Raw genomic sequence first — 144,179 nt, forward strand, 5'->3', positions numbered from 1 at the left:
GTCTCTTAGACCACTGCAGAAACTTTCCCTTGATTCCTAAGTGTCTATACTTACCATGTAGCTTGCAGAGAGTACTGTTGTACTCATAACGACAAGCACTAGCAATAACACTGCAACAAATGCAATCAAAGGAACTGATTTTGATAAAATACTTCCTTGGATATTCTTCTGATTCTATCAATTAATCTTACACAATAATTTCTTCTATTATACTAGGACTTTGACATCTGAAAACAACAACAAACAAACAAACAAACAAACAAACAAACAAAACAGAAGGCACAGACTGATACAGCAATCATTGTCAAGTATCATTTACCACTCCAAAGTTACTCTGAGGGATTTTCATTGGTCTCTGTGCCTGCCTGCTTAGTTGTACAGCCCTATGCCATTCCTCGCCCCCCCCCCCCACACACACACACACAGAGCAAACTTTAGCCCTGCTGAAAACATTACGCCACCCTGCACACTCTTACAGCATGAATGAAGGAAGAGATGGAACGATAATGAAAACAATTGACAACACTGAAAGACAAGCAGGCAACAACCAACTTTGTGAAGAGGAATTTTATATTTATTTTTGAAATGCTATTTGACCATTTCCTAGACAGATAAATGGGGTCAAAGAACACTGCTTAGAAGAGAAATATAGCAAAACTCACAGAACAATAAATAACAAAACTATTAGCATCTAATATGATAAACAGTACTTTGTGCTTGTGAAATGTTAACAGGGGCATGCACTTGTTGACACATCCATAAGGTTTGGCGTTCTCATCTATACGTGGGGGGAGTGACCAGAAATAGCAACTTTCCAGATGATTTGCAATCAAAATGATCGGACGAGCAGACGTTGAGCCCAAACGACGGGCCTTGAACCAGCTCTTTTCTTTTTACGACGACGACAACAAGAAGCCACGAGAAATCACATGCCCCACGTGAGTCGACATTTGATCCTTGACAGACCATGTGATGGTATCCCCGCCACAAAACATGGAAGTAATAATACTTTAATTTGGCATCCAAATGAGGGGTTCTTGCAGTTCTCAAATGCAGCTACTGTAATTCCTGCTCATGTCAAGCCATGTGTTCTGTTCTACCTTTTTGTTTTTTGCTGTCATTTTTTTTTTTCGGTGCAGTAGATTGCCAAATAATTACAAACTGAAGATTGCCAAATTTTTATCGCATCCGATCCACCATGGAGAAAAAAGAACAGACAAACACCACTGAACTTTTCTTTCTTTTTCATTCGTGGGGGCACATTTACCTTTGCTGGTTATTCATTAAGCAAAAAATTTTGTTGTTTAGATTACACATTGGTTGCTATACATTCAATACACTGAACATTTTTTTTTTTCTTCTTTTGGCCTCACTTTACATTTGACTTCTAAAATGAGAACACTCTTACCAAATATCTCACAATGTAACAAAATACTGACTACAATCATCATTTGAAATATAATTGTTTTTCTTTTTTATTTTACCATTCATCCCCTACTTATTCTCCGTGACAGACTGGTGGATTTATGACTTATTGTGGGTATTGTTTGTTTGCTTTTTGTCAGTGGACACTGTCCTATGTCACTTGACTTGCTAACAAATTGAATTTACATGAACAACAATAATGAAATCACTGTGCATTAAAATGAATGAAATTGCTATTGCTTTAATCATATATGAAAAAAAAAAAGATGAAAAAAAAATGAACAGACAACTGAAAGAGAATTCACATCATCAGCTATAAACATGTATCTGTCGCATGCAAATAATGCTTTTGCCTGATTGAGTACATTGCCCACACGATACCCTTTCTTTTATTGGTGTTCAACCTTTTCAAGGGTTTGTATGACAAGCCAGCTTCATGCCATCCATCGAGAGGAAGCATTCCCGTACAAGGTTCACGAAGAAAATACCAGTACATTTTGCTTTTTTTCCAGGCGCGATGCCAGTGACACTGATTACCTGACACAAGTGGATATGTGGATATCCACTTCAGATCATATCCTTGTCAGGGAAAACAAAACGTGACAGAAATCCCCTGAATGTCAGAGTAAAATAAATTGCCTCCTTGCCAACACTGCCATGATATTGATTTCGTTGGCAGTAACGTGTACACAACACATATGACACCACCAAGATGAAGTAACTACGTATGTGCCTACAAACAGGGGATTTTTTGTGAATGTATTTCAAAACTCACAAAGTTTGTCATCAAAACACTGCTATGAGCTGTTGGGAAGCCTGTTGAGACTCGTTTCATACGCAAATTACTACTGACTATCACATGGTAGTGTAGGAAATCCATCAACGATGTTACAACACAATTTCATTGTTCCAGTGTTTGGAGGGACTTTCACTCAGCAGCTTCACATACCAACATTATTGCTTTTTGCTGCTTTCCAGGAATACATCACTTTTGCTATTTTATTTTCTTCCCTGACTTGAGACTGCAGCATCCAAATGTAACACAGAGCGTTGAGGAAGGCTAGAGGTTAACCTTGTCAACCACTTCCTGAGGAAAAGAAAGAAAGAAAGAAAAAAAGAAAGAAATTCAGTGTAAACATATGGTAATGAACACAAAGATCCTCATAATCGCAGACTTAATGTGGAAAATTAATTGTCTACGGGAAATCACAGGAAGACGACCTATGAGGCATTGGAAATTGTGGTCAAGTGATGATGGTAGGAACTCTGAGATATTACAGTCGGGTGGTATGGGATAAATTCAATGACAACAGCAAATTTAAAGGAGATCTGAAAAGAATGAACACAAAAAACAGTGTGAAAGTGAAGAAAATATCAGCACAATCTGTTGCAGAGGGACTCGGTGTAAGATTGATAATAACAAAAGACTATTAAGAAGACAAAAGTTCCTGTTATGTTTAAAAATTGGTAAGTTGTGTGAAATGGTACCACTTGGTCATGTGACCATAATTTCATTTCAATAGTCCCCTCCCCCACCCCTTGTCTGACAAGACAGTTATCAATAGAAGTTGCTCATTTGAATAACTTTCTACATAAATGCAGTTAACAAAATCTGTTCGTATCATATGACACAATCATTTACATTATCACACAATCACACCATTTCACATCTTCTTATCAGTGATTAACCAAAGAACGATGGGAAAAGGGTTGAGCATGGAACATCACAGGTAGTACTGAGGGGGCCAATTCTGTATACACGCCATATATTTCGCAAGGTTCTTATTTTCACAAATTTTGCTACTTGGGAGCTATTTGCAAATTTAACAACACACAAAATTATAAACTCTGATCTAGACATGACTGCAAAGTGGATGCATACATTTCTCAGTTAATTACTGCACTCCACGATTGTGAATTTGTCCACTCGCAAAATTGTCGGGGGAAGTCACGAACTCCGAAAAATTAGACTCGCTAAATGTATGGGGCATACAGTACTGGATTAAAAAATGTATGAAAACATGGAATTCAAAATACATGAGAAACATGATTTAGATAATTAATATCCTGATTGATGGTACAGCTACCAGGAAGAAAGAAAGACAGAGAGAGTGGGAAAAAGCAAATAATGCATTGATATTCAATATGAGGAAGTAAAGAAACCAAGGAAATGAAACAAAGATGATACCATTTAAAATTGCTACATTAAAGATAAAAGATAATCATATTACAATTTGCATAGTAATAGACTGGCTTGCCACTGAAGGAAAAAAAAAAATCTCCTAAGTAATAATGTACGGAGTAGTTGGATTGGATAAACAATGGAAAAGAAAGGGAATAGGGAAATAGTTGAAGAGTAAGTTGGAAAAAATTGAGAGTGTTTCTCAGTCCATTCATATTAAAATACAAGCTGCTCTTTCACTGTTCAGAAAACATTGGAAAATTAACTTACAGTGGAGTCAAGATATGATAGGGAATTATCAAGAAAGGTGATCATATTTTAACAAGAGTATCAACTTCACATTTATGTGATACGTGATCAGTTTTGATGATAAATGCAATGTTTGCTTACTCATTTCCTCGGACGCATTTTTTCCCCCTCACAGGAATGGGAATAAAACGGGGACTTCTACTATTTGACAGGAAACATATGGAATTACAAATCCCCATTACTCACACCCCGGCAAAGCAGCACATAAATCCTTATATTGGCGAGGAGAGATTCAGCAAAATCTGGGAGAATCATTTGGAGGAAATACGATAGCACTCTCTCTCATCCAGGGAAAGGAAGCGATAGATTTACTCCAAAATCCATGCATTTTGTGGATGAATTTCAGTGAAAGAATCTCACACAAATTTCCTACAATTGAAACCTTTTCTCATTAGTCTGGTTTCATTTTTCTGTTTGGCAAGGGGGAGGGGGCATGAAAGGGAGGGGGGTTGCAAGGCCATTTTGTGGAAATTATTATTTTACTCCACCATATTTATACAAACACACACACAGAAAACAAATATATGGTCTCTGGAAGCCCTTGAAATATGTTGGTTATTTCAAAACCCTATAACAGTTGTCAATTTTTCATCACGTCCAAGAAACCACATTTTTCTGGTTCAATGCTGCATACTTTTCATAATAGTCTTCAACATCCATTGCTAGCATTTCATTGGCTAAAATAAAAACTTCTCTTTATTGGAACATTTGGTTATTTGGGTTGCAGAACCAAATGAATCGGCAGCACATTTCTAAAGATCAAATGTTTTTGTGGTGAAATTGATGCATATTTGTAATAAAAAAGTACAGTTTGTAAATGTAATGTAATATAAAGCACAGAAAACTTTGTTCCTTAACATAAATCTCACACTGGTTGTGAGAATCTCTGCAATCTGACTGGCTGAATGCCATGAAAGAGAATTCTTATAATATATTTGTCACTAAGTTTCCATATTTACTTACATCACTGCTTTCCCCTTGTGTCTCATATATTGCATCATAGGTACACTGATGTACATGACAGTGTATACCGTATTCACACCTTCACCTTCTCTTCCTCAAATGTCTACAACAAAGGCTTATTGTGATGCATGAATTAACAGAATAGTTGCAAGGCATAACAAAACAGATCTGCCGGCTAGATTGTCACAAAACAATGCACAAATATTTTGCAAGGAAGAAAAAAGTTCCCCTGTTGACACGCCGCCTAACAATGGATAATTAACAGGCAGGATGAGTTCCAGATAAGGTCAAATACATCTACTCCATTCCTAACACCCAAATGACCTCCATATTATCTCACTATAAAAGCAAAAGCAAAAACAACACAAAACAAAAAAGAAACACAGAGAAAACAGTTCAAGATAATAGTGTCAAATCTGTATCCTTTTTTTTTTTTTTTTGGGGGGGGGGGAGTTAATTGTGGGGTCACGTGGCACAAGGACTGTGGCACAAGCCCCATGAGTATGGTGTATGGCAAGCATCATCACGACATCAAAAGTGGCCTTGCAGTACATCTATGGTCAAATTATGAGATTGATTGTTGACACTCTATTGGGTCTACATTTCCAAAGAACACTGATGTCAGTTTTAGACTTCGCCATCCACTGCAGAGCCATGCAGAGGAAAACCACCCATACTACAGGTGGATATTGGAAAGCCCTAAGTGTGTCACTGCGCTTTGCAATGCGTAATATCTGGTGCAGCCTGGCAGGTGTGCCATGTATGAGCAATAAGTTTGTGCAAGTCCACGCTCACTAGATCTGTTCTATTCAAGTGTCAAAACTGTTTCTTATCCCCCCCCCCCCTCCTCACAAAAAAAAAGAAAAACTCATAAAAAAGAAGAAGAATTGCTTCATTGAAAAATTCTGTTAAGGGAAAAATGATTTGTGACTGACAAACAGTCACCATCAAATTAAATCAAATCACTAAACTTATTATTTTCTCTAGGCAACTCAGCCCACAATATGAACTCCTTTCTAATAAATTCCTGCCAAATACACACAGACCACCAAAAACATATATTATAATACACGGTGTTTTGCAAGTTTGAGTGATTCTTCTGAAATTGAGCATTCATAAAATGAAGAGTTTATGTGATTTGCACATCCAGCTATTCTGACCACTGTTTGTGACAGTAGTATCTCTAAAATGCAGTAAAACAACTCAAAATTGACAGACTTTGAGAGGACACAGTTGCACATTAATTGGCAGAGCATGGGGAAGGGTTTTTTCTCCAAAAATGAATAAATGACTTGAAGGCTTAGTGTAGCCTGCAAGATGATTCAAATGATGGCAACATTTGAAATATGACTGTGATGTAGCATTAACTTTTAAAAACAGTCAATGTTAAGGGGTTGCTGGCATATAAAAAGTTGGAAAAAAAGGAGGGGTGTGTTCTATAAAATCCTCTCTCTGTGTTAAATCAAACAAAGGTTCAAACTTTGTCGAGCATTTCTCTTACACCACATGTGTCGTCCTGAGAAAAAAGTTTGGCAAACCTTTGGAAGATGTGCTAATTCAGAGAGGGATACCAACTTGCAATGTATACATCTGGCCAGACAAGCTCACCTGGGTTACAGGATGACTGACATCTTGCCTACATTAATCCACTGACTGATAGTTTTATTCAATCTCTCTCCATCACGCCTACTCCTTCTCTTCGTTCTTTCTTTCTTTCTTTCTTTCTCTCTCTTTCACTCCTATTATCTCTCCTATTTTTTTTTTTCTGTTGCAGTCTCTCTCTTTCTCTATCTTTTTCTATTTCATGCACACACATACTTTTTTGTTTTCCAAAATCTTTATTTGACTTCCTTCAAATAATTCAACAAAATAATAAAGAATAAAGTACAGTTCGACCTCGATTATCCAGCCATGTCGGGAACGGCGCTCATCCGGATAAGCGAATTGGCCGGATATGGGAGACACAATGTTAATGTATATAGCTGCCGTCCAAGCTGCCGTCCCAGTGCACTGGCAGCTAGGCAGGTAGCGTACCCCGCATCGGTGGTATAATCTATGCTAGCCTGCGCAAAATTGTAGTCCCTTCTTCACAAAAGTAAAGTATGTGAAAATCCTACATGTTTTACCTCATTAGATATTGAGACACCTATCATGCAAATCTTATGAAATTAGTGAAATAGATCCATGAAAAGATGTTACAGTCACTGTTTTTCCTCAATTTTTGGATGAAAAAAAAAAGTCCTTCACTGCGTGAACGCATCCGATAATAGAGATTTCAGGATAATAGAGATTTCAGGATAAAAGGAGGCCGGATAATCGAGGTCGAACTGTACTGCAAATGCATTTTCTACAATTTATAACAGATATGGTAGATGCTGGAATAGCTTGAGAACATGAATACATCTAGAATGAGGAGAACAAAAAACAAAAACAAAACCTATCTTAAACACACACACAAACACACATACATAAACACACAAAAACACACACATTTCTGCTTTTCCTGCTCTCTACCCCCATCCTTCCCCAATCTTCTTTCTCACCCGATGCCATGCCTGGTTGATGACGCTAGTCATCGTGTTCCATGAGGGATTCGAACCAGTCACTGCCCAGCTCCCCTGACAGAGTCTGTCATGCATCAAGACAAGAGAGAAAGAGGAAAAGAAAGAATAAAAAGCACTGGGAAAGGACAGTGGGGGGGGGGGGGGGGGGATGGCAAAAGTCCTGATTATTGCATGCATTTGTAGGGTCACAAAGGTTTGGTGACACCAAAGCTAATCTCTCCCTAGATGCCCTTCAATTTTATTTATCTATTTATTCATTCTTTTTCATTTTTTCATTTTTTTTTTTTTTTTTTTTTTTTTGGGGGGGGGGGGGGTTCAAACATATCAAATTTTACCATCAGAAATAGAAAAGTGGATACCGTATCAGGAGGTATACCCTTCATAATTCGTAATTTCAAGTCCAGTAAGTTTGACCAGTTCGATTATTGTTGTCTGCCGGTCAAATTTTATGGGCTCTGTTCATGTGTCATGTATGTGTGTGTGTGTGTGTGTGTATGTGTGTGTATGTGTGTGTGTGTGTGCCAGGACAAAGTTTCAAGATAGGAGCGACAAACTTTTAGCCCATAAATTTTATGTGAAAACATGTCAAACTAACTGGTACCCTCGTCTTGTATGGCTAAAAGAATATGATTTGATGACAAATCCTATACAATTTAGTATGCACTTGTCTCACTTTACCCATCTTTATGGTCTCTTGTTTTAACCCGTTGAGGACCAGTCCCTGAGTACTGTATAAGCTGTTATTTTCGCTAGGGTTTGATTTTCGCGAATTTCACGAATCACAGTCGGACCGCGAATTTAACAACACACAAAAATGTCACCATACGCTAAGGTAGTAAGTGTGCTTATGTAGGCCTCCATGTCAATTCGCGAAAACACGATCTCGCGAAAATGTCCGTGACCTCCTCATTCGCGAAAATATCTGTACGCGAAAATAACAACGTATATACAGTATACTCGGGCTGGTGTTTATGGGAAATGCATGTTGTAGCAAAATCAGTCCGTCCTCCCGCACATATAAACAATAATACAGAAAAGATAAAAAGATGCAAACAACTTCAGCACTACCATCAGCATATCACCAGCAAAGACTTAAAAAAAGGGCAACTAGAAGTTGAAAAACAGCTAAGTTGAATTCTACAATAAAAATAATTCTAAGTTGTAATTTGATATCAATAGCATCTAATTATAAAATAATAACTGACTGAATTAAAAAAAAAAGCTAAAAAATGAAATAGTGAAGTGAAGGTAAATCATGATACTGTGTGAAACTTTTCCTTGCTATCATGTGGTGATGGGCAACAGATTTCCTGTGATACAGAACAGAAACTCTTTAAATATTTATTCTTACAGGACTACAAAATTGTCTAAATTTAATACCAATTCTGAATCACATGGTTTTTGTGTGATATTCATTCTTTCTTGTGTTTGTGTGTGTAATTTTGGTTTTCTGTGTGTGTGTGTGTGTGTGTACATTCGTGCATGTGTTTGTGCTTTGGGAACAAAGCCATAAACTCTGATGAGCAAAGAATGAGTAACCACCTGGGCAGCTTTCAAAATCACACCTTAGTCAGACAGGAAAAGCGACAGAAGCCAAAAGTTTTGGTTGGAGAAAGCCACATACCCACGTTCCTGGTTGCTAGCTAGCCTGTCTTGCAATACTTTGTTCTCTAAAATCTTCCCTACTGCCTTGGCTCCCTTTTTTACAATATCTGCGTACCTACTGCAGACATGCTACTCTGAATAAAGCACTGCACAATGTGTGTACGAAAGAAGCCTGTGTTTATGTGCCGTTGTGATAAAACATCACAAACACATCTGACATAAAACTTTTCATCCATCCAAAAAGTAGCAAAACAACTCTCAGTGCACTGCATACTCTGAGTGATAGTGTGATTGGTTTATCTGCAATTTATGTTATGATTTCCCTTTCTTTATGAGTGTACACTTCGGTGCACATATTCGCAATTGGGCAATTCTCTCCTTGGTGGTTTGTGCTCGTCACTGTTTTTTCAAATGTAGGCCTACTGCAGCCGGCAGAGAATGCAGATCAATACAATTGAAGAACCCTAATATCTGATGACCGACTCCCTTTAACTCTTTAGGTGCCACGTTCGCACACCCAACTCAGTCGATGGCGAGCCAAGTTAACATATTCCACTCAACAACACGCAAACCTGCCTAATCAATCGATAAATCGCCAAATGCCGCAGTGCAATGAAAGCGTCAATCTTTTTTTTTTTGAATTATGTGGTGATTGAATATCAAGCGGTGTTCCCTAAATCTAAAGTTTAGTCACTACTCCATGTGCAAAAGTTATATCTGGACAATAACATAGCTACTTGTCATTTGAAAGAGAAATCCTCATAGTTCTGTCATAAAATCTACATCAAAGTAAAGCTTGGAATCTCTCTACAACTTTGCTCATTGCATGTCCAGTGTAACAAAAATCTATGAAAACTTACACAGATTTGAAAACAGAATGTTTTCCCAAAGCATGCATAGCTTGCAGTCTCAGAATAATGTGGCATGCAGGGGGTTTACACCATGGCGCATAAATGAGTTAACATCATGAGCAAAACAAATGAATTACCATTCTGACAAGCATATTTCTTTTTAGATTGTGATTTAGATGTTTGGTAGATAACACAGCCAATTGTTCAGAGATACATGCTAGCTAGACTGAAAAGCAATGCCTCTTTAACAGCTTAATACTGCAATACAAAGTGGAAAAAGACTTCTCTCCAATGTGCAAAGCTTCTAATATTCCTGTTCAGTAAGAAAAAGAAAAAATATATATATCTGCTATTAATGTAATCTGACTGAGGACAATTACATCCTGTTCATGGAAAAATATAGGGAAACAAATCAATACATTGAACTTTCAATAGACTTGTACTTAGTCTCTAAAATGTTTGTTTCTACTCGAGTAAAACAATGTTCATGGAAATTGCTATCAATCAGCCACTGTGAAGGGATTTTGATAACAATAACTAGACTTCATAGAGGACAGAAAGTCAGAAAATGCAGACTGATGCATCAAAATGATAAATGCTCTAACTTTTACTAATTTCATTCTCCAAGTTTGCATATTTGTTGTTTTATTTTTAATATCTATATGGTTGGTCAACACAAGCAGTTACACAGCAGATGATGAGCAATATAATGTATACATTTCTTAATATAGCATTGGAGATCTTGTTGACACAGGTCACAACAGATGTAGGCCTACACATTGAAGCATTTTTAATCTCCCTGTACAGTTTTTCATCTCTCATGTCTTTTGAATGTCACAATTCATACGAACCTCCTGAATCATCCTCAAGTCATCCTCCCGGACCTGACATTTCCCCGTCTCTGCCTGCCCTTCACGCTGGCTCCCTCTGCCGGATGACACCTCGGACAATCCTCCTCTAACTTTTGAGTTCCCATGGCGACAAGATGACTGGCAAGACTCAAATTTTGATGGAAGAGATACGAATGTAGATGGCACTGATGATGATGATGACGATGATGATGACGATGATGATGATGATGACAATGATGATGATGATGATGATGATGATGATGATGATGAAGAAGAAGGTGGGATGAGAGATTGACCTGGTAACTCCCGACAGAACGACAGCCTGGAGGTTGTATCACAGGATGTTTTTGGTGGGAATGGGTGTTGGTGTGCCTGTCTTGTTTCCTCTCCACATCCATGAAAATCATGCCCAGTGTCATCCAACAGATCAAAGTCAAAATCAGCCTCATCAGAAACCTGAAAGGAAGGGCAGTGAGGGAGCATGGCTTCAGATGATTCAAAGCTCATGAAAGTAATTTCCCATCAACAGAAAAATAAAATTCCATCCAACGCTGCACACTGGCAATGGTGCGATGGTCCAGTTCAGTAAAAATGTCTGTTGGACCAGTAACCTTTCAGGAACGAAACATATGAGTACAAAAATGGAAAAACTGGGTACCTACTGGTCCGACAGGGACAGGTTGGATCGGTAGAAAAATGGGTTAGTGTGCAGCCCTGTTCTATTAACCCATTGAGGATGAGTCCTGAGTATACTCATGCAGGTGTCTATGGGAAATGCGTGTTGTAGCAAAATCAAACCAACCTCAATGGGTTAAAGTCATTCTGGAGGGTATTTGAATTGCATAAGAGAAGTGAAGATGCCCATATTTGAAGCTACACTGGACACAATTGATTAGACCAACAATAAAATCCAGAGAAATTGTGTAGTTTTAATTTTCTTCATTTCTGATAGAAAGAGACTATGAGACAGAGAGAGAGAGAGAGAGAGAGAGAGAGAGATTGAGAAAAAATCTAGGTCAATGAACAGGAGAAAGAGAGTTTTCAGTCTAATCATACATATTTCATTGGGCTGGGGTCAAATGGTGCATGCATAATAGCATCTGCAGCTGCATCAGCCTGGAGCCAAGGCTAGCCATAGACAAGCAATCACAGCAATGCTGCTATGGGCAATGCCAAGTTATGATTCACATTAAAAAAAAAGAGTACCAAAATACTTGCTTCTAGCTTTACATGGTTGTGAAAATCAGGGACCAAGTATACTTGGATTCTTTCATAGTCTGTTGGCCAAATGTGGGCATTGCAGACATTACAATACTTTTTTCCTCTAGTGTGTCAGAGTTCCTATTTGCTTGGATACAGAAAACCATGTCAAATTGTGTGCAGATACACAAACAACTCAAATGAAGCTAACTATCCATTCATCCATCCATCCATCCATCTATCTATCTATCTATCTATCTATCTATCTATCTATCTATCTATCTATCTATCTATCTATCTATCTATCTATCTATCTATCTATCTCTCTCTCTCTCTCTCTCTCTATCTATCTATCTATCTATCTATCTATCTATCTATCTATCTATCTATCTATCTATCTATCTATCTACAGTGCACTCCTGTTATAACGAACACGGTTATAACGAAATTCCGGTTACAACGAATAAAATTTAGGGCCGCAACATTATCAACTCTATGTATTTTTAATTGTTTATTCATTCGGTTATAACGAAATTTCGTTATAACGAAAGAAAACTGCCGGTCCCGAGGACTTCGTTATAACCGGAGTCCACTGTATCTATCTATCTATCCATCTATCTATCTATCTATCTATTTGTCTGTCTGTCTGTCTGTCTACCTGTGGATATTATCTGCCTTTTGTTATCTTCGTCAATGAGTCAGGATTCAGAAACATCCATAATGTAGGTAAGCAAAATGAGTAGCTCAGGTAACTTGATAAATTTAAGCGTCAACTAAAAAAAAGAAAATGGAGAGAGATAGATCATACGATACAAATTTTCATTCCTCGTCCAGAGTTACTCTGTACAGCATGCAGGTTGGAAAGTAATGTAGAAACCTTCAAGTCAAAACACAGTTCTCATATGGCAGCAGAACTGTCAGTTATTGCTCTAAAATGTACGCATATCATGTATAAGAAATGTGTGAAATAATGCTATAATAACACAATTTCAGTTGGGTACCCAATAATAATGGAGATGCAAAATACTGGCCAAAAAGCTTTGCCAGAAGCCCAAAATCTCAGAGCTCACCCCATCATGACTGCTACATAATTTTTCATAATCTATTATTGGTAATCAACAAATTGGGCCACAGCAATATCCATCGATCTTCTGCGCTAGACTGGATTGCATGCAGCCTGCTGAAAAATACCATTGCAAGGGCATGATCGATTATCATGTTGTACATTCTACCTTCCCACAATGATGAACACGGGGTTAACAGGGAGGGCTCTTCTGGAATAAAAGTTGTGCCCTACAATCAAAATTATTCTACACTTTTGATCTCAAAAACATCACAAAACAACTTACTGGAGTATCCTGGCAAATCGCTTCAGCCAGGTAAGTTTCTTGGTAGACCCTTTGGATGTATTGGAAGTAAATTCCAAGAGAGGGAAGATGAATTTTGAGCTCTTCCGAGAACTTTGTTTTGGCTTTAATGTGAGAAGCTCTGGTTCCCACACAGAGCCTAATTTTCAGTCTGAACTGCTCAGAAATGACACCCCTTCCCTGTCTTCACTGACTTCCCATACTTTGAGAATTTTAATGCATGACTCAAAACCCTTAACTTCACTGGAATGCATATACACACAATAACAACACGAACAAAAACGACAACACAATTACCTAATTTGGCACAGGAAATAGAAAATTGAAGATACCCTCTAAAACGCCACTTGCTTGTTGTCTGCACTCAACTCTAAGATCAGATACTTGACAAATATATCTCCCTAATGCCGGAAGGGTAGACTAAAATACTCCCTCAAACATGGCGCTACTGCCCCACTCTGTCTCTGCCAAGAGGCAGAAAAAAAAGTAGTTAACAAGTTTATTTCCTGGGCCCCATTTCACAAACAGATTGTAATTATTATTGTAAGCAAGTCGAACTGCATTACCACTCCAGTAACTTTCGTAAACACTGACAGGTGACTGGTAATTGCCCAGCAGCTAGGTGGTGGGAAAGTGTGCTAACTTTCTGCTGCAATTATTGCAAATGTTTATGTAACAGGTTCCACTTGGATGGTGACATTACATCAATTACACACTCTATTCTCAGCTACACTGTATTTTATGTCAATCAGTATACAGCACTGATCATCCCTAACTGCCCACGGACAGCCTACAAAGTCCCTGTTGACCAAATTAGAAGGTAAGTCCTAATCTGGGAGTCTTTTGAGGCAATAAGTATAGCAACATATCTCATCACATGTTTCTAATTTCCAGACCTTAATAGAACATTTTCCCCAAGGGAATGATGTCAATGATGAAAACAATGCCAAAAAGACAACAGATACTGAGATTCTACAAATGCAGTGAAAGTTAAGACTGTTGACACATCACAGAGTCATCTAACATGGCATCCTATAGGCACTGCATAACAGCTGTCTTGGTTTAAGGTTTACTGTTAAAAGAATTCATTTGCTTTGTGCATGAAATGGTACAATTTTCATAATTGGAAGAAAAAAAAAAAAGAGAAAACACAAAAAAAACGAGTTACCTAAATGCTTTATATTTCCTAATAAAGGTCCACTCTTGCCACTGACTCCTGGAAGATGAGACTTGGATACATGGACTTTGGTCGTACCCATATTAATCGCATCCATTTCTCATTTCAACATGTAGTGCTGCAGTCTTTTAGGCGCTTTAAACATTAACATCAACTTTATTTGAATTCTCTCAACATTTGTAAAACGACAATGAGAGCTCTACTCAGTAGTATCAGTTTTAGATCAATATTATCTTAACAAACTTTGTATAACACAAGTATACTAGAGTTTACCCTTATCAGATATTGCATGGACTTGCAAACATATGTGTATGGGATGTGGGGTTTGGACAGATTGCAGACAGAATCGTCAAAACACAAGCCTTCTGACTTCTGGTAATCCCTCAGGTATGATCCTTCATTAACTAGGGGGAAAAATGAGTAAGGAGCTCTTAGCTCAGTGGATAAGACAACATATTTTATATTGGAAGTCCAAGGTTCAATTCCCCAGGCTGCTGAAGTCATGCTCCACAACACTTTATCCCCATTGCCTACTGTAGTTCTTTGGAGGGGACTTCAAGCTGTGGGTCCCATGGTTGTATGCTAAGAAGCAGTTAATGCTTCCATAGCCTTACAAAATAAATATTGAAGAACATAATGCAAAGTACTATCAAAAGATATTCATAAATTGAACTTGAAAAACAGAAAGGTTTCAATATACTCTTGCAATATATAATTGCTGATTGCATACAGGGCAAGCAGCTTACAATAAAGATAACTACGTCACATCCTCTCATACCTCCTTGGTCACATTTAGCTATCACTTCTACACCAACACATATAGGACCAATCAATTGCTAATGAAGGGGGGGGGGCAAGGTTGTTGGAAGGGAAATAGAGAAGATAAAAGGAGGTGCCACAGCCATTTAACGAGCGGCAAACGCAGAATGAAAATCTGATTTGTTTTGTCGTAAGTGGATAAATGACCTCATCCCAACGTAATGAAGAATACCAAGTCAAAGACTGTGTGTCCCTCACTTAAATTACAACCCAGTGTACAAACATCTCGGGGAGTCACATGCACCGAGGGTCATGAGATAAATGTAGGATAGCTTAGTCTCATTCTACTTTCTTTTCTTTGTTCATACTAGGCTCTGACTTAAGATATACTGTTTCTGATGTCAACAAATTTTCTTATACCTCTTTCTACAAAATGATCCCAGCCCAAACTCAACAGCTAAGTCACAAACAGCCAGACAAGTCAGTCATACTAATGTTAGGACAGGACACAGATTGTTTGCACCATGTAGAAACAAAGAGGCAGGGCTGCTCCTAGATTGTGGGCTACTCCCCCTCCCCTCCCCCTCCTCTTCCCCTCCCCCTCCCCTCAGGCCAGAGCTACCATCTAACAGCTGACCATGCAGAAGCGCTGGAAGTTGAAGCCAGCCAAGGCAGAAGTAAATGAGCACATCCCGCCTAACAAGAAAACAAGCTAATTGAGTAGTGCTTGCTCTAATTTGTGGGTGCAGGGAAACCATTCATAATGCCAGTCGTCTGTTTTGAGTGAAGTGCCCCCGCAGGCAGTGATAATAATGTAAAATACATGTGTGGATATCATCAAAATAAACTTGCTTCTTGTGCCATACCGGAATCAAATCAAAATAAAACAACACCAAGAAAATAATAACACCAGAGGTTAAAGCTATAAGTCTTCAAAATAACACGAAAGCAAAAATGTTCGCGGAACCTTTCCGGCTACACTCAGATACCATTTATTTCCTGTGTTAAAACTATAAGTCTTCAAAAAAACACGATAGCAAAAATGTTTGCGAAACCTTTCCGGTTACATTCAGATACCATTTATTTCCTCCGTTTTACTTGGAATATCAGTGGGACACTCTCTAACATTACAAGAGGTTTTCAGCTCTGCGTCATTTTTCAAGACAGGTAATGGACTATCCATCAAGAAAATACAGAAGGGGAAGGAGGGGGAGAGGGACATTGAAGAGAAAAGAAGAGAGAGAAAGAGAGAGAGAGAGTGAGAAAGAAAGAGCGACAGCATGTGTACAATGTGTCTGAGACTACAAGACACAGACATGTAGGAGTAAAATAATGCAAGAGTACTGGTAATAATGATTTCTGCTTGACACGCTTATTCATCTGGTCATAAAAGCAGCGTAGAAACCTTTTGAAGTGGAGATGATCGAGTGATTGAAAATGAAAGCGAGGGTTTGCATCATGGATGCATTGAGGATATTACAGAAGGAAATCGGGAGAGGTGAAACTGATTTCCTACACATCTTAGATTTCCTTCCCTTTAAAAGATGATTTTAAAGAAGCTTAAGTCATTGTGTATTCACAAATGTCTGTTTGTTACTGGCATCAGTGTATATGTGTGTTTGTATTATGCACATGTATATTTTCTCAGACTCTCTACATAATCCTAACAATCACACACATATCAACTCTTTATCTTCATTCTTGTGTGTGTGTATTTGGCAGCACAAAAGATTAAGAAAACATGTTTGTGTTTTCTATATGGAACACTACGCAAATTATTATCAATGGAATTTTCTGGATCACATTGACAACAGAGTTACATATAAACCTGGTAAACCAGCTGAACATAAAGCATGCTCAAAATTCCATCACATGGATGTAAAAGACTACATTGGCAATATTCGTTTACAAAAAAGTAATATGTCAGCACTTTGATGTTGAAGTTTTCAGTATTCTTGTCTCCAATCCTACCCCTGCACGTGTTTTGATCTTCCCTGTCACATGATAGAACATGACAGAATGACAGGCAATGTTTTGCAATATTTGTTGTGGTGGTTTTACCTTGACAAACAATGTTTTGCAATGTTTGTCTTGGTGGTTTCTAACCACAACCAGGCATAGACAAACTGTGGACAAAATTTGAGATGCAAGGAGGTATGTGTTCCTTTCCACTTTTAACCTCATTTTTTTTTTGCCTTTTTTGTGTAATATTTTACACAAACATACATCTGTGATCATCTACATAAAATCAGCTTCTACTTGTAATGATTTCATTATCATGGAAATTTGCATATATACCTACATTTCTCTCTTTTTTTTCTTTTTTTTTAATTCTACAGACATTTACAAATATATCTAAACACTCTTATCATGGATGTTTTGAAAGTATATTAATCCTTCCAAGCAGTTGATAATGTCATTATCAGCGATTGATCACGTCATGCGAGTGCCGTGCAGAAATCAAAGGCGGCCAACGTGGAAGATTAGATAGAAAACTTCCTCCATACCTCCATCTTGGCTGAGTCGGGAGTGGTCTGCCATGGGGACAGCTGTTCTGGCACGCCATCCAGATTGCCAGCATCCAACGCTGAAATCGTCTCATCCTCATCATGGGCTTTGGGAGGAAATTGGGGCTGGCTCCCATGCCCACACTGCAATCAAAGCGCGATATCGGAGAACCGACCAATTACAATTGCATTTTGAGTCACATAGACGAGATCTACAGCTTCCTCAAGAGATATTTTGTCAAACACAGCCCCAACTCTCTCTCCATGCTGTGCAGTATAATAATCTTAACTGTTTATTTACACACACTTATGAATATGGTTTATGTCCAGTCATATTTCCTTAAACATTTAAAATCTGTGTTATCAATGATAAAAGTGAGTTTAACTGTGGACTGACCAAACTTCTTGAAGAAAATGAAGTGAAGACAACACTTAAAAACAAAAATATCCAGTGGTACCATTTTGTTGCAAGAAGTAGTGGTAGTAGTAGTAGTAGTAGTAGTAGTAGTAGTAGTAGTAGTAGTAGTAGTAGTAGTAGTAGTAGTAGTAGTAGTAGTAGTAGTAGTAGTAGTAGTAGTAGTAGTAGTAGTAGTAGTAGTAGTAGTAGTAGTAGTAGTAGTAGTAGTAGTAGTAGTAGTAGTAGTAGTAGTAGTAGTAGTAGTAGTAGTAGTAGTAGTAGTAGTAGTAGTAGTAGTAGTAGTAGTAGTAGTACTACTACTACTAGTAGTAGTAGTAGTAGTAGTAGTAGTGGTAGTATCAACCATTACTATTTCTAATGCAACTTTGTTCCTTCTACACTACCAGGGGTATATTTTATAACAATTTGACTTGAACAATGACTATTACTACCAGTGATATATGCCGTCACCCTTATAGTGATATGGTATTACCCTTATTGTAAATACTACTGCTTTTATTGATTATATTCATGACTGTTAGATCCTATAATTTCAGTGAATTTTAGAGAACCCAACAGTGCCATGTCTGGTCTAATCTTGCTCTGACGTGGGGAACTACAGAATCTGATGAACACACCAGACAGCAGTATCTTATGGAGATGTGTAATTACATCTGTTACGCAGTGCTACATAAGTTTGGGGGAAAGAATGGAAACACAAGAAATAAATTCTCTCCATTATCACTGACTGTCTTCTTTCTCTATTTCCTACACCACTATGTCAATACACAGGTCATGTTCATGGTGTCTGACAAACTCTAGCAACACAGCTAACCAAAATAGTGTCTGAACAGAAGGTTTTTTAACAGTAAATCCCTGAGGTATGTTTTCTGCAAATAATGAATGTGTACCTGCTAAAATGCAGTGGTCAAACTTATAATTCAGTCTTACTTTGCCTCAGGTTGAAATATGTATCAGGATCATGACTCTCATTTCTACAATTTAAGATCACAAAAGCCTCCAAAAATTAACCAAACATCACTTCTGGGTTTGCATCTGAACTTAGTCATAAATCCTTCATCTTCTTCTTCTTTTTCTTAAAAAAAGATAAAATGAAAGCTTATTTATTTCCATGACAAAATGTTCAAACAATGCTTCATTCTGTTGAAAACTTGTCTAAATAAGCAATAATTACTGTAAGGGATGAATAGTACAACAGGTTTCATTAAGACAAAATCAGTAGTGAGCAACAGAGAAAGACATAACTGGCAATCAGAGTTTTGAAATAGGATAATACATGCATACCTCTCAAAACTTCTCTATTTTTCATGGCACGACCATCAATGCCAGGAAGCAGTGAAAGAGATGAGTGAAGGGGTTTGTACCCACCTGACTGACACCTGCGATGGGTGTACCCAGGGGCCCCATGCCAATGATGGTAAGCTTCTCAACCAGCTTCTCCCCAAGTTCCTTGGTATTGGTGGCCTGCACAAACAAAGAACAAGAAACGGGAGCTTTAAAGAACAAGCTTCTGTGTATGTGTAGTTTGAGGAAACAAATCAATCCACCCACTCAAAAAGAAAGGGAATTTCCCATTATAGGCCTACACTATAATTGGATAAACATATAACAGTCAATTGGTAAAATTGCATGTGCATTAAATACTGAGTATAATTTCAATTTTTTTATCAACCTTGCACCAATATCTTTTGCCTACATTTGATATGGAAGTCAACAAATCGGTTCAAAATATTTGGTTGTGAAAGCAATATGACACATATTTTGCACTGTCACCTCTCATTTTGAGTTACTCTTATTCACATTACCTTCATGTAACAATAAATGTCAGTCATATGCTCTTGTGCTACTGACGTTCAGACAATACTCTATATAAACTGTGCTTTTCATTCAATTTGCTCTTTATGTTGGAAGTTAGTGACTAATATGCATTTGAGAATAGTAACAAATCCAATCAAAAACATTTGAAGAGAATGAAAAACACAAGACTGTTCTTCAGTCTGAACATAAATACTTAGAATTTTGGTTCAAAATGCAATACAAGCCAGGATCACCGTTAAAAATACAATCAAACAAAACACAATAAGCAATGCACATTTTCTTTGTTCAGCCTGCTTTTTCATCTTTTCCTTTAATCAAATATATTGAACAGCCACAGCATTTTCTCAAGCTCACAAAATCGTTGCACATTTTTTGCTCCGAAGTCTTTTACTATACTTCACGATTTACACTTCCACATCATACATTAGTAAAGCAAAGAAGGAACGTGGGAACTATCCAGGCATGACATACATCCATGTTGATCAGCATGGTGTTAAGAAGGTACTGTATATGCCATATATTTTGCGAGTCTAAATTTTCGCGAATCGGGAATTCCGACGATTTCGTGAGTGGTTAAATTCGCAATCGTGGGGTCCTGTACTGAACGGAGAAATGTACACGCCTACGGCGCATTCACATGGGGATCAGAGTCAATCACCTGACTCGTGAAATTCGCGAAAATAAAAACCTCGCGAAATATTCGGCGTATACAGTAGTCCATGCTTCCACTGACTAAAACTTTGTCTCAGATTTACCTGAATGTGTTTCAGACAGTGTTGACGTAAGTTGTCATTAGTGGAATGTGTGATGATACTGCACAGAGCTGATGAACTCAGAGAAATGGCCTTCTCCATAACCGTTTTCCTCTGATCAAAAATGATAACAACAAGAAAAAATATTAATAAAAGAGAGAAAGAATACGCCCTCATTGATTCTTATTTTATTTTCGATCCATTCTCAAATTATGCTGAGTAAAATATCTACAATTTACTACCAATCATACCATGAAAGGACTAACCATTGAAAAACAACACATGGTATGACAATTTCACACAATGACACAAGTGGATATGGATAGATTTTTATAGGCAAATTCCTTGCCTACTAACATGATTAGCATAATTATGACTCTTGCTTCCTTACAGAGAAAGAGACCAGTGTAAAAACCGTATTTTGAATTGCGGTTGTGCCTGAAAATATGCAATGCACAGGCTTCACTGTGCTTATTTAGATTTTTTAATGGAAAAACTAAATATTATCATAAATATATACCAGAAGAAGCCACATAGAAATGATTTTTCAGATCATACATACGCACGCATTAAAAAAAAAGACACACGCTAGGAATAATGATTAATTTCCTGTCAATGCATCACACATCAGAGCAATCAAATCCATGATGGCTCCGTTCCAATAATATCATCACGCAGCCATAAGACATAGCCCTAAAACAATGCTTGTCACATCTGATTCCATTTCTTTTATGAAGCGATCTCTCCGGACATCTCCCGAAGTTGGGAAGGATTTTGAAAGTGGCAATGGTACACACAAACCCTTCAATATCGGAATGACATCATTTTTATATGGAAGCGGCTAATCTATTCCCCTTTCCTGATTCATGACATCATTTAGAGAAAATTGCATGAAAATAGATTGTGATGTCTGCCCCTTAGACGTATCATTGAGACAAAACTTCTTGAAATGAGGGTAGAACTTTAAAAATAACAGCGGCTATAAAATGTTCTCCTTTATGAGCTTTGCTAAGAAAAGGTAAAGCAAAACCTGGATAGAGTTTTAGGGATATAAATATTAATGATGAAAAATAAAGAACCTTGTGCACAACATTAAACTACAACATAAAATTGTGGATGATTACATGTTCTATTGCTTACAGACAGACAGGCAGAGGGTTTCCATTTATCTTGTGTGGTATCTTAATGAAAAGCCTTCTACGACCTGTAAAAGATCTCTGGGAGATATATGAGATGATTTGTGATACACCATGGCTCTGCTCATGTTTACACTTTTCCAAAAGTGATGGCAATGTGCCCCATGAACTGCGGCAAGGCTGCATCTAAAACACTGTATGTTTTGAGGCCATTCCAGGTCTGGATTTTATGACTGCTCTGCATTTATTTTCAGTTACCTTGCATAACCACGAAGGTGAATGCCAGTGTTAGATTCACCCACAAATTACATGGGTTTCCTCTTCTGCTTGTGTTCTAGCCAGAAGCCTACTGTGGAAGCCACAGATTATGCACCCCTCTCCACCCCATTCCCCCACCCCCTGGTCTCTATTAAACTGCGCTCCATCAAAGATCTGGCTTGAAAAGCAGGTTTGTGATTAATAGTCCTGTTTCTCTCACGTCAGTGATGCTAATCACATTAAAGAGCTTTGCTGATTTCTTCTACGAACTCATCTCATGACCTGTCAATCTTCTGCTTTCATATTTCCTATTTCTGAGAATTCTCTTGACTAAATATAAGACCAAGTCACGAAAAAGCACTGTTTGTGGAAGTATAATCTTATGCATATTTGTCAATTAGTACAGCTTTACAGGCATGCATCAGCGCTGTTTGTGATGATTGATGTGGGGTGGGGGGGGGGGGGCGGTTACGAGCGAGCGAGGGCGAGCAAAAGTTTACTGCTTGGTTGCACTGGTAACCTACTGAGGTCTGCTCCAGCTACGCGGGTCCATCTATAATGATGCATCGGAAGTTGTGATTGTCAGATCGGAAGCAGGAAGCCCAGCCGAGCAACTGACTAGTGCAACTTGGGACCCCTAGTAACCTTGGCATACAGCACAGCCAATGCAATGAGCCTCATTTCAAACCACACTTTTAAAAAAAAATCAAAGAAAGAAAGAAAAAAACACCACCAGCACTATCTGCTAGGCTGTTAAGTGCAAAATTGCCTTGCCTCAGTTGATTTCCTGTGCCCAATGTATCCGGGAGCACTGCAGAAATGAGGGTCCGGGCAAGGCTGCACTGTAGACAAATTGAGGAAAGACAGAGATCAACCCGATGTAAATTTATCTCCATCGCTGCAGCCTTGTCGGAGAAGTCAAGTTCTAAAACGACCTACATGCCCCGATGGCAGGAGCATTGAAAGTTTCCTCTTCTTCTCCATCATTGCCCAGCACAGCTACACCAAAAATGGTATGTGACGGTATACAACCCCCCCCCCCCCCCACCCGTCCTTTTATCAAAGCATCTTTTGCTCTTCCCAGAAACTAACATCTCTCCTGGCTGGTGGGTTCCCTAGCAGGCTGGCTAGCGTGTCACCGACAATCCCCCTGATCCTGCCAAACTGCTGGGCCCAGATGTGAGGAAACTCCTGCCGCACCCGACGCAACAGATCTAGGGAGGAGGCGGAAACCCAGCCGGAGAGAGAGAGAAAGAGGGAGAGAGAGGGTGAGAGAAAAGGGGAGAGAGGGAGAAAAAGGTTATATGTAATTTATATATATATATATATATATATACATATATATATATGTGGAGGAAAAACAAAATTATCCAGAAGTGAAGAGTGTGTCAGAGATAAGAAACAAAATACAAGCGTATTTCTCCATCACCTTCTGTTTCTTCCTTGTTTATTCTCTCACTATCTTATGGTTTTAATCATAATGGGAAGGACATCAGCGAGAAAACGACTGACGGATATTTATATATAGACTGAAAGAGAAAGAGAGGTAGCAGAGACTTCCTGTTAATAGGCGGCAGGGGGATCACCATAAAATGGCAAGAGACACAAATCATTCTACTGATATGAGACAATAGCAAACAGAGAAAAAAGGAGAGGGCAACCTACTGCACAATGATGATGAGCAATATATTGTCAAATGCGATGACATTAGAGAAGGGGCATGTCTGGTTTGCAAACAAGTGAGAAATGAAAAATACTTGATGCTAAAAGTCTATACCCTTGAGGTATTAGAACAACAACTGACAACGCTGGGAAATCATAGGAAATCAACACTGTGTGGATATCATGTCAGATACATATGGAAAAGAAATTGTGAGATAGTCAGTGATACTTGGTTTTAAGCTCAAACATATTGCAAAGAAATGAGACTGAATTATACACATTATGAGCTTTTTGAGGAAATCTAAATGTGCTAACCAGGAAGCATATGACAATGATATTTCATATCTAAAATGCTTGTTACAATCTGTCCAAAAAGTGGTTTGAATGAAGACCTTGGTAATTACATGGGAAATGAAGAAAATGCTTCATAAGCAAAGTTTCTAATTACTAGTCAGTCTTGAAACATCAAGAACCACTGTTCATTCAAAAAATTTGTCTGTGGGAATATTTCTGCTTGGATTTCCATCTACGGTACTCTGAAAAGGGCAAACATCCACTGTATACCAGGAACTTTAAATCACATGATTTATATTATCACACCAGTAATCAATCAATAAAGCCGCAATAATATATAGTACCCATACTAAATAACACTGGTGCGTATGCCAGAGAATGACATCAGAGCCACACTGTAAAGCTTTTACTACAGTGGGGTATTTGAATTGTATCTCATCATTTATTCTAGGTATCAAATGGTTGCCCAATAGTTGCCCAAAAGTCAAAACTTTCAATTTGAAGATTTTCTGAAGAGCTAATGTAAATGCCAAAACATATAGGCAAGTTCCAAAGACTACATTCTCTTCATCTTTACAATCACGAACACATTTGGTAAATTTACTTTCCACATCTAATCCAAGTACAGTTTTCTTTCATTGAAATTTCATCTGAACTTTTTATAGACATGGAAATTTCATCTGAACTTTTTATAGACATGGAAATATGACACTGTAATAATGCATGGCATTCATTGGTTTGTTCAAGACACATAGAAACTAAAGCTAATTAGTGGTATCTGGTGACAATATAAACAATTTCATTGAGCTTTCATGAGAAAGTAGTCACTACCTATGAAAAAAGGAGCATAACCCCAAAGAAAGATGCGTGGGAAAGTTTGTTGTTCAATCGCTGCATGAAAGGAAACACTTTTTAATGTATGTTTGCCAAAAAAGCGAAGTTGATCACTTCAAGACGTAAATGTTGACAGTTAAGTGTACAGGAAAAAAAAATGTGGTGTATAACTTGTTCCTGTACACTATATTTCAAATGTGTGGGCAAATTCTGCTAGTCATTGTTTCTTAATTTTTTTTTCTCTCTCTTTGCATTCTCTTTGTGGATACTGGTGACCAACATAATCTAAGGAATATGGCATAAAGCATAGTAAACTATTCAATACAAGTCTGTGTGATATGGCTGAATTTCAAATGTTCATTACCAAATTCTGCAGGAACACCTTCAACATAACAGAACAGAAGCTGATGATTACATGACTTTGTACACCATACTGTACATGTATGCACAGGCTTACTCAGTGATAAGTGGCAATATAGATTTTTTTTTTTTCGCCAGCATTTATGATATCTAAAGCAACTAGAAGCTAATTACAGAGAGATAATTCCTCACTTCCTTCAATGATATACAATCTCACAGACCTGAAAGAATCTGTGACCCAGGCCCCTCAATGCTCCTTGACAGCATAACAAAAGTTTGATCTGGCTTGTACTGGGAACGGATGTGCACATAACAACCCTCGTCCCCCATCAGAGTCTACAGCACAATATGCCAGACATGTTGAGTTTTTTTTGGCGCCCTTCTCACAAAATCTTATGAACCTGCTTTGCATGCCGCTGGTGACATACAGCAAAAGAAATTATCTAAAAAAAATTGTTTGAAGCTTTGCAATCACATAGACAGTCAGCTACAGCCAGTGGTCATGCATGCATTAGTAATGAATTGCACAAATTGGCAGATATGACATTCTACTCCACTGTCAATACAATTTACAAAGCTACTTCTAGATGCCCAAGAGAAAATACAGGCGCGGTGGAGCACCCCAATCATCTCGCAGAAATCCATCGGCAGCCGAGCCTCATTTGCATAAAGTAAACAACATGTACTCGCGTAGTTGAGAAAAAGTAAACAACTTCTCAAGCTAATAACAATTTAAGGAAACCTATTTTCGGATTAAAATTGAGTTAGTTTGAATTTGAAAACATGTCCGAATATGCACATATAACATATTAAAGGATTTGACAATGATAAAATGTGAAATTTTAGCGAAAACCTGGCGAGCACAATTGCCAAAAACATGCCTCGAAAATCATCCTAAAATTCACGAAGTGTGATTGCGGAACCAAAGCGCCATTCGAACAAAGTACACCGAAATTTATTTATCTGCTTGCATTTTAAATGTCATACCGTAATATTCCCGGCCATGGTTGTGTCGGAAAAAAACAGAAGGTGATGTCAAAAATGACACGAACGCAAAGCGTATAGGTCGGTCCCATGTATATGTAATCGCGTGACTGTAGCGTTGCATGTCACAGCACACACAACGCTTTGCTGCATGCAGCGTGCGCGGCAGCAGCTCAGCAGTCACCGCCGTGCGACACTCAGCAAAATTGACTGCGTCACATGCAAACCAACAATGAGCACGAAATCCTGAATCTCACGTACTGTACCACGCATGCCCAATATTACGGGAAAAGAAATGACGTCATTTTCAATTGTTTTGCTGACTATAATTTTCTATTCCAAACCCTGTAGAAACAAGTTGATTTCTCAAAAAGTACGGGTGGAACCAAGCGAAAACTTTCACCACATATGGATTGAGGCCTGATAAACTTATGTTGCAATTTCGGACACATTGGAGCCCGGCCATAGTCCAGTCGGAAAAAAACAGAGAGCATGTTTTGCGAGAGGTGATTTTCAAAACGCTTTAATATCTCAAGTTCTAGTGCAGCAAATTTCATAATTTTTTCATCAAAAGGAAGGTTTTTAAAAACTTAGATAGTGTGGGAAGTTTGAGTTTACTAGCGGCATGCATAGCGGCACAAGGAGAAGGTAAAGATTTGACTTTTTCATGCACACAGTTTCGGGCAGCCGTGGATGCCCGTTGGAAATTCAAATAGAACGGGGCGATAATGAGATGCAAATTGGGGTGCTCCACCGCGCCTGAATATTGGAGATGACTTTCTTCCATCCAAGTGGTCATATATATACATTTCTGAACACCTGTTAAATGTTGCACGCATTGTCAGAAATATGTCATTTTAATGCACTGCTATTTTCAGGTAAAGGCTCGTAAAAGTGCCAAGATATTCACCTTTCTTCTGCTGTACTGAGGTAGTGCCACCTATGGAGTTCTCCTTGAAGAACACCATGATGACTATGAGAGGAGGTAGACTTGTAGTTTGTGAAGTCAAGGTGAGTCTCGCATCAGGAATGGCATCTGCTGGTCAGAACAGCAAGGAATTGCATTGGTTTGAATGATGTAAGCCGTGAAATTACCATACACTGGAACAATAACTAGCTGTCAGCCACATAGCAAGTATAATGAAATTGTGCACACATACAAAATGGTGTGTTTTTATAATTCTATTGTAAGGGTATATCTGCTCATTATGAAACATAATCCCTGACAAACAAAGATTTATTGACAAATGCTGTGTCATTTCTTTAAATTATAATCTTCAACAAAAGCTGTAAAAAAACACACAAAGACTTATTGACAAATGTTGCATCATTTCTTACAATTACAATCTTCAATAAAAACTGTTGCATACAGTTTGACAGATAAAAAAGATAGCGGGGGATATGACTTTAATGCAAGCTTTATTATAATGTGTTTGACCCACAAGATGCCATGCATACAAGTACAATGCAGAATCAGACCCGTAAAGTGAAAAGCTTCTACAAACTCTAACTACCTTACACTACAGATCTTGACTACATTTGGCTTCAGGATTGTTAGTCTCTTGGTCTGTTGTTGATGAAAATCTGAGAGACTGCACTGGCAAATAACTACATAAAAAAACAGAGATTTATAGAGGCCATACAAAGGATTCAAAGGAGCAAGAGAAAATAGGATATACAAAGAGTGAACACCGATGAAAAGATGAAAATTCCAATTTAATAAAGGGAAGTAATGATGCAGAAACAGAGGATGAGGGATGGAGACAGAGTGAGAGGAATAGTAGAGACAAGAGGAAGACAGGCAAAGGTTACAAGAGCAAGAGTGATTAGAAAGAGGAAACAGGAGATTGTTAGGAAAAGGGAAGAAATAGAAAATGGAAAAGAGGAAAAGTGCCAATAGTGTCACGTCTTGACAACTGGACAAGAAACTGTCCAGCCCTTAATGTAAGAGACAATATGAATTTATAGATAGTTCAACCTCTATCAGGTTTAATAGGGGCTGAAGAGCCAGGCAAAGTCTGGTGTCCAGACGGGACCACAGGCAGGCACATCCCAGCTGTCATTCACCTCCAGGAAAAGGCCAGTATTCAAAGGTCATGGCCCTCCATCTGAGAGCCTTCTCACTCTCCCCGAGCATTTCCCCTCTTTCTTACACTAGGCTGCAGAGGAAGACTTCCCGCACCATCACTTTGAGAAGCAAAAGGGCATTTGTCTTTGTGTAAAGCCTTCAGAGTGACGGAAGTCCTTCTGCCTCTTTAACGATACTCACAAGAAGGTTACTCTGCATTCTACTAGAGGAAATCAGTCAAGAGTTGCTTCCCATTCGTTGAACCTTCCCACCTTTTGTGGATATTCTCTCGGTGAATCCATCCATCATGGGACTACATCATGAACGGAAGGACAGTTTGACGTTTCAGACTTGGGAAAACAGAAATATTTATTCAATAAACACTTACAGTGTCTCAAGTAAATATATTCATGAAGTGGTAGTATTGTTTTCAATCTCTGAGAAAAACAATGATGTTCAAGTCATTGATGCGCCAGACAGATGAAGCGCTCATGAAGGCCTAAATTTAAACCTTCCTCCTAATGTCTGCATTGTTGTTGTTGTTGTTGTTTTCATTTCACAAATACACACACAAAGAAACACAGTCAAATGCGTAATCGGATTCTGGCTAATGGAGGTACTAACGCAGTTGATGACGTCTCTAGACCAGGAAAGAACAGAATGTGCCAGACTCTTCTCCAAGTCTGGAACAACATTTTGTGGTCGTTGTTGTTAATTCCTTGCTTGTCACTTGTTGCTAGCGTAGGCTACATACGATGACCGTGACTTTTAACTTTTTCCTCCATGTAAATGCGTCTGGCACTGATCAGCGTGGGGGTGTTGATTCATCCCTCACCTCTCTTACATCTTGTTTTTTTGCCCAAGATCAATCGGGCTGCATTAGTGCTGAATACCATTGATACATCGCAACACCATGATCATCTGGGCTGGTCCCTGTTTTCTGTCATAACTCCTTCGCTGCTTGCCCCATGCTAAATCAGCTGCATCTGAAAATGTTTTTGATTGTCTGTTGAGAAATCCCATATCTTCCCTCTCTCTCTCTCTCTCCCTCTCCCACCCCCCCCCCCCTTTCCCTTGCAATTAAAGGCACATCCTTTGGTGTTGAAATATACTGTATATTCAATATCTGATATTAACTTAGTAGAGCACAGGACTTGAAACAGCTATTACGATATCCCATATTTTTTTTTTCTTGTCTCGATCTCTTTTGCTTCTACTTTATGATTGTGACATCCATTAGAGTTGGAGAATGCTGTTTCATTTGAAAGTTGAAATCAAAGTGTCAGACCATGTAAGACTTTAAGTGTCTAAAATGTCTATTTCCTCACCCACTCCTATTATTGCCTCTTTCCTTCCTTATTCTCTTATTGAAGATACACAGCATTCAAATATGGGAGAATTAAAAGAATATCTCATCTTTCTCTCTCCTTCATTATTTTCCTAATGAAGGCATACAGCCTCAAAAATGAGAAATAAAAACATTTATCTCACTTCTACGTCTCTTACTCTTCTCCCATTACTTCCTATTTAAAGACATTTTTGTTAGAGTTTGAGGATGCATTTTAAAACAGTCAAATTACCCCAAAAAAAAAAATTATTTAATGTTCTTACAATGACAAGTGATATTTTATAAGTCCACAACTCTCACTATTTGATATTGATTTTCATACTAGCCAACAAGGAGACAAACTTACCCGGTATTTAAACTAGTGGTGATTGTAGGTGGAATTAAGGTAAAGGAAAATGGAGATCTAACTGAGTTAAGACCACTCTTATGCACTTGTTAAAATTAGATGCAATATGATAAGGTAAACTAAAAACAGACACTAGATAAACGTGGCTTGGAATGATGTCATTCTCGGGACCACTTAATTAGAATACCATTGATAACTTTGATAGTACAATAGGCAGCAGCAATGATGCATGAATTTAACTGAATTCACAAAATTTGTCACTCATTCCTTTTTTTGGATTTAATTGTTTTAATTAAATTGTTTTACCTAGGGTAGCCCCATCAGTGGTTTAATCACTGTTATTTTCAGGAATTTACTCTCTAAAAAAGATCGAGTGAAAATGTTCACTCTTGTAGGAGTGAATTACAGAAAAGAGTGAATTTCGAGTGAAATTGGAATGAATTTCGAGTGAAAATGTTCATTTTCACTCGTTTTCGAGTGACCTCAGGGATCACTCCAAAATCTTTGAGTGATCCCTGAGGTCACTCCAAAATGAGTGAAACTACAAGTGACTCTCTTCAGTTGTCCATCAAATAACCTGGTAGGCAGGTGCTCAGACTGAAATACTTAAAAACTCTAAAACCAGGCTAAAATAGTTATAACTTCTATAAGGACATATCCATCTTGCAAAAACTTTTGCATTGCTTTGTTCCTATGTGTGTGGAGTATAGACATCTTATGAAGATTCATTTTCACCATTACTTCAAAGGTTGCACAAAACTTCTGTACTGAAGCTTGTTGGAGGTCTAATACCAAATGGAGAAAATCTAAGAAGGAACTAAAGAATATTCAATGCTTGATGTACAAATCATAGAAAAAAAGCATGAAATGCAAGACCTTTATTCATTATGAAACAAATGATTATTCATTCTATTCTGATATTTGCATCTGCACTTAAAACTACTAAAACCCTTTAAAAAAAAACAATCTCAAACATTATAGCACACAGTTGGACTTTGAAAGCAACTCTTCTGACAAACAATAAAAAAGACTTATAAAATGATGTTATGTTACTTCCACTTTCATCCTTCTTACTATAAATGGAATAGTTCTGTCAATTGTCTTCATACCTAACCTGACTTAAAAATAGTCTCTCATTACTCTTTTAATCCACATACTATGCACAATCCTGTGTTGTTGATAATTGCAAAATGAAGGATAACTCTCATTTTCCTGTCCTGATACCTGATACGCCATGAATGTCTTTGTTTATCATGTTAAGTTTACATAAGATATCATACCGCATAATATCAAACAAATAAAAAATAGAGGGAAAAGGGTGATTAACCTACACATTCAACCTTCAGCATCCACTGAAACCAAAACAATGGGGGAGGAAGAAAGGAAGGTTCACCATATCTATAAAAAGCTTCACTAGCCCATACACTGGCCCCAGGATAAACAAAGACATCCGTTTGAAACAAATCAGCAGGAAGTGAATTCACTAAAATATCCTGATGGAAATTTGGTTAGAAAATGCACTTGTCTGGTCTACTTATGAATGCTCGAAAGTGTTCATCATCCTGGCATATATACTCACAACTCTCTGGCTTTAATCAGACTTTTTCAGAAGCAGATCTATTTACTTTTCACAAATTGCTATGCACCAAATATTTGTCTGAATTTTTGGTGCTCTATTGTCATCATAGAGTCATAAAAAGAAGGTAGTAGGTTCAAACAAGATCTTTTCAAAGGAATTGTCAGTTTTGTGCAAAACCCCTGTGTAATACTGAGTGCTCTGTGGAGTCTATTTGGCAGCTTTGTTCTAAGATAGTTTAGCTAAGGTACTTTTAGTTGTTAGTCTGATGTTAAAACAAAAACAAACAAATGTAGCTCAAAAGAATTGAGACAGGGATTATTACATCCAAGACAATGAATTCTAAATCAAATGTTGTTAACAAAGCCCAAATGTATTTGGCAAGACAAAACTGAAATGCTGACATATTCACGGATGATGCTGATGGTATCTTTCTCTTCCCTGCATTGGTAAAGCTCCTGATCTGAAACTCGAAACTGTCCTGATTACATAGCCACATGACAACATAGTAATGAATCAACAAACAATGGACATATACACCTCTACTCCATCAATATAGACATTGTAATAAACTTTAACATATTTTACACAAAACTCTAGATTTTAGCCGTAATCATTGCCTTTCCCTTCATCTAGGTAGATTAAGCTTCTACCAATTTTGACTCCTATACATATCAGACTCTTGGAAATTTGCAAATGACCTCCCAAGTAAATATCACTCATAAGATTTGAAATCGACGAAGCAAAGTCCTGATCGGGTATCATTCATAACAGATGTCACACGGCAGCATTTGGCCAGACACAGGAAAACAATAGTGCCACCACAGTCATCTGAGTTTTGTTACTGAAACATAAAATCAAATGAACAGGAGTGACCACAAGTTGTCTTTGGGACTTCTCAGTGTCATCTCTTGGCAAGTTGTAGCCCTGGGCGGATCTTCTCCAAGGCGGTAGATTGAATATCAGACAGCGCCATTCATCAAAGCCATGTGGGAGGCCCATCCTATACATCTGATCACTGCACTCTCCTGGGCTTGTGGAGGAACATGCAGACGCCTGCACGACCTACTAACACGAGAGGTCAATATCCGTTTTATAGCATGTATAGGCCTATATGCCTATCAAAGGGCTCTCTTTCTCCACTTTGAGCAACATTTACAAGCACTTTGCGAGTTAAGTACTTTAATGCAGTCAGACAGCTAGTATTTGGTAGTCTGGGATGCAACAGTGTTATCACACATCGTAGGCCTAATGTTGCCATAAGCTCACCTTCACTAGTAAGCAATGTGTAGGATGTATCTTAACCCGTTGAGGACGAGTCCCGAGTATACTTGGGCAGGCGTCTATGAGAAATGTGTGTTGTAGCAAAATCAAATCATCCTCAACGGGTTAAGACAGTAACAAGCATAATTTGTCACTAAGTCCCATTTTCTGATCAAGTTCATTGATTTTGTCCTTCCAAAGATTAAACAACAAGCCAGATATTCTTTCTCCATTCATCTAATGTCTCACACGTAAAGACATATCCACATGCCTATTTCCAAATCACACAATCACTGAACACTCTTCGATCTAAATTATTAAGGAACATTTAACAACAGCATACTTTATAGATGTTGGAACTTAATTTTCACCTGTAATCCTAATAACTTCATTATGCTGATGTTCTTTCAATCATACAAAAGCCCCCCCCCCCCCATCTATTTACATGATCACTGAATATCACATTTTGCTAAAGGTCTAAATATATGATAAAACTGATTTTGCAGCTGCAGTTCACTGACATTTGATATATAAATTGACCCTTATGTCTGCTGCTACATGAAGAAAAAAAAAATCACTTCCTCATTCCTCAATTAATATTGCCCGCACTAAAAGAATATTGCCCTCGTCTTCGACTCGGGCAATATTCTTTCAGTTTGGGCAATATTTTCTGGTATCTCCCTCGAGGCCAGTCAATATCATATAAATATTCTTAGAATATCCACATTATGTTCAAAAGCAATCTCTGCTATATTTTCACCTTACGTACAATTATGAAATCACCTTTAAAAAGAAAAGAAAATGTGGAATAGGGCAGATGGTAAACAAATTATGTAGACTTGAGTAGGTGTAGTCCATCAAAAATAGACAATACCCACTAAGTAACAATTTTGGAATTTCGAATGGGCAGGGTCTGGAACTCAAATCTGAGACATCTATCTGATACTTTCCGGCATACGATAAAACCAGGAATTCAACAGGTATTCAACAGGTAGTTGAACTGTGAACTATAAGCTACTGTAAACTGGGCTAATTTACAGACTTTAAGAGTCGAGTAATATTTGCAAAAATTGACAGCTAGCAAAGATATTGCCTCTTGTAATACAAACACAATGCATAACTCATTTCCAAATACTTCCTTCTCATTCTCTGTCATAGTGGTTTTCATTCCCGACTTCAGCCACTCTCAAATTTGCCTTACAAGTCTGAAGTTGTAACATACACTCACAAAAACAAAACAAAAAAAAAAGTGGCATACACAGTTACAGGTACTCTACATATGTATGCCAATGTTCTAGTTTCTTGAGTTTTCAAAATATTTGTGCTTCCTTAAAATGGATGAAAACTGTACTTGGTAGGATACTGGTGGCTTTATTCAACTTAGAAATGAAAATATAAAAATAAAACATTTGCATTTTAAGACATGCCCTTCTATAAAGGTGGTGCTTAATACACACTGGTGCAGAAGTCTATAAATTGCCATTCTGTCCACTACATGTTATTTCTAGCTCTTTCCGGGGGACACATGAGAAGTTCTCTTGTTTACCGATAAATTCTTGACTGACTTTGCATTTCTCTTACTATGAGAATCATCAGCTTCAATAATCAACAGAAATTCCTTGAAATATGGGATTGAAAAGTCTTGGTGCAATTAATGACAGATTCATGATGCCTAATCACCCCTGTTGTAAGGCTGTAGAACAGTAAAGGTAAGGATAAGAAGTGTCTGCTCTTGTAGTACAACTTGTAAGCATCTGGTAACATCTGAAATGCCACTAAAGTAATTTCAGTGAGCACAAACTTCAACATTAATGTTTTAATGTTTTGGAAGCAAGCAATGTTTACTGGTGCAGTTCTCATCCTCATTCTAATTCTAATTCAAAATCTAGTAATCCAGGAATCTCCTTCAAGTGCAGTGATGATCTATATTCATTTGGATTTTGCACAAAAATATCATCAAAACCATGTTTCCATCGATACACTTAGCAACTGCAACCTTTCCTGCCTGACAGTTGTCAAAGCAAATTCTCACAACACCACAGATAAACAAGTTGAAGTGAACAGCACATGCACATTTCAAAAAGATGTACTGCAAAACGAGGAATGTTCGTGTGCATTTTAATTTTGCAAATTTCGCGAGAGCCAACATTCGAGAAATTAAATTGCACCCGAAAATTCTTGTCTACACAACATGCAATGGATGCCAGTGGCAATTCGCGAAAATTTCATGCCACAAGAAAGGCCATCGGCTCCAATTCACGAAATTTTCACACCACAAATATATCATGCTTTACAGTAATTTAGCCTAAATTTGTTTGCAGGTTAATGAAAAATTAGAGCAATAACATCACCTTTGCGTATGTGATTTGCATATCTACTGTGACACAAACTCGCAATCTTATGAAGACATACATTCGTTTGACAAATTTTGTGCCCAGTTTAATGAAAGTTCTATAATTCTGTGTTGGATAATCACTACAAAGAACTGAAATACTGCAAAAGTGGGCACTTTGTGCTATTCCTTTATTTTTTTCTGAGCCAATTCAGTGATGTTTGCTTGTTTGGATGACATGATAGTAGGGAAAGAGGAAAAGAGAGACACTATAGGTTTCATTTTCATCACAAAAAATCTAGACTTGACTTCTGATAAAAAAAAAACTATGTAAAAATGAAGAAACTGCCCTTTTGTCTGTGATCTCCCATACTCATATTCAAACTGCATGCATTCTTGATGAAGGTTAACTGCTTTCAAAGCATATTTGGGGATTACATTTGCATGCTTCAAAATTCAAATAATTCCATTTTACTGAAAGTATTTAGAGATAATTATAGAATAAAAGGAAAGGATAAGGTCATTGTGTAACATTTCATATGAGGTTATTTGATATTCATAAATAGCTACAATATTCTTAAATTACAAAATATCCCTTCCTTTTAAGATCTGATTGTCTGACCTGCAGCTATATTAGACAGACATCAAAGCAATAGACTGCAATTTAGACAAAAAATATCACTTGAATTTGATGAGTTCAAAAGGGAAATCATTTTCTTTCTTTTGTTTAAAGTATTTTGTACATTTCTTTATCACTGCAGTCCAATGGCAAAGTAGCATGTTATTTTAAGTTGATGGGCATTAAATTGATGTTTACTGCAAAGCCATTTTTTAAAAGTAAACAATTTTATTGGTGTAAACCGACTTGTACTTATGAACTAAACAAACATAAATAAATAGGCGCCATGGGGCTGTAAAACCTTGGAGGACATTTTGCAACTTTTTGACTCCTGAATGCATCATAATACACATTTTCATAGAGCTCACATGTTATACCAAATTCTGATGCTGAAAGAAAACTTTCACATCCTACCAGCAAGACTGTTTCAACAGTTCACTTGTTTCCATGATAATGACAGGTCAGTCTTTAACTGACTTCCTAATAGTCACAACCACATGAAATCACACGGTAGCTATTAAAGGTGAAGTCACAACCACAAAGTTGTGGGCTTTGATACTAACTACTAGATAGAAATTAAATTTAAGGAAAACATTTCATACATAATTTGCAGTACATCCACTTGTGGCTGTTACAAGGAAAAAAAATCTTGAATCCTGCTTCTGATTGTTAATTTCCACCACAATTCTTTTAATGCTGTGCTATTATTATCAAACCCATCAATAAAGTGCCCATAATTCGTATAAATGAACAAGTTCAAAAATGCTGGAATATATTCAATGTTCTTGCCAATTTCTTCAGGGGGAAATATGATTCCATTTGATATCTTGGTGGGAGAAGCTACTGCACCGCCAACTTAACTTCGTATTTGCTACTGGATGCTGAACCATGAGTCATGAGCTGTTAGCGGAAGAATCTACGAGCACCCAGGGATAACCTCGGTCAGGATTCTTTGCCATGAGGGTAGAGCCCCTCCCCCTATTCCCCTCTCTTGAAGGAGTAATAAAATTGACTTTAGTTTTCCTGTACTTCTGTGCCGTTTTCCTGCCGCCTCTCTCTGCTTGGGCAGGCCTATCCTGTTCGTTTTATGTAGACCAGCTGGGTATGGGGGGCATTTTCACTGGTAACTTTCCGCTGGGTGCTCGCGCCATTCTCTGATCTCTTCCATTTTCCCTTTCCTCATGGGATTTACGGCCAGGTTGTACCAGTAGTTTTTGATGTTTTTGTGCAATAAGTGCAACTTGTCAGGTAGAGCACTCCCGTGCTCACACTGCTTGATAGTTTACTGTTTATGGGTTGTGTCAGTACAAATGTGCAATGTGCTCCACATGAACTTTGAATATTTTTTTTTTAGAGTCAATACCACTAAACTAGTGACTTCCTGGTTTACTTTCATTAGAAGCATTATCACAAGGAAGGATTGGACAGATCTCTTCAGTGTTGTAAGGTCTGCTAGCTTCAAATCTGTAAATATCTACACATATTTTTGAACTTGGACAGTTGAATAATACACATTTTCACAGAAAATACCAAATTCTAAACATTGTCTCATCAATGAAGCTCTAGGCATGATGAAATAACATCATATATTTCATGAGTTGCTACAAAAAAAAAAAGAAAAGATTTTGCAAATTTTACCAGGAAGGTGAAATGGCCTCTCCCACCTGATTTCACCATCATCTTCAAGCCACAACACAACATTTATTCTATATATACGATTTAGGGTTAACTACTTTATTACCTACAGTCATGTAACAAGTAACCATAAATAACATCAAATGTTTTTTGTGAATAATTTGATCCATACTTAGTTGTCCTCTGATATTCACAGAAGGAAATACTTAACCATCCACTTTGTCAAATTACATTCAAATTGGACTTTCCCAGTTACTGTAAAGGCGGCAAAACAACATAATTAGCAACAATTAATCAAATCAGGGGCTGCACCCCCCCCCCCCCAAAAGTGATAAACATTCCTCTCGGCCTGCAAATAACCTTTTAACCTTGACCTTCCATCGCTATCACTTCATGTTGATAATAATCTATGTGTGTCTATCCTTACTACCTAATCATATTACCACTGAGTATTTCAAGCTGAAGTCATGGCTAAAGAATAACAGTTTTGGCAAAAGGTCAATGACCTTTCACCTTACCTTTATCATCTCACCCAAGTAATTGTTTATCACTTTTTATTCCTTTTGCTACATCAAAATACCATGGACACTGATATTTGATAGTTCAAATTCGGTGGCCTTTGACCTTGCGTGATTCTGCCTAAAATCTAACACCCCATCTACACCTTTTGAAGCATGCATGGGCCACATACCATGCTTTCCATAAGCCACAATAACCAGAATTAGGGTGGACAGTATGATGAACAGACGCACACACAATCCAAAACTATGCCTCGGGCAGGGACCCAGATAAAAATACTTTACTGTAATGTAGGTATCATAATAATTTGACAGTACCACAACCAGATTTCTGAATGAACATAAAAAATCAGGGGATTTCTATGCTGCAAATGACACAGGTATTATGTACAAGCATTCTCTTGACATTATAAGTGATTGTGCATCAACAGGCATAATCTCTACCATATGTCTTTGGACTATAGAACTTTGTAAATCTTCCTTGTTAACATTTGTATAATAGAGATAGCCCTTTTCGTACCTATGTTCAATGGGTCTATTTTTAAACATGGGTTGGTATTTCTGTGCTTGTTGCAAGCTTGTGTGTGTCAGTCAGCACGCTAGTAATGGCTTAGTTCTCCACTACTACCTATTAATGAAATCATCAAGGACATATTGTCCGCAGACCACTAGCCCGATACCTAGACAAGAGAGTCTTAGACGATGTTGCGTGGCAAATCGTCTCTTTCCCCCTCTCGTAACAGGATGCAATATCAATGGGATTATATGGCCAGTGAGCCAGGATCCACTCCTTCATGCCAAATCTCATTAACTTTGAAGTCTCTACACCGCCGAGGAAAGCTTGTCAGATAACTTGAGTTACATTGAATCCGTTTGTCAAATATGCAGAAGCAATTCTATAAGACAATTACAGAAACATTTTCATTGTTATTGTTATGTATTATAACCAAAAGTGTGATTCAATTATGTAGGAACAAAGCATAGAAGAAAGGATTTTTCCCCTTACAGGCAGGAAGGGGGGGGGGGTAATTTCATGGGGAACCAGTTGAAATCTCTAGAGGAGGGCAAATTCGACAGGACAGCATCAATTCTTGAAGTTCTTCAATTTACCTCTGATTGGGGGCATCTTGGGTCCAGTCTCCTGCCCTGCTTCCTCATTGGCCAGTGCCAAGCCAAGGTCCTCCCAGCTCACAAGATGTTGCAAATTAAGGATGCCCTCCAGGGAGCCGGTGGAAGGATGTGCTAATGGGATGCTTCCCGGACCATACACGCTGAAGTAAGGTTTCTTTGCCATTAAGGAAAATGCAGAGTGAGTGTTTATTGGGGAAAGGGGGAAACAATGTCAGAAGCGGTGAACGTTGGGCCAGTCGACCGCACAGTCAATTATGGGTGAAATTGCACAGAGATAAATTAATTACTGTGACTAATGAGAGGTGGAAATGTTTATGTTTTGAAAATACCATTGTCTCAGAACAAAATAATGAGAGACAATGCCATCAGAAGCTGTGGGGGTGTATAAAGTACCCCGAAGAAAACAAATTAGTTTATAACCACACACACACACACACACACACACACATCTCTATCGTCACAGCATTAAAGGTTACAAAACTGGCAGGTGACGACCATAGTAATAGGGGCGTTATTTGGAAGGAAATAAACTGCTGGAGTATACTATGCCATTCTTTGCATTGTGTGTTTCAACTTAGTGTATACTTCATGTAACACATCCCTGATAAAACATAAACACAAGTACATACATACACCGACATAATTGGCATAATGCTGATGTCACGTTACAAGTAAGGCTGCTTTATCATTTGAATTTCCCTTGCATTCTTCTGAATAAAAGCACATCTTTCAGTTGCCATCAGCTTCCATCCTACTGTTTGCAATGTTTCCCTAAAAAGGCTTCATAAAAAGTATCAATGACTTAAATCATGCAGAGGAACAATATGATAAAAATGACTTAAATGCAGTGGAACAGTATAATAAAGATCTGAATCAATCTTTCCTCACAAAATGAAGCATCATTCTAGGTTTGTCTTGAACACTGCACAATTAGTCTTTTCATTTCTTGGCATCACTCTCAACCAGGATGACATGATGAGGAGATATTCAGGCTCTTGTTCAAGCCACACACCACACCTGATTGGTTACTTTCATCATCAGTCACACATGTCTGCTTGCTTGCTTGCAGATTTTGCTTGCAAACCTGTTCAGACCAGATATGTGGTAAAACAGAAATCTGCAGATAAAAAGGTCATCTAATCAGCTCATAGTAATGATCATGTCAAAATGTTAAATCATAATATAGGCCCTACAGGGCTAACTCAAACTGGCTCATGCATATTCATAAGATAAAGAAGCAGATATGCAAAGGGTAAAAAATTTCAAACAAAACATTACAGAACTATGTGAAATGTTACATAATCAGGTCTCATGATATTACATGCTTCAAACCATGTTTCTTCTCTCTAGACTTGTCATAGTCATCTCAAAACCAATATACTGCAGCCAAGGTCTCCTTTGATAGCTATCATGAGCATCAAAATGAAGCTACACATTTAAAACTGTGCAAAGGCTCTACAAAAGCATCTGCTTAATGGGACATAGAATCAGAAATAACTTCATCTAGGCAAGTGGAATGCTGAAATATACATTCTGCTGTACACCTAGCAATATGCAATAGACTAGAATATTAACTGCTGAAAAGGTACATGAAACATTAAAAATCTACCTTTGTAGAAGAGGTGCAGACCTCTTGGATGTCAGTGTGTGGAGTATCACACTTAACATGCTTACCAATTGCATTTATTTTTACATCATCTAAACTGAGACTGTTGATGCCTACTACTTTGTTTAAAAATCTGCAACCCATTTAAGGTTTGTCAATACTGTGGAGAATGGTGACCCTTTGCATTTTATAGGCTAGTAAACAATGCACATTTATAAACTTGGCAAATTGGGCAAGAAGTCAGATGATAAAAGTTTGTTGTGACATTACCTGTCATATCCATATTTGAATAACATTTGCCTCTCTGAACATAATGGGAGATGAATATATCATTATACAAAAATACATACATCTGAAATCAAAGAGCCTCAAACACTTATTAAGAAATATTTTCAAATGACCCTTATATCTAAATCTATGTGTCAATCTGCATCAATTCCAAAAGTTTCAGATTACGTTTGACAATTCATTAATCTTTAGAATACATATCAGTTATTACATTGAACATTACAAATTCAAGCTGCACACAAAGCTGTGGATGCTTAATATTCTACAAAATGTCATAATACGTAGTATCTCTACACAGCAGCAACTAAAACTATTATGTGCAAACCATCAAAGCCTGGGCCCCATTTCATAAAAGATGTTAGGATAGCAACTCTTGCTGGAATGGCAACTTCCCATAGCAACAGCCCATCAGGTAGCTGGATTCTTGTCGTTACCGTGACAATTGCCATTCCAGCAAGAGTTGCTATCATATCAACTTTTTATGAAATTGGGCCCTGATCCTAGGTTGCATCTACAACTGCAATGACATCTTGTCAATGTGCTATGTAAGAGTTTGTTCCTGACTGTAATAAACATCAAGGAACAGGCAACTAGGACTTCTGTGACAACCTCCAGGCCTGGTCATTCATTTCTGTGTGGCTAGGCAAAGGTGGCCTGACCACTAATGACTCTCGTCTGGGACAGCACTCACTCCACTCTCTCTCAATCTGTCTCATCCGTCCATATCATATCCGACAGGAAGTACTTGTAGTTAGGGTTGTGGGGGCCCACCTCTGCTTCAACTGCCTTCACCCATGTGGCTTGTCCTGCCAAGCCACTTGGGAAGGCTATTCTCTGTGGAGAACTTGCCCAGTACCTTGCTATCATGAATGGTAAAGGCATGGAAAGGAGGAAGAGGAGTGGGTAGTTATTATTAGGGGGATAGGGGGGTGATGGGAAGGGATTATGCTTTGTACCCACTAATAGTTTTTCCCCTATATTAAACTGGAACATGTACAGCTATGCTGTAAAAACAAAAGCTACCCCCCCCCCCCCCCACACACACAGTGGTAAGGAGCTTTCAGCATATTTAATCTGTAATGTGATCTAGTGCATATTAAAGGCTACACTTTGGTTTATTCTGACCAAAAAAGAAAAAAATACAGATTTTCTTACAATGCGACTCTCTTGGTGGTTCAAAATGTATGTTTTATGTGTGTGTGTGTGTGTGTGTGCGCGTGTGTGTGTGCGTGTGAGCATGTGTGTATGGGTGAGTGTGTTAGGGGTTTATTTGTAATATAAAGCATGAGAAAAAAACTTGACAGGCCTGTGAGTGTAATAAACACCCCTGAGGGTGAGTTTCACGCCTAAGACATAATGAGACTTGATGTGTATGTAGAGGTGCATTACATCTATCCTCTTCTTTGTACAGTATTCATCGCATAATCGGGACAGGTTGGGAGTAGCAAACACGGCCCCTTTAAGCGGGGTGCCCGATTTCGCGATGAGCACTCACCATACACTAACGGCGTACGACATGTACATTATGTAGTGCACACACACACACACATGCATACTGACGTACTGTACATGTACATGAATACACAACCACGCTACCCCTCGGCGCGACCCTCTAGCTCTCCCTGCATTCTCGCAATGATGTAGAGTAATCGCAACCGGGTTCTTCTTCTGTCGCCTCTCTTCGAACACAAAATATGTGGATTAAAAGCTAGCACTTTCTTAAACATTCGTAGAATTCTTGGACACGTAGGGCGTTCTGTATAAATACATATCCACAACCATGGGAAATGATTACCCAGAACTGATGTGGGAACGTCAATGAAAAGTCCTTCAATCATTCAATCATCACGGCTTGATTGTTTACTTGCCGCGATCACTGCGCTGTACATGTGTTGTAGCGATCTGTCTTGCCATATACCTGGTATATACATGTACAGAAAAGCGAAGGCGGTCAGCGAGCTGAAATGTACGTGTACTGGATGGACGGAGGTCAAAAAACACCAGTCCGAAGCTTGCTTTGTATTAAGTTTGATGTAAACGACAACTGATAGGGAATCTTTGAAATATTGTTGTGGTATTTTGGTAGATTTTTTGTGTAAAATATTAACAAAATCAAAGATCGCTTGAAGAAAAATTGTCCCGTTTATCAGAGGTCCCCGCCCGATTATCCAGTGAAAATAACGTGCATTGGAAATGTTTCTGGGAAGCGTATGTCATTTAAGCGAGGTTCCCGATTATCAGATGCCCGATTATGCGATGAATACTGTACTTAGAAAACAAGTTATTGTCATCATTCTGATCTTTGTCTGGTGGACGCTGTCGCAGCTATACATGCATTCTCATTTTGGGATACGCTTTCCAAAACTTGTGCACGTATATTGTGGATTGCAACCCACTAGTCCACTGGCATGTTCTTCGCTACAAGATGATGGCATACTGCGATCAACACGCATTTCTATGGCAATGCAATGACCGGCTAAAATGAGGGTAAATTAATATGTTAGAGATCAGAAGAGAAAGAGGAAATGCAGAGGGTAAATATCTCATTGCATGAGGTCACCCACTTGACATGTATGACTCACGTGAAGAGATAGTATGTCACCACAAACCAAAACCGAATGCTGTGACCACAGTCTATCTGATCGTGTTTGAAATTAAGGCTCACCTGGGCTGTATTGCATCAACAGTTACTTTTGCAAGTCAAATATAGTCTGTATATCACTTAAATATCAACCCATAATGTCCAATCATATGAGGCTGAAAGCCAGGTTACTTTGGACGTTTTATGTCACTTTTCGATTACTACTCCTTATGCAGTGAAGCACCATGTCACTGTTGGATATAAGACACCATTAAAGTAGAAATGTCGCTATGCTGTCTGATATGCCTCCTCTATCACACTAGTCTCCGAATTCTCGATATCGCCAATGTGCAGAAAACTTATGCGCACGCGGAAGAGCCCTGTCACAGATACACTGTGGGATTCCTTGATGCCATTGTCGCTTCCGGTTGTCAACACGCGCATCCCAGTTCCCATACGATTCAATGGAGTTATAATTGTCAGCTTTTACATGTTACTCCTTTTTTCTTGGCTATAATTCAGCTTTAAAAGAGTTGAAAGTCTCTAAATTTTACTGATATGCAGTCACTAGAGTCATGGTTCACAACTGCAAGACCTCAAAATGCTGGGCACATGATGGAAAGCAAAGAAATCTTCAACAAAAATACCCCTGGACAAAGACAGAACGTGACCTGAGTGCACATGCAGCCAAAACTGGGGCAAGCTTGTCCCCTGAGCTATCCCATAATGCATCTAAAACACTGCTCTGTGCATGGCACCTAGGTATTGGCGATACCGAGAATTGGTCCACAGCACATCTTGCCAATGTAAGACCACATGATCCGCAAATGATCATCATCTAGCAATGTACGTGTATACACCAATTTCCATGATTTTCGAATATTTTGTGCCATTTTCAGAATATGAAAAAAAGTGAAAGTTTAGCATTTTTACACGAACTTTGACCCATATCCCAAATCTTTTCCTACAGAATGACTGTGTGGTAATGCATTTATACCAAGTTCAATGAAAGATATACATTGTGTCACATCCAAGGTACAGAGGAAAAGGTGAAATTCAGCAATACATACTATTAGTATTTTAACCTGAATTTGACCCTTGACCTCATGACCAAAACCTTCCCAAAGAGAGCTCATTGTTAGGCAATACATGTATATGTACTAAGTTTCATAATGAAACCTTAGAGCCATTTCTAAGATATGAAGAAAAAATTAAAAAAGTAAAAATTTAGAATTGACTATGACCTCTGACCTTGTACCTGTGCACCCACAAGTTAACAGGCACAGTTTGTGTGACAGCTTAATATTGACAGCGGGCACAGTTAGTGTCACTGACTTGATCATCTGGTAAGGACACTACAATACACAAATTGGTTGTTTTGAGAGTGACACTTTCTAGGTGATGCGAAAATGAGACGGAGGGCTATTGGTTGTTGCAGTGCAATGACACAACAGACAAGAGTAATAAATCATCTTGTTGAGACAAGGGCAAGCACTCAAAAGTAAAACAATGGATCCTCCCACAGGCTATCGAAATGCAGCACAAGCAATCATTATCTCTCTAAGTAGTTCTCACTCTCGAGTACAAACAATTTCTAAATAAACTGTCGTATAACAAGTTCAAACACTATCTTAGTTTCGATTCTCTATGTGTCTGAACTGTGTCAGACAAAAACATGTACAAAGACACTAACAGACATTTATTTTTTGACATGGGATGATTTGTATCCTTTGACATAACATTCCATCCATTAAAGAGTTATTTATCATGAGGAAAGTTGTGTACACTTTCGTAATATGCAAGATTTACATGATATCATTCTGACAAATATAAGTTTTCATTAAAATATCCATTTGGGACAGTATTGCTCAATCACACCTAGTCACTCTTTAATTTTGCATCAATGGAATGAGTATGTAAAAGCAGGTAACAAAAGTTTTCATGCACTGTTAAGTTTGCAAACAAATCAAAATACAATATGTGGGAATACCATGAATGTATCGACATTGGCTTTGACAGATAAAAACCAGTTTGGCTCTGATGTCTATTAAATGCCCTGCTGAACTATAAGAAGATCCACCCCACTTTTGAGTGGCTACACTCTTTAAATCAGAACTCATCAAGAGCTCCTCCTCAACTGAAACCATCGGTGCCTTGTTTTCATCTACTTCAATGGCAGCACTTGGAAAGTGTTCACAGCCTTTTACTTCCTTACCATAACTCAAAGATGAAATATTGAAAAACAACTCAGACATAGTTTCATATTGCAGCTAATAACAAGTCTTACAAAGGTGATATCAATTACTCACTTCCCCCTACCCTCCCTCCTCTCACAGAGAAAATAAATCAAAACATCTTTATTTTTGCGCAATCAAATTTTCATGCTGAGCAGTTCAAAAACATATTGGCGGGCTCTCAATTTTGTGCTGCGCATTTGCTTACATGTATGTTTTTCATATAATTCACAAAAGAGAGAGAATTTAATTTGACATTTCCATGCAAGAAAATGATACACATGCACACAAAGATGAATACCAGCACACACACACACACACACACACACATACACACACACACACACACACAGAGTACTAATGTAATAGCATTTAGCAGCTAACAAAGTGAAAGATTCAACTCATTACCTCTGCTAAGGGAGGAGGTTATGTTTTCATTACTGTGATTTGTTTGTTTGTCTGTGTGCAAAATAACTCAAAAAGCTGTGCACGGATTTGGATGAAACTTACAGGAAAGGCTGCGAATGACACAAGGAACAGATGATTAAATTCTGGTAGTGAACCGAGAATTTGTATGGATTTTATGAAGGATTTTCGATATTTTGGCAGGTAGGGTCAATAAGCCTGGGAGTATAAGCTATGCATGTTTGAGGTTTTCATACGCGCACTAGAGTGCATGCTCTAGTTTCTGGTAGGGCGGGGTGCGCCGCGCAGCTGGCATTGATGACGTGACAAAAGGCCTCTATGATAATTGGGAAATCAGACAATTTTCAGCACGCATGCTTATGGGTAGAAATGAGCTGCTTGGTGGATGTCTGCGTTCTCAGAGTGCTTCTCTAGTTAACAAAATGTGTACAGGAAATCGAGAAGATATATTTGTAGATACACAGTATTAGAATTCCAGCTTGCCAAATGTAGCACAAAATCTGTGAAAATTAATGAACCACTAATATTATTTCTTTTAATGCAATAGTATTGAAATGATTCTCTTCTGGTTCATAATGAAGCAACAACATGAACACTTGTTGAAATCAAACTTGGGTATGAGGATATATCATCCCCTAGCTATACATAGCATGCTGGCTGTGTGATGAGCCAGACCAAACAGGTGAACCAAAAGGGGCAGGGAAAGACCTCTGCCCCACCCCCTCCCCCTCACCTCAGAGTCAAGGGGGTTCATCTATACATCATCCCTGCATCCAGGCTGAATAGTTGACTATGACTAATTTGCATACCTGTATTTGAGGTCTGCATTTACACACATACTGGTTTGTTAGAGGTCCCACAAGTCGTATATTTATGGGTCACTCATAACATGCATCCAATCTGTTTTAATATGTTTCTGCCATGTTTTTGGATAAATCCAAGAGAATTTTATCAAAGTTTTACAACCAGGGAGACACCAGTAAAGAATGAGTAGGCACCTCACTTGTTAGAATGAGAGAGAAAGAGACTCAACAACAAAAGAAAAAGAGAATTGATTCATCCATGGAGTCAGGATTCAAATCTGTTCACTTTGATGTTCATTTAAAGGTAGGTCTAGAATTAGGGAGCTTTAGATTTGTGATGTGGACGTTGCAGCCTATGCAAAGTTAAATGGCTCACCTATATGTCATTCATCGTCATTGCATCAAGTAGCTCTCTGCATTGTGAATTTGAGCAGAAGCTGAAACGGCCCAGAACCATCGTGAAAACTCAGACGATGCGAGATCGATTTTGATACGGTGACTGTCGGTGACTGTCATTGTACATAGTATATAATATGGACACAGTATAATACCAGGCAATCTACTGTCAAATGATTGGCATTAAAAACATCTGCAGAAGATGTTGTTGTTCATTTTCCATCTGTGAAGATGGCTGGATAGCCCATATTCAGCTACACTAAGCTGGTCTTCCATGGGGTCCAGTTGGTTGTGGGGTGGGTCACTTCACCGGGTTAGACACCCTGCTCTTTACGATGAATGAATGAAGCGGGATCTTTTACGTGCATGAGCTGTGACTCTCTCATACATGGGACCTCCATTTTATGTCCTATCCGAGGGACAGAGTGTTTTGCCTCTTGCTAGAGGGGACGGTATGTTTACACACAACATTGCTCAGTCCAGACTCGGGTTCGAACCCGGGCCGCGTGATCGTGAGGCAGACGCGCTACCGACTGAGCCAACTCAAGCTGAAATCCCTGAATTTCACTATTTGTACTGTGATTTTTTTTCCCCTCTCCCTCTATTTTGAACAAAGCTAGTGAACTTGTGGACATCAGAGTCCAAACTCAAAGTCAGAAACCTTGTGGGTAACTTGGGACTGCAGGTAATATTTAAATACTCCTGGAAATTGATGAATGGATGCAGTAAGAAAGGAAATGATAATCTAGCTAGAGAGTAAAGTGTATTGATTGTCAAGACTTGCAGGTCATGATCACAGTCAAAAGATACAAAATTCATGCATTTCTTTTCTAAAAAGATACTAACTTTTGTGCAACTTAGTACATTGATATACAGCACCAGACGGCCAGTGCAAAGATGTTACACCATGCTGCAAAGCATGTCTGGTGAATATCTAAGACTATTCAGCTATGAAGGTCATTTACTCATGCATCAATTACGATGGGTCCCTTGTCTTTTATACCACAGGCGTGCACAGCGGCAACAACGATGTACTGTTCCGTAATTCTTGGACGAAATGATCAGCAGCAGCTCAGGAAAACATGATTCTGCTCTTTACACTCCCCACACTTCTGATTTCTGGGAGGAAATGTGCCAAGTCCCACTTGTGTGACTTGGTGTAGGTTTCGGATCCTGGCTGAGGATTATCAACTGTTCTTTTTTTTTTTTTCAATTTCTATGTGAATGTTAGATTGTGTGTGTGTGTGTGTGTGTGTGCTTCATTCTTTTTTTTTTTCTTGTTACTGTTCTTTCTCTGTTATGATAAGATCTTGCCAAGTAGATTAGGTCATAGTGCAAGAAATATCCACATTTCTCCTCCCTTTAAACAAAATTCAATTTCCAGTCACACTTCGCATATAGTTGCTATTAAAAAAGCATGAAATATGTCAAGTAGTATTTCAAAAATAATGTCTTGAATGTTTCTGTGGCGTAGAATGAATCATTGCTGCATAGACATCACATGCTCAGAGTTTAGAATCCACCTCACTCGGCAGCTCACTTGCTCAATGTCAAGGCTAACAGGAAGATTCCTCACCGTTCAGGATAGTAACATCATGTCCGTGTAAATCAACAGATTTATGAGCAATCTCTTTGAAGTCTGAAAAGTAGGCGATCTCTCAACAGAATTTCACCTCCTAACACAAAGTTATCTTGAAAGAAATCTGTGAAATCCAGCCAGCCAAAGTGTAAGCTGAATCTTACGCAAGTATCAAAAACCTTGAGGCAATATGAATATCAGAGAGCACAATGTAATACTAATGTGCAAAGTGCAAGTGTATAACAGGTAGTCAACAAAGTCTGCCATAATATATCATCATTCAGAAGAATAAGTATCTTTTTAACTATGACATATAGCTGTCATACTACAACTAACACGTTTCACACCTTTAACAGAGCGGAAGGCGCACACTTCCCCTATTGCATCACTGAAAAAAGTAGAGCAACAATTGAACGTCAAACATGAATTGCAACAAGCTGGAAATTGTGACATATCAAATAGATTTCGTGGCTTGGTGGTTTGCGTGAATAAGAGGTGGTGGGCTGGCTCAAAATTCAAACCTCAGGGATGACACAAGTGTCCTTGCACAAAATGTCATCATATGGTTGGCAGCAGAGTAGAGCCTGAATTTCAACACTACAACAAATCTAATTCTGCAAAATCATCCTACTACAGAATTCTTTATGATATAATCTTTGAATGATTACAGGTGATCTAGTATTCATTGCTTGGAAAAAAAAATGTAATTTAGAAAACTCATATGTTGGTACAAGATGTGGGCAATCACAATGTCATCCTTCACTAATGACTAAATCTTAAGAGTGTTTTCAGTTCCATCATGTAGAATTCTGAAACATATCAGTCAACAGAATGAACAGCTTCATTTTGATGAGTCAAAATCAGGGCTTTTGTAGTTTTGAAAGCTTCAAAACGACTTACACGCACACTCACTCCCTCTCTCAATACAGTGTACCTTCTACAGATATCCACCAGGAGTGAAGATCATGACAGAGAGGAATACTCTTGAAGGAGAAAGAATGGCGACAAGAAAGTGTGATGTGCCACAACATACCATTTGACCACGGGGGTGAAGCACATACCCACTACAGGGACAGCTAAAAGGCCATAGATGGGAATACAATCAGGAACTCTGTTTTCATAGTCTTTTCTTATCCTGGCATGAGCCCTACATCAACTATCCCCCATATCCCGCAAAAACATTGTAATTTAAATGAAAAAAAAAAGAAAGACAGAAAACAAGAAAGAAAGAGGATGTGAGAGCATAACTGCTACAAGTGAGTGAAGCAGTCTGGCTGCGTGGCCCAGGCAGGCAGGCAGGCAGGCAGAGAGGAAGCTGCCCAACTGACAGAGGAGTCGTCTCGGATCTGCGCATCACAAAACAGGAGATATTTGTCATTTCCTCATGTTTCTGTCAGCATGAAATCGTCATTTCAATATCCTCTTGCCGTCAAGGAGAGGATATCCCTTCCCAGAGGACGGGAAGTCATCGCGGTTCTGTGAGCTCCTAGTACCTTTACCCTCCTCTCTTTCTATCTATCTCTCTCATACTCTTTCTCTCTCTCCCTCGCTCACTTTCTATCTCTCTCTCTTTCTGTGCTCATCGTTTGTCTCTCTTTGTTTTTCTTTCATACTTGCCTGACTGTCTGCTGCTTCCCTTCTCCAAAGTATCAAATTCACCTCATCCCATTCTCATGTTAACAGACACACACACACTCACACATAAACGCTAGAGGGAGATCTTACGCTTTACAAATCAAAGCGCGCATATGTTATAATGCTCTCTCCATCTATCCACACTTAGAATTCCTTCTTTCTCCTAATCTCTACTATGCTATAACTATTTTTCAAATTTTTTCTCCAACTTTCTCCGTAATAACAGTCTGTATAATGCTCTACAGAGATTTCTTTCATATTCTTCACTCAATAGCACATTACTTTTGAGAAAATACAAAAAAAGCTCTTGCTACATTCACTTCTGATCATCATTTTTACTAAATACATGGCAAAGAAGTACATGTATTCAAGTGATGATTTAAATTATAATCCCACATATTCAAGTTGACTTAAAAAAATATATAGATAAATAAAATCAAATGCGAGGAGTGGTAGAAATTTTGTCAAAATCGGAATTTAGGTAAGAAAGTTATAGACTTAAAGACTTAAAGTTTCAGGTTTTCCCTGAAGTGATACTGGTAGCAATTACAACTGCAAATTAGCTGACCTTCCTTTGGTTTGTGCACAAAATTACCTTTGGAATAATATTTTTGGTTCATAGCTTATCAACTACAACTTTTCCCTCTAAAGAGTCATCATTGTTAGCTTATTACAGCACAACAAAGATCTGGTGTGAATAATACAAGTGTTTCATTCTTATTTCATGTCCAAAGTGGACAATTACAAGGATGTGTATGTGTAGGTCCATGGAGGATTTGGGAGACAATGGCATCACCTATCAAATTTACAGATTTGCTATATCTCTTGTTACCATCTCTGTGAGATAATTGTGAAAACATGTGAAACTTTGAAATTTCATAACTCTTTTGATATTACATCACATTTTGATGAAAACTTTACCATTCTGTTTGGCTGATTTTACATGATTTAGATTACAGTCAACTTGAGCACGGTGTGGAATTCCACTTGAACTGATCATGACTGATGACTTGGGTCACACATCCTCCACACTGAGTATGGCCCACTCATACCCATTATCGCAAAGCCAAACAATTGTATAAAGTGTATGGGAAATGACGCAAGATTCCACTTATTAAATAGGAAATAACACTTTGGCCATTTACTGCCAAAGATGATAGGATACATAGTTAAATGTCTGTAAACAGGAAATCTCATAAATATTTAAGCAAGTCCTCCACGACAATGGGTATCCTATACTGCAATCAACACCATTCCCTAATTGTTATTACTTTATCTGAAAAAATACAGGGAGTGAAAATTCAAGCATTTCCAGAAATAGTTCATAATGCTCACACACAAGGAAAAAAATAGAGCTTCATGTTTCTTTATCAAGATCTACTGATAACCAAAAGCAACAGAAAGCTGCCACCCGATCGCACTTCCCTATCGATATCTTCTGAATCACATCCTTCCTATCATGGCCAACATTTCCCCCGACACTTGTCATGTCCCGCTTCGCACCTCAATGCGCTGCGCTGGTTTGGCTGCAAACCACCGTCAGGATGTGTGCACTTCAGAGGATATCCAATCCTGCCCTCAAGTGGCACGATGAATATCCTCTTCGTGCTCGGATGCCGCTACTTGTGTGCCAGGCGTGCCGGAAAGCATGAGTATCCTGCAGAAACCGCCGAACGACTGAAACACCAAACCCTTCTCTGAGCAAACTTGTGGGTTTTGAGGGGAGGAACATGGGAAACTTTAAAGCCCTTGTTTAGTTTCAGCAAAGAGTGCTAATTCCTGAACACCTGGCTCGACTTTGCTCTGACAGGATATTTATGCAAATTTTCCTAAATTCTTAACCATGAGGACTGTAAAACATTAATGAATTTAAAAAACAAAAACAAACAAACCCTCAAAAGACTAAAATCAAACCAACACCGGAGGCACATAAACACTACTCATGTCTAGACAAGCCTCAGAATGAAGAAAGCAGGGAAGTTATGTTCATCTAAAACAAGAAAAAAAAATAGTTAATATCAGTCTTCAATTTTCAAAATTCAATATTCCATTTTTCATTTCCAAACTCCACTTAGTCCCACTCATGCCCTGTGTGTCATAGTTGCTTTAATCATGGATGTAAGGTTTCACAATATAATTCTTAAGGGTTATTACAGAACTGTAGTTCATTTGGATTTTTTTATTTCTAATGAGCAGATCTCTCCACACCACAAAAATGAGTCTTGCTTACTTATTTGTATGTTGTATGTTAAAGTCAACATGTAGCATTTTGCACGTAAGGAAGGCATACTTTTCAGTGTAGATATGTAGAATGTCATAAGAACAAGTTTGTGCATGTGTGGGTGGGCACATGTGTGATCAATCACTATTTAACTGTTCAGGGGAATGACTATGTAGGCTTATCTGCTACAAACAAACCAGAAAACACTAAGCAACTCTTCAAGTTTTCCTCAATTTTCTACGCTCTTTTGAGTTTGCTTCAAACAAACTTACTCTTTCATTCATGACATTAAACAAACTTACTCTTTCATTCATAACATTTCTTTGTTCAATGGGAAAGTGCCACATTGCAAGCATTTGCTTGTTTGTTTAAAGTTATTTGGACAAAAAAATTCCCTAAAAGCTACTGAAGAAACCTTGGCTCATCCTAAGTTATTCAAAATCAAATGGCCTTCAACCTTTTTATCAGTATCAGAAAATGACCAGTAGTCTTTCTGGTTCATTGGTATTATGTCACTTTTAAAAGCAAAATTGGTAAGACTTAAAGACCCAACATTGCGATCTTTTCAATGTTATCTGGTGCCCTATCTGACCAAAAATAAGGATTTTTTTTCCCTTGGTTCTTTTCCTGTTTTGAAAGGAAAAGCAAAAGAAAACTTATACAAAGAAACAGAGAGGAAAATGATTTGCTTTCAAACATGTGTCCTTCTTTCAATACATCTCAATTGTTACAACTCAAGAAAAACACATGCCAGGTTACATGCAACATGGCTGCTCATTCATTGTACAGTTTGAAATTTACATACCCTGGTACTGCTCACTCAACAATGAGTCTCTTAAAAAAAAAAAAAAATCTACTTAACAAAAAAAAAAAAAAAGTTCATTACAGGCCACTTTACAAGAATTTACAAGGAAACATCCATCTAAGGTATAGTTGTGTAAAGTGAGATCCATGAAATCAGACTTGTCTTATAGATGAATAAGAGTTTGTGAGTTAAGGAATTGAAAACCATTGAGTACAGAAATGAGCTAACAGGGGTGGGGTATTTAGCCCCAGCTACTGGATTGCGTTAGACCTTTTGTCACTGAAAAAAAAGAGACCTTGAAAAGTATATGAGTTTCTCATTTTCAAATGCTGCACCCTGGGCATGTCAGGATAGTCATCTGAAAACCTAACCTATCTCCAATCTTTTAGCTATGATTCCTTATATTAGTTTTCAAGCTCTCTTGTTTTTTTTTAAAGGTATACTATTTTAACATGTAAACAAAGGCTAATTACACGTATTGTGTACGTCTGAGTTCGAATCCGTCATTGGATTCTCAAAATTATGATTCATTTTCACGAAAAAATGCCAAAACCCAAGTCTATCGGGAACGCCCCTAAAAAAATCCGGCTCAGCGGCGGGTGATTGACAGATGTGTGTATACGTCACAACCAGAATATACGAGCCAGCTCGCCTTCGAAGGAGCTCGCATATCTGCCTTGCACTGCGTGTTAAAAAAATACGTGTGAGCGATAATTTTGCCCTCTTTTGAAAGCACGATTATGAAGTATTGAAATTGTAAACTGAGGGGAAAAGCCCATGTTTAAGGAATTTGAACATTACTCTACATACACATACGGTGTAATTTGATTTGGGCCCATATTTTACCCAGTTTATCTTATTTATAGTCAACGTTATTTTATTCTTCCCGAACCTGTTAGTGCGAAAATGTGTTGCATACGTAGACGTCAATACAGGCGTTTTATTTCTCCGCTCTAATACTCGGGCACTTGCTAACACGAGCATTGTCTTGCGTACACAATAGTTTGATCAATATACGACTGACTAGCGCGACTGGCGTTGTTGGATTCACTAACGTATTACAGTGAAGTGTTAGCGTCTGCGTTCGGACTGAATTTGCAGCTCTGAAAATTTGAGAAAACGCTGCTTCTTGACAATGGATCTGGGGCTTGAGTCGGATTTGGTGGTCTGAACCCGAATCTGAGATGGAGGAATCAGATGACGACAGTGGAGACGAGCCAGCGGCCCTAGATCTATTTGTTTGAGCCGCTTGCAGAGGTGGAGGCCCATGTCAGGCTGAGGCCGAGTCGGTGGACGCTCCTCCGGGCGGGCTCGGGGAAGATGCTGAAGCTCGTGCCGCTGATCTTGACGGCGACGCACCTGCGCCTGCCGCTGCAGGAGCAGTACAGTGAGACTGGGAAATAAACTGGTAAATTAAAGTTAACTTGTACTTCTCATTACCAGTCATAGTTTCAAATGTATTATGCTCATTTGTTGATCCATAGTCTAACGTTTGTTACATATACTTTGAAAGTTTGAAATTATGTTTTGAAAAAGGACAACTTAGGGCCTAACATCAGTTACCGAAGTCTTATTTTGTACATTATACTTTATAGTATAAAGTGAGATATTATTCAGAACAAAAGTAAAAGAAGCTTCGGAAGTGGGCTGCTGGTGACACAAAGAAGAACAGTTGCCTGGGCCTATTACTAGTAGAGGTCTACCAGGTATAATGTACTTGTGATAGACCTACGGCTACGCTATAGCCATATAGCTGTAATTTCTTCCTAAGTAACTTTTGTATGATTATCTTCTCTTAAAAGTATGAAGTAGAGTCTCCAAATCACTGGATCATGTATAAATATTGCCACTACAGCAGAAAATACACAGCATTGGAGTGACAAAGCTACTATATTTTATGATAGTGCCAATAACTGCTATTTACTGCATAGAGATTATGGCAATCATTCACTAGTGGGATATACATTGTATTTGGTTGTTATATTTAGCCTTAGCTCTTGGGTAAACTTGAAGGGAATAAACCCTCAACTGAAATAAGCCAGGCAACCAAAAAATATACATTCCACTAAAGTGGATGATTACCACAAACTTAGTACAGTACATGTGCATATAGCAGGTGAGCATTGCCATGGGGTGGCAAGCCAACGTTCACAAACAATGGGGTGTTTTTATGGGAGACGCCTCTGGTATATGTATAGTGATAGACTCATTTTGTAGATATTTTGCGTGTATAACACAACATCTTGCGGAGGTCATCTCAACTTCTAGATGGCAGCCCAATGTTGGATGTGAATAGTACATGTATGCTGCATGTATGTTATGTACATGCTCGCATGGCTATTTCATGTATTAATGTGTGCAGACAATTCACTGTTGCAGAAGTAACTCGTACATATAAACAACCTCTTTTAGCATCACTTTATGTTCAATGCTTTCTATTTTGATAATACAGGTGTTCATGCAGTTGTGGGTGTATCCCAATGCAGTCAGTGAGGGAGTCCATATGCTGCAAAGAATTCCTGTACTGGTGAGGAAGATGAATGACTACACTGACGGTGAGGAGGACCTGAATTGCATCACGGAGCACCCAGGATTCCAGCCAATATGTCTAGACAAGTGGGTACTGGAGACAGCGTATTTTCAGTATGTACAGCAGTATGAGGGTCACCACCGGAAGGATGTAACTGAGAATGAGTGAGTACCTATACTAGTGCAAATGTGCTACTACATGCACGCCATTGAACTTTAGAAGTTTATCAAATTTGTGAGAATGGTTTACACTATAACAAAGTTATGTATCATCAGTAAAATAAAAAATGTTATTGACATGTCCCCAAATTGGAAGTAGTTCGAAACAACAATGAACACTTTTAGTCACATTTTTCATAGCAAATAACTGCTGATAAGTAAGAGTATAATTCATAAACCATGTTATAAGGTTGTACAGTGGAACTTCGTTTAGTTGGAAAAAAAAATAACAAAGTGCTAATACAATGTGTTACATGTATCTAAACATTTTGCAGGTCCCAGCTCTTTATATGAAAATTTGTGTTTTTGTACCATAGTATAACAAAGTAATTTTCATGGTTCCATGGTCCTCCTTAGGACCTGTTCATTTTTATTATTATTATTTTTTTTTCTTGTTTTTTTTTTTGCGGGGGGGGGGGGGGGATCTTCTCTGTCTCTGTCTAGCTATGTTATAGCCTCAGGCCTTTTCGGTAATTACATGTACAATGCTATGACATCAAATCCTGTGATGTTTAAAGAGAATAATGTATTCATGAACAAATCAAAAGGGGGGGAAAAACAATTCTATGCCTATGCATTCAAGTATTGACATAATATGCAAGTGTATTAACATGCTTGCTAACCCCCTTGTCTTTCTTGTATTTCCTCTTTTTTTTTTTGCAGGCGATCAAGGCACATCGCATACAGCCAGCTGGCTCGGTGGTGTTGGGGTTTTCTGGGCAGGAGGGTTCGTGTTCGCCTTCCTTCATGTGCCGTCACAACCGTCCCCTACTCTTATCCATCCGAGGTGTACAGGGGATTCGAGGACATATAAAATTTATTTCTTGGATCTTCAAGTGTGACATTTGAGGGACTGGGATTGGGATTATTTTTCTTGTATGTTGCACTGTATTACCCATGGCTACACCTCTGAGTAGAATCCAGAAATCAAGTTCAGAAACCATTTCTACAAGACTCTGGATGCTTGTCATGTATTCTGTTTTACTTAGTATCTTACTATCTATCTTTAGAACAAATTATTGAGTTTGAGAGTATTGCAGTGATACAAATTTTAATGTGTTCAAATATAGTGCCGCATTTGTTTCTTTTCTTGTAGCTTTGATTTACATCTCCTGCATGTGGTTATTATACATAGTATTTATCTTGTCCTAATCTGTTGTAATCATAATTCAATACTAGTATGTTTATGCTACTCAAGCAGAGCATATACCGGTAGACTGAACGTGCATAAATTGTAAATAGAGAAGGGAAATGCCTAATGAGAGTGATAGGTCATGAAGCTGTAAATCATAATTTTTGCCACTAATGTAGCTTGTTTCTATTCATATCCATTTCCTAGTTTCCTATGACATTTTGAAGTGGGGAAATGACAAGTTTTGTGTTCTCAAGAAATGCTTGTACATTGTACTTTTTTCCCCAGTGTCGGTATGTTCCCTGCTCTTTCAAAATGAGGTGAAAGTTGCTGACCATGAAAATGTAGATTTGTGGAGCATTATTTATAGTTACAGTGTATGTAATGGCTTTCTCACATGTTACACATTTAGATATGATCAAACAATAAATGTAAGTGATGCAATGCAGTGACAAGTATTCTTGAGTGACAAATCTTTTTTTTTGTTTTACATAGCAACCCATCTCCTTCCCTTGAAATGTTTCTTGCCCTGATTCATTTGACACCCACATGTTTCTGTGGTGCCGAGTACAGATGCAAATAGTACACAGAGATTTCAAAGTGATTCTAAACATGAGGATGTAATATCATTTACAGAATCCTTTTACAATCTTTCTCAGCTCTCTGTATCTGTACTCTAAGCAACAAAAACATGCGGTTGTCAGATGTAACGGACTCCAATTTTATAAATTAGACCCCGTAATTATGAAAATACCCAAATAGCGATTTTCTTACTAATTCAGAACACACACACACATACACACAACACACACACACACACACACACACACACACCCCTCACACACATATACACAAACAACTTGTGTAGAATTTGGCTAAAATTATCAAGAGAACACCTTCCATGTAATGCTGTGTAGTACTTCTACATTTATTCATCTCACAATGGATGAAGTAAGCTTGAATTCTTCTATGAGATGATTCAAAGGTATCAACATTCAACCAACATACATGTAGAAATGTTTTATGATACTGGATACAAATACCGTTTTAGTGAGGAACATTTAACCAAATGTTCAAATATGAGTTTTTGAATGGCTAAAATATCAACAGAAATTAGAGCAAATTTTTTACATTTATTTTTCTACCCAGGTATTATAATGAGATAGTTCATAAAACAAGGTAATTCTAATTTTCATAGTCCCTCAATACTTGTTATAACAGGGTTCCACTGTACGAGCTGAATCGTACTTCAAAATCTAAAACATGGATGAAACTAAAAAGCTCTCTCTTACAGTTGCTAATTCAACGAGTGTTGTGTATTTTGTATTGTATTGTATTGTAATTGTATCTTGAACAATACTTGGTTATCTTGAGAAATGTGTATTTTCAGGCATACCACATCCATGACCTTTGACCTACCTAAGTTATCTCACCTTTACACACAACTACACTTCAATATGATCCATCTATGCAAGAATGCATGAATTTTACCAAACAATAAATGCGTTATCTTCACAACAATTTGCTAATGGACAGACAATACAGGCCATACCATCGGGCATACAAAAAGTGGTGATGCATGTACTTACTAACAATACTTAACAACCAGACTGTCAAAATACTTCTGTGACACCTACGTTGTATTTTTCTTCTTTCAAGAATGCTTGGTGCAATAAAACATCCCATGGGTCTTTCTGGAGACCCTTTATGGGGTAACTTTATTGAAGGTACATTGTATTTAACACCCCCCTCCCCCCATAAAAGAAAAATACAACAAAAATACAACAAATGATAAATTGATAAGTAAATAAATAAAATGAAATAAATAAAAACATATTTTGACATACATGTAAGTCCTCCATCATAAATGTACACAATGCTTATTTGTTTTACAACATATACTGCAAAATTCAAGTATCCAATCAACTCTTTCCTTGGTTCTAAATCTTGATGTACTGATGCCTTTTGGTTTTAGTGACATATTTTTACTTCTAATAATGACAAATTTCATGAGGATGTCTCACCCAGTTACTGGCACATAGAAAAACTTGCACAAAAAAAAAAAAAAATTAAAGCAGGTTAAAAGTCATTGACCTGTGTGACCTTTGACTCCTTCCAAATCCCACTGTCCCTAAGAACTATGTACATGTACCAAAAAGGTTTGGACAAAACTGAGCATGGTGGAGACAAGTTATGACAGACAAGTAGATGATAGAAACCATTTCAATCCCTCAGTCTCTTATCCTTCAGTGGGCTGACAAAAATGGAAAAAAAAAATTGTATGGTGCACCCCATCCCCTACCCATCAATATATCCTATCTAAGCCATTTTGTCCTTTTATTTATTCTAAAGGTTGTTCCTATGATAAATTACCACTGGACAGCATTTTTTTTTCTTTGTAGCCTTGTGTCCTAAGAACTCTTATCCACTCGACCTCACTTCATTCATGGGCTGAACTGAGTTGGGTCTGATGCTGTTGAATGACATCTTCTTTTGATGGGTAAGTGTGTTCACTGGACAGTGGAGGTGGTGATGGCTGTCTTGCATGTGGAGATGCCTCACTGTCATACTCTGAAACTTCAGTCATGAGTTCCTCAGCATATGCTATAGAAGAGAAAAAAAGGGGGAAGATATAAAACAAATTAACACACAGATGTTTTCTTTACATTAAAATGTAGTACACGTATATCTTTTATTTTGAATGATACATTTCTCCCTATTTCTGCATTTCTTTCTTTATTTTTTTTTTTTTTTGTAGCGGGGAAGCACTGTTATAACTACCATTACCAAGTGATATACTGTATAATTTTTCTATGTACAAAGTAGGCTTACTACGACAAAACTAGACAGCATCCTATTTTGCTTATCACAGCTTTAACTTACAGTAGGTGGGAGGTTCTTTGATGGGCTTCGCAGTCGCTGATCCAGGCTTGTATTTGGGCTTGATGATGATGAAATGACGCTCTCCTTCACCTGTGGTGGCTTGTTGCCGGTCACTGTTAGGGTTGTGATGCAATGCTGCAAGGTGAAGCCTGCAACAGTAATATTAAGAACTTGGTGATGAAATTCAGCCATTGGACACAAGGTTATATGTAGAAAAAATGATGTTCAGTAGTAACATAACATTGGAACAACCATTCAAATAAAAGGACAAAATGGCATAGCTAAGTATATTAATGGATGGGGAGGGGCACTTGGATTTTACCTTGTGAATTTAGGTATTCTACTTCTCATTCTCAAGGCCATTGTCATTGTAGGAAGGAACAATGTGTCACTAGAAATTGTAAAGTGCATTAAAGCATTGTCTTTGAAATAAGGAAAGACTTGTTTAGACACCTGAAGACTCAAATATTTGTTGTAAAACAAAGATTGGGAAGTCAAGTCAGTACATTTCTTTCCTGTCTTTTTTGTGGTGGTGGTGGGGGTGCTGGAAGGGCAGGGGAAGGGTAAGAGCACAGATTAACTATTAAAATACAAACAAAAATATACTTGCCTGCAAAGCATGCCATGGTATCTGTATACATGACTTCATCTTGGGTGCAAACTGATCAATCACACTGTGAAATGATTCCAGAGAGGAAGTTTGTTGCCCACATGACATCTTCTTGATATCTTTGAGAAGAGTTGTGCTGCAAATGATGTCATCCAACTTTTTAGCGACTTTCGTATCTGGATATCAAGAACAAAAAATGAATTGGAGAGGCAAATCAAAGAGAAAATGGTTGTTGGTACTACCTCCAGCAAATGAATTCTTGGGGCTCTAAGGTATGAAATCAATTTTGGGAATTCATCAACTGTAGGTTTCCTTTGAATTGCATTCACACTTCAGTGCAAGAGTATCACACAAAATGTCTGATATCCCTTTTACTGTAGTCCAGCTTTAGCCCATTTTTGAAGCGGGATTTACTTAGTAACCTAGCTTTGTAACCGCAAATGCAAAATTTATTAGTGCTACACTTTCCTACTGGTTTCAGTTCAGTTTTGTGCGGTATTAGAGGCATATGGTAAACACTGTGACTATTGCAACTGTCCTAAAAATCTTGAAATGTTTATGACCACTTTTGGTTCATTAGTTTTGGAAAAAGTTACGGTACCCATACAAACACACACCGCATACGTAAACATACAAAGCAGAACATGCAAAATCCCTCTTTTTCTTTGTTTTTGTTTTTTTGGTCTATTCTTTCACCCCTGCATACATGTGTCACTGAATTTAGACCAAGCGAAATATCAAGATACATTTTATGCTGATGCCTGAAGCGGACCTGCTTCATTGAATTCCTTCAATGAAGCAGATAATTCCCAGTACAAATGTGTACACGTGGGATATTAGTAGGCCTACATGTATTAGCACTATAGTAGGTCTATGAAAGTACGGTTGCATGCAAAATTATTCCACACCCTCGCATTTTGGACATTCTGGCAAAATTAGTAACATTACAAGTAACTGCAGACATCTCTACTAAACCATTCAAGTGGTGAACAGATTATTACAATTGAATACCAGAGCAAAATTCAAGCTTTCATTCATAGTCCATTCATATTGCAACCTTCACACAAAAAGCAGGATTCAACGTGAGAGGGGAAGATAGCAGGCCCTGAGCCGACTACTGTACGAGGCTCAGTTGGCTGAGGCTAGTACGGTAGTAGCACGGAGGAGCGCAAGCGAATGCAAGAGCTCTGCGCGCGGGCCCGCGCCGGCAGTAGTCGCGTCCCTCGCCTTCATGCATCCCCAGTCAAGTCTGCTCATCGTATAGTCATACGGAAGGATAGCCGCACCGACCTGAACGCGAAGCGTTCGGGTTGTATGGTTCGGCTATCCAATAACACCGCTAGAGTTCTTGACAAAGCTGACATAACTAAATGAAGAGTCATTTTCACAAATGAATAGTTGAGCTAAGTAATAGCGAATACATTTGTATACAGTACAATCACAATCGTACCGGTAGTAAATCAAACTCAGCCTCCGCGATCAGTGACATAAGAGATTATACACGTACTAGTGGTAGTTCCCGTATCGACACTGCACGGGCACGGCCTGGCCTGGCTAACTTACCCTCATCCGTATTCGTTCTCGCTTTACACAGCTGCTCTCCTGGGTGTTTTTTTCCTCAGATAATCTAGGTCCAGCTCCAAGCTGGATGTTTGGTACCGCAGATGACTTCAGCATTCGCTTTTTTTTTTTTTAATTCCTAACTGGTGGGAATGCTTCCCACTTTCGACGAAATCGTCTTCCTTGAAAGTCATCAAATGGGCACGCAAATCACACTGCTCTCCGATCGATGGCACACTCCACTTTGCTCTATCAATTGAACTTTTGCAGTCCACATTCGGCGAACGTTTTCGTCATTTGGGAATTGATGCAAACTAACACCATTTTTTGTGGTGTTGCTGCATCCTGCAACAACACATCGCTGTGGCATTTTCGCTTTTAAATATCCGAAAACAACTCAAGAAACAGAAAGTGTCACCACTCGAAACGTGTAACATACGCGATGACCGACTGGGATCAAGCGTCGGTCTTCTGGTTGTGAGGTCACAGGTCACATGATCGAGAGAATCCGATATCGCCTATTTTTAGGGGCGGGGCGTAGCATCGGGTAAAGTGTCAGAATATGGAAAATGAAAAATTCATCTAAAAAATATGGATACAATTTTTCACCGAACTTTCCCATTTTTGATATCTATATGACCCATATTTTCATTGGAAAGGCCATTGCTAGATTAAAATAGTATACCTTTAAAGGGGCATTAGAGACAATTTACATAATTTCACATCATGTAGTGCAAAAATTGATAGCGCCATGTAAAGAGTTGTGGAATTTATTGCGCTTCTTGAGCAGATAAACTAATACTCTGAAAACCACAATACACTGAACAAGGTTGATGACATAGGAGGCTCATAAACTCCAGTAATATACCAATATAATTCCATTACAATACCACTTGCTCAACAAGTTCACCTGTGTAGAATTTATACTTTCTTGTTTTGTTCTGCTTCCCTGAGTACCCAATCATGCATTCTTATGGTGAGGCTGCCATGTCATCATCCTTGTTCATTGCAATTTGTTATGAATTCTGATAACATTCTTACTCCTCATTCCAATCACTATAAATTTTGAAACTCTGTACCCATTATAACCAATTTGTAGACATTAAGATGCAGAAGTCTAAAATCATCTTGAGGTCTCCTTTAAGAATACATATACACCTTTTTTTTTTTTTTTCTTTTTTTTTTTTTAGGGGGGGGGGTTCTGTACAAAAATCTCCTTTATTCAAGCTAAATGATATAGCACCAAAACTTGCAATATACCAGCTGGATGAAAAAATATATATATTATTATGGTAGGCTTAGAGGAAATTCTATCACAATACATTTTTTTTTTTTTTTTTTTAATTGCTGTCATTACTAAGAAGGCTACTCTTCAAATTCATAACAGGATGCCTGAACTCTTCCAAACCTAGTTATGGATCTGGCATGTTCTATAAACACTTTTCAAAATAGCGCCATAGCAAAAGAAAGACAGAAAGAAAGAAAAAAAAAAAAAAAGATGGCCATGTCATTATGAACTTCCTTCCTCCAACATGGAAAACATCTGACATTTGAAGTCAAGGACTGCTCTGGAAAACTAAATATGGCAATTTGTACCAGACAAGTTTCTCAGGTCTAAATTGAATTCACAGTGCATCCGATTACCTGGTAATCTTACCAAAAAAAAAAAAGAGAAAAAGTTGCACCTCAGATGGCCTTTTAGTTTTCATTTAAGAAAAGAAGAAAATTACACTTTTTTCAGTTTCTATCACAGGGTGCTTCATTTGACTCAGAGGGAGGCTCTAACATTTGATGGGAGGGTAACATAACACCTGGTGCACCGTGTAACTCTAAACTGTGAGGATTTGTTCAGAGTAACATGGAAGCACATGCCCCTACCTGGAGGACAGCCAAGGCAGAGGGGCCACCCGAAACCGAATTGCTAGTTCCTGTTACCTGGCAAACTTCACGGAGACAGCGGCCTCCAAACAACTGCAACGTGAAAGGAGGTCAGGGGCGAGGGGTGGATATTACATCACCCATGTCTACCGGAGTCCACTTTATAGAAAAAAAAAAAATGTGTGTGACAACACAAACAACAGCAGTAATAGCAACACCACGTATACCAGTTAAAGCACCACCAACACATTAACACAAGATGTAAAACTGATGCTCGAAGGAGCACTACAGTGGTAGATTTACTTGTGTATCCATCATACCATCATATCAACCCTCCCCCAGCCCCCATTGATGTATGTTTGGAGTTCACGCTGATCCCCCATAATAATCATCATTCAGAATTTCAGATCCTGGTCCTTACATCCTCTGGGTGACCTGAATTAAGATATTGCACAGATCTACAGATAGACAATGCCAACATGCAGGGCTAAAGTGCCCTCTTTACACCATATATACCTGTTACATCATAATGCAGAAATCATGTACAACCTAGCAGGACTCGCCACATGCTGACACACTACGTCATAAACATCAATCAAAAGCTAGTGAAATTATCGCCGTATCCTTGCAATTTCAGAGATTTATCTCTCTCCAGCTTATCAGCCCAACAGGTACAGAGTGTCAGTGGGGGTAAATTTGCAATTAAGGTGCACCAGTGCGGAGTGATGCGAAGCACCTCGCCATGCCCTCCCACGGCGCAGAGGATTTGCCAAGATCAAGTCCTTGATGTGGTGAGACCTCTACTCATTGCATCCACACACATCCTGTCCGTCATGGGCTTATTAAGTCCAGTCCCTTCGACCTGAATATGGGATAAGGTACGCAACAGCAACGATGACAACAAAATCCAGGAGGAAACTGCTAACAAGATCTTGAGTACAACATCTGCAGTTGCCATGTTTGGGCTGGTTTCCATAGCAACCACTTTTAGTTCAGATGTCACACATCAAGCAAGTATACTTCACAGAGAGAATGCATCACCATCAAAGATGTTTGGAGCTCTGTTTCAAATTAGGGTTTCCAGGTATCAAGTAGTATTAATACGGTTAAAGTACAATTCCAGAAATTTGATTCTCCGGGGAAGCCACTTCAGTAAGATTTCACGTTAGCCGTGAGATTATTGGAGAACAAGTTTGACCTTGACCTATGACCTTTGACCTTGAGCATGCACAATCCAAAAGCTAAGGCACAGCTTCATTCACTCATTGTATACAGTGTACATATGCCAAGTTTCATTTGGATACCTCAAGCAGTTTTTAACCCGTTGAGGACGGAATGATTTTGCTACAACACGCATTTCTCATAGACACCTGCCCGAGTATACTCGGGACTCATCCTCAACGGATTAAGTTATGCTGTCCACAACATTGATTACAGACACACGGACAGAAGGATGGATGGACAACAAAACAGCAAAATGCCTCCAGTGACACTTCGTGGCAGAGGCATAAAAATAGAGCACATCCTCTGCAGGCAGCCATACAATTTGTTTGGATCATTGGAAATCACACACAGATGCAGATTCCACTCAAATGAAAATGTATAGGGTAGACAACAATTGATTTAACACTAATTTGAGACATTGATACTAGAAATGAATGACTGTCCCAATGAAATGCTTGGTAAAGGGCATGAATAATACAGGAAAGAAAAATAAATGAGCGAGCAATTCTCTTCATCTCATACTCTGAATAGGTAATGCATTATATGGCTTCAAATGATTAATTATATTTCTTGACAATGCCTTTTTTTAACGACCCCAGAATTGAGGTAAACATGACAAATCTGAACTTCTATTTGAGACTGGATAATATTCAATAATTTCGATAACAAAGAAAAGCCCAAACTGTCCTTCTCTAACTGAAATATTTGATGATGTCAAATCCCAATGCTATTAAAAAAAAATGCATCATCATGTAAGTGGGGGGGGGGGGGTGGATACTTATTTTCTGGCTGACCTTTCACTTGGAGACAGAAAAAAAAAATACATCCACAAAAATATCCCCATCTTGGGGATATGGGCATTAGAGCACAGCCCATACAGGTAGGAGAGGAAATGCACAGAATGAGTGATTTGCATTCACAAAATATTTGTTATGAGGGTTGCCTGTGGCCACCAGGGCAATAACAGCAAAACATGTCTTGAATTTACAAGCAACTACTGGATGACTTACACAAAAATAAAGGAAATGTTGAATCTTTAGTCCTAATCTAAAATGGATCAATTAACATGAAATCAAACCATTCTTCCTGGCAACACTTTCTTTCACAAAAACGGGAAAAGCTGCTTTACTAAAAAGAAAAGATTAAAAGACTCAGGTATTACGTGATTTATGAGGGGAGGGAGAACAAACTCACTTTCCTCTTTGTCTGTCAAAGATGCAACATCAAAAAAAGACCTTCTTAAATGGAATATAGTGTGAGGAACAATTAACACTGCATGAACGCACTGAACCTTAAGCAATGAAACAAGAAATCTGGGCAAAATTGGACTATGTACCTGAGCGACATCTTATGCAGGTACACTATCTTGTATTTTGTTGAATGAAAACACTAAATCAGCTGAGCAGGTGTGATAGATATGCCGTGGATTACTCCTTATTTGTTATGTGCATGATATAATGATAATTTCACATTTGAACAGCATTACTCAACTTGTAATAATGAAGGATAGCATATTACCAGAAACTGTCCATGAGAGATTTCTATTTTTTTTCTCCCACAAGAAAAAATAAATAAAATGTGAATTGATGCCTGGTAGACTTTGGTTATCATTATAGCTTTGTTGTACATCCCTCTCATGTATGGCACATAAACTGAAATCAAAGTAACTATTTTGTTCGACTATTCAAAAGCATGTTAGCCCTCTGACTACACAGTCAAAAAGAAGACATGCACAGGACATTGAACGCTAGATATATGGCATTACCACTATAGCAAAATACCCTGTCAATTACACAGTTCACAAGGATATAAGATATTGAAAGAACAAGCATAACTTCAAAAAACACTTTTGCTGTTGCTGATATTTTGTGGGGGTAGGTTGATTGGTTGTAAACGGACAGCTCTGAGGAAAGAAACAAATGTGGGAATTAACATTATGATTCACAGTGATTTCACAGGTTTTTTCTAACCGTGAAATGACTATCCCATTTCTGTGTGGGCCTCAAGTTCGTCATGATCATTCAAAATCAACCAAGAATCGGAAATTATGTGCGGATGGTGGAATTCTCCATGGTCAACAAATACATTCCCTATCCTATCAATATCATTTTATAAACAAAATGTTAAAAAAGAGCACATATTGGGAATATCAACAGTTCCTTGGCGACATCGCTCACCACTGGTGGTAAGGGAGTGCGGAAACAGCGAGTATATGCGCTGTGAATCATCCGGGTTTGTCGAAACTTTGCACAGCAAAATTGATCTGCATGCATCTGATTTTAACTCTGAACACATTTAGAAGATACTTCATCACTTAATGTTGTTGTAACTAATTCACCTCCCTGTCGAAATTCATTCAGTGACATTTTGCCGGAAGAACATATCCCAAAGTCTCACAAGGCAGCACATCTCAAAGTAAGTTTTCTGCCTTCCTGCATTTCTTAAAGTGAAAATATAGTAAAATCAACCAAACAAACACAAAAGTCAGATTTTGTTGGTTTTTTTTTTTCAAAATTAGATCCAGACTAAGGAAGATACAATATTCTAAGTTTTAGATTCTTAGCAATGCAATGATAATGCTTGAAACAAAAATAAAAGCTCATGTTGTCATATCACAAGTCGCTTACTGACCTTCACTAAAATCTTTACTAAATACCCTTTCACGGAATGAAACTAATACTATCCTACTATTTTCACATCATGGTATTTTCAAGGTGAGATTAGCTGGCATCAATGTTACTAAGGAGCGTAACACTATGCAGTTGCTAAGTTTTTACCAAATGCAAGATTTGTAGCATAATTCTGTGTACAAACTGATAAGAATGTAAAGAAGTAATTACTGCTATACCCTATTTACAAATGTCCTTGCAATTTTTTACCCAATTTTGTAAAAGAAAAAAAAAATCAGATGAAATTCTAAAATGCTGTAACTCTCCAGGTCAATGTGAGATATGGATAAAGTTGTACAATTAAGTCAGTTCAGCGTTACATTCTGTGTATGAGCAGATAAAAGTCATCTGAGAAAAACGATGTACTGAGACACAGCGTTGTAATGAGCTATGTCATGGACAGCGCCAGAATGATTTCTTTACGTTGCAGTGGAAGAAAATTCTAAATTCAAGGGAGCTTGTTAATATAAAAGCCAGGTGTATTACATGAGTGGGTGATATCTAGCTTTATGACTGTTTTGTTCCAGTGGGTTTCAAAAGTGGTCATTTGTATCATCACTAACTGCAAATTGGTATATGTGACCGTGCACCTCAAAACGAACATAAAGTCGCACACACTGATTTTGCGTGAGGACTGAAAATAAGTGAAATGGGTCAACCTAGCCAAACTTGACTTTTTCATATTTTCTGAAAGAGCGGGTCTTCTTTTACATTATGCTAAAATTTGGTATCATAAAACGGGCAGGAAAGTGTGTTTTTTTAGCAGTTTATCTCGAACAATTTTGGTAGAATAGTGTGATTAGGTGTGTCTTTAGAATCCCTTTTTCATTTCTGAAAAACCTTGTCCACACTCTTCACTTTCAACTCTAATAACTTTTGAAAGGATAATGCTACTGCTTTGAAAGTTGACTTTAATTATGGACAGAATGTGTTAATGAGGCATGCTTAATTTCAATTTTAATCTGATAATCCCTTCATTGTTGTTACTCTGGTGGTTTACTTCCTGTTTTTGTCCCATTCATCGCACAGCCAGCACGGTTTGGTAAAGATTAAGCGCTTGAATAGACACTGTACTTCAGAGCCTCTTTTATCAATTCACACTTTTCCTGAGTTTGTGCTTTCTTTCCAATATTTAGATAGGTTAGGAGAGTCCATTTGATTTGAGTTATACATCATTTTAAAGCTTAAAGTCTGCTCTTTTAGAATATAGTCTTAACAAAATTCATGTCTGGCGACTTTTTGTTTGTTTTGAGGTGCAGGGTCACATATTGTGTTGGTTTGATACTCAATTTCCTAATACAAAAAGTTGATAATGTAGTGCCATTGCACTTTTTTGTCCTAAAGACATTCAGATCGCTGTTTGTCTGGCATAGCCTGTAGTAGGTCTTCAACCAGTGAGTGAGAAAAATGGAAATGTCATGGAACAATTGTCTTTGGAAAGAATGACAACAATCCTTGGCAGTTGAGATCAATTCATGCTGGGTATCGGGCAATGTCCAAGGATGAGGAAAAGTAGGGGCACAGTCACACTGCCCTTCATGATTAAAGCTATACTACTCTGTAAAAGCACGTAGTAATGCATTAATATGTGTGTATGTGTGTGCGTACGTGAGTGATAGCAATTTCAATTTTATGGATTTGCATTTATTTTTCCAGGGTATTCCATGCATTATTTCTGTTACTTCATAATTTCAATTATTGTATTTTCAAGTTATACATGTATAATCAAGGCGATTGTATTCATGACTTCAACTATGATCCTGAAGAATTGTTTAGACTGATCTCAAAACAGAAAATTAATAGAATTCATTCATTTAAATTCTAATGAATATGAACTCTGTATGCAATGCACATTTGTGTTTTGTGAGAGACCAAACTCACCATGTTATGCAATACGGTCCTGGTGTTATCATGCATTACTGGATATTAATCATTTGTCATCTAAACCTGCTATTTGGCAAATTGCTCACAAGTTTCCTTGCTGTTTAATGAAGGGAGTCAAAGACTTAACAATGTGTATGTCCTGACTTTAAGACCACCTCCAATTCTATATAGGGCACAATTTAGCAACAGTGAAGGAAAAAGTGAGGGTGGGAAGGGGGAGGGGGAGGGTGGGGTGGGGGTGGGGAAGTCGATGAGAGGAGGACCACAGAAAGAAAGAAAAAAAAAATATCTTCTAGGCGTGGGATTTTGGCCAAGATCCTAGCTGCTGTGCAGATATTGCACTGAGTCAGTTTCTAGCTCAGCGGATGAAGTGTCAATGCAAACACCTGCACTGGGTGCAGGTTTCAGGTTTGAAATGAATAGCACTCACAGGGGGCCCACAGTATGGGGTGTACTCGATATAACATGAAGAGCATTCTCTTTCACTCATTTTAGTTAACACCAGGATGGGAGGAGCTGGAGAAAGTGAGAAAAAGAGAAAAAAGAAAAAGAAAAAGAAAGAATATAAAACCTGGCACTGTTGGGGGTAATTCAAAGGATATCCACAATTGAGACCAGTTGGCAGGCGAGACCCCATCTGTGGGTCCACCAGGGGGGATGAGCAAGCCCACCGCTGTGCACCGGAGTAGCGGGCGTGAATCACCGAAGCAGAGGGAAGGGAAAGGGAAGGTAAAGCTGCCCCCTGACACAGGCTTGACGACGCGGTGACATGATGGGAGTGGAAGCCTGCCAGCTCTGCATGAAAGAAATCAAGATAGATGGATGGATGGCAAAGAGTTACAAATATACAGAGAGAGGTGATAATGGAAAATATAGATATAAATATATATACAATATATGAATAACACTATGTAATGAACAATAATATACAATTTGCATTAATCTATACCTATCAATATGCATATATGCACATAATATACCAAGTATACATCATATAGTTTCTTCTGGTGCCCCTGCATTATGAGAAAATCTACCCTTGTTTATCTGTGATGCCCAAAAGCTTGCATCACTCGCATTCAGTCTGTACTAGACGCACATGTTTGGAAACGATTCACATGTGTCCCCACCGCATTTCAAGCTCCTTGCATTATGTTGTTTGATGTATCGGGTATGTATTCACAGCATCCATCAACTTTCATCACTGTGACATGACTGAATCATACAAATGAAAAGAGCACCATCCTGCAGTTATGCTGTCAGAATGCCTCAATACCATGGATGCTGGTCTATGATGTCTTGATGCTGGAGAAGAACTACACAGTGCACCCTACCAGGGAGATGACATACAAGTGTACCTCCCTGACCCCACTGAAGTGAAAGCTCTGATATCTATCATTGGCACAGAACACTCTAATCACCTACACTCTTCATGCATTAATTATTTCAAGTCAGGTCATGACATCAGCAACACACTCTGCCTTATTTTGTTGAGGGAAAAAATAACCTATGTACCAACAAAATTCTCTTTTGACCTACTGTCAAACATCCATTGGCACGAGGAACAGCATATCAACTTGTGGGGCTGTCACTTTCCACACAGGTTGGTTTGACATTGTTTTCTGAGCACTTAAACAAAATGTGAAACTTTTGTAAAACACTGATACTGTGGTGATGGGAATGGTGCACATTGGACAAGCTAAACAATTCAAGTTGACTGTATGTGTAACTGAGATGTGGTTATACTTGATCAATCTCTGCACCCCCCCCCCATCCTTTTCCTCTTCTTTCATTTTTCTTCTCTGCTTGTTTTCATCACAAATCCCATTGTACTTCCGTAATTGCTAATCTAGCTACAACTTCATTCTCTCTGATGGCAGTCGAACCAATCTGTATTATCCTTGACCAAGTACTGGAATTGCTTCAAGTGTTAGATCAAGATGCAGAAATGCTCTGCCACTCTTAGAACTTCTCAGAATGCCTACCGACATCAATTTCTGAACAATTTCATAAGGACGGTACTGATGTAAAAGACTTCTTTTTTTTTTTCAACATCACACACTATCATCAACTATGTGCCTTTGTGGATACTGTCTCTTTTGATAGTAAAAACAAAAATGACACAATACAATGAAGGCAACTTGATATGTACATGTACATGTACATGTATTATTAGTTACTCATGAATGAACAATCAATCTGCAGTCTAGAGCAGGTCCACTTCTTTCCTTACCTGGACAATTTCAATCAAGCAACCATAGAAGCCCCTTGCATTGTAACTGTATAAATGAGCATCAAATGAATGGCTTTGCTCTGCTCCAGACACAATTATTACAATCAGTCATCTCTCCAGCAGCTCTCTAAATTTACAGATTTAGTAATCAGCCCCTTAAAACATTGGAAGACATTAAAACACCCTGCTAAAGAAAAGCCTCATGTTTTACTCTACACAGTAAGACTGGAACACCCTGCTAAAGAAAAGCCTCATGTTTTACTCTACACAGTAAGATTGGAACGCCCTGCTGAAGAAAAGCCTCATGTTTCACTTTACACAGTACAAGAGAGCATATAGAAGAGAAGGTGTCAATTTTCCAATGAACAGGAATATGTGGTTTAAAAAATGTATGGTCAGAGTTCAATAGATAAATTGCTCACATGATGGGGAGATAAACATGACCTGGGCTGCAGTATTTGGATGCAAATTACAGAGTTCCACATTACAAGCCTTTTTGCAGTCCCAACTGTAACATACGATACCATATACCTGACCTCAAATGCTTTTAATGAAAGTAATTTATTCAAGAATGGAATGGGAATTGAAACTGGTCTGTCTATACTGAAGGGGAAAACTCAGACCCTGCCTTTCTGGGGAAGTACAGGAGGTTTCGAGTGAACATCAAGAGTCTTGTCCTCTTTCAAAACAATTTGCAGCAGACAAACTTTTTGATGGGTGCTTTCTCATTTGGCAGCATGTCAACAAGAGACACAAAGTGCTCTGTAGAAACTGATGAAAAAAAAAAGTTGCTCATGTGATCCTCTTTTCTTAAAATACATAAACACATGCTACTGTTACCACAGGTTGAAAAAGGCATAAAGTAGTACCGGCACACTGCACAGACGTACCATGATGCCTTCATTCTAATCCCCAGGTCTATACTAGTGCATCGAAGAATGCTTTTTGAAAATCAGCCCTAACTATGGCTGCAAGGGCAATCCTTCCCATGAGTGGAGAATGAATAAATAAAGTATTTTTTTTTTTGACAATTCCATTAGCATGAAGTCTTTTTTATTCTCAAACTTGAAAGAACAATGCACGTGGAGGAGGATGACACACATTTGCAACAAGACAAATTTAAACAATGCTATGATATGAGAAGCATGCTGCAAAGACTGCAAAAGAAGAAATGATTTGATTGGAGTCACAGAAGTCATACTGCTGTTACATTGATACCACTGATAACTAGGCTTCATTAGATTTCAATTTTGTCTTGTTGTAATAGTCACAAGTATTTATCAGGAAGCATGTGGTAAATTATCTCTCACACACACACACACACACACAAACACATGCACAAATACACAAAAATACACACAAAAAAGCACACATACACTTTCTTGGACTACTTAGACACAATGATATGTAGGCCTATATTTTGATCAAACTTACAGGGGTATCTCATTATAAGTCTGGTCAAATAATGCAAGACATAGTTTTGCATTACTTTTTTAAAGGAATCTCCAATACCAAGCTTCCTCCTTTAAAAGGACATATTCTGCAGCGTATCCAGGCAATTACCCCCAGAGGGCAATTACCCCCCCCCCCCCCCCCCCCCCCCCCCCCGCCTAAATACCGGTTAGTAGTAAGGTTAGAGTTAAGATTAGGGTTAGGGTTAGGTTTAGTGTTAGGAGTTTGGGTTTGGGTTAGGATTAGGTTCAGGATTAGGATTAGGGCCAGGGGAAGTGTCCGGGGTAATTGCCCAGGGGGTAGTTGCCCTAGACCCATTCTGCAGTATTCTCTGCCTTTAAGACTTTATCTTTAATACCCATCAATAGTTCCTGAATGTATGCACATTCAGTTTGCTGTATGTGTGAAGACATGCCTGTGTGAACGTCTGAATGAAAAAGGAAAGATGTCAATGTAAAATTTCTGTCTAATTCTTGCACTCGTGATAGAGTACAGAATGGGGTACTCCCCCCTGCTCCCAATCCACCCCAACCCCCCCCCCCCCCCCCCACCCCCATCAGATGAAGTAAAAGCATTGCTGAACTTGGTGGATGGTTCTAATCAAAATTCATATGGGGTTAGATCAGTTGAGTTTCCTTTGCCTGCACCCCTGACATCTATTCCCTCTCCACCCATCATCAGTTCTCCCTCTCTCAACTTTCTCTCACCCCCCCCCTCCCCCCCTCCCTCTCACTTCTCTCAGGACTAATCAACTTCAATTTCCCTGATTCCGATAACCCTTGCAAGAACCTGTTTGCTAATTTCTGACAACATTACACTCAACATGACATTCAAGCACACACACAAACACACACGCACACACACACAAACACACACATGCACACCAGGATTTTTTTTCTCTTTTTGTGGTGTGAATAGAATGCGAAGTGATACCAGTTTCCCCAGGATAGAGAAAATTGCATTAACCTATTGCTTACAGGAACTAGGTGAGTGACAGGACGTGTCATGTATCAAGTGTGAGGGTGCTGTCATTTCTCAGAAGCAGTAGTGTAAGATCTGTGCATTTAGATGATATCACTGCAGCTTTATCCAAATGTCAAATTGAGTCATATGGCAGCCCCACTGATCGGAAGTGGATAAAGAGTTAACACCTTTGCTTGTCAATTTGATTTCACAGTGGGTTCTTCTTCACTACTGCCTTCCCTCAAAAGAACAAAAAAGTCAGAAATGAATACATGATAATCAATTTGCACTTCCTACAAACTCATCAAAAAGTTGTTATTGCTGTATGTGTAATACCAACACTAACTGTGATGAAATCTGAAGAATTCAGCCCACATGTTTCACTTTTCTGTACGCCGAGTTGTTCTTGGGGTGCATCAGATGGCCAGATGCATGATTCACTCAGATTTCACGCAGATTTCCACAAAGGATCTACAACCATCAAGGCAAACTTGCAGATCTCACAAAAGCTTTACCAGCGATAAGCGTAATTTTGCAATACTCTTCTCCTTCTTGCATTCTTCTTTGATCATCTGTAAGAAAAAAAAAAAGCCTCATCCTCGAATGAGATCCCTTATCATCTTTCATTGCACCAATCATTAACTTCCGTCTCCATAATAAGTGACTCCCGTTTGGGCCGGGCCGAGGGGGACGTTTATTAGCCAAGGCCATCCTTTGTAAGAATAGATGGCACGGCCTTGGACTTGGCAAGAGGAAGCATTCCACTCCAAGAAGCAAGCCCCCGTGATTCACTGTTTTTGTTCGAATTTTTTTGCTCGGCCCCTCTCCGGCGTGCCTGAAAATAGTCCTCATTAGGAGCGGATCGATGGCTCCTGCTTGGCAGCATTACTCACGCTACATATCTCCTGTAGCATTCTCAAGGGACATGACTCCTACAGCTCCCACAAGATACACAAATGACAAATTAGTGCAACAGGATGCTGTACTAAATGTTAGAAAAAAAAAAGGAACAAACACCATTCATCCCCCCACTTGACGGGTGTGTAAACACTGGATTCTAAGTTTGGCTGCACCTGCAAGTGAACATTCCCATAGGAAATGCTCTAATTTAGAGTCATTCTTGTCTTTCATTACTTAGGAAAAAAAGATCTTGCACAGGGTAAACAGGGCTCTGCATAGTTTTGTTAGAGTATTTCCCTTTCTCTGGAGTGATTTCTTTCTTCAAGAGGATCATAAAATGTTCTCACTCAAAACAGAAGCATGCTCGCCCAAACAGAGTAAATGAAGGTGATGTGGAATGCATGTTGCAGTCTAATCAATTAGCGAGTTGCCGCACATATCAAATTTTGAGGAGCTTGAAGGTGACATTTTCAAACCATCCTTTATATCATGTCAGATTAACCATTTAAAATCTAATTTCTAGCTCAATTTGGGTCAGATTACCGCTTTGATCCATGTTGTATTATTAATGCACAAATTATTTAAACTACAGTATATATGCCAAAGACACAAGTTGCACATGATGGACCATTGACAAATTTCCTTCCAAAATTCTTTTACCCAGATTTGCACCAGTCAAATGTTAATATGTTCAACAAAGAAAAAGTATACTGCATGACCCAATGACAAAAGTGGTGTGTACATGAACAGAGTGCATAAAGTTGCAATATTCATAATACCACTAAATGAAGCATGTCTTCACATATAATCTGGACATTTTGACAATGCACTGAGCCAATGGTCAGAGCTTGATATCAAAGTCAAAATCATATGGAAGAGCTGAATGAACACTGATGACAGACGCAGTTACTCTGTCCCATTATTCAGCATATCCTTGCTTTTTGCAGTTTGATTGCCTATCATGTTACAATGATATTTAATGCTTATTATTAACTACATTAGTATTTTAAGAACACTTGTCAAATCTGCCAGTGTTCCTCTATCACGTTGAACACAACACAAACACATGGACAGAACAAATGACTTTCACACAAAAGTGAAACATTTCTAGCTACTCTGTCCGACACTGAGCCCTTGATGAACAAACAAGGAAAATGTTCCAAGAACGTTTCAGAAAAGGATGAATAATGTCTGGTAATACCATTTGAATGCACCACAGTTTCAGAGTAATTATGTACTAAGAAATGTTACTTTCCTGTCAAACTTAATGCTAGTGCTGGTGCTGGTGCTATATCTAAAATAACACACTAACATGAAACTCCACCACTTGCTACAGAAATTATGATAAGCGATGTACTTGCCCAACTTCCAATAATATGGATTTTCCTACTTCTTGCAAGTAAAGCATTAAACATTTCTTGTGTGAATCATGTAAGACAGAAAAATTATATATTCATATACATTGTGAGATGAAGAACCTCCATGCATGAACTTAAATTAAGCTTATGCTTTTTCTTGTGGTATTTGAAAAGAAGATATCATGTCAGTTATTAAAAAACAAAACAAAACAAACAAACAGACAAAAGAAGATGAAACTGCAAGATAGCACTTTGCCAAGCAGCAAGAAGCAGCTATCTATGCATTTACAAATGATTAAACACTTGGAACATTGCAGGAAATTGTCATTAGAAACACAATCACATGGTCACATGTGGTGGGGAAACAGCATTGAATATAAACATATTCATTGTTCATGGTTTCGATCGCAAATCATTTCCACAAGGTTGAAAAAGAAAATTAGTCTGGAAACTATGTGTCCATAAATGGTACATCTTGAAGCATTCAACATACAAATTCTTGCACACAGTGCAACATTGTACTACAAATACACCTTCTAATTTATTAGTCAAGGTGCCCTCCACTGGTAGCCAATATCTATACATTTTTTTTTTTTTTTTTTTTTTTTTGGGGGGGGGGGATACAGATGGTGCATGATTATGTAACATTGACATATGGCAAGTGGTCTTACACTGAAAGATCTGAACGCAACATGCTTCAAAGAGTACTGACAGAGCACTGAATGATACGCAACCACCTACCACCATTTCTGGCAATGATTTGACTGTGCAAAATTCCTGTGTACTACCTGTGCTCTACTTCATGGTTGTTGTTCCCTGTGTGTTTTTGTGAATGGGTGTGTATGCATGTTGACGATTTGCACAGCTGCAGCCTTTTGGGGAGGTGCTTGTGTGGCGTGAAGAGAAAAATAATGCAGACAGGCAAAAATCAAAAACATGTCTCGCTTTTCCAGGTAAAGTCCACTGTTGTATAATGATGCTTTGTAAAAAGTATTGGGGAGGAGCCAAGACCCCTACAGTCACAATTTAACCTCATCAAGTCCCAAACACCATGTTGCTAAGGTGTTGTGCTGTATCTATATTTTTCCACAATTTTTGTCTTCCAGACATTACTACCATTCTAGTAAGTAATAAACTGGTAAATATGAATCTAGGCACAAAGGCAAACAAAGAAATAAATTACAAACAAAGTAAACAAAACAGCTATCAAATAAAGAAGACTTTTGTTAAGCAAAAACCTTAGCTTAGGCCAGCACCTTCAAACATTTCTTTAATTAGCATTTTTTTCATCTCAAAAAGCCAGCAATGCACAATCTGCCCATCCTGACTTTGAGAGTGGCTATATAAAAAACTTAGCCTGCTGACTGTAACGAGCTGTAACTAAGAGGTTGTCATTAGTAGCCAAAAATATTCCAAACGCACCATTATCGAACATCAACATTAATGTTATTTTTCAGTCCTTTGCAGGGAAAGAAGTCTAGTTTTTGTGTTCATATCAAAATCACCAATCCCAATAACACATTCAGTTCGACAGCTTTCAACAATGCATCTATAGGACTGATGATAATGACAACTTGTTATATTCAGGAAAGCACATTCAAAAATACAAATCCAACAAACAGGTTCATCCTTGCCTGGAACTGACCTGCATTCCTACCCTAATAAACATTGATAATCTTGGTCTACTTGCATCTCTTGTGACAGAGAAATCCCTTCCAAAAATATTGCCAAAGAGGGCAGCATGCCACTATGTTTTCTTACCAAGGATGTTAGATGGACCAGGCCTCGCAAGTTTGTGTTTGATAATACCATGCAGGGGTCAATAGTTCAGAACAACTGTAACTCAATAAACCAATGATTGAATAACAAGGATTAGTAACATTCAAATCTGAAACAGTGTCAAGAATAAAGGTAAATAACAGAAAATGCTCTACAGCATCTACAACAAAATTTTTGACCTGTCAAAGTGTGAAAGAGTACTAATATTGTTAGCAGAGTCTGTAACACCAATTACATGACATAGCTCTTGTGTGGCTGACCATACAATGTATATCGCACAATAAGGACAAATCAATATGAGCAACTGGCTATTTAGGATCAAGATTTAAAAGGAAGGAGTGCTAGAAACTATTCACAGATGAGAAGGAAACACATCTGACTCAGTTAAGGTGCCATCAGAAAATAGCTATTATAAAATATCATAACAAAAAATATCACAAAGAAAAATATACTGTCAAAACTACATGTGACAATACGTTACCATGTTTGATTTGAATTGCAGATTACTAATCAAACATAACAATTAGCAAGCACATGGCACAATGGAAACTTTCAGGATTGGAGCAGTGTCAGGTACTAACACGACATTGTGCAGATTTAGCATCTCCATTATATATATTTTTTTTCTTTTGGAAGGGGTAGATATATCATAGAGGAGTTGAATTGTTCCAAAATTTATTGCAAATGATTTGGAAGTGATAAAAGTACCTAAAAACCTATTACATGTTCCACAAATCAGGCACTGGCAGTCTGAAAAATTGTATTTTACTGGTCTTTTTAACATTGCATTTGACAAATGATTGCACTTTCCATTGAATTTGCCTATACAAATGTGCAGATTTTGTTACTCCGCAAACATATTTCATATCCAGTGTTGTTATGTAACACAATTTTTCTGGCTACTTACTCCATGTTCCACAGTTACTCTACAAAATAAAAAAAGAAAGAAAAGAAAAGAAAACAAAACAACCCAGCAAACAGTGAAAAAAAAAATGAATATAATGTTTGTCACATAAATCAAACTTATTCATGAGAACACCAAAACAAGAAGAATCTTAGTTACAACAGTTCAGCAAAATTATTAAACAAATTCCTTTAAACCACCCTTTTCCATAATCAAACTATAAAAGCAGATTTATATAAAATCTCCTTCATTACCATGCTTTTTTTTTTTTCTTTTAAATTGGATAATACAAAAGAAAGTTGGTACATTACAAATATTAAAACAGATCATGAGTTGTTGTTTTTTTTCAAAAAGGCAGCAAGTAATTTCATTGTACAATTACAACTCTTGAATTATTTTGCACAAAGGACATAAATCCTGCTTCTCAATTTCACATTTGAATATAACAGAAACTTCAGTGAAGATATGTGTGCAGGTCATGGAGGATGACATCATGACCTCTTCTAATTTGCAAATTAGTTTGCGACCAAACAATTATTGTTTTGTGTCAACATATTAATGTTTAAAAATCACAACTTCTTCTTTTTTTTCAGTGCATAAAGCTTTCAGTGTTTATTCAATTTTATCCCACTTATTAAAGGCAACCTGAAAAAAGGAGTAAAATTTAAGTTAAAATGCTTTGCAACGATGCAACAAGCCTCCATCATCTGTAATCCACCCAACTACAGTTGACTCATATGAGCTTTACCTGACCTGAAAACCACAGTCTGGTTTGGTAAGACAAACGAAAGGGGAGAAAAAGAGAGAAAAAGATACCAAATACAAATACAATGAGACAAACAGGAAACCAAAGCTCATGGTGAACTGATTTCTTACTCACCCAAGAAAGAAGCTGACATCCACGATCACGTTAATATGAGAGGAAACAGTAATGTATGGCTTCCTTTCAAGTCTGTCAAGGGGATGAATTCAAGAATGAAATGAAAACAAAAATCAATCGTGTCAAGCCTAAGTTCATACTGGACGTATTTCCAACTTACTCACTAAAGAAGCTGACATCCTTAATCACATTGATATGAGAGAAAACGATAAGGTATCATTTCCTTTTAAGTCTGTCACAGAAACAAATTTAAAAAATGAATGAAAAAAAAAAAATCAATTGTGTCAGTATCAAGTGAGATGGGCCCGAAGACTTTATATGCCTTACAGACATACATCTGAAGATATGACTTAACCTTTTAGCAACTGAAGATTCTGCACATCATGGCCTATGGTTTCCTGGAAGGTACAGCACTATAATTGCTCTCATTTCGACAACTTTCTAAATGACGTGAAATAGTTCACTCCGTGTTCATTTTGTCTACTTTAAGTTATGTTTATTTGAAAACCTATTAAAGGGACTGTACAGTAGTGGTTGAGGTGGGGATTTATGTTTTGAACATTCCTAAGTGAGATAATGAGAAACCTCTTATGAAATATGAAGGAGCATGTGATTTTCAGATGGATTCAACGTTTATTTGATGAAAATTGGTTTTCAAATGGCTGAGATATCCCCAAAAGTGATAATAATAAAAGACGACATGCCCCAACTTTATTAGGATCTCTTTGTTTCACCTTGTTTTTGGATATCCTAGACATTTCAAAACCGATTTTCATCAAATAAACTTTTGATACCCCTTAGAATTGTATGCTCTTTGACATCTCATAGAGTGGTTTCTGAATATCTCGCAAAACGTTAAAAGCTAAATCCTCACCCCGACCAGAACTGTACACACCCTTTAAGACTTTACCAAGAGAATGGTGAGTCACAGAATTCTGACACACTTTTATAACCTTTGACCTCTTTTAAATTATATAAACATATATTCTATATGAAAACAAAAGAAATGGTAAAGTATAAAACTACACGTATATATAAAAATGGACGGGCGTTTCGGGGGTTTCAGTGACTAATGGGTTAACATGGTTTGGCTTTGAGATGAAGAACTATTCTGTTGAGCCCATAAGTATGGAAGTTCTTTTCAGTTATTCATGCACAGAGTAGCTGAATTCCTACACTGTGAGGACTGTCTTCATGAATGAACTTCTAACTCTGCCAAATGTGTTAAATACTTCCTCATAGACGGCATTATATCACACAAACAAAAAACAAATAAGGTATCTGATTTTGCTATCAGGATGTACACATCAGCACTGAACAAACATAACACATCCATAATCTAATGTCATCGCATCACGTCTTTGCTAAACACCCTCACTGCTGTAATCATTTTTATTTTTTTTTTCTACACTTGACATTTACAGGGCTTCAGGAACATTTAAATCTTTAGTTCTGTGTGATCCCCTACATAAAATACTAGTACATTAAAACCTGTCTATAGCGACCACTGTCTATAGCAGTCACCTGCCATATGCGATCACTAAACACAATGCCCCCAAGAGAAAAGTCATGTTAACGACCCTGTCTATAGCGGCCACATGTCTCCAGCAGCCACTTTTTCATCTCCTGTGGGTGGCCGCTATAGACAGGTTTGACTGTATTAGGTAAGAGTGAAGTATGCCACTTCATGTGCAATTGACTATAATTAATACTGTTCATTCCTAAAACTGCACATAAATACAATATTTATGGAAGTTTAAAGTTTAATTTGTTCCACAAAATATGGAATCTGATTACAACTTCAAATATACATAAGATGGGATGGTATTGTGGACCAATACTGACCAATTCTGAATGCAAGTAGTCAACTGAATATCCTCTTGTTCGTTTATTTGTCTGTTTGTTTTTTTTTTTTAATGAAAGTACTGTGCAGCAGGCATGGCAGAGCGTATAGGTAGTAATCACATTTAATTTTCCCCTTATTATCATGACTAAAACATTGTCACTTCATAATAAAAAGGCATTTTCAGAGCTTGCAGTTGATATTTCTTTTCCCAACATGTAATAGTTGCTAAGAAAATCTACAAAAAACTATTGTAGTTTCAAGATAGAGATAGTGCTTTGTGGTTTTCGTCTAGAACAAAGAGCTCACACTGTGTTGTTGACTCACTGTTACGGAAATTAAATAGCGCCGCCGCTGTTTGAGTTTTTACAGTTATTGGTGTATGCAATAGCAAGAATTGCCTGACAGTTCAAAGATGTCTTTAAGTCTACATTGGCAGTCTTCCCATAGACAGGACCCTGGGATGCTTTTATTTTTGACCCAGATGGCCTGACAAAATAGGCACGATGTTACCTTTCCCTAGATGAAAATTTCATTTCACTGATGTCAGTGTTTGCCGTGTTTACCACCTTGGTGTGTCACACATGATGCTATCCGCTTGGCCAAGGTGCAGGCGTACGTGTCAGATTTTGAAAAGACTTCCTAAGTTTCGTTGTGGTTTCAGTGGTTGCTCGGCTCAGGCGCGGCCGCACTACACAAGATGAGTGGGGGTGACTAAGGTGGAAGTGACTTGGGTGGGAACAGTACAACAGGTACATGGCTAACCACACCTACAGGCATCCTAAAGCTGCCCCTGCTGCTGTCATAAACATTATCAACACAGCTATTGCCACTTCTACAACTTCCACGACTACTTCACCGACATCTCTTATAATCACTGCTGCAGCACATTGTGATCTACAATTGGGTACAAAGGCTTCAGCTGCTAAAACTCAGATAACTACTAGTCCTTCTACAGCAAGAACCACAGCAATTACTTCATCTACTCCTGCTCTTACCAGTACCTCAATTACTCCTTTTACTACTGCCACAATCTCTAGTATTAGTATCGTTACTGATAAAGATGCATGCATTGCTTTTACAACTACTGTTAAACCCCTGCTGCCTCTAGAGGTGTCATGGTGTCATGGTCGACAGGTAAATGCTTGACTAGGGATCATGAGATTGTGGGTTTCAGTTCCATCTGACACGATACCGCTGTGTCTCGAAGGCATAACACCTTACCATCATGAGACCTGCCATGCGGGGTTAGACTGGGCTCCCACAGGATATGAAGTTGTTAAAGCATGGTGTGGTGGCAGCTAGCAAAAGGGCTCCTCTAAGGAGTGGAGATACTGCACATGATGAATGCAGACATATTACATAACAAATAACCTGTTTACCTGTAATTGTTTTGTGTCATATTCTCTGTTTCTCCGTACGTTTACTGTGTCCATCAATCTCCATCCCCCACCAACACCAATATCTGAGCTGGTGAATGCTGCAGAACATCAAATGAGCCTACCTTTCATCACTGCATGATTGTGTACACACATTTTATGGCAGTAATTTCTGAACAAATAATCTCCCATGGTCCACTTTTTTACACTTGGAAAATAATTACAGCATTACTAGAAATGAACTCTATTCAGCCTCATTTCTCAAGCTCTTGTTAACACTGGCAGTGCCTGTCCATGAAGAGCTGATCTCCATGTTTGAGTGGAAAAGACCTCAATATTTTATGGCTTCATTATTTCTCAAACAAACTAAAAAAATAATGTGTGTGTGTGTGTGTGGGGGGGGGGGGGAGGGGTGGGAATCACATGAAACTGAATATTTGCTCTCACCTGAGCTCAAATTGCTTGGCACTGTCTTCAAAACATGACAAAAGCTGGAACACAACCTTGGAAAAGACAGAAATAGAAAATACAAGGCTGAAGAAAGTCTATTCACTTAAGTACATTTGTACATTGTAACTATGGAAATGTCATCACATTATAATGAAAAACTACATGTAATATATCTTTGTATTACATTTTCATTGTTAATGATGGAATGCAACAAGGCCTGGATACTTTTGTGGCACATCATATTCTGTCAAATATCAATGACTCGCACAGAAGTCCTAAAAAAAACCACAACAACAAACATTTAACCTATTTAAACTTGCCAACACATTTAATTAATGAGGCATTTACTGTCAGTGATAGTGCTTTCAATTATATCCCTGTGAGATACACATAACCATGCTATGGACTTCTTTGTACTTGTAGACCACCCAGTATCCTACTTAATCGATCTTCATGACTTCCAAATCCAAGTTGCATATTTTCTACTGAAAGCAATGAAACGGCTTTAAGACAGACCTACCATGGGGTGGACTATTTTATACTTGTATACAAGAGGTTGAAGTTGCTCCATAACCACCCTGAGCTGGGATGCTGGACCATGGCACTACACAGAAAAGAACATTAACAACAAAATAAATTGATATTACGCGGTGTATGAATATATACTAGGTAGAAGACATACATACGATCATAAAGATTTACGAGTTGATAGCATTGTTTTTAAAGTACTGTTACATCACTGCCAATATTCTTTTATTTTTATTGAGAATCGATTGATGCAAACGCAATTTCTATGAGGAAGACAGATGTTACAGACTCTATACTGTCGCAATCACTGAAGTAAAATGACTTAGGAATATGACCTTTGGCTATTCATCATATTACTACTTTATTGTTATGTACAATACACATCACCTTCAAGCAATACATCAAGCCACTTCATGGATGACTTATTCATTTTGTCAGTTTCTTGTGTTAATATCGGACCCTAAAATTTGGATGGATCATCAATCTGCCAGTTGTTCTACAATAAAGCCACTTTTTTCTAACATTGGAGAGTATACAATTTTGTGGCTGGCCAATGTTGGGGACAAAGTTTAGGCTAAGGTAGGCTCATTGTATTAGTGGCTTACATGATGCATTGTCCAAATTAAATCCTCAGCTGTTGCATATTCTTGACACACACAGTCTCCAGGACTGGGAAATTCTTTGTTACTACTCTTTGCTACATTTAATTTCACTTTCAACATTTTCTTACTCCAGTAAGGCAAACTTCATGCATAGTTCATATTTTTTATGAATATCTGACGAGAAATTCATCTTTATTCAATTTCTCTTCCATTCAAAGGCTGAAAGTGTGCTTTGAAAATGTTGATACTGTTTTGTTGAGGTGGTGATCCCATTCATTTTAGTCTAAATTAAACAAAGATGACTGCATTATCATTTTTTTCCTCTGCATGTGTCGTCATGCCAAATTGACAGACACTTTTAAGACACTGCAGTATTCACCACATGATCTTGAAACTTGCAGAGTTTCAATCGCAAGAGGGCAGCATACCAGCTAAGGCTTCATGCTAAAGTCATCTCTGTACAAGTGTTTCAACACAATATTTGAAGCACAGCGTGAACTACCCAGAAAGCAATACCCAACTGAATACATAAAAAGAATTGTCTTAAATACTGAACAAGTCAAAATGGGGGGATTCATCTGTGCTTTGAACACTATGTCAAAATGCACTCCTCTGATATGAAATATTGATGAAAAAGACACACACAAAAAACCAAACAAACACAACAACAACATGATTTACACTAGGCCTCAGTACTTTATGAGTGAGCAAAATAAAGACAAAAACACGATTTACATTAGGTCTCAAGACTTTATGAATGAGGTGATGAAAAGGGGAAAAATATCTACTGGTACTCCGGAGAATTACAATTAAAGGGGTTTTATCAGTCATGTTCTAAAAATACTGTCATTTCTTTTAATTTTGAAGATCAGGAGCACTCACATATTTTCTTCTCATACTACTAAATATTCATGAGGACCTAACAAATCTGTTTTACAGAGAACTATGTTTGTAACTTGCCAATACTTTTTAAGATTTTACTCTCCTGTATTTGGTCCCGACCCCAATGGGGCCACCCCTGCATCTGCCATAAACAAACTTGGAATTACACTCACCAATGTATTTACTCAGTGTATGTCTAGTTCCTTGGATCTACCATAAACAAGCTTTTAACAACAATCACTAATATACTTACTGATAATAATATCTTAGCTTATCACTTCTGGTTCTCGAGAGTATTTGTACAGATTTCTTAATTCCCCCCACCCACCACGGAATGTTGTGTCCCTGGGGCCCTCAAGTGGGCAATGGTGCCAATTTGTACTAACACAAACCCTATCATCATATTGATAATGGCTATCAAGTTTGGTGAAAATCTGTCCATGCATCTTAAAGAAGATGATAATGTGAAAACTGGGCCCCAATTTGCTCTATTGTTCCTCATGTACTAACTTACTGTAATAACTCATTGCACTAGCTTAGCTTTATCACTTCTGGTTCTAGAGAAGGAGATTTTTAAGACTCCTTAATTTGGGGACCCATGAGGAGTTGGGCATGGTGCCCATTTGAACAAATTGAGATTTTATCACCCTAGGAATGCTACATGCCAATATTGGTGAAAAACTGTTATTGGGATTTCAAGAAGAAGCTTAAAATGTAAAAAGTTTAAGCACAGCATATGCCAGATACCAGATGATGAATGATAACAATGCTTACTTGAGCCTTTGGCTCAGGTGCACTAATAATGTTGTAGTGTATCCAGTGGCGGATCCAGAGGGGGGCGCACCAGGCATGAGCCCCCTCATTTATTTTTTGTTAAAACAAAAGAAATAAAAAGAACAAAATGGGGGGGGGGGGCAGGTGCGCCCCCTTTAATTTTGTAAAGGCGCCTCCCCTTCACAGAACTCCTGGATCCGCCCCTGTGTATCAGTCAAAGGCAGTTATCTCAGTGAAAGTTACCTGCAATGACACAGTGAATTCTGGACGTACAATCTCAGTGCTGGAAGGTGTGGATTTCACAGTGACCTCAGGGATTCCCCCTTCAGTCTCGATGATTGAGGACAGGCAGCAAGATTGGGTTTTCAAGACACAACTGATAGGAGAGCCGGCAGTAACTTCCGAACTTGGACACCTCCCTTCACACCTCAGAGACAGTAAGTCTGGACAGCACTCTGGATTGGAAAAAATATCATGATAGAGAATGAAGGAAACAAGACTTCAGTAACGAAAATTTTTGTCCTCTTTCAACATATATTATACATGACTAAAAAGATATTAAATGGAATTGTGCCACAACTAAAAGGTTTCACTACAGATTTTCGTTACTTTTTAAAAAATAATCATCACATAAGTGCAATGCCATTGGTTATACACATACTAAAGACTGGATATTCCTCTTTAGTGTAGCAAACTTCCATGTGACCTGACAATTAATTTCATATCTAGTGAAGATAACTTGGTGTGCCTCTGCAACAGCTAGTTATGCAATCCTTGTAAAAAACAGCCAACAGACTCTGTTACAATAGCTTGCATAAGGCAGGTACTTTTCCGATTACACTCACAATTACATGAATCAGATTTACACAGTCTGAGGATGGACTTGGACTCATTGCAAAGTGAATTCATAGAACATATTGCATTTTCTCCAAATTTGACACCCATCATTCCATATTCTGCGCAATACCAAGGGGAATGGCTCCATCAAAATGATTATACCATGATATGCCATGTACTACAGTTATGAATGAAACACAATATTTGTGCTGAATCAAAAGTCAGCATATCATACTTGAAGTGTCAAATGTCAGTAGATCAATGACATACATTTTTTTTTTTAATTCAATTTCTCTCTTCTTTGAGAGAGAAAGCTCTGTTTTAACAATTAGAATATATCTGACAGTATTGTTGAAGCAAGGTCAGCATTAAAAATCATATACCATGATGACTCTGGTGAAATTATTCTGTGATACCTATCCATTGTCATTATGCATGCCAGTTCAAATCATACAGTATTTATCACTGACTGCAATTCTTGAGTACAGTATATCAGATCAGGTATCAAAATTCAAAGATCTATAAAGGCTTCCTTCAGTGGTGGGGTGCTTCAACAGGACTAAATTGAAGGCTACCATGCCAGATTAAACTAAATCTACCGGTAACTACCATTCATTACATCTCACCAATGAGGTCTTCACTCCGCAATGACACCACCCCTGGTCCGTATGCAGAGACTGCAAAGTAAAACATAGATTGTGGGAGATCAAAAGGTAGGCAGAGAGCAAACTATATCACATAATTTGCGCGGGGTTTATATCATGCATATATAACAAGCACTTCCAAATTAAATGTCATTCCTACTCTCACTACATCCAATGTATATTGTCTCCTTCTGTGCACTTGTGCAGTTTTGGTTATTTTGGGATTTGTCTAACTTTGGTTTGACTGGCTTGTTTTTTTTTTTTGTTTATGTTTTTTTTTTTTTACCTCTGATGTGAAGAATACAAGTTATGATAGGGTTATTAACAAAATGGCTGAATACCATGTATACAACGGAGAACATAAACACGGAAATTATCATCATCTATGCACAATGTGCAGGTATATTTTGCATGCAAATTATTGGTATGTCATTAATCAACTATCAAATATGAAGCTGTACAGAAATCTTGTCTTCCAAACTTCTTACAATCATGATACATCACAATACAGTGCACTCCCGTTATAACGAAATGCTCGGGACCGGCAGTTTTCTTTCGTTATAACGAAATTTCGTTATAACCGAACAAATACAATATATAACGAAAACAAGAAAATCACATATATATCATATTCTGTTTGCTGAATACTCATCATACACTGAAAAGCTATATGAAATGTGATGGGATAACTGTATTACAATAATAAACGCAAGTTCCCCTCAGAAACTGTGCGTGACACAAGGAGCGAACACACAGTGATGTGAAGCGTTCACTCATGCAGGGACGCTATATATGGTTGTTCCGCTACGTATTTTCGAAAGCAATTCGCATTTCGTTATAACGGAGCACATTTCTTTTGTTTTTCTTTGTCTGTGGCACTCGGAAAAGACTTCGTTATAACGGAAATTTCGCTATAACCGTGTTCGTTATAAGCGAATTTTGTACCATAGACTTTAATGGTGATAATTTTGGGACCAGAAGATTTACTTCGTTATAACGAAATTTCGTTATAACCGTGTTCGTTGTAACGGGAGTGCACTGTATTCCAGTTCTTTTGTGATGCTTAAATTGCAAAGCCACTCTCCAGTTTCTGCTACTGTATCAGCAGCCCGGGTAAGACACTTACTTTGGAGATCACACATGCCTGCCGCTTCTCCATCTGAATCCTGTAGTCTATTGATGCAAACATCTACCTCATGAATAGAATGCTTGCTACCCCATCTCCCTGTCTTAGCTGGGAGGATGAACTCTACAACCTAGATCAGGAAAGACATATATCTCAGGGTTATCAAAAGGATGAAAATAATTCTCAAAAAAAAAAAAAACAAACAAACAAACACAGACACGAAAATTACATTCAGGGTGAAGCTTCATTTACATTATACAAGTTGTATTTAAGAAACTTAACAGTCCATATGTTTGGCACATATAGTATCTTTGCCAGGTGACATACAACGCATATACCAATGTCATTATTATCCCTGTTGGCCAATAATTCAAATTACCAGATGACATACCAATATCATTATTATCCCGGCAGATGGCCAATCATTCAAATTAGGTATAAATTTGAACATTTTTTTTTTTTTCCAAAGCAAATAATATCATTTGTTAACCAGACCACACGATACAGCTTTGGCATTTAGAGTTCTCGATCTACCATTCTCTTTTGTTATTTATAAACAACATCAAATTTCTTGTGGTTAGCAGAAATGCAAAGACAGACCATATCTGACAGTTTCATGGAATTTCACAAAATAAAAAAGCTAATTATACAAGAAAAGTTGACAATTTCATCTAAAAAAATAGGCCAATAGTGTGTTTGTTTCACTTCACTGCAAAATATCCGAATGACCAACCATGAGAATAGCTTCCAAGGAACAGCCACTGGAATTACTGCAACAAGTATTTGCTGTTTCATTCCATTAAAACTTGTCCATTAAAATTCAAAATGTATTCTATCACATTCATGATTTGTTTGCTTCACTTAAATGTCAAAACTGAAGAAAAAAGAGAGAAAGATTGGGCATCTATGTTGCATTGTAACATTTAGACTACATGATAGAAGGGGTTTTGTTTCAAGACATTTATCTTTATTTCAAAGGCCTAAAACCACATGCATCCTCACCTTTCGAAAAATATCTTGAGTTAAAGATGACATATCGCTTCTCAATCTTAATCTGCATGGTTTCATCAGCATAGTGTCCTGAGCTTACACATCCACATGAACTTGGTGTGTTGTCTTCTCTGATTTAATCAGATCAGAAATATTTGAAATGTATCATCATTCACTTTATCAGAAGGTCGGATGGACGCCGCAAGGTCAATAAACTTGTTAATTTTCAAGCCAGCATACTTTTATATTCCTTGCCCTCCATAGTTGAGTAGAGTCTATCTTGTATGTCATACTTACCTCCAAAATAGCTGTCACACTTGTACTCACAGGACTCATATTTCTCCATAGATTTTGCCACATGTAGCTCACGTCAGCATTTCAAATTGAGGCATTCCTTCTGCTACATTCTGCACTCTAACATTAGAATGAATAAGGATACAATTATGAAAGGGTTAAAGCGCAAACATTGCCATTGTCATTCCATATAAAATGATCACCATCACTGGTCATCGGCTTACACTCTACAGGTTTTAATTGTGACGTTACAGGGCTAGAACTACAAATTTGTACTGTAATAGTAGTCTACATCTAGACCTAGGAGATGTTTATTTAGTAATTTACATTTTGTACAAGACTACAAGAAAAGTATATAGTAGACCGTTCTACTTCTATCATTTGTAGATTTAGAATTCTATTGTCGTATGCAACCTCACGGGCTTCGCTTCTAAGTGTAGGTCTACGGGCATAGCATATGGCATACCTAGCCTGACCAGACGCTGTTAATAAGCTACGCGAATACAGCGTCTGACCAGCGAGCGGGCACCTTCAAAGTGGGGAACCACAACACAACTACAAAACTTATGAAAATTTATACGTTCTTTATAAACAGTGCACACGTTACCAAACGTTACTCACCTTAAGTGCATGCTTGTATTACAGAAGGTTCATAAGTCCATTGAGAGCCCTCGTGATAAGTCCGTGGAACCAAAAAATGATACTTTCTGGCGGATTCCCTAACATCGTCGGGGTTCATCGTTGCAGAATTCAAAATGGCACCTTGATCTCTGCGGAAATCTTTTGCGTGCGTGCGATGCGCTGCTTGAGTGTTGGTGTAGCAGCACGGTCGACAACGCGACCTTTTGAAAGGGCATTCAGATCATGTGACCTCCCGGATATTGGATATGGCCTGGCGTGAAAGACGATGTACCGTTCGTGAACCGTTCACACATGCTGCATATAACCATCATTTTAGGTAAGTTATTAAATCTAAATTTCAATATTCATAGCATATAGATATGAAGTCTCATTATCATTTTGTTCGTCAGATGAGTTTGAAGTGACAAAAAAATGATCTAAAGTATCAAAATTCAATCCGATCGCATGCGATCGTTAGACCCTCTTCGTGTTTGGAGCTTCGCTGGTACAGCCCTGTTGCGCTACGTATGTACAGCGGCGACTGGGCTGTGTATAGTTAATGGCATACCAAGCCGCAGGTAGGGTTGGACCTACTACTAATCGACCGCCTAATGTTTATTTGCTTGATAAGAATATTTAACACTGAAATTCACGTAAAAAACTTGACCTACGTGATTGAGAAAATCCAGCTCTATCAAATGCCGTTGTTCCCTTTTCGATTCGAAGTTTCAGTGCAAAAATATCGCCGACGAACTTGCGTGGCCTCGTTTCAGCTCCCCGCGGTAAATCGCGTTTTTAGGATCGACCGCTGATTTTGCATTGACAATGCACGTAAACCAAGTTGTATTGAACACCGTGTTGTACGAAGCTTTTTAGAAGCCTTTTAGAAACTTCCATAGACATTACATTGTGCTGTCATTACGATTCGGTGAAAATATTCATTCGAAATTTTGTCCTTGATTAAAACCATTAATGAAGAGTGAATTATCGCGTTTTCCCACACCATCCTAATCTACATTCAAAGCCAATCCATTTTTATGTGCTTTGCGCGCAGAGAAGTGCGTATTAAGTGTTCAGTGCGCGAATTATACGCGGTCGGTTTCAATAAGGGTGGTTGATATGTAGTAGGGCTACCATACACATCAGGTACTCCATACTTCTTTACTTGCCAATTCTACCGCATTTGGCAGTAGACTACCGCTTTTGAAAGATTTCATTAGCATTCAAGCTAGCGCTGCTCGCATAGGCATCCTGGATTCTACCGCTTTCTCAAATGAAAATGTTGGCAAGTATGGTACTCCACTGTATTTCAAAAACCTGTCGTCTGCAAGCAGAGCAGAGGAGGTAGGACTCTGGGCCCCATTTCATAAAAGATGTTAGGATGTCAACTCTTGCTGGAATGGCAACTTCCCATAGCAACAACCAATCAGGAAGCTTGATTCTTGCTGTTACCATGACAATTGCCATTCCAACAAGAGTTGCTATCGTATCAACTTTTTATGAAATGGGGCCAGGAGGGTTGGTTGATCTATCACAGGATGCTTTTTTTTTTTTTTTTTTTTTTTTTTTTTTTGGTGGCTCTAAAACTCCGTACTCAGAGGATGAAATTCCGGGAAAAAATAGCACGAATTATTCACAAAGTCCTGAAAATTACGAATTCGGCAAAATTGGGAAAACTTATTCACTCCGATTTTTGGAGAATAGACTTCAAATCACACATCACTGCACTCGTCTGTTAGCCACTGTACTGAAGCTTACCCTACCAGCTACCACACACACCGTGCACCAGCGCCGCTGAACACCAACACTGACGGGCAACACTTCGGCGGGGCGAGGGCACAAGCGCAGTCTCTCAAAGACAAAGACTCAAACATCTGTCTTCTTTATGATTATATGATCATAACTCACACAAAGGGAAGTTGCAGACAAAATAAATCTATACACCTGATATTTAGATTTGAAACCCTCACGTAAATGTGCAGGCTGTATTGTTCACATACCTCTCAGTACGTCAGCTCTCTGTCTCGTCTCGCGCTTTCTCCCCATTCCGTAGACACTGACCAATGTTTTTTGTGTGTTGTCCGTACGTAAACAGACAATGCATGCTGTAGTAGTAGTATGCTACAATGACAGCTGATGAAACTTAGTCTTGAATCAAGGTCAAAGATATTATTATTACCTTTTCTCACCTGGTATGTTTTGCAAAATTGATATTCCTTGTATTTGCTCATCAACATATTTTCAGGGTTTATCACATCAGTTGTCACCTGAAGATGTACGTGGTGAGGAGTGATGAACGGTTTCAAACTAAAGACCTGGCTTTTAGTGGACTACATTTTTCTATTATAGGTACGATTTTTCTTTTTTTTTTCAAATGATTTGGACTGACTGCCGAACACATATTGGTAATTATGCTAAATGCCTTTTTTACGAAAAAACAAACAAACAAAAACCACCTTACATTCATGATATTCAAGCATTGATTAGTAAGAACTGTACATGAAGGTAACTTAGGCCTAAAATTTTCCTTTCTCGATTACTGCGCAGATCACTAAACCCTTAAGTAAATATTTCAAATCGAGGCAATCAACAAAGAGTAATAAATTGTTACAAAAACATTGTAAATGCAAAACTAAATGTATGATAAAAATGTGACTGTTGGAATACCAGTGAATCAATGTAATGACATGGCAATGTGGATACCTCAAGTTAGCCTACATGGTCTCGCTCTACGGGGAGCGACCTCATTGAGTCACATATTCCTGCCCAATCTTTCGGCTACCATGTGAACGAAACATTTGCCTTGTTATCATTATCATTATTGTTGTTGTTGTTGTTGTTGTCATCATCGCCATTGCTGTTATTATTATTATCATTATTATCATTCATTTGACATTTGCAAGACAATACAAGTGAACGTTCAAACAACAGACAAACAAACAAAATAGGCATATAATACAAGGGTACAAAAAGTCAGGCTTTCCTCGATATGTTTCTTACATTGCTGGGCTGGAAAAAAGCAATCAAAATCAATACGGCCTTTGGGCCTTGCCAACCAAACTTGGAATAACACACACACACACACACACACAACCACAAATCAATATAAATATGCGTAATTTCAAATTTAGCATATACACATGAATTATTTTACATATAAAGTAGACAAATCACTATGGCGACTGGCGCTCCTCTGTCATCTTGTACTATCATCCTAACAAATCTATAAAGCATCTCGACAATGCCAGACAGCAAGCTTCACATGATTAACCACTATGATTAATCATATGATAATCACTATCTGTACACACAAGAGATATACAGGCCTACCTGTTTAATAGTTCAGATAACTTGTATGGGGACAGTGGGGATATTGTCAAATTGTGCACAGCCAAAGAGAAGGAAAATATTCTTCTGAGGAACTTCAAATCAGATGCAAAGCATTTATGGAAATGATGTGACTTTAAGCAATCATTTTCATGCCAAATTTGGGAAAATTTCCATACTGCAAAATATTCAAAGTTTACTGTACTTGCATGACATGACTCGACCCTGGAATAGGTTTGTTTTGTTTGTTTGTTCATTTTCCATCTGAGAAGATGGCTGAATAGCCCATATTCAGCTACGTTAAGCTGGTCTTCCATGGGGTCCAGTTGGATGTGAGATGGGACCACTTCACCGGGTTAAACACCCTGCTCTTTGCGATGAATGAATGTAGCGGGATCTTTTACGTGCAGGAGTTGTTACTCCCTCATACATGGGACCTCCATTTTATGTCCTATCCGAGGGACAGAGTGTTTTGCCTCTTGCTAGAGGGGACGGTATGCTTACACACAACATTGCTCAGTCCAGACTCGGGTTCGAACCCGGGCCGCGTGATCGTGAGGCAGACGTGCTACCGACTGAGCTAACTCACCGCCCTGGTCAACTTTAATGGAGAAGACAACTCATCATGATGACATACCACTTACATAAACTCATCTATAGACACAGACAGACACTAAATGCACCTCAGAACTTCGGCACACATAAAGACACTATACAATTACACACATCAATACCTACATACATACACATATACAGTCATAAATACATACTAACACATATATATTCATGAATCACAAGCTAGCAATACACCAGGTTACTGTAAAAGTTGATATTTTCACGCGACTAATTTTTTTGCACTCGGTCGGGTAAGAAGAGTTTCTCATGTTTTTAATTCTGCGGAATACAGACATCAACTACTGGAACATACTGCAAGCACAAATATTCGTGTGCTTTTATTTTCGCGTAAGTTTCGGATTGCGCAAAATGTGAGAAAATTTCAACAACGTGAAAATTTCCACTTTTACAGTAGTTAGCAAAGACGGACAAGTACGCAATGCGCGAACACACCATCACTATAAAACACACGTTCACAGTCGCTGTGCTGTTTTCTTCAAAATCTAAAAGGCAAGATTTTATTGGACTGTGAACATCCAAGTGTGTAACATCCACACAACAGAGATGAGAATAGTACAGGAATGAAAGTAACTATGTGACTATGATTCCCTATTCATATCGTCTTAATAAAACCCCACACATCCAATCTACATATATCTACACACAAGACATGGTTGGTTGTCTTCATATCTCTAGACACTTCCATCACACCAATGTCTAATTTACTACCTAGTCTACCATATTCCAACTTAATCTGCCAATCATATCAAACAATATTGATAATGCTCTCTTACAAGGAATGATTTAAGAATATTTGCAATGTTATCAAATTTCAAAACTTAAAAAGTTCATTTTTTTTTCCTTCTAATATTTCAATTGGTTTTGGTACAAAAAATATGCCTTCCACTGAAAGATACTTCTTTATGATCAGTCATTCCATTATTTGACATTGATGAATACTCTTCAGAGGAATAAATTCTTCTCTGTACATAGTATGGAATATATTATGTTCACATACATCATAAACACACATGTACACTTGAGTATATGATTCTATTTGTACAGCTTTACAACGCATTTAAAGGCATTATCTACACTGAACAAAACATTGCCTATATAGTAGACTTGCCAGCAGCTCGCCAGCATTTTCCAATCTAGAAAATTCAGGAAATTCCAAAAGTTTACATGCAGAAAGCACAGTGAGGGAAATGTACACAAATAATATTCATATATAAATTACAGTAATTCAAATTCATATATCAGCACATGCTAAAAAACACGCCAACATCAGCAACCTGCATAAAAAACCCCTCTTACACTACCTTCATTTCTGCTTCAAACCTGCAATTGCGAACTTTGATTTAAATCAACCAATTGTCAACTTTTCTACACACAAGTGCAATCTCTGTGAAAACACACTGCCACACAGATTTCCACGATGGGTTTTGTGATCGAATCCGCTCATTTTGTGAACGAGGATCATGCAGCAAAAACCTAAACGGCACCAACTTTCAAGCAACAGGTTTGAATTTTAAGCACTCTTTGGAAAATGCAGTCTATATTTGTCATGAACACAATAGCCTGCACTGGACATGAAATATGACAGGAAATGAAAGAAAAGAAATATCCTACCAAAAACGAAACTTAACAGAACAAAAACCAGAAGCAAAATATGATGTACAGCTCTCTTGTATGTCAGAACAGAGCAAGACACATATACATCTAGACAAGGGATACATTCGTTGGCATGTGGTATGTACAAATATTCTCCTGTAAGTCAATGCACTATATTCTCCACTAAAGATATATCTAACCATATTGATGTGGGACTGACAGCATACGACCAATCCACATTCACATAAAAAAAAAAGAATTAAAATTTTTTTTTTTTCAAATGTACTGAGACAATCTCAATTACTCCTCTATTGCGAAGGTGGCAACTCCACTATTGAGTTTCCCCATTTATGTCTAGCGTACTCTTGATCATCACACACTTTTGTTGTTAAGTTCCCTGAAGCACATCCTTCCATTCAAGCATCTCCTTAATTTAGAGTGTCTGAGCCAAATCCTGATTTTAAGGTGGAACAGCTAGCTGTCCAAGTTTATAAAGTATAACTTTTTTTTTTCCATATTTCCAGTCGACAAGTACAAATTCGTCAAGTTTACCCCCTTTTCCCAGGTCTAGCATTCATGCATCTTCAAGCTATCACAAAAACATCATATCAACAAGTAAAAGCAATTTAATTACACTTGATTGGACCCTTGTGAACATAAACGAGTTCTTATATGACTATGCAAAAAAAAAAAAAAAAAAAAAAAAAAAAAAAACAATAAAGCACACTCTAGAAAGGCAGGAAAACCCTTTTGTGCATAAAAGTGTTTTTCACGAGTCAGACAAAATTGTTTCATGATTACTCTAAGACTACTAGGATTTCCACTGAGATACATGCTGAATAGAGAATACAAATTAGTGATCACTTTAAGAAAAATGATCATGACACTTTGGGATAAAGAATTGCAGACCATTCTCCTTGTAGCACCAAAATATCTTTCTGGTTAAAATATTTGATGCTTGATTGAGTGATAGAAAAAAAACAACAACAACCCAACAACATATATTGTCTTGATAGTACCACATTTAATCTGTTGACTAGATCTTTTTGTTTTTTAGAAGGACAAAGCTTGTACATTCTAATCTTTATGAAAAGAATGCAAGATGACCAAGAATTCATTGTTGCACGCCAAGTGATAAAGCATATCAAGAATACACCTAAATAGTTCACAAATGTTATAAATCCAGACGACAACACAAACATAGGCCTGCAGCACACTGGGTGGCAGGGATTCATGTCTCCCCTAGACGCACTCGTAACTCCATAACTCCTCATTACAACTCGTGACCATGGAATCACCAACAATGGTGCATCCCTGATTCACGGTGCTGTAACATCGGTAGCAAAACACACATCATTAGTGCCTTCCATAATTTTAGGTGCTGAGAATACACCAAGTGTGCATATTTCATTTTATCTTCTTATTTTTTGGCACAAGTTTGAGGCACTTGGCTAATATCACATGTGGTTGTACTTGGTACATCATTTATTTCATTCTCTCTCTTTCCTTTTACATCTAGAGGGAACACAAACACACAGCATGAAGAAAAAAAAACTAGCTGTCAACAAAACCCTCTGTTTTCTCTCAACGCCACTGAGTGGAAACTTTCAGCTGAAATAATGGAAGCACTCACATACTCTCTCCTCACAAATGCAAGGAATAGGGCTACAACCCCATGGGTGGCATTAACAGCAAGTTGAAGAGGGAAGATGTACATCAGACACATGTTGCATGAAAGATAGGCACTGTCGCCTCCCTCCCATTTTCACTTCACTGGCAAGCCAACTCCCATTACTCATCAAAGTACAAGGGACTAAGCGCATACTGTCTATACACACATCAATGTTTCAATTAGCATGATACTGAGCAAGGGACATAACGCCAATGGCATTAACTAGATCTTCGGCGGCTGGATCACACAAGTCTGTAAAATACAATTACTTTGGCTTGTGAGCGAAAAAAATGGTTTAACAAAAAAATGGACAAATTATCAGCATGTTATATTCTGTCAATCTCCTCATGCAGTTTTGCATACTGTGAAACCAGACATTTTTGCACGCATTTTAATTTTGTGAGAGCGAAGATTCACAACATATAAATACATTTGAAAGTTCTTGTCTACACTGTATGAAATGAATGCCAAAGACAATTCTCAAAAATTTTATGCCGTGAAATAGGCAGTTGGTTTCAAATTGCGAAAATTTCATGCCGTATTTCAGGTTTTACAGTTAATATACACACATGCATATGCACTTGATTCAACTCATCAAAGGTGAGAGTTGGGATTACAAAGAAAATTAATTCTATCTAAATCATTTCATTTTTCCTTTAAAAAAAAAAAAAAAAACCTCAGTGTTTTCATCATGCCAAATATTTGAGAAGTTAAAATCTTGAAGTTTAAAGACTTCTACAACCCATCCAAATTCGGCTTCTGTTGATTATTCATTGGCATGAAAGTAGCAAGAAATGAGTACTTGCTAAAAATGATCCGATACGTCAAAATACTCCATGTCTGGTATTGTTCTCCATGTGACTAAAATCAGCTGACCAGCGACTCTAAAGGACCATGTATGAGATTTCATACTTGCATGTGGTTGCCATGTACTCAATCCAATGGGGAAAAAGCAGTGTGTCATCCCACTGCCGAATTAATAGCACCAATCTACGGAGGGGGGAGGGGAATTCAAAAAGAGCCAATTGAAAAAAAAAAAAAGAATTATCAGGTTAAACATTCAGCAGCATGATGGAATACATACATTTGTAGAAATTTACCCCAGTCTCCAGACGCTATGAAAACAAGGGATGCTACAGAATGAAAATAAGGCTACTGTAAAACCAGAAATGATTGCACGCATTATAATTTTGCAAATTTCAGGAAGAGCCAAGATTCACGAAATTAAAATGCACATGAAAGTTCTTGTCTACACCATATGCATTGAATGCCAGTGACAATTTGAGAAAATTTCATGCTGCAAAGATATCTTTCTTTACAGTTTTGGGAACTGCTACTGCCATGGTTGAACAGATAATTTTCAGCAAATTTTTTCACAATTTTTTTTTTCACACTGATTGATCATTTAAGAGGATTTAAGCTCATCACTAATTACAAGGTTATCTAGACCAACAAGATGTGTTGAAGATATTAAAAAAAATAAATAAATTCTCCTTTGTTCAAAATAAGCTTTCAATTCCGAATGTTAATCTTCTTCTCTTTTTTTATGTTATATTAACAGATGTTGCCTGCTGTTTTTTTTTGTCACAGAAGTATGACAGAAATGTGCAACTTTCCATCTGTGATTTTGTAATTGTCTTCCAAAGGTTTGCATGGCCTCGAATGTAAATACATGCATACTACTCATCAGCAGATCATATCTGTAGATTATCATTACATGACACTCAGCAAACATACATGCACTTGTTTTCCCTTTGCTGGAAGAGTAAAGGTCTTCACAAACATTTCTTTTTTTCTTTTGCCTGCAAAAGAGGCCAAACCTTCATTCTACACTGATATGGAAAGCTTTGCTTTACAAATACATAAAGGCAAGCATGTCCTAAGCTCCCGAGCAAATCATAAGACTTTTTGGTCACCTAGTAGAAAATATTCTGACCTACTGCACAATGTCCACTCATCGATATTTGTGAACTAGTGAAATTTTGGGACACATTGGACACAACAATATGAGAACTGTCTTTTAGGTGAGTGCTGGCAAGGCATATACTGATATTTATTCAGCTTACAATGGGTTAAAGAAACAAACCAGATCTTCCTATCCCCTCCACAGTTTTTTTCAGTACACTGGTCAGCTCCCTGTCATCTTCCAGCAGTTAACACAACACCAACTCCTTCATAAGATTGATGTGACTTTGTCGATGAAAATGACCACACTTAATACTGACGGTAAATTATTTGACAACCCTGCATATTATATTAACCATTCGACACAAGTGACTGGCATGGCTGGATGATGACTGGCCAAGTGCTATGAGCCCCCGGTGTCCACTTTCTCTGAAGTGTGCGAGATGCAATGACCCATGGCGACACCAGCCATTGTTTGAGCAGCTAAATGTTAGAGAAGAAAAAAAACAACAACAACAACACAAAGATTAATACATATTTATCACTCATTTCCCATCACGGTGCACAAATGGTTTGTAACTGTGAAGAGCATGACAAAGTCTAACATTTGCTTTCTCAACCTGAAGATGGATAATTGAAAATGCAGCTGTCATTGAAAGTTTTTTCCTTACTTCAAATCTGTTTTCTCTTACTCTAATCCTAAGATGCACCATCTGAATAATTAATGCGATCATCGGTATGGGAAAATTTGTTTCCCCTCATACAAAATGATTTCAAATATATATAGTAAGAGCTGCATCTTTAGTAGAGCCATAGCCCTTCAAACTCATGTGGCTAACTTGTGATCAGTAAGGCAGTGTGTGTGATGTGCATGATGCAGTTTCATCGCTTGAATTTCTGACATACTGCAACTTTTCCGTCCACATCATTAGATGTACCAGGAAAATACAAGAGAACGACTCATATACACGCAATAACCGTTGCTCACCATCTTCAGAGTCTGTCACTTTTATAAGCTCTAGAATTCTTTGTCAATTACAAACTTAAAGGACATTACAAGGCTAAATACCTTCTCTCTCCTTCTTGCGAAATTTTTTCCTCCTCCGGTCAATGCTGGCCACTTCCTGTTTGAGTTGTAGGTACACATTGCGAAGTTCAGTCAGCTGCCGTTGGATGATGGCGATACGTTCTTCTGGGTCTTTCACGTTGGACAGATCTAAAAACAGGGGAAAAAATGTGGCACAGATATGGCTGAGATTCACCACTGAACAGAACTACAATCATCACTAACGTGCCCCTAAAAGTATTGCATTATGAAATCTAATTACAATGTATGATAATCATCCTACATGTATCACCCTTCTACGAACACGAAACAGGGAAACACATTCCTGACATTATGGAGGATAAATGCTAAACATGCTAAATCATTGCTGCTACAACATGTCATCATGCAACAAGAAGTTTTAAAAGCGCAATTTTCAAGTAACTGAAGATGTGTGATTATATCCCAGGTTGAAGTATGAGTCATATTGATTTTATGTTGGACCTTTTACAAGGACACAAAGCAGTCATAAACTGATATATAATACAAGCACAGGTAAGAATTTACCCAGAACAGCACACTTTGATTGGTCAGATAATTCATATGACATTATCACGATAGTAGACTAACAGCTGGCAGAGGTGTTGGTAAATTATCCAAGATTTGTATATGACGCAATGTCTTTATCTCACTGAATAGTTTCACAAGAGCAAACACTGACATGTGACCAAAATTATTTCTTGTGGTAGCACAAATTCTCTTTCCATCTGTGAGAAATGGACTTTTAGACTATGGGCACTTACCGACAAGGAAGTTCCATCGAGGCTGCCTCTGTCCCTGAGGTGTAGTGCCATCAGCCACCCTGCCTGGAGGTAAGTTTCCTGCATGATTCCTCATGGACAGCTGATGTTTGGACAGACTGGCGGTCAGTCGGCTCTCTGAGCGGCTCTCGTCAGTGTCACTGCTGTTGTTGTTGCCATGCTCCTTGGTAGAATGGCGCCTTTCGGAGACGGAGGAACGCCGCCTCCTGCTGTGTTTCCTGCGCTTTTTTCCTTGGTCAGACTCGGACAAGCCCCTCCGCCTTTTCTTTGGAGATGTGTGGTGTGACTCTGACTTTGTGCACTCTTTCTTTTGGACATTGTTAGGAAAGCTAGAGTTCATTGCTGGTGTGGGGACACTTTCTGCTTTGGGTGGCTCTCTTTCGTCGACACTGGCTACCTCAATGAGGGCATCACTGTCACTCTTGGTACTGCTCTGCTCTTCCATCTTGATATGGACGTCTTCTTCTTGAGATGGTGATGACGGCATTTTGGGAGAACTCTCTGGGGTGGTGGGTGGTGTCGTCATAAACGATTTACTGGTTCCTGGGAGAGACTTGTCTTCCACAGAGCTGCTACCAAAATCACTGTCTGCATTTTCAGTTTTAGCATCTTGTTCAGTAATCTTTTTGCCGTCCTTTTCACTTTTCCTTCTCTCCACCTTTGCATATTTCTTCTTGGGTTCAGATAAGTCTGGGTCTTCTTGTTTCACCTGAGCCTCTGTATCAGTGTCAGCTTTGCTTCTCTTCCTGCTGTCAACGCTCCGCCTTCCTTTCTTTCGCCCCTTTTTCTTTTCGTTTGGCTTTTCAACATCAGAAGCAGAGTCTTTGCTCTCCTGCTTGAGCTCCTCCAACTTTTCTTTCACCTCTGTTTCCACTGGGACCTGCCTCTCTAAGACAGGTGTGTCATCCATCTTCTCTTTCTCCTCCTGTTTGTCACTGTCATCCTCTGGCTCATCTTTGCTGACAACCCTGTCTTCCGTGAATACCTCCGATGTAGAATCACGCCGAGAATCTTTACTCCCATCCCTCGACCTTTCCAAAGACTTTCTCAGCCGGATTTTGGATTCCTTCTTACCTTTCGATTTGCCAGCGTCCTTCTCTTCTGATACCTTTCCAACCTCTTCCACCTTGGGCGCTTCTGAATTTTCATCGGCAACCACATCCTCCGACGCCTCCGGTCCCACCTGGGCTGTAAGTGTTGGGGGGCCGTCGTCAACATCCTCATCAAAGTTTGGCTTCTCATCCTTAATTTTGGTCAGGGTGGATGCATGTTCTTCATTCTTGGATGTGTCACTGTCCTCATTGACTTCCTCCTCTTGCAGGGCAGAGTCCTTCACCGACAAATCTTCACTTTCCTGAGTAGACTGTTGGCTCTCTGATTGTGCATCACCTTCGTCAACCTCACTTTCGGATTCTAAAATGGTGGGTTAAGAAAAAAAGAAAAGGTGTTGATTCACACACACACAAAAAAAGAAGAAGAAAATTGCAGTTAAAAGGGTACAGTGAATGAACATTACATGAGATTAAAAAAAACAACAACAAACATTTTCATAATTACTTGAAAAATATGGTCAACAAATAAAAGGAAACAAATGATGAGAATCAACCTTTAATCACAGACGATAAACAAAGTATTTTACAATACCAGTGTCAGTAACATATTCAGCTTATTTGAATGGCGCTTGGAATCACCAAAGCCAGTTGACTAAGCTCCAGGATTCAAGGAAAATGAATAACAAGCACTTTTCAAATCACTGAGTTTGTAATAATATATGTTACACACAATTACGGATATTTGATCGCTCAATGAACAATCATTGAATAACTGTTGTTGACCATGCATGATAAAACACACTTTGGGCAGAAAAACATTGAAGTTGCATGAATGCACAACTACATGTATGTATGTGTGTATCTATAATATCAAAATACACACACACACACACACACATATTCACATACAAGTTTATAATTGCATTGCACATATCCACTTCAGAATGTCAAGCGAGATATGTAAGTACACTGTTGTACACTCAGCCCTGGGTCCTGTTTTATGAAGAGTTATAATTGATTATATAGTTGGTTTCTATCAGAGGTCTATGGCAGCCTGTGTGGTAAGGGAATTTACAATCGATTACATCTTTCTATAAAACGGGACCCCGTACTTGTAATTTTGTGTTTTGTTTTGCTCTCCTGCTATATTGTAGACTTGATACATTTGACCAATAGGAGACAGCAATAGAACATAGAGGAACTCACCATCTTGTGTTTCTCGCCTGAACTCACTCCCTCTGGATAACCTTTTCGGCCGAGATTGAACTGAAAGGGGGGGGGGGGGAGGGGAATAATTGTCAATTAGAATCTCTGATATTGGACAGCAAGTAACAATCACAGGAACTACAATGCAATTCCAAAATAAGTCTTTAAAAAATAATGGCACAGAACAAAGGTGAAGCACAATGAACAATGGTGACCACTGTGGAGAGGCAAAGCATTCAATGCATTTTTCAAATACATCAATTAGTAATCAAGTTTTCCCTGAGCTTATGGTATTAGAACAAAGACGTCCATAATTTGGGCTGTGTTCTTCTATTTCTTGGAAAAATATAATTTACTATTGATTCATCTATGTTTTGTGCTTGTGCTTGTTTTTCCAAAACCTTTAGTGAAAAGTACAGTATTTGCAATTATTGACACATGATTCAAAGCTTGATAAACATCCTCTAGTCTAGAACAAAAAAAAAAAAATGAAAGCATACAAAAACTCAACATAAAACTGACCAATCCAACGAGATGAGTAGTGAACAAACCGGTCACTTACCATTTAGACCACCAGCGAAGGGAGACTCTGTCAAGCTTTTCCGATCTGACCTCATAGACCTCTGAGAGAAGATGGGTGCAGGAGACGTCGCCTTGCCCCTCCCTGACGACGATGATGATACCTTGGGAGAAGCCTGCTGCTGGATGGGAGACCCCTTGCTGCCCACAGAAGGTCGTCCTCTCTTGGAGTTGGGCGTCCTCTTGGTTTCCTTTCCAGTTTTCTCCTTCTCCTTCTCTGCCTCTTTAGCCTTCTCAGCCAGCTCCTTCTCTCGTTTCTCCTGCTCTTGCCGTTCTTTCTCCTTCTTCTCCAACTCTAGTTTGTCTCGCTTGTCCTTCTCTTGTTTTTCCTTCTTTTCCTTCTCCAACTTCTCTTTCCGTTCCCTCTCTAATCTTTCCTTCTCAAGCTTTTCTTCCTTCTCCCTCTCCTGCTTTTCCTTGAGGTCTTTTTCAAGCTTTTCTCTCCTTTCCCTTTCTAGTTTTTCTTTCCTTTCCTTTTCTTGCTTCTCCTTCCTGTCTCTGTCTTGCTTTTCTTTGCGTTCCTTTTCTAATCGTTCTTTCTCCAACCTTTCTTTTCTTTCTTTTTCTTTCATTTCTCTCTCAAGCCTTTCTTTTTCCTGTCTTTCCTTTTCAGCCTTTTCTTTCTGCAGACGTTCTTTCTCCTGCTTCTCCTTCAACTCTTTTTGTAGCCGTGCTTGTTTTTCTTTTTCTTCCCTTTCTTTTCTCTCTGCTTCTTCTTTTTCTTTCCGCTCCTGCTCCTCCTTTTCTCTCCTTTCCAATTCCTTCTTTGATTTCTCTTTATCGCTTTTGCCCTTTGGGGTAACTTTCTTCTTCTTCTTTTCAGCAGACCCTACAATTCGGTTCTTCTTGACAGCCTCATCATATCTATTGTTCCAGCCAGTATAGTGAACAGTGAACACATGATCTTTCCCCTTCAGTTCAATGTCCACAACCTAGTATGGATTCAAAACAAACAGAACAGAGGATTAGTGGCACCATGCAAGCTTCCCCTCTATACTGGGGGAGGAAGAAACAAAACAAAGTTGATGTGACATCACTACACATGGCAATCTCTTTGTCACCTTTTGATTTCTCAAATTTTCAAATAATTAATGTGAAGTGAGTATTAATATTTCTGTACTGATCTGTTTATCTCTGAGAGGAAGGACATTGCAGCGATGACTTAGCCATACCAAACATGATACATTTGTAAATGTCAAACTTCTACTGTTAAATGGTGAAAGCAACCATCTAGACCCAACTCCTATACTGTGCTCAGGCTCCTGCATCGACAAACTTACTCTACTTATAAAACGAGTAGAGTCAACTCCGTGTAAGGCGACTGCACATATGTTGAATATTTGGCAAAGTTGATAAAAATAAAAGGTCCTAATTTATGCGTATTATTCCTCTGTGCATGTCAAGTCGCATATCGCCTAAGTCAGTGCTGTCAAGATTGCTTTACATGGAGTTGACTGTACTATGCATTATCCTAAGTCAAGATTATACCAGTCAGTGTCTAAACTCTCATTTTGCACATTACTCTAAGTCAAGATTATTCCAGTTAGTGTCTAAACTCTCATCTTGGCATTAACAAATAATTTTGGAGACTGGATTTTGGCAAGCAATTAAGTTACAGTTCGACCTCGATTATCCAGCCATGTTGGGACCGGCGCTCATCCGGATAAGCGAATTGGCCTGATATGGGAGACACAATGTTAATGTATATAGCTGCCGTCCCAGTGCACTGGCAGCTAGGCAGGTAGCGTACCCCGCAATGGTGGTGTAATCTATGCTAGCCTGCACAAAATTGTAGTCCCTTCTTCACAAATTTGTTATGAAATTATTGAAATAAATCCATGAAGGTCACTGTTTTTTCTCAATTTTTGGATGAAAAAAAAAAGTCCTTCACTGCGTGAACGCGTCAGGATAATAGAGATTTCCGGATAAAAGGAGGCCGGATAACCGAGGTCGAACTGTACTCGATAAATAAACTTGATTCATTTATCATTTTTTCTCTAACAGCTTGCTCTAGTTATGATGTAAAAGTTGCTTGAGATCCACAATTTGCCTCTTTTAGACAAATATTATGAAACTCAGATGAAAATGATGCTAACACCTCATGTTTCAATATCACAAAGTTTCATACACACTGTTTTTAAGCACTCTTTCAATCACCCCCCCCCCCCCACAACTTCATAAAAATAGCAAACACAAAAATTTGGATAAATCTACAGTGCTTGGTCTATGTATGTATCATTATGTCTGCAAATATCAGCAACCACCTTTGTTTTGTTAAAAAGTTGTGATTCTTACCTTTGCTTCATAAATTTTCTCTGTTCTTCCTCTTCCATACTGCACAAGGACTCTTTCACCAACGTCAAATCCAGCATCACTGAACATAGGGAGAGGAAAGATATGAACACTGTCAGCAACACACAAAATCATCCTTCATTACTCTGAGACACCTTGAAGTTTCCAAGTAAATTTTAATTTCAACGTTAAATAACTGTAATGCCAACATGACAACTTGCTAATGTTGCTCAATGTTAACAGCACAGCACACATCAATTTAAAAGAGAAGCTGAAGCCTAATCCTAGTAATGCACAAAAATATCATACCAATCACCTGTATGCATACGAGCCCGTATCATATGCCGAATAGGGCTGGTACCAGTCATATTAGTTCATTCCCTTGGGTCACAATCAAGGACAGATCACTTCAGTTGGCATTTATTTTGGTGTTTCTATATCTACGGCTGTAGCTGATTACGGAATAAAAGCCTTTGCAAATCTTGACCAGACATTTCCCCACTGCACAGTTTATCTCTCATAAATCCACCAGTAAATACTGGTGGGTATTCCAGTCTCAGATAGCAGTGTATAAAGGTCATCAGAAGAGAGCGTACAAATCCTTGATGACAACACATGCACATGCTGATCTCCATATTATCTCTGAATGCTGCTTGAATTGTTTACACATACGTACGTAACTGGGACCAAAGCTGAAGATTCAAATGGTCAGTGGGATCACTGAGAGGTAATCCATGGCAGTGTCTTTAAATTTAGTTTTGCCAATTTTGCACGTAAACATGTACATTACATATACAGCAAAACTTCACAGTGTAACATCCTATCATGAAATTATGACAAACAAACTGAGTATGTAGGATATATGTGACCAGTCGCGTCAATAGGGGCCACAAGCATACCTGCCAACATTTCAAGATGAAATATCTTACTCATGGATTGCAAAAATCTTATTTTCTATGCAAACTGGAGTTGAAAATCTTACTTGCGGTCAAATCTTCAGAAAATACACATGAAAGATATATCTAAATATTTTTTAAAAATCTGATTTCTCTGACAGAAAATCCGATTTTGCTATCTTTAATGTAAAAAATCTTACTGAATCTGATAAAATCTTACTAGTTGGCAAGTATGCACAAGTCACCGGTACCATACCCACGAAAAACCAGGCTTTCATCAAGAAACCAAAACAGAGTCAAAATTTGAATTTCTGGCTTATTGAAATCTCTAAAGTTTTGTCTATTATTAGCTGAAATTTCAAAATATTATGTTTACTAAAAGAGTGTGATATATTCAAACTTTTAAAGGTATTTTATGGCTTGTGCATTTTGGTTTCATTGCTTGAGTGAGGGCTTTGTGCTGTGAGTGAATAAGCTCTGCTACTAGCAACTGCTCTATGCAGACTGGCTGGTGATGGCATTTCTCACTGAAATTGTTCATTGTCTAAGTTCAAGGTAAAGATATGATTGATGGTAAACTTCAGTGATAAATGATTCTTTTCAAAAAGATTTATGGACTTCAGCACCGCAGAAGCAAACAATAGCTAGCATCTGCCCTGGGGGCTGACCAGATTTGATCTCTGTACAATAGCCGGAAACATGCTGAACAATAAGTCCTTTTCAAAGTAGCTATTCATAGATCATTCTTGCTCAATACTTCTTAAAGGGGCTGTACAGTACTGGTTGAGGTGGGGATTCATGTTTTGAACATTTCTAAGTGAGATAATGAGAAACCTCTTATGAAATATGAAAGAGCATGTAATTTTAAGAAGGATTCAATGTTTACTCGATGAAAATTGTTTTTCAAATGGCTGAGATATCCAAAAAAGTGATAATAATAAAAGACTACAGGCCATGCCTTTAATTAGGATCTCTTTGTTTCGGCTTGTTTTTGGCTATCTCAGCCATTTCAAAACCAATTTTCATCAAATAAACTTTTGATACCCCTTAGAATTGCATGTTCTCTGACATCTCATAGAGTGGTTTCTGAATATCTCGCAAAACATTAAGAGCTAAATCCTCACCTCGACCAGAACTGTACACACCCTTTAAGATCAATTAATAAGATATGTTCTTTTCCCTCTTTAAATTCATAGATGCAGTAGTATGAAAGCGTGGAAAATCTAGTACTTAACATTTTTGCTGAAAATCCTAAAAGTAGCCAGCACTATCTACATGCTCACACTGCTTCTGTTATGATGATTAGGTACAGCCACTCTTTAGGCAATAAAAGCTGGCAGTGACATAAAAATCAACAGCGTTTTGAAATATAGAGAGATTGTCACTATTCAATTAGCACTTCACAAGCACACAGTGCTAAGTCTTTAGCCTTTAAAATAGAAATGTGACATTTTTTGCTACTGTTTTATTTCATTTTTTGAATAACGTTGATAAATAATGACAAATTAATTAGAGATGTGATGAAGGAGGATTCTGTGGTACCCTACTGCTGAAAGATGACATGAAGAAGTTTCATTTGCCAAAATTTGCAGAGTACAATCTGCCTCATCTGTCTCAAACAATCATTACTCCTCAGTCTGAAGTTATCTTTGCCACCTATCTGGTTGTCTAATTTGTCTTTTTGATTGTCTAGTGTGAAATTTGTGTTTGCACTTCATTCATAATTCTGCATAAAATATCTTTGATATTCAAGAAAATAAATAAACGGATATAAAAACTGACACATGAGGATTGTGTAAGTAATATTTTTGTTTCAATCTTCGCTGCCTCATCCGATAAATCAATAGCCCATTAAAAAGAATACAGGTAAAGTTGATATGATCAAACGAAAAAGATAAAGCTATTACAACAGAAATGTTACCAACTGTAAATCAAGAAGACATACCATCAAGTGGTTTCTCTTTATGTACTCAACAATCATGAAATTGATATCTACTAATTCTTGAAACGACTGTCAAGGAATGAATAAAAAACTGCAGAAACTTACATTTCTGGAGCATCATCCTTGCCGTCATCCTTGGAACTCCCTTTGGACTTTCCCTTCTTGTCCTTTCCTTTGGCACCACCTCCCTTTTCTTTGCTCGTCGTGTCAGTAGACTTGCCCTTGTCGTCCTTTGGTTTGTCTTTTCCTTTCTCCTCTTTTGGTTTCTCCTTGCCCTTCTCTTCCTTCACCTTCTCTTTGGTCTTATCCTCCTTGGGTTTCTCCTTCACTTTATCCTCTTTTGCTTTCTCCCTTGTCTTCTCTTCCTTGACCTTTTCCTTGCCTTTCTCCTCCTTTGATCTGTCTTTACCTTTCGCGTCTGTCTTTGGTTTGTCTTTCCCCTCGCTCTCCTTTTCATCGGTCACTTTCTCCTTGGCAGCACTATCTTCCTTTGGCTTATCCTTGCTTTTGGGATCCTTGGCAGACTTCCTGGTGCCCTTCTTGTCCTCCCGGTCCGAGGTGTCTTTCTCTTCCTTCTCCTGTTCCTTGGCCCGTGCCTTGGCCTCCCTGGTTTCCCGCTTGCTCTCTTCCGGCTCTGCCTGCTTGCCTGAGTCTTCCCCCTTTTTCCTCGTCACCTGGAAAAATAAATGTCGGAATGAATTTGTCACTATGACACTGTCATGGTGACTCATACTCAGGTGCTTATGTTTATTTGCCTTTGTTGTTTTATTGACTTTTGCAAATCACAAATCATTCATTTTAACTGATACCGAAATTATCTCTGACATGAAGGCATGCTATAAAACAAAAACAAAAAATCAAAAAGAAATACACGAAGAGAGGTTTGAATGCATGGTTTATAAAATCCATTTACATCACTTCAACAATTTCTCAATTAAAGTTAATAGTAATGACCCTTTCTTGGCCATTATGCTTAAACATTATCATGAGGAGATTGTAGTAAAATACTAATAGCTCAAAATAATCATTTGAGGTGCTCAATGCATCTCAAATTTCATGCTGATATCAATGACATTCAAAATAGCATTCTTTTTTTATCAATGCACTGAGTGCAATTTCGCACTTTAATAGGATTTTCACCTCCAACAATTATCTTTTTCTAATAACAACTTGCTTGTAATTTTGTTCTTTAATTTCATTTATATTTCATATTCATTCATTTTTCAGTTTATCTTTTTTTTCTATGGGGGGGGGGGGCGGGGATAGTTGGACTGGGAGAGGGGAGGAGGAGGGCGGATTGGTGGAACAGATGACATGCAATCCAGAAATGAATGGTGACTTGTATTCTAGCATTCTAGCTACAGAGATCATTAATGGTTCAATTCTTGACAAATTCTCTAATATGGTGACACAATATTTGCTCCAGCGACAAATACTCCAGTCTTATTTTCTCCAAGGACTTAGGGTTAGGGTTAGGATTGTAATCTATAGGGTTTTAGGTTTAGTTTGATGTGAGGGTAAGGATTAGGGTTATGTTTGTGGGTAGAATGTATGCTCGGCTTAGCCTGCATAAATTTCATGGGAGCTATTGTCGCAGGAGCATATGTCATGGAACCCTCCAACACATTAATTTGAAAGGAATTGAGGAAATTTAGGACTTCTTTTGTTTTGTTCAACTCACTCTTTTCTTCGAAGGAGACACATCTTCCTCCTCCTCTTCCGCATCGCTTGCCTCATCTTTTGCCTCCTGTTTTGCAGGTGATCTTTGCTTGAAGGTTGGCGGTGTTATCCAACCCCGGTCAAACGACCTCCTCCGTGTGCGTGTAAAGATTCGCGGTGCTGGGCCCATTTTCCTGTTGAATTCCTCGAAAGCAAAAAGGTACCTGCAAATGCAAAAGGAGGATCATGTTTCACTGTTGGAAACTGATTTTGAGCCTTCACCAGATAGAACTTTGCTGTCAGCCAACTCATACTAACTGGAATTACATATTGTTAAACTGTCAGTTGGTCAGTTACTGTTAATCATGACTTGTTTATGACACGAATCCCTACGACATTACCACAAGAGGGTACCACGGTCAAGAAAGGAGTATGACGTTTTCATCATTATCATTAACAAATTCAGTCTGTATTTTGTGGACTATCATCTAAATATTTTCAAACACTGAAATGAAAAAAAAGGCAAAACAGAAAACAAAAAGTCACACAAGAAAAGAACCTCACTTGTTGTAAGCAGTGTGGATGTTGTACGTCTGTGGGCTGGCTGACACTGGGATGCCCATCTTGGTCATTATGTGGGCCCACACCTGCCGGTCGGTGACCTTGCGACATCCACCTTGGTCCTGGACAAGCTTGTAGAGCTTGTAGAGGTTGAGATCTCGGAATCCGAGAACTGGCGGCTTGTTGATGGGAGTGCCTAGATTGGGAAAGGGTACACAGCTTTGACATCAGATACTTTCTAGCCAAAGGGCAGAATTCTGTACTGATTCTGTGCAGTTTATCTGTGTATGATCTCACACTTGCTCTCAGAGCGTAAGAAGACTGTTAAAACTAGTACTCTATTCTACTTAAATATATGCAACTCATGGGCTAGCTTTGCTTCATGAAAGATTTCTGCTCTAGACATACCTCTTTTAAAAACTGGAGGACAACTGAGCCCATCTCACTCATCAAATGTAAATTGCTGCAATAAAGATCCACAAGACTGAAACATGGAATCACTGTAAAAGTATATATTTTTGCACGAGCAATTTTTCGGGTTCTTCCAAGTAAGATGAATTATGTGTGTTTTTAATTTCACAGAATCAAGCCAGTGCATAGTGGTTCATACAACAGACAAAAATAGTTGCGCGCTTTTATTCTTGCGCTAGCTTCTGGTAGTGCGAAATGCGCAAATATTTCCACTTTTTCAGTAACTTGTGTTTTATATACGCTACAGTTGCTGGAAATGGCAACATTAAATGCAACTTGAAATGGCTCTTCCCTCTTACCCCATTTGTCAAATCGTCAACCATAATAAAAATTCTATGACTTCTTGACTGCATTTTGAATCTTAACAGGCTTTGTATGTTGCTTGAAGTTAAAGCCGGTGGTGTGGTATTATTTGAACCGAATTTTGTCTGGTTGACGATGATCAGCCGAATTCACGGCAGCATTCACTCCTGATGGAACGTAGTCTGTAAGAAGCCATCCCAACTTGTCCCGGACTTTTGCTCACCTCTCTCCTCCATGAACTTGTGTAGGGATGCCAGCCAGGCATCCTTCTCCATGTCGTACTCATCATCTGAGGAGTCCTCACTGGTGTCTTCTGTTGCTTCGGTGCTTCCCTGCTTGCCCTTCTTCCGCAGCATGTCCATGTCCCAGTTGGACGGCAGCTGACCGGTGTCGATGAAGGTCACTGCTTTCTCTGTGGCTGAAATAAGAGCAATAGAGGTGGTACAAGGCTGTGCATTTTTCTCCAGTAATTTCAACATAAGAGAGCATTTCCTCTTAACCCAGGTGAACAGATGGGATATTGGCAATGCTGGAATGGCAATAGTGGCACTGCATTCTGAGAGCACGGTCCTAACATCTAGGCGACTATCCTGCCATGCTCTTGTGCTGCCTGTTCCTTTCATTTTCCTTGGCATGCTTATAAGCACCTTCCAGTAGCCCATACAAAACCACTGAAAGTGAATAAGCCATTATAGCCATTAACCTGATTGTTGTGATGCTTATCAAAGAAGGCATGAGAAAAAAGGATACATTCAGTGATATTTGGTGAAATATCTCTTAGTAGTTTCCAAATGAGGGATTGTGCCTTGCCATATAACAGCTCCCATTTATACGGAGTCCTAAAGTGGTTGCAAATAATAATGGCTATCGATACACATTACATGCATCACAGTCTCTTTTCATGACCATTAAAAATTTGATAATGATAATGCATCCAGATCTTGCTGTAAGGAGAGGTATAAAGACTCTCTTCATACCACGAACACTCAAATGGAACAAATTAATTTTTTTCTCTCAACAAACTAGGTAGCATCATTGATTCAACATTTTGATTGGCTCTGAATATGTGGATGGACTATCCTGCTTATCACTTATCGCCACACTGTAGATAACACATACAAACAGGGAAAAAATGGAGAAAAAATCTCTACAAAGAAACAAGTCCCAATAAAAGGTTGGATTCCTGCACATTTAACCCTATTCTAACTGGGCTATTTGAGACCAAGTTTTTACTGGGGTGGGGTGGGGGGGGGGGGGGGGGTGTGGTGGTGTCAATTTGACCCCCCTTCAGATCTTGGCCGCCGATTGCGCGATCGCCGCAAAATTTTGCCTGAACATAGAGACGGATGTTAACTACAAGATTACGTGGTCATACAATAGAAAAATGTTGATTTCATATTTTTTAATTAATTAATTATGCAAATTAATGCATGAAATCATATTTTCACCTATAACTCCATCACAAAGACTTAAGGATTATTAAATTTTTTGTGTCAGAGTTCCTCAAGACACATTAAACAATTTTCTTGTAAAAAAAGAGTGCAATCAAAATCATTTTCTTTTGTTTTTTAGTGTTTTGTTAATTTCTTATGTATTTTATTGCTTTTTCGATCTTTTGTTTTCTATTGTTTTTTGCCAAAATTTGTTGGAGGCACTTTTTCAAGCTTATCTACATAAGAATTGATTTATTTCAATGGTTAAAAGTTCAAATAATCTAATTTATATCAATTAAACAAAAAAACACAGTTTGCATTGGATTTGCACACGAAATCATGAATTCGGGTTGACATGCATATGCAAAACATTGCATAACTTCAGAACGGTGTACCCGGACGTCGCAAATTTGGTCTCAAAATATGCGGGAGACTTCACTGAAAAAAGTCATGAAACGATGCGGCAAAATCTTTGCGCGTTGCGGAATCGTGGCACAAAACGTCGAGGGGGGGGGGTCAATTTGACCCCCCCAGTTAGAATAGGGTTAAAGCATATGAGCTGATTGTTCTCACACATACTCACAAACTATATCACAGCCCATCATTCTCACGAATTGTTAAACTTTAGAACAATGACTTATCAAAGGCTCTACAGCTACCCCCCCCCCCCCCAAATACAAAACCACTTCCTAAATTTGAGCTACAGGCCAAGTATTCTTCTATATTGGCACAGGAAGTGTGAATTTAACCCATAGCATAGATAAGAGGTCGCAACCACAATCTAAATATACACAAATTCTAAGAAGACATGCTACTGTTTTATTCTTGCATCCAGCTAAGGTGATATGCTTACCAGTTTTCAGAGAGCTGACATCCCCCTTGTACACATGGTCCTTGGATAAAAACGGTTTTCTGCTGGACTTTGAGACAGTGTAGCTGAAATTGTTGGAAGTTAGAACAAGGAAAAGTAGAAATTACGTGGTGTGAATATATGTCCCCGCCGGAAGTAGCATTTAGTAGCAAATGTACAATACAGGTCAAAAATCAAGGTCAAAGGTCAAAGAAGTCAAAGGTCAAAATTCTGTGTAGAAGTTTTAAAGCCCTCACCTAATGCCATCACATAAAGCAAACAGAATCGAAATCGGGTTAGAAATGGCGAAGGAGTAGTATTTTGTAGCAAAATGTACAATACAGGTCAAAAATCAAGGTCAAAGGTCAAAGAAGTCAAAGGTCAAAATTCTGTGTATAAGTTTTGAAGCCCTCACCTAGTGCCCTCACATAAAGCAAACGGAATCGAAATCGGGTTGGAAATGGCGAAGGAGTAGCATTTTGTAGCCAATGTACAATATAGGTCAAAAATCAAGGTCAAAGGTCAAAGAAGTCAAAGGTCAAAATTCTGTGTAGAAGTTTTGAAGCCCTCACCTAGTGCCATCACATAAAGCAAACGGAATCAAAATCGGGTTAGAAATGGCGAAGGAGTAGCATTTTGAAGCAAAATGTACAATATAGGTCAAAGGTCAAGGTCAAAGGTCACAACTGAAATTTTGTGTAGAAGTTTCAAAGCTCCCATGCAGTGCTATCATATAAAGCAGACAGAATCAAAATCGGCTCATAAATGAAAGAGAAGTAGCAAATTGAACATTTTGATCACACACGGACGCACAGACGGACGGACACACGGACACACACACACGTACGGAGCCCGTTTCATAGTCCCCTGCTCGAACTCGTTCGGCGGGGACAAAAACAGAAATAGACCGTACAACTTCATATACGATACAACACACAATACATTTTGAATGTAATAATAAACAATAAAAGAATAAATAGTTATACTATAACACATATATACCAAATTCGAGTGATGATGAACTTTCATACTTTCAGGCTTTTTGTGTTTATCATCTATAATCAAACTGACAGAAAAGTTGAAACAAAGAAAAACAACATGAAAGCTTGATTGAATAAATTCCACAATTTGAAGTCATACAGTTTCAACAAGTCATATTTTCTACACCAGTCATTGTTCTTCCAATTTCCATGCTTAAAATACTCTAAATTCTTCATTCTCCATGGGAGCTTTCATTTCTAGATGCAAGCTTTTTTTTTTTTTTTTTTTTTGTAAAAAGATTCCACTTACAATTTATTGTCCTTGAATGAGCGGACAACAATTTGGTCCTTCCCTCGAGTCTGGACATCCTTAGTGCAGCTTGGATCCACCACCTTGAAAAGACAGAAAGTAAACACGAGCATAAGTCTTACCCAGTGTCCCATAGTCCTGTAAAATTATTTTTATCAAATCCGCTTACAAAGTCATCCAATGTACTGGTTAATTCATATTTGTTAGAGATGTTACCAAGGAACTGAAAGTGGAAATGCAAAATGTCATATATAATAGAATACCAATTCCCAAAACGCCATAACTACAGTTTCACCTTTCTTGCTGGTAATGTTACATAACCATTATATCTTTGGGCCTCAGAGAACGAGATATTCTCTCTGTACAATTGCCATGGCAACAAGCTGAAATTCTGAGAGCTGACTGGTTACTGAAGAAAAAAAAAGTTTTACAGCATATTATCATTGAATTATGAATCTAGTTCAATAGAGCTGAGAAGAAAAAAAAAAAATCTGTTTCCAACAACATACTGATCGGCTTAGCTAGATGAACTCAAGTAAACCTTGGAGAGACTACCAATGTGAATTCGATGCTTACCAGGGCAGGAAAGGAGGAATTCTTGCGTTTTTCATTCATTTCGACAATGACCACCTTGCCCACAGCATCCTCTGGCTCATCCTTGGGCTGTTTCTTTGGTGAAGAGTCACTGTCACTGTCCTCTTCATCCTCCTCCTCCTCTTCATCATCTTCGCTTCTGCTGGAAAGTGAACATGTACAATACAAATCATACATTTTAAAAAAACTCATTTGCCCACAAAATATATGCCTGCTTGTTGATGCTGTGTTATTCGCAGTTTGTTGTGTCTTAAAGAATAGTTGAGCATTGCCGACTGAGCTGTGAGATTACATTCAAATGCATAAAAAAAAAAAAAAACTCCAGCATACCAAAATGTTTTTGGGGAATTTTGCTATCATTATCAAGAGATTAAAGGCATAATTTCCCATTTGGAGATGAAACCAAGACCCAGCATTAGTGCTTTAAAATAGTTCTAAAATGTGAGTTAGGGATAGAAACAACCACTGTCAAAATTTGAATCCGTACAATCGATGTTAAGTATTGTTAAATACACAAAATGTGAACAATAACTATAATAAGAATGCTTCAAGATTAAGCCGTGTACAGTTATGGTTTATTGAGAAAAATGCTGATATCTCCTTATATTTTAGGCTTTGTTACAAAAATTTCATATGGTAGGATGTTTTGTGATGCAACAGACCTACACATATGCATCAAATGTGATATCTTGAACATTTTTGAAATCACTGTTCCCAAAGGTAAACTGGACCTTTAATGAACACATTGTACTATGCCAATAAATTGTTCACTAAATGGTACATTCTGTCACTACTGTTTATTAAGGATAACACTCTTTATGGTGATTCTCTTCACTCTTTTTTTTTGTTTGTTTAAGCATTTAGTGATTATTTTTCATAGCTTTAAATGTTGCTCAGATTTTTCAAGCTGAACATGGTTAAACAATTATTCCAAATATTAAAGTTCCCACTTGAGTACAGTTTTCACTTCTTACCAATTTTTTGTTAGTGCATATCTTTAAACTTTGAAGCAGAATACTCACACATTCTGACATCAAGAAAACTGTAAGCATAATAAAGACTTACTGGGAGCGATTACTTGTTCGCCGTTTCCTCCTCATCTTCTTAGTGTTCACAACGGGTGTGCCAAAGTTTTCAGGGTCGGTCAACGGCAAGTGATCCAGTGTCTACACGGAAAGAGCAGTTTGTGAGTGAAAATATAGAAGTGAGGAGCATACAGAAGGAAATACACAAACATATCTTCAAATACATGTATGAAGATACACTGGGTATATTTGTTTACTGGAGAAAGAGACAAATATCATACAGTTCCCTATTTTGTGACCTAATTTTCCCACACCTACTAAGCACTACTTTCCTGTACATATTTGGATCTACTTTCTGAATTTTGCAAATCTGTGAGCATAATCCACCATGTCAGTTTGCAGAAAAAATGTTTGATGTTGGGAACTACATTTTCTGTTACGAAAAAATAAGTAATTTTCTGATATAAATTCTCTGAAATATTAAGTGACTGCATATGGAATGAACAAGAAAATTTGATGTTATAAAATGATGAGAAGTATGCTACTTAGCATATCAAGATCACTGCGGAAGTTTATCATACAATTCAAAATGATTGCTTTTGTTAACTCCTTTCATATGCAATTATGCAAAATATCAAATAATGTAAAATGCTTACCACCTTTACAAAAAAGCAATTGTCATGTTCACAAAAAAAAAAAAAATGCTCTGCAGATAAGTTTGTACAAGTGCTACAAAAATGACCTCTTTATTCTTACTTCACTTTCATGGAAGTGCTTCTCTCCTTGCAAACACAGAAGGGTTCTTCTGAGTGTCTTTTCGTCTCCATCGTCAAAAACTGTGAAGTAAGGGCATAAAAATGAGAAAAAATATTGCATTCACTACATTCTGCACGATAACATAAACATTCTCATACATTTACACAATCACACCTACTGTAAAACCAAAAACCTTCACGAATTGAAGCAGGGGGCTTTTTTGTGCCATGAAACTTTCACGAACTGCTGACCAATAAAATATTATGAGTAAAATACTACATGTACTACCATTAGTAATACAGGGATATGTTGAACTTTCGCATGCATTTTACTTTCGCGAATCTTGGCTCCTCACAAAAGTTTCATGAACACAAAAATTTCTGGTTTTACAGTATTCATAAGAAAAGAATAAAATCACGTCCAAGGGTTGTAATAATTAAGAATAAAAGTGGGGGAAGAAAAAAAATTCCTCTTTTAAAAGAAAATTATGCAAATTCTTATTCTAGTTTAAATTGAGAAAATTGCTCACTTTTTGCATATCAAATATGCTAAGTAAATTACATTCTAAAGGAGAGAAATAACTTAAGCTTTAAAACCATTTTTTCTTACTTTGGCAAAAGAAAAACAACAAGAGACCAAGAGGGTCACACACTAAAATGAATATTGCAAGTTTATCTTCCACGCATTCTGACAGACTATTACTTTAAAGGAATATAGCAAACTTGGAGAGCCTCCAGGGGGCATGGTGTCAAGTTGTAGTTTGCATAAAATGTGACCATGTGTCCAAAAAAAAAAAAAAAAAAAAAAATGAAATGCGAAATCTGGCTCCCAACCTTCAACAAACTCGAAAGTAAATGAAAAATCCATTTACTCAGAGGATTTCTTATTTACCAGATTTTTAAAAAATATTCTCTAATTTGGGAATAATATCAAAAGTAAAAATAAACCCTAGTGATAATACCAGCTGAGCATGATAAAAATTTGACCATGCAGTTTCAAGGAGAAACTGAAAATGTGTAAATTAGCCCCTAATTTGGATCCCCCCCTCCCCCCTCCCCAAGATGGGCCCTAAGTGGGTGATAATAACTGCTAATTTTTGTGAACATTTGACATTGAGCCTTTTGCTCATCAAGTGGGCTAAGAAAAGATATAGAAATACAATACTGTATACACCATATGCTTCATGTTTTTTTTTTTGTTTTTTTTTTTGTGTGTGTTTTTTACTTTGATTTCATAAGCTGACTGTATTTGTGATGTCTACAACCTGCCATACCTGAACTGACTTTATGTTCCCTAGATGTATGGCGTCTCCAGAAGGTGGTAGCTATGAATTGCATTTGCCACTTTTGATTTACAATATTCAAAATATTATATTTTCTTCCAAGTACTGCCTGTACAAGTACAAGACGGGGAAAATACAATGAGAAGTAAAGAACTACTTGAGGTCCTTTAGTGTGCAAATGTAGGCAATGCATAATTCATTTTGGAGGCATCATTTACTAATAAACAATGAAATTAATCTTTCAGCTGACTAAGGACTCTGTTGCATAAACAGATGCAATCAAACGGAAGTCAGAAAACCAAACATAGGCCTGGTATCAGCCAATGAGAATACAGTATTCACAGACTTACATTTGATTTTCAGATGTAAATTTGATCTCAGCTTTTATGCAACAGGACCCTGACTTTACAAAGTGTCTTACATTATGTATGTTCTATAATATTTCATCACGGTCTTCACGCATTTCAGAGAGTTAAAGGTGCATGGTCCCGGTGTTTTAGTCAAATGCGTACGCGGACGCACGTTTCCTATAGAGACCTACGCTATCGACTCCTCTTTAGCGCTTACGCTTTGGCCCACTTCCCCCGAGTCCGAAGAAGTCCGATCCACTGTAGTCAGTGGTCCGATCACAGTTCGGCTCATGATTCAGCTGAGGGGGATGACAGCTTTAGCAAACTTCTTTTGTGATGTCATAATAACAAGCACATGCACGCACCCTGGCATTACTACAGACTGCGCGATGCGCAGAGAAGACAACGAAGGCAACGTTACTTAGCAACACCTACGCACTTTACTCTTGATGACAGCTCAACTTCGGTAATCTTTGTATCAATGCTAACGGTGATCGGCAGTATCATCAACAGCGCCTTCTACACTACCGGGACTATGCCCCTTTAAAGCCCAAACAAAGTTCTGGTACGCCTGCAAAAGTTGTCAAATTTTGCTCCAAAATGTGAACGTATGCCTAGGAAATGTGCGGAATAACGCTGTAATAACAAGATATTTGATGGGTAACGACGAAAATGGGAAATATTAACCAAAAACGTTCAGTCTCAGAACTTACCCGAACGGGGTCGGGCTAGACTCGGGCTCGGGGATAACTCGGCCTCGCTTTGCTTGACGGCGGGATGAGTTGTATTGGTTGTCCCTCTGGATTGTACAGCGTTGTACTATGCATATGGGAGCGCCCTGTATAAACTACATTGTAGCGTTCTGGCTACTCGCAGTAATGGTCCGAGTTGTTACAACGCGCGCATCAAAAACCTCTTTGGCGCGCATGCAAAATTAGTGTGCGCCTCTCAAGCACCTCTAAAAACAATCAAAGATGCTTGATAAACAACAGCAAAAACTTCAAAGACCACGCGTCTCAGCAACTGAGGTGATGTGCGTATACTATATAGGCTTGAGGACCGCGCGCTGTCCATTTGTTTTGTACAGGATTAGCACGCACTTTCCTGTCTGCTCATCAAGGCCTCGGTTGGTACCCGTAGTATAGAGTACTGATGAACATGGCGATCACGAACTGTGTGTAAATTGTCTGAAATAGGGTCGAGTTTTCCCTGAGACCGAGTTAGTCTGGAGCCTTCTGGAATAAAAGTCGGTCTACCGACTTTTATTATTTTTCTCAAATTACTCCAAAACGACTCATCATTCCGGCAAACCGCGTCAGCCAGGTAAGTTTCTTTGTAGACTCTTTCGATATATTGCAAGCAAATATGAAATTGTGCCAGACGGATTCTCAGGCCCTCACCAGAACTTTGTTTTCACTTTAATACTCATGGTTGGGGTCTGTTTTGATGTATTCTGTATTCTGTGTAAACTTGGAAGGTACTTTATTGCATTGGCACTGAATTGAAATTTGTGAAAGAAACTACCATGGATCTACAGTACCATCACACTGAATTTCAGTTTTTGCACTGATATCACAATAATTGAAGACCTTCAGTAAAGAAGAAATGCAATAGGTCTATACTGTACACCGGTATACATGTTTACATAAAATCAATTCCTCACAATGTTGATAACAAGGAGAACGAGGCAAACCAGTGAAAAGTACGGCCTACACAAGAAAACAGCCAAAAAATTACTGAGTAGGGGAAAAGGAGTCCAATCCAGTGCCAGTCCCCTCAATATTATACTTTGCCTTTAAACCCATGGGTACTTGCACACGCAATGCAGCAAATGCTTTCGCACCAAACATCGCACCCGGCACCCTGTTTGGGAAGGAAATGTCATCTTGCATCACGACTTACCAACAGTGTACAAGCTAGCATCTGTGAGCTTCATGATAGTTCCTTCTTCATACAAGCCATTTTCTGTCTGTTTAGCCTCTACCAAAGAGCCCACCTACAGGGGGAAAACAATGTCAAAAGATGTTTCAGAAAAAAAAAAAAAATCTCTCAAGACATGAAATGAAATGACAAATAATGTGTCATAAACTACAGGTGATGTTCCTTCTTGAGTCACAGCACATGACATATACATGCATTTTGGCTGCACCCACAGAAGCGACTGTTTGCATATTTGTGGTGCTTTACAAATTTCACAAAACAAAGGTGCTTTACAAATTTCACAAAACAAAGTACAAGTTAAATCACACTTCTTTCCGTACTTTATCTACTGAACTCTACTTTCATAGTACGAATTTGCAGTAGTCTATACTGTCCACACATTCTTGGCCCAGCATCCATAATACACACACACACACACACACACACACACACACACACACACACACACACACTCACACAGACATTACACCACTCCATGTATCCTACTTCATGTTCATATGTTTTCAGTAGTTAATGAGAATCAAAGATGACCCAGCACAAAACAGGGAAGATTGATAGCAACAGCTGCAGTGAACAGACATCTACAGCAGCATCATTCACGTTTCACTACCATGTGTCCTTTGAGTAACCCATCTCCCTAGAAAATACATCATTTGGCTTGACTTTGTCTCCATTTGCTTGACTTTGTCTCTATTTGCTAGAACATTGCACTAACACAAACTGAGGCATGTGCCTGCAGTGTGCACTGAGAATGAAGGTGGAAGTCTGCAAAGCCCACATCTTATACTGTATCTGAAAGACCTGTTACAGTACTGTATGTGAAAGAGATATTTTGTGATGATTTATACAATTAGCAGAAAGTTCAAAGACAGGTTGATGCATGTTGGATGTGACAGTCAAGGTTAAATGTGAATAGGGCTTGAGATTTAGAGGATCTAACATCATATTAGTTTTCAGGCATTTGAAAGAGCTGCAATATTGCAGTAAATGTAACACATCCATTGTTATTTGAGGGGAGGACCCAAGTTAAGAGTTAGTCTTAATGGTTGATTACACCAGGCCCCACGATAATCACAGTCACTCGGGCCTGAAAAGTCAACATGAAATTCCAAAATGAATGTGTGAATTAAATTTAAACCCATTTTCTCCCACAAGAAATTATACTATGTATTATTCAGGATGCTACATATGTACAAACCTGTACTTGCATGATTGCTCAAGGCAACCAAATCTCCCTTTTGAGCAAGTAAAGTGAATGGGCACTTGCCTGTTAGATGCATGTGCCCTTGCCCAAATGCCCTTTCACAAAGTTTCAGGTACCGTACATAGGACACGTTTCTTTGGTTATGGATGGTTAATGTAAATGGGTAATTCCATGAAGTTGGGGCAGTGTCCATGTAGCATCGTGATATTTGAAAAATACATTTCAGCATAACTCAATATTAATTATGCTATACATTTATTGCTAGTAGGCTTTACATTTGCATTGAGGCCACACATTTTCTTGGAAACTTTGTGCCATTCAGACTCAATTTTGATGAAGTTATTAAACAATATGTAACGGTGTCCTGTAGCATCGTGACGTGTCCATGTAGCATCGTGATATTTTAAAATTTGGTCTTAAGAGACAAATTATGGCAATCAGCTTGACCAAAATTTGATGTAATATGCATATTTACTAGATTAGTCAGGTAGCTAAATATCTCAAATTTCCTGTACAGAGTTTTCATTTTAAAAGAAAATTACAAAATGTATCACGATGCTACGCGGTGTCCTTTTTTGTTACATTTGGTGGACACCGCGTAGCATAGTGACATTTTTTGTAATTTTCTTGTAAAAGTAAGACTGTTGAATGGAGAGTAAAGATATTTAGCTATCTGACTAATTGAGTAATTATGCATATTATATCAAATTATGGTCAAGCTAATTGCATTAATTTGTCTTTTAGGACCAGATTTTAACTATCACGATGCTACATGGACACGTCACGATGCTACAGGACACCGTTACATTTTTTTAGAATAACTTCATCAAAATTGAGTCTGAATGGCACAAAATTTCCAGGAAAATGTATGGTCTCAATACAAATGTAAAGCCTATAAACAATATATGTATAGCATAATTAGTATTGAGTTATGCTAGAATGTAACACTTTGTGCCCCAACTTCATGGAATTACCCAAATGTGGGTCCAACCAAATCTCCCTTTTGAGCAAGTAAAGTGAATGGGCACTTGCCTGTTAGATGCATGTGCCCTTGCCCAAATGCCCTTTCACAAAGTTTCAGGTACCGTACATAGGACACGTTTCTTTGGTTATGGACGGTTTGTACTGTAGCACCCTGGCACTACCTGTCGCTAGCTATCATTCCTGATATTGTTTAGATGAAATTGGATAGCTTTGGATATTTCCTTGAATGACTCCAAATTAGTTGCTGCTCCTTGCCCTAAGAAGCAAACCTGAAGAATGTTAACTTTTATGCAGTATTTGGCTTGCGCACTTGGGACAACAACAGACTGCAAAAACAATACAACACACTTATTCATGTCCCATTTGTATCAAGTAGAGGCTTACCAAACAGGTTAGAAATTTGCTGTGACTGCAATAAAACACAAATTTATCTTTGCATCCCTGATCAAGAGCATGCCAAGTTCTTCAAACTTTCACTGATGTATTCTACTGATATTGATGCATATTAAAGGGATGGTACAGTATTGGTGGAGATGAAAATTGGGCTTTTACTTTTTTTCAAGATACATTGTACCAAGATAACACTTATGAAATAGTACAGAGCATACCATTTTAAGAGTCTGAATCAAAAGTTTATTTGATGAAAATCAGGTTTGGAATAGCTGAAACATCCAAAAACAAAGTAAAACAATACGATCATAATAAAATGTGGGTCCCACACTTTATTAGGATCACTCTGTTTGGGATATCTCAGCCATTTCAAAATCAGTTTTCATCAAATAAACGTTGAAATCCTCATGGAATTAATTACATGCTCTTTCATATTTCATAAGAGGTTTCTCACTGTCTCACCAAACAATGATAAAAAGCCGCAGTTAAAGGGTGTGTACAGTTCTGGTCGAGGTGAGGATTTAGCTTTTAACATTTTGCGAGATATTCAGAAACCACTCTATGAGATGTCAAAGAGCATGCAGTTCTAAGGGGTATCAAAAGTTTATTCGATGTAAATCGGCTTTGAAATGGCTGAGATATCCAAAAACAAGGTAAAACAAAGAGATCCTAATAAAGTTGTGGCATGTCGCCTTTTATTATTAGCACTTTTTTGGATATCTCAGCCATTTGAAAACCAATTTTCATCAAATAAACGTCAAATCCTTCTTAACATTATATGCTCTTTCATTTTTCATAAGAGGCTTTTCATTATCTCATTTAGGAATGTTCAAAACATGAATCCCACCTCAACCGGTACTGTACAGTCCCTTTAAGTTTTAACCAAAACTATACAATCTTTTTAAATGAACATGTCCTTTTAGTGACTCTTTTCTATATACAATGTATATATATATATATATATATATATATATATATATATATTATATATATATATATATATATATATTTTTTTTTTTTTTTTGGGGGGGGGGGAGTTGTTAAATGCGTAGCATGGTTTAGGGATTTAGTACAAATTTTGTTGGCACTAAAACTTGGTGGAGTGGTTTTTGTCAAATAACAGAGAAATAAAATCACTCTGTCTATTGATTATTTCAAAGAGAAATTTCTCATCTCATTCTATAGTACAGTTGAACCTCTCGTATCCGGACAAGTCGGGACCGGGGCTCATCCGGATAAGGGATTTGGCCGGATATGGGAGACTCAATGCTTTATACATGTACATACACAATGGACTGATGTAGCCCATTGTAGTACCACATGTAGTAATGTGTATACTGCAACCTTTTCATTGTTACACTCAGTAACAGACCCCAAAATAGAGGTTTGTGTTTGCAAGAATGAAATCATTTTCTTTTATAAATTCTTGGGATGATTTACCTAAATAATTATTAAGAAATGTATCAAGTATAGTTATGTAATTCATGTGTGTCTGTGTAGGAGTTCTCATGGAGTTGGGAATCCCCCTTTCCTCCCGTAATTACAGTTTGTATAATAAAAAAAAAAAAAAAAACAGGCCAGATTGCGTCCGTATAATAGAGAGATCCGGATAAAGGGAGGCCGGATAATAGAGGTTCAACTGTATCTTCAAACACATTTTAATAAGTTCTGAAGACAGCAATTAATTGTAATATTCTAATGTAAACACAGAACAGTGCTATTTATGAACCATGGTTTAAGAGCATCTCTGCTTTCTAGTGAAAAGTCTTGGTCCATTTCATAATGGTTCTTTAAATCAATAGTGCATTTTACCTTGCCATAATTGAAGTAAGATTTATAATCTATGCTTCAATGTTTTGATTCTATCAAATAATTATTATACCAACTGAAATCCACAGGCATACTTGATGAATGAAGCAAAGTTGTCATTGTTTACTACATGTATGGCGTGTCATATTGCGCTGCCACACAGAAACTTCAGACAGCAGGCTTTTCAGATTCCAGTCCAACATTTTTTTCTTTCCCCCGCCCCCAATCATATTGCTATTTGCATGTCTTTTTGTATGCCAAATGAATCTAACAGTCTTCCCACTAAATCTACTATTTCTACTTCTGTTTTTACCACCACCACTACTACGACTAGTACTACGAAGTATGACAATTACTTCACTACAGCTAATATGAATACTGATAATTTCTATTATCAAGAAATGAAGAAAGAAAAAAATACAAACAATGAAGGAGACAAAAACCCATGCGCACATTTTAGTTGGACAAACTCCTATTACTATGGCTGGAAAACTGCCAGTTTCACTTTCCATATATGCAAGTCCTTTAATTGCTTCTTTCACGACTTATGCGATGCCTCTTATCTACATCTTACACTCAGTGAAAAATGACACCTGTTGCACGGTATAATCAATGTTTGCTGTGTTCCCAAACAAATCTGCAAAACTAATCACATCACAGATGCAAAATGTCTGTCCCTCTAAGATATGATGAAATATGTGACTTTGGGGTAATGCGATATTTTAGGCCTGTGAGGCACAAAAGGATAAGCTAAATTCTGTGAAAGTATGCTCAGAGACCTACAATAGACGACTTAAAAAACAACAACATTTTTCCTACTTTCTACGCAAAGAAGATACACAATAGAACTCAAATAACCTCTAAATGCAGCCATGGACATAGTGATACATAAACAAAGGTGTAACATTGTAGACACATTCAGGGGAATATGTGTATGTACCATACAAATGTACTCTATCAGACAGCAAATCACATTTGATGGTACATTGAGATATTTCTGCATTTGCACTTCCAAGGTAGAATAAGGTTTTCTCCCATTCTGCACCATGGGAAGAAAGAAGAAATTATGTCATTATTCACAATTGCATGTCTTCATGGTTGGTCCAGAGCATGAACATCTACAGTTCAACACTATTTTTCTCTGGTGGCCCTTGCCACTAAAATCTTTGAAACTAAAATTTTGGTGGCCCGAAAAAAGAAATGCAGTGGCCTGCAATAAAAGGAACCATAACAAACCACTTTTAATTTTCAGTACCTGATCAGGCCACCAAAGGATAATCTTTTGGAAATCTGGTGGCACCAATTCATTTTTAGCGGTCCAGGCCACCACTAATGTCAAGCCCTGTCATCGAGAATACGTACATGTACACTTGTACGATGCTACACTGTGCCTGTGAAAAGGGCAAACGAGTCACCTCTCCATATTTTGTACACGACCCCCTTTGACTTCAATGTATTCTGCTGTCAAGAAATGGTCGAACCCTTTTGACATATATTTTTAATATATCGAACATTAAAGGGACTGTACAGTACTGGTCGCAGTGGGGATTCATGTTTTTAACATTCCTAAGTGAGATAATGAGAAACCTCTTATGAAATATGAAAGAGCATGTAATTTTAAGAAGGATTCAATGTTTATTTGATGAAAATTGGTTTTCAAATGGCCGAGATTTCAAAAAAAAAAAAGTGATAATAATAAAAGACGACAGGCCACACCTTTTATTAGGATCTCTTTGTTTCACCTTGTTTTGGGATATCTCAGCCATTCAAAACCGGTTTTCATCAAACAAACTTTTGATACTCCTTAGAATTGCATGCTCTTTGACATCTCATAGAGTGGTTTCTGAATATCTCGCAAAACGTTAAAAGCTAAATCCTCACCTCAACCAGAACTGTACACACCCTTTAAGCATATTATACCTGAATGGTGTATCAAATATAAATCATAGCTTTACATTAAAATATCCATAGCATTGATACAAAAATAATTTCCATACAGATTATGTAAACTTGACAAACCATCCCCTCCCACACAAAAAAAAAACAAAAAACACATACACACAAAAAAAAGCAAAAGCAAAAAACAAACAAACAAACAAAACAAAACATAGCAGACAGCAGTGGGTAAATTCTTACCTTGAGTGTCCCTTTGATAAACTCATCATTCACAACACTATTTGTTCCACTCTTGAAGTTGATCTGCCAGAAAAAGAGTATAATGAGTACTGCATATTAATGACTATGGATGTAAAATATCAGCTCTCATTGTTCCATGGTACATGTTACATGAGTAAACTGCACATACATGAAGCACACTTCAAATAACCTACGAAATCAGAGATATGATTCAACTTTAGTTTGGATGGAAAATACTTGTTACCTACACATGTAATCCACACATACAACTACTAGATATCTAATTTTTACAGAAACTAACATTTCATCCCTTTTCAACACAAATACAAGAGCAAATACTCCTTATATCTACTGCATATTACGCTGTGAAAATTAACTTATTGGAGGCTTTTTTGGATTTCCCCCTTTATATCCACCTAATTAGGATTATGCAAGACAAAAAGCTGTTCAAATAAAAAACATCACAATTAAGGAACAAATTCATATGAGAGTTTCAACAATTTTAACACCTGTGCACGAAGCACAACTTAATATGACATCCTACGGACTGTCTCAAAAGATGTTATGTAAAGCGCAGAGACAATCTTTTAGATTAGCCTGCGGTATGATATAAATGGAAATTACCATTCAAAATAATCACTGCCATGTGACTACACATCATGCACAGTATTCCACACTTACTATGTTTTCAATATGGCTCAACTTCATTAATACTGCACTCACAGAGGAATTGACTTCCTCTGCAAGGTGGCATGTGCCAACATGTCCTAGCTATCACCTGAACAGATAACTGTTTTTGTTTTCTTTTCCTTCTTCTTTTCACTTGGGATAATTGTAATATGAGGCATTTCATGTACAAGGCAAAAGAGATTAACACTAGGAATATCACTGGTGGGTGACTATTACACACATATGGCAGCTGCTTTAAGCTACGCACAAGACTCTGTGTTATTTGACGCTTTCGCCTCTTCAGTCAACTCTTGCTTTTGTTTCACTGACTGTCATTTATGACACAAGACTCTTGGGTAACATGATTTTTCTGTCAACAGTACAGACATCTACCTTTGCCCAGAGCATCAAAGAATTAACCTTAATTCTTATAGTGTTAACCTTCAAACATTACCAAAATGCCCTGGCATGAAATAATTTCTATAAGTATAAAATAGACTCATTGTTCTTTTGGGGACCACACAAAATGCCTGTCTTGTAGAAGAAGTCTTCAAACCTTTAAAGAATTCTCACACAAACGTTAAAGACATTCACAAAACATATTCTCTTGCCCAAAAGGATGGCTAAATCAACAAGCACTACCTTTACATGCTAATTTGATAACAAATGCTGGCCATGGAATTCTTAAGTATGTTGCAAGGGGTAAACGTGGTGATGAGCTACATTGCTTCCATAAGTGGTCAAGAATGATGCCATCTTGTGTTGTATGCTGTTATCTATCAATAAAGACTGATGGGCCAATTTCTCCTTGTGTGAAAGTGATGTATTTATCAAATCGTCTATTTTCTCTTTCATTTTCATTTCCTTTGTCTCTTTGTAAAGATTATTGTTATTGATCAATGCTCTTGAAGCTTCATACTATTGTATGGGGACCTTTTGAAGATTACTCAATATTACAGGGTGGTCCATGAGAGGTTTAAACATGTCGCTGCAACATGTTCAAATTCTTGTGCAACATCCTCAAAAAGCCAGCAACATGCTCAAGAATTGGCAACAAGCTCAAAATAAAATGTATTCAAACATGTGAAAAACATGAGCAAAACATACGAATTATCAAACTATGTGGTACTTAGATATTTGTGTGCAAAATGTGAGAGAGAACATTGACTGTAAGCAGCCAAATGAGAGATAAGCTGCGGAATACTAGTATTACATACCACGTGCTCATGATGTGCACTCTGCGCACATACTATTTCAGCAATATTCTCTGACTCTGAGCTTGCAAAATGTCCAAATTTCAGTTGTGGACCACACTGTATCATACTCTGATCATATATCAACATCTTCACTGTAGGATCTGTGTGTGTTTGCCAATTAAGGGCCACAAACCAAAAGTTCTGATGATTGCTATACCTTTGCTGCTTATTTCTATGCCATTTAAGGATCGCTTCCTTTGGACTCATATCAAAGGGGGGAACTGATAGTCACTCCAGTGCTAAATTAAGTCTCCACCACCAAAAGGCTTTTAAAAATGAGATAAAAGAGCCACACAAAAGGTTCACGTACCTTGCATTTGACCAACTTCTTAACGACTTTGACCTTAGCCTCACAGAATGCTCCTCGGTACTTAGCACTAACAGCAGTGCCGACAGTCAGAAATGGTGGACCTTCTCCAGCCTACAAAATGTGAAGAGAATGAAAACATTTATCTGTCGATATATTCAAAACGCCTTAATTTTTGTTTGTCTATGGGCAAAATAATTACTTCATACATAATGTAGATTCTGCCGCAGCAACAGGTAATAGGCACTACTGCACATGTATCATCATATCCATGTCGATATATCATGATCTGCATTTCCAAATTGCATCAAAATCACCACAAAATACTAAATACCCGGTAGTTTATTTCCAATCACTCACATAAATTTGAGCTAAATCAGTCATGGGGAGAATCGCTATCAATGTTGATTTTCATGCTCGCTCTTTGCAAGCTTCCAATTCATGATTGCAACGTATCGATGCTGCCTGCATGCTGCAGAATCTGAAACCAAAGTTAGCCATCAAATATTGTCCAATGAAATACAATGAAGCCAGAAGCTAAAAATAAATGCATTTTATGATGTGTATGATTATGGCAAGTTGAATAAAGTCGAATGAGAAATGCCCACGAACACACACAAACAGGCAGAGGCACATTCATGTACACACACATTTCAACTGACTTTTTTTTTTCTCCATTCACCAAAATTTATAATTTTATATCGATTTCTAGCTTCCGGTTACTAGACTAGAACTTGAATTTGAAGGACATATCACATAACATAAGACAGCTACATGTAACTTCAGTGTCACTCAGATTATGAGAGCAGCACACGCCGCGATCGCGAATGAGAGTTTTTAGAGCAACAACAAAAAAGTTGATGTCAATATCAATGCTTCCAAATGACCAATTTGGCTCAAATTAATGTGACTGAATGTAAAGGTATTTAGTAGACTCTATTTAGTAGACTCTACAGAAATGCATGATGTCATTCTATAAACCCTAACTCTGCTTTCACACATAATAAAAATCTAGAAACTGCAGTAGCCTGCCATACAGTATGCACACAACACAAAACCATAAATGATACTCTAGCCAGATAGCCTCTATCACTTTACCATCAGTGCAGGGCTTTCAATTCAAAATAGAGACTGCACTGGAAGACATTGGATTGATTAGCTATTTAATGCTCAGCCTCTAGTCTCAGTCTAACTCAGCAGGAATAACTGCATAACACATTATACAATATTTGGGATAACTTTCTCACTTTGTACGATCGAAATACAGTAACTAACTAGGTTAGATCGCAGAAATTTGTATGCACATTGCAACATCGCTGTTCGCTAGCTGCAAGTGTAAGTCACCATTAAAACACGTACATTGCATGTGATTGGCTATTTAAACGGATTCATATGTTGAAGAGCTGATACAACCGTATCGACGGGTTGGTAGTTGTGTCTTTTTTCTTAAAAATTTCACCCAAATCTTGGATATTTCAATCACCTGGTGAGTGCAATGCATTTTTGAAATGTTGATTCTGCTATACAAGATCAAATTTGACAATCTACTGTGTGTAGGGGCTGTGAATTAGATGCAATTGAGAAGGGTGAGGTACCGCACCCAATTCTCCATAGTTTGGATAGAGACAGTGTTTAGCAGCTTCAATACAGCGAGGTAAGGGACTCACTTCCGTCTGTCTACGTTACCGAGTACGCAGGAGAGCGATAACGTCAAAAAATAAAAGACTCTTCCGGACAGACGGATCTTTCTGTCTAAAACTGCGACCAGCCAAAACACGAAGTGTTCGGCCCCCAGATTGTAGGATTCATGGTCTCCAGTCGAACGGGGTAGGACCTAGTAATACTAGTATCGCCCCTAAATTCCAACTAAAACCCTCTAGACCTCTAGGCTAGATCTGCTCTAGACATACACTGTATCTACTAACGACCAACGTTGCTATCTTTGATAGTCACATCACACAGAATTTTAATGCCCTCGAGTCTTGACAGTGTTCTCTGCAATCCGCTTGCTTCCTTGAGCTGAGCGCGGTAGTCTACTGACATCTTCACACTACACTATACGAGAGACTGTTCAGCACAGAATTCTATATTGTAGGATCAGATTCACAGTTGGAGAGGTAATGTCTACCACCCACAAAAATCGAATTGTCCGACACGCCATGCAGCTAAATACATGAAGATCACTTTCTACAAACACCGTGTACATAACTCAAGCATACACTTCACTCTAAAACGAAAATCACACGAAATAATGAAGCAGAAAGATCGCCATCACAACAAGTTTTTTGGCTATTTGGAGTAAACAACATTCCTGTCAGACCGTACGTGGCTGCCTGCATTACGAGGCCGGAGCCGCAGGCTGTTACACAGACGAGAATCATAAACGTTGCAACTTATTTCATCAAAATGCAGCACTTTACCATTGTAAGTTTTCTTGCTAAGTAGATCAGCTGATTCCTTCAAGATGTATCCTTCTTAGGTGCGTCTGTAAATCAACAATCCTCCATGCCAAACGATGGAAATGTTACATTACAATCAAACATTGGTGGAGTCTCGTTGAAATCAACAGCGGAGAGTTGTCGTTAGAAATCAGTGGCTCATTCTTATGCTAGTATGTACGCACAGTAGTTATTTGAGCACGGTTGTTGTAACCCGTCCCTTCATTCTTCGCATAGACAGTTTAGCGCATTATTCATCCCAAGGTGTATCTTGATCGAAACAACAGCTCTTCCCAAATCTCATTGGCTCAAAGTCACGTGGTACATAGCGAGTACATTTTCCACTTGGGGTACAACAACTTATTATGACATTTGATTTGTAGAATTAAGGATCTTTTTCGTATCACTCAGCTTATAATTTGGTGAAAAAGTGACCAATGATCAAAATTTAAAATCAATTTGGTATACCTATTGGCAGTGATCTTATTTTGCAAACCAAAGTGATCCATTTACCCATAGTAATAGTGTCGTAGCCCAGGTTCACCGCCGTAACCTCTTTTGACAACTCTGCACATGGAGCACGAATGCGACGGAGCTCTGCATTAGGAGGGCAATTTTGCGCCCTGTTTTGTGCTTGCATATTGCTTTCCTCCTGTGATGTGGTTTTGCGTACACCTGACCAGAAGCTGTGAATCGTTTTCTTTGCTCCCCAATCGAGAAAATTAAGGTAAGTCGTGAAAATATCGCCGTGTGAAATGTCCTTTGGAAAAGACCCCAGCCTTATGTTGACGTCACGGTCGATGGTAAATTATGCAAATTCTACTGAAAGCAACAACTGGCCCCGAAATGTGTATTGCACGTACAGAAAGGCAACAGCTACAGCTGTTGAGTCAGTGGTGCAAGGAGTAATCGTGTGGTGCACGTGCAATTAGATGAACGCCCGGCATGCATGCGTGATGCTGCTGTAACCAATGTGTAAACATAACCAATGAGACTGAGCTTCAAGTTTCCAACTTTTTGTGAGATAATGAGAAACCTCTTATAGAATATGAAAGATCATGCAGTTCTAAGCCGAGGGATTCAAAGTTTATTGGTTTTGAAAGGGCCAAGTTATCTGAAAACAAAGTGGTCATGTATGGTCCTGAAGTAAAAGGTGGGACCCACCTCCTTTAAAGTTTAATGTTTAAGTTAACTAAACGCTGCTTTATTAGAGTTTTATTAAGACCATTTGTTTTACTTTGTTTTATGATATCAGCAAACTCAAAACTGATGTCATCAAATAAACTTTGAATTCCTCGTAGAATTGTATGCTCTTTGATATTTCATAAATTAAAATCTGAATCCCGTCGCGTCGCAACCAAAACTAAATTTATACAATCCCTTTTCATGCTGCTCCATAGACTAGTACACAGGCTTGAGTTGACTCGTAATATAGGTAAACTTACTTAAAATTATAAAAATGTCCATGTTATCTTGTGCAAACAATTCATGTGCCCTATTAAGGAGCATCTGCACTAACAAATGCCATGCTGCACTTGTGACATTCAATCTATCAAATTGAATAATTTTGTGATTCACCTTCATGTTCTCAGTATTTGTCAGTTAAATGCTAACTGGATATAATGCATAAGAATGGTACTTTCACTTGATTCACAGATAATACGTCCACTGAAGTGTCCACTGAAGCAAGAATGCAACTGGATTGTATTTTCCTCATCAGAGAGTAGTGTGCTTTGTTGTGCTAGCCATTCACTCTGCTGGAGTCACAGAAAATGAAGAAAAAGAGGCAAAAACAAAGCATGGGAACTGAAGGCAGCCAAGAGGAAAAGGCAGGGTGAGTAAAAAAAAAAAAAAAACGATAGAAGATAAAAAAAAATAATCTGCATTGCTGTTGGTCTGCAAGTTGCAGGATCTAGATGTGGAATACAAAAGGAAAGATACATGCATCTTTCTTTTGAATAAACAAATGTTAGGATTAGATAACGTCAACAAGATTCAATGTAACTAGCTGAGCTGAGATACAGCAAATAGCTGTGAAGGTTATTTTAGATACCGGTATTCATATTTCTTCTTGTACTGAGATTGAAAAATTGAAATACCAGGGTAGTAGTTTTCACTACAGTGATAACCCGGTTTATGGGTAAAGAGTTTATCAGGATAATAAGATTTTGGCAGAGTGATCACCATGCTTTCTTTATGCCCAATATTCTTGGCTGTGTCATCCACTGCAGGTCAAGTCAGTTGAGTGGCTCATATGTTCCAGGGAGTATTGCCAGCTTTCTCAGCACCTCTTCCTCCCAGCCTGCCCAGGGAGAGTCGTCTGGGGGAGGCGGGGCCTTGACATCATTCTTCAAACCCTCTGTTCAGAAGAAGACCACAGCTCTGCCAGGTGCTCCAAGTTTTGAGAAGGTATGTGACCCAAATGGCAAGGCTTCTTAACTGTAACTAGGCCAGGGATGGGAGCTCCCAGCCCCCCTCCCTTAGACAGCAGACAATCTACACGATGTGTCGCCATCACAAAAAGTCATCGCTGCGATGTCTTGCAACCTTCTTCTCCTGCCTGTTTTGACTCAAAATTTGCAACATCCCGGCACGCTTTTCAAATAATACATGAATATGTACATGCATGTAGAACCAAAAATATGAATTCATATAGTCAATGCAAATAGTGCTTTCAGTCAAATTTCATGAAAGCATGATTATTCTGTTGTTGTTGCTTTTATTGATTAGATTTAGAATTCATTGATAACAAATTTCATCTAAAACACCATAAGAATCCAAAAGGAAAAAAATCCACCGAAATACATAAGAAATAAAAAAAAAGAATACTCAAGAATTTTTTTTTTTTATGCCCCAATTTTTTCCACTTACATTTACTGAGGACAATAAAGAGCATATGTACAGTAAAAATATATGCCTTTTGGAGCTTTATTTAGTGTTTGATAGCAAATAGTCTGATTTTACACCAACATTACATATAAATTTGCATAAGTGATAATTTATTTGAAAAATCAACTTTACAGTTTTGTAGCTTACTTACATCGCAGGCAATGTGTGTGCAGTTTTTTGTTGCGATCACACGGACGACATCTGAAATCTTGGGGGATGTGGGATCCCCCCAGCTCTATCGTCTACCTATTTAAATGGCCAGGCCTTGTTAGAGTTTTAAAAGGGTAGTCTCATTTTAAGCCTTATGAGAACTTGGTATTTCCATGACTCTTCTTTGATGGATATGCAAGATTTTATGTCCTCATGATTCAAGCACTTATTCATGGTTCTTCCCTCTCATATTTTAGGCATATCCATAAAATGGCAATGAATTATTTTCAGAGGAGTGCTGAACCAAAAATGTCACTTTGCCCCTTGTACAAGGTGTACAAACCACCATGGTGCTATGCAGTCACGACCATCAATGTTTTCAGCTTTCCTGTGTTCTCTTTGAATTTATGAATATATTTTAGTAGGTCTAGCCAAAAAAAAAGTGTAAGGAAAAGAATGAATTGTAGTGTGTAAAGTAAATCTGATGTAAGCATTATCACTTCAAATGTGACTTGTCTACAAAGTGAGCTGTTCCTATTGGCTGCAATAATGTCACTTCTGGTGGAAATCCTGTTATGATTTGCAAATGAGGCATGGGCACTACCTTTGAGGGCATTTCATCTTTGGTTGACACATCCAACTAATACTGACCTTGCCAGGAGTTGTGTAAAGTAGCTTACAATCATACAACAGGGAACTTGACCAGCAGAAAGAGTGAGCAATTCTCTTGGTTGTTTCAAACATCATGCAATCTTTCAGAGGACCAACACAAATGAGGGTGGCTCATCGGTTGGTTCGGATCAAGATGGCAGTGAATCTCTGGGTGCATTGTCCCCCACCCACATGACAGCAAACACCAAGAGAAGTCACCCACAGTCTGCCTCGCTTCAAGGTACAGATGACGAGGCAGAATCAGAACCAAAGAGGAAGAAGATTGCTGATCAGATGACGGATGACCCTGCTGTTCTGGCGAGGACCGTCTTTGTGGGAAATTTGCCGCTCAGTGTCAAGAAAAAGGTGAAATTTTCCGTGCGTGATATATAGAACTTTCTCTATGGATGTTATTTTTCTGATCACAATTTGCCAAACTTCTATTGCATTTAAAGAGTTTGCAGGTAGCTACATCACAACAAGATGTTGCTCTACTTATAATTGAGAGCAAATGCTACATCTATTTGGAGAAGTATTAGTTATGTTGGTAGCTTACCCATAATACCACATGAGCCACATTTTGGCAGACTGTGGAACAGCATTGTAAGATGTTCAGTTTTGGCTGTGAAATGATTATTTTGTAGATATTTTCTGCTAAATATTTTATGTCAATAGTTTAAGAAAATGCTTTGGACTTTTGCAATATTTGGCATTACATATTTACGGTGAGAAAAAGTATTCCCTATGCAATTTTAACAAGAGTAGTCCATATTGATAATTCTTTCAGTGGTGTATGTCTGTTTCAACTTTCAACAGGAACTAAAGGGATTGTTCAAGGTGTATGGCCACATTGAGAGCATTAGATTCAGGTCTATGGTAAGCACAGCTGTAATTTGTATGATTATTATGTAATAAGTGAGATTTGATAGGAACTCTGTGAAATAGTCTTAGTAGTGAGATCCTTAAACTTCTCATATAGTCATTTATTAGATGTGCAAAATGAAGAAATGAGTACTTCAGTAAGTAAATGAACACACACACACACACACGCACACACACACACATATGTAGACACGTATGTATGTCTACCATATAAATACATGAATTTGTGTTGAAGTGTGATGACAAGGATGATGACAATTTTATTATTGTTATTTATTTATTATTTTTTTTTTTTGTACTGACAGGTGTTACAGGAAAGACCTGCAGTTTCAGAGGGTTACTTTAAATGCAATAATCACTTATCATTTGACAGGTTTTGGGAGCATGTGCAGCTGCGTAGACTTCCTGTTTCAAGGAAAATTGACGTGATAGACTGCTAGATATGAATTCAAGATATACTTGTCTGTTAGACATGTTTATGATTGGTGATTTCCACTGTCCTTCCTGCAGGGGGTGGCTGACCCAAATGTGTCAAAGAAGGTTGCAGCTATCAAGTAAGTGTGCCATTCTGTAATATACCGATATAGATTGCTTTTCGAGGCATTGTTGATATCATTGTCCTGAGGGATCTCAGCTCTATGCTGTGACTTGTGGAGATTGCTCTCATGGTGATAATATGAGTTGAGACCCCCAGCAAATAAAAGCAGTCTGTATCTGTTTTGTATACCAGATAGAAAGGAAATTTTACTTGTTTGATCGCGATCGCTCATGAAGCCAGCTCACACATCAGATATAGTGTACTGCCATGGACGTTTGATGCTTCTCAATTTTCTTCCTTGTGAATGATTCTTGGAGAGAACAAAATACCAATTACTTGTAACATACATTGTAGTAAGCACAGTCTGTGATGTTTAAACATTATTTGCAACTCACTGCCAGGTCTGTCATCAGAAAATGTTGCACTTGATACATTTTCTGGGATAATCTGTGATGTAGTGCAACTGTTTATGCACTCATAGAACATTCTGCTTCACAGAGAAAAGCATGTTTTCATATTCAGATCAGACACTTAACGTCATGTTGATAGTCACAAACAAGCCATACCAGTGTGGCAAGTCATTGCCGGTTTCAGGAAAAGCCAAGGAGGATGGCTGTTTGAATGAAAGGCAGCCAGAATTACAATTGTTTGGGTGGTTTCAAATGGAAAGTTGGAGTTATTCAATCTATATGAAGTTTACTTTGTGCACGGAGCATCGTAAAGTGACATGGAAGATTCTCACTTGAGTTGTGAAGATACCTCAAAGAAGCACTCGCAAATGTTTGGAAAATGTTACAGAAACAAATGTGTTGGCATTGGAAATCTTATTGATATGTACATGTGTGGATTTGATCAAAGCAGGGAGGTGCTAGAGAAGGAGATGCAACTAAAGCTCTCCTTTGAAGTCATGCGCGGCACAGCTGAGAAGTTATGCGTTCAACTACAGGTGTTACCCATGTGCTTTGACAAAAGAGAGCATCAATAATCGGGACTAGCGCTCTCACATCTAGAAATATGTGCTCCTACTGCAATTCGCTCTCTCTTTCAATGTGATGGCAACAATGAATTTGTGTACCTTGAATTGGAACAGCGAATCAAAATGCAGTGTAAAACTCACAATTTTAACAGCAAATAGTTTAAAAACACGCTGGAACACGCTTTAACGGAGTACTTTATTTGAAAGATCAAAATATCCCATTATTAACAGATAGAAAATTAACATGCGGAAATGTGCGCATTATAGAAAAAAATTAGGTTTTTAAGAGGGCCTAATTTTCATTTCCTTTCGATTTGCGAATTACGAAGAAACTAGAAATACATGTTAATAATATTGAATTCTTTCCTTAACTATTCTAAATCAATTCGAGTATTTCATTTAAAATTTTGCGGTGAAATAAAGCTTGTAATTCTCCGCACTTCGTCTTGAAACTAGAGCGGTGCCGAGCATGACTTCAAAGCGTAATGGAATGCTAAACATCCCATTGTAACGCCTTGAACCCAAACATTTGTGTTTGCATTAATTACGAAGAGTTGCCACTCCATCTCTGTAACACCTCCCTGGTCAAAGTTAAGGTTGAAAATCCTGTTTATCTTATGTTAACCACCATTGTTTGCACACTTTAGTTTCTAAGTAATGCTCAGTGTTGTTTTCATGCCCTCTCCCTTTGTCTTCATTCATTTTTTTTTCTTCAGGAAAGAGCTAACTCCCAACAGAAGTTCTTTCAATGCCTACATAGTGTTTAAGGATGACCAATGCGCTCAAGCAGCCCTGAAGAGGTTAGTGTGCCAATTTGTGATAGTTTCGATGGTTTTTGTCTAGTGTGTCAGACTATTCTGTGACAACCTCAGACTTGAGTTTGATAGGAAAACAGGAAATGTGGTGAACAAAGGAAGTCATTTTGTGGTATATGTGCCATATGTAGTCTGTGATGAATGCCTCTTATTCATGTTTTTTCTTTGTCTAGACTGAATAACAGTGTCAGAATACATGACCTTACACTATATTAGCACATCTGTATTCAAGGACTTTGATTATTAGTTACTACACTGTAGTATTATGTGTATGTATGTGCTTTTATGTGTTTATTTGTGTCATGTGAGTGAGTGAGTATGTGTGTGTGTGTGTGTGTGTGTGTGTGTGTATGTGGCTATGTGCACCCTTGTGTGTAAAGCTTGAGTCCACCTACTCTCATTAGTGTTCTCAGTGAGAACACTCACAAAATTTAGATTGCATTCAGTTACGTGCATTTTTTTTTTTGGGGGGGGGGGGATGTTGTATGTAGTCTGGGAGACACGCCCACCCACACGGTGTGCATATATTATGTAGCTTGGCTGCATAATTTATGCATGCCCACGCGCTTCACTCTTGTGCTGTGCAAAGTTTTACAATTGTATCATTTGTATACGTGTACACATGTCTTGTTCATGCCTTTTACATTGCCTTGCTAACCTCTGGATTGTATCGATGTTGCACTCCATGGGAGCCTTGGCTTACATTAAACTTATGACACTGTGTGAAGTTGTGTGTGGGCGTGTGGGGTGTCTCCTTTCTGACGTACGTTTCTCACAATTTGTTTCACTGTATCAGAAATGGTACTAAAATTATTTAGTAACATTGCTGAGAAGAAGATTTGTTGATATGGCATATCCTCTGGCACTTGGAGCCACAAGAGGAAGAAATGCCTAATTATAACATGGGACATGTTATACTGAATTTGTTTGTGATTACATTGTACATTTCCCAACACATGTTGTATATATGTCTGATAGTTGCATTTGTGACTCATATCCTCACTTCCCCATTGCTTGTTGTACAGATCAATTTGCAGCTATGATTATATGAAATGCAGGAAGTGATTATCATTAAAAATTGCCTCATCAAGTAGGCATGGAAATGCCTGCAGGTATTGGGGCTTTTTTCAGTCAGCTGAGCAGTTGTAGAAGAGCATTAATGCTGTTTAGAGACTTTGGAGTTAAAAGCACTTCTTAAGTGCCCAAACTTGTCCATGCTGATGTGAAACAGCTAGAGAGAACTATTACATTATTTACATAAAGGACAGCTCGTGACAGTTTCAATAGAGACTATAGTGAGAAAAATTCTAAAGTCATGTACTGACTGAAACCCACTTTGTATTGTACTTGCTTTGTTATTTGTAGCAATGGATGGACTCTCCACAAGCATCATCTCAGAGTTGATATTGCAGGCAACAGCAAGAAGGTACTAAAGCACTTGGCTTGTATCCATGTAAATATGTGTTATCAAGACATTGGTGTCAGAATACATTTTGCCACTCATATGGAAAGTGAAAATAATGATAAGGGGGGGGGGGGGGTGCACAACCTCATCTGGGGGCTTACAACCTCCACTGCCCCCCCCCCCCCATGTCAATTCCTGAGGTCAGAACATAGTAAGTTTTAAACTACGAAGTCATCATCTGTTATGTTGCGTGTACTCTGAAATGAATGCATACCTTCATCTCGAATTTTCTATTTTAACCATTTAGGGAGCATTATAACCAAGACCACAGTGTGGATAAGACAGCTTTTGCACCTCAATCCAGCAGTGCATATCCCAATTTATGCGCCCAATTTTATTGAACACTGCTTCCCTTTATTGTTATTATATGTTGGTAGTCAGTCTTTAGAATTATCTTACATATTGTGCTAAAAATATCATGTATCTTTGCTGTCATTTGCGATAAATTTCAGTTTGTGTATATGAAATATTCTTGCATGGAAAAACTTCCCAGAATAGATGCACATGCAGAAAACTTTACAAATGGTTCACTATCACATGATCATGTTTAACCAATCACTGACTGGCAGATGACTTGCCTATGGTACATTCATATATCAGTGTACACAACCAAAGAACAGGTGCTGAACTAAGAGGAGTGTGCTTCTGTTCCACATAGGTCTATCCAGTAACATTTCCATACTCTTCTGTTTAGTACCTAACTGGGAAGGTCGGGAGCTCACAAGTTTGGGCACCATCTAAAAGGATGTTAATACATTGGTTAATGGACAAGTCATAGCATGTACAATTTAGCCACTTCACAGTAGATGTTGATTAAGAAGGTAGGATACTCCATGGATAATTTGATTCCTGTGAGTCGAAGTACAACATGTGTAGTCTGGCATTGTGAATTGTTGAAATGTTTAGGCCTTGCCTCGTTTGGCACAGCAGTTTGTCATCTACCAATCTATGGAATACTGTATATGCCAAATATTTCAGGAGTTTTTTATTTTCATGAATTTCGTGAGTCAGGTGCTATTCGCGAAATTAAAGACACGCGAAGATATTGACTCTGATCCCAATGTGAGTGTGACGTAGGCGTGTACATTTCTCCGTTCAGTACAAGATTCCACAACCGCGAATTTAACCACTTGCGAAATCGTTGGGAATTTCTGATTCGCGAAAATTTAAACTCAAGAAATATATGGCCTATACAGTATTGTTGTTGCTCACAAGAAAATGCAGCACTGTTTTCTTTATTTCCCAAACAGCATGATCTCCGGAGATCAGTGTTTGTGGGCAACATTCCTTTCAAAGTTGAGGAAGAAGAGCTGCATGATCACTTCCACAGCTGTGGTGCTATCGAGGGAGTGAGGCTGATCCGTGACAAGGAAACTGGTGTCGGCAAAGGATTTGGGTACATCCTCTTTGAGGTGAGTCCAAGAACATT

General features: G+C 38.1%; 4 protein-coding genes across 8 annotated transcripts in view; 2 read left to right on the forward strand and 2 right to left on the reverse strand.

The window, feature by feature from the left end:
• Positions 1–535: 535 nt before the first annotated feature.
• LOC140233439 (uncharacterized) lies at positions 536–93,775 on the reverse strand. 4 transcript variants are annotated; one of them, XM_072313562.1, is made up of 18 exons: positions 93,711–93,775; positions 91,093–91,209; positions 89,806–89,935; positions 88,662–88,712; positions 87,442–87,653; positions 84,933–85,016; positions 84,410–84,465; positions 80,741–80,812; positions 70,877–71,069; positions 39,092–39,257; positions 27,187–27,312; positions 23,235–23,356; positions 20,752–20,862; positions 19,547–19,642; positions 17,761–17,904; positions 10,751–11,206; positions 7,423–7,507; positions 536–2,512 (listed from the first exon to the last, which is right to left on the reverse strand). In XM_072313562.1, the coding sequence occupies exons 2-17, from the start codon at positions 91,153–91,155 to the stop codon at positions 7,448–7,450; spliced, it is 2,142 nt and encodes a 713-aa protein (XP_072169663.1). In that variant the 5' UTR covers positions 91,156–91,209; positions 93,711–93,775; the 3' UTR covers positions 536–2,512; positions 7,423–7,447. The 4 variants fall into 4 exon arrangements, with proteins under 4 accessions (XP_072169663.1, XP_072169655.1, XP_072169679.1 ...); XM_072313554.1 differs by lacking the exons at positions 91,093–91,209; positions 93,711–93,775 and adding an exon at positions 90,808–90,908; XM_072313578.1 differs by lacking the exons at positions 10,751–11,206; positions 91,093–91,209; positions 93,711–93,775 and adding an exon at positions 90,808–90,908.
• On the forward strand, positions 55,039–57,728 carry LOC140246855 (uncharacterized). Its single transcript, XM_072326185.1, has 3 exons — positions 55,039–55,094; positions 56,139–56,380; positions 57,098–57,728. Exons 2-3 carry the CDS (start codon positions 56,145–56,147, stop codon positions 57,246–57,248), a joined length of 387 nt encoding a protein of 128 aa, XP_072182286.1. The 5' UTR covers positions 55,039–55,094; positions 56,139–56,144; the 3' UTR covers positions 57,249–57,728.
• A 2,364-nt stretch (positions 93,776–96,139) lies between the features above and the next one.
• Positions 96,140–134,536, reverse strand: LOC140233466 (uncharacterized). Of its 2 annotated transcripts, none has more exons than XM_072313596.1 (19): positions 134,367–134,536; positions 131,950–132,060; positions 129,715–129,777; positions 123,153–123,246; positions 119,619–119,698; positions 118,903–119,003; positions 117,820–117,976; positions 117,244–117,326; positions 115,957–116,039; positions 113,894–114,088; positions 112,900–113,092; positions 112,358–112,559; positions 110,782–111,350; positions 107,842–107,920; positions 105,530–106,478; positions 104,968–105,027; positions 102,692–104,122; positions 101,913–102,059; positions 96,140–101,326 (listed from the first exon to the last, which is right to left on the reverse strand). In XM_072313596.1, exons 1-19 carry the CDS (start codon positions 134,367–134,369, stop codon positions 101,247–101,249), a joined length of 4,680 nt encoding a protein of 1,559 aa, XP_072169697.1. In that variant the 5' UTR covers positions 134,370–134,536; the 3' UTR covers positions 96,140–101,246. The 2 variants fall into 2 exon arrangements, with proteins under 2 accessions (XP_072169697.1, XP_072169690.1); XM_072313589.1 differs by having other exon boundaries at positions 117,820–117,979.
• A 1,568-nt stretch (positions 134,537–136,104) lies between these two features.
• Positions 136,105–144,179, forward strand: part of LOC140232904 (RNA-binding protein 34-like) — a 13,180-nt gene continuing 5,105 nt past the window's right edge. Inside the window, exons 1-8 of the mRNA XM_072313019.1 lie at positions 136,105–136,218; positions 136,616–136,793; positions 138,183–138,440; positions 138,891–138,950; positions 139,467–139,510; positions 141,187–141,270; positions 142,651–142,711; positions 144,001–144,162. Coding sequence (XP_072169120.1) covers positions 136,157–136,218; positions 136,616–136,793; positions 138,183–138,440; positions 138,891–138,950; positions 139,467–139,510; positions 141,187–141,270; positions 142,651–142,711; positions 144,001–144,162 — 909 coding nt within the window. The 5' untranslated portion in view covers positions 136,105–136,156. The remainder of the gene's footprint in view (positions 136,219–136,615; positions 136,794–138,182; positions 138,441–138,890; positions 138,951–139,466; positions 139,511–141,186; positions 141,271–142,650; positions 142,712–144,000; positions 144,163–144,179) is intronic.

Source organism: Diadema setosum, chromosome 1 (assembly GCF_964275005.1).
Source record: "Diadema setosum chromosome 1, eeDiaSeto1, whole genome shotgun sequence".
NCBI classification, from domain to species: domain Eukaryota; kingdom Metazoa; phylum Echinodermata; class Echinoidea; order Diadematoida; family Diadematidae; genus Diadema; species Diadema setosum.

Coding starts and splice junctions, on each gene's coding strand:
- LOC140246855 (XM_072326185.1), top strand. CDS start 56,145: ATGCAGTTGTGGGTGTATCCCAATGCAGTCAGTGAGGGAGTCCATATG. Junction 56,381..57,097: donor AAGGATGTAACTGAGAATGA/GTGAGTACCTAT, acceptor TTTTTTTTGCAG/GCGATCAAGGCACATCGCAT.
- LOC140233439 (XM_072313554.1), bottom strand. CDS start 90,879: ATGCTGATGAAACCATGCAGATTAAGATTGAGAAGCGATATGTCATCT. Junction 23,357..27,186: donor CTCAGTACAGCAGAAGAAAG/GTGAATATCTTG, acceptor CCTCCTCCCTAG/ATCTGTTGCGTCGGGTGCGG. Junction 19,643..20,751: donor ACTGTCTGAAACACATTCAG/GTAAATCTGAGA, acceptor TTGTTTGTGCAG/GCCACCAATACCAAGGAACT.
- LOC140233466 (XM_072313589.1), bottom strand. Junction 123,247..129,714: donor TTATCAAAGGGACACTCAAG/GTAAGAATTTAC, acceptor TTCCCCCTGTAG/GTGGGCTCTTTGGTAGAGGC. Junction 117,327..117,819: donor ATTCCTCCTTTCCTGCCCTG/GTAAGCATCGAA, acceptor TGTCTTTTCAAG/GTGGTGGATCCAAGCTGCAC.